The 123,909-nt window shown below is 42.8% G+C and overlaps 3 protein-coding genes across 3 annotated transcripts; 2 read left to right on the top strand and 1 right to left on the bottom strand.

Annotated features, from left to right (window-relative positions):
• The first annotated feature begins 2,614 nt into the window (after window positions 1–2,614).
• On the top strand, window positions 2,615–20,748 carry LOC311138419 (ras-related protein Rab-22A-like). The gene is made up of 5 exons (XM_084173098.1): window positions 2,615–2,691; window positions 9,236–9,307; window positions 10,757–10,863; window positions 16,386–16,495; window positions 16,725–20,748. Exons 1-5 carry the CDS (start codon window positions 2,620–2,622, stop codon window positions 16,817–16,819), a joined length of 456 nt encoding a protein of 151 aa, XP_084029224.1. The 5' UTR covers window positions 2,615–2,619; the 3' UTR covers window positions 16,820–20,748.
• A 3,926-nt stretch (window positions 20,749–24,674) lies between these two features.
• LOC311137969 (vesicle-associated membrane protein-associated protein B-like) lies at window positions 24,675–54,712 on the top strand. Its single transcript, XM_084172614.1, has 6 exons — window positions 24,675–24,916; window positions 30,013–30,165; window positions 45,987–46,090; window positions 47,055–47,135; window positions 52,857–53,039; window positions 53,779–54,712. The coding sequence occupies exons 1-6, from the start codon at window positions 24,859–24,861 to the stop codon at window positions 53,932–53,934; spliced, it is 735 nt and encodes a 244-aa protein (XP_084028740.1). The 5' UTR covers window positions 24,675–24,858; the 3' UTR covers window positions 53,935–54,712.
• Window positions 54,713–72,171: 17,459 nt separating this feature from the next.
• Window positions 72,172–85,088, bottom strand: LOC311137886 (protein APCDD1-like; the record flags this gene model as incomplete). The annotated part of the gene is made up of 4 exons (XM_084172493.1): window positions 72,172–72,939; window positions 73,242–73,761; window positions 74,080–74,257; window positions 85,028–85,088. 4 exons carry the CDS (start codon window positions 85,086–85,088, stop codon window positions 72,172–72,174), a joined length of 1,527 nt encoding a protein of 508 aa, XP_084028619.1.
• Between the last annotated feature and the right edge of the window lie 38,821 nt (window positions 85,089–123,909).

Genomic DNA, 123,909 nt, shown 5'->3' with positions numbered 1-123,909 from the left:
CAAGTATTGGTCTTCACAAAGTTCGCTGCTTCAGTGTTATCTGATATTTTTGTCAGATGTCACTATGGTATACTGAAGTATAATTACAAGCATTCCATAAGTGTCAAAGGCTTTTATTGACAATATATTAATTTTATGCAAAGAGTAATAATTTGCAGTGTTGACCCTTCTTTTTCAAGACCTCTGCAATATGCCCTAGTATGCTGTCAATTAACTTCTGGGCCACATCCTGACTGATGGCAGCCCATTCTTGCATAATCAATGCTTGGAGTTTGTCAGAATTTGTGGGTTTTTGTTTGTCCACCCGCCTCTTGAGCATCGACCACAAGTTCTCAATGGGATTAAGGTCTGGGGAGTTTCCTGGCCATGGACCCAAAATGTCGATGTTTTGTTCCCCAAGCCACTTAGTTATCACTTTTGCCTTATGGCAAGCTGCTCCACCATGCTGGAAAAGGCATTGTTCGTCACCAAACTGTTCTTGGATGGTTGGGAGAAGTTGCTCTCGGAGGATGTGTTGGTACCATTCTTTATTCATGGGTGTGTTCTTAGGCAAAATTGTGAGTGAGCCCACTTCCTTGGCTGAGAAGCAACCCCACTCATGAATGGTCTCAGGATGCTTTACTGTTGGCATGACACAGGACTGATGGTAGCGCGTACCTTGTCTTCTCCGGACAAGGTTTTGTCCGGATGCCCAAACAATCGGAAAGGGGATTCATCTGAGAAAATGACTTTACCCCAGTCCTCAGCAGTCCAATCCCTGTACCTTTTGCAGAATATCAGTCTGTCCCTGATGTTTTTCCTGGAGAGAAGTGGCTTCTTTGCTGCCCTTCTTGACACCAGGCCATCCTCCAAAAGTCTTCGCCTCACTGTGCGTGCAGATGCACTCACACCTGCCTGCTGCCATTCCTGAGCAAGCTCTGCACTGGTGGTGCCCCGATCCCGCAGCTGAATCAACTTTAGGAGACGGTCCTGGCGCTTGCTGGACTTTCTTGGGCGCCCTGAAGCCTCCTTCACAACAATTGAACCTCTCTCCTTGAAGTTCTTGATGATCCAATTAATTGCAATTCATCTGATCACTCTTCATGACATTCTGGAGTATATGCAAATTGCCATCATAAAAACTGAGGCAGCAGACTTTGTGAAAATTAGTATTTGTGTCATTCTCAACTTTTGACCACGACTGTAATCATGATTGGTTGAAGGCGGTGCTTCTTCTTCTTCTTCAGTGGGGTTTTAAGGCGGTGCTTAAACTGGTGTGGTGATTTTCAAGCGCGTGTGTGGATCACATGAGGTTGGTGGCACCTTAATTGGGGAGGAGGTGCTTGTGGTAATGGCTGGAGTGGAATCCTATCAAATTCCTCCAACACATGGTTTCCATATGTTTGATGCCATTCCATTCACGCTATTCCAGCCAATTATTATGAGCTGTCCTCCCCTCAGCAGCCTCCTGTGGGGTGGATCATAAACTAACATAAGCCAAAAGTCAAAATGGGATGTATCATAAAAATTCATGAAAACAAAAATGTGCTTTTTGGCCATGATAAACATGGGTGAAATTAGTGGATGGGAAGGGTTTGGCCGAGAGTTACCGTTTGCGAGGGAGGAGACTTTGCTTCCTTCCTTTGCACAAAGGTAAACATAATAGAGCTCTTCAGCTTGTAGTCCTAAAAACTGGAAACAACTTACCTCTGGTTCATTTAGCCATTATAATGCGGAACATTTATGGGGAAAGAATAGGGTTTGGGGTTAAACACCGAAAATAAGGTCTGAGGTGAACACAGGCTTAGGAGATCTTATACGTTTTGTTCTATAAGATAATATCAGTCAGTTAACATGACCTTTATGAATTATGAAGCCTTTATGTGCTTTATTTATTACACAGTTAGTGAGTGCATACATTTTCATACTGGCCCCCCGTGGGAAACGAACCCACAACCCTGTGAAGTTAGCTGATGAAGATTATCTAATGGAACAAAATGTATAAGATCTCCTAAGCAAAAATGCCATTAATGTCCCATAGGCTTTGTCCAATGAACCATAAGAGTTAGTGCCTACAAAAGGACACCATTACTATTTCCCCCCCCCCCCCCCCCCCCCCCCCCCCCCCCAGTAGTAAAACAAGAATTTACAAACCTTCGCAAGGTAATTTTACTTTTGGGGAACTGAGATTACAGTATGTCAAGTGACAAGTGACAGAAGCCTCCAGCTTGCTTGCTAAAAGTTTTGTGCACTAGCTAAATTGAACTCACTTTACTTTGAAACTGACTGAAGTGTCTCAAATAAAGGCTTAACTTTTATTATGTTCCAGAAGAAGTCATGAAATGGGGGGGGGTCATGCTGCATTCTCAGTGATGTCATCCCAGTCGAATAAATTTATAGCCTGGTCTAAGATCTGTTTGTGCTATCATGCCAACGGATGACAGTGTGTGGCAAGGAGTCGTTATGATAGCACAAACAGATCTGGGATCAGGCTAATCAATTTATCACAGGGTAATCAATGTATCACTTCTGATTTTGTGATGGGGTAAAGTGGTGAGCCTAATTGTATGCCATGTTAACATGCTCTTTAAATGTGACTCACACGGTATGGTTGTATTTCTATTTTCCAGGGCATCCTTCATGACAAAGACGGTGCAGTATCAAAATGAGCTGCACAAATTCCTCATCTGGGACACGGCAGGGCAAGAGAGGGTTAGTTATCATATCTCCCTTCCATATTCTACAATATCTTTGCTCCAAATGAAGTGGTCCTTATTAGACTACGACATAGGCCATGTTTGAATAAAAATGCATCCTTCCTTCCTCCCTTCCTTGAGCTAGTCTAATTACAGATCTCACATGATGGGTGAGATCAACATATTGGAATCATTGCTCTCACTGACTTACTCAGTTATCATGAGCTTTATGAAGTATGAAGCCTTTATGTGCTTTATTAATTACATTAAAAAAAAACATTTAGCTGCCCACACCAAAACATCCCTGGCTCTCTCATTGCTGCAGTCATTTAATGATGCCCTTTCCTGTAGTTGTGTGGCAGGTTATGCTATCGTGGTTTGTGCACTCTCAAGACCACTGCTGTCTGTTTAGTTTACTAGACGACATAAATGCGTCTGTCATGTTCTAGCAACTTCTCATCTATCCTGTCTCTCTCTCCATTCTCTTTATCTCTCTCTCCTTTCTCTCTGTCACACACACACTCACACACCACCACACACACACACACACAAACTTGAATTTATAGCTATGTGTGCTGCATCAAAGGAGCGCAGTTCACATTATGCTAAAGCATACCTTCTATGTGCATTGTTCATTGAACTGTCAAGACGAGTGGCTCTTCAGCAGTCATAACATGGCAGGCGAGACTCTAGGGGCCGCTTGCAACACGATCTGCTGTGATGTTTGTCTACGACGCTATGTGGTGCTAAATCTGGAATGCTTTGTAGCCCACGCAGACAGACGGCATGACTAAAATAGATCATCTTTCAAATGATACAGTATATGAGTAATGTGATACGCATATAGAAACAGCAAGCATTTATGCTAATAAAACACGAATAAAAACACTCCAAATCTGTTGTACATTAGTAGGGCTTGGAATTGCCAGAGACCTCACGATACATTATGATATTTAGGTGCTCATACGATATGTATTGCGATTCTCACGATACTTCAGAAAGTATTCATACCTCTTGACTTATTCCACATGTTGTTGTATTACAGCCTGAAGTCAAAATTCATTAAATATATTTTTTTCTCACCCATCTACACACAATACCCCATAATGACAAAGTTAAAACATGGTTTTAGAAATTTGAGAAAGTGTATTGAAAATGAAATCTCTCATTTACATTAGTATTCAAACCCCTGAGTCAATACATTGTAGAAGCACCTTTAGCAGTGATTACAGCTGTGAGTCTTTCTGGGTAAGTCTCCAAAGAGTTTTCCACACCTGGATTGTGTAACATTTGCCCATTATTATTTTCAAAATTCTTCAAGCTCTGTCAAATTGGTTGTTGATCATTGCTAGACAACCATTTTCAGGTAGATTTAAGTCAAAACTGTAACTCGGCCACTCAGGAACATGCCCTGTCTTCTTGGTAAACAACTTTTGTGTAGATTTGGCCTTGTGTTTTAGGTTATTGTCCTGCTGAAAGGTGAATTAATCTCCCAATGTCTGGTGGAAAGCAGACTGAACCAGGTTTTCCTCTAGGATTTCAGTTTCTTTTTTATCCTGAAAAACTTCCCAGTACTTAACGATTACAAGCATACCATAACATGATGCAGGCACCACTATGCTTGAAAATATGGAGAGTGGTACTGAGTAATATACTGAGTTGTATTGGATTTGCCCCAAACATAACACTTTGTATTCAGGACAAAAAGTTAATTGTTTGCCACATATTTTGCAGTATTACTGTAGTGCCTTGTTGCAAACAGGATGCATGTTTTGGAATATTTGTATTCTGCACAGGCTTCCTTCTTTTCACTCTGTCAATTAGGTTAGTATTGTGGAGTAACTACAATGTTGATCCATCTTAAATTTTCTCCTTTCACAGCCATTAAACTCTGTAACTGTTTTAAAGTCACCATTGGCCTCATGGTGAAATCCCTGAGCGGTTTCCTTCCTCTCCTGCAACTGAGTTAGGAAAGACGCCTGTATCTTTGTAGTGACTGGGTGTATTGATACACCATCCAAAGTGTAATTAATAACTTCACCATGCTCAAAGGGATATTCAATGTCTGCTTTTAGAAAATGTTTGCCCATCTACCAATAGGTGCAGAGTGAGTCCATGCAACTCATTATGTGACTTGTTAAGCAAATATTTACTCCTGAACTTATTTAGGCTTGCAATAACAAAGAGTTTGAATACTTATTGACTCAAGACATTTCAGCTTTTCATTTTTAATTAATTTGTAAAAATGTCTAAAAACGTAATTCCACTTTGACATTATGGGGTATTGTGTGTAGTCCAGTGACCAAAAATCTCAATTTAATCTATTTTAAATTCAGGCTGTAACATGACAAAATGTGGAAAAAGATGTGGGCGAGACAAGACTGAGTCAAGACCGAGACTGGGAGGGGAACGAGGGGTTTGAGAACGAGGACAGAAAAAATTCAAGTCCAATTCAAGACCATGATTGTAATTTTGTCAAATCGCCACCATAATAAGAGTTCATAATGTCCAGTATTTCTGTGTTCATATTTCAGAAGAACATATGGATTCTTTAGACATTCAGAATGGTGAAGAAAATGCATGCTGAAGGCAAATAGAGCCGCTCTACAAATTATTACTAACCGTGGGGAACAATGAGGGCCTTCTATGCCTTCAGAGAAGGGCTAAGGATTTATAAAATAAGTATAATAAATATAGCTGCAAGCAGCAATGGCGGGATTCAAGCTGTGGGCCCACTGTGCCACCATCAGGACAAATTGGACACAGGAGGAGCTACTTCGGTACTCCTTATATCACAACTCAAAATTAAACATGTCATCCAATGTGCATATTTTGGATTATTTTCAATGATGTTGACTTCTTTAAACGACTTCTTCTCCAGAACCTCTAGACCGATCAGCATCCAATTTGGTATATAGTATCTATGGATGCACATCTTCAAGACTCTTGCTCAAACAATATGGCCTCAATAAGCCAATGAGCTTGCATGAATGCTTTGTTCTGTCCAACAGTACCCCCATGCGGACCAAGCTCATCCATACTTTACAGACTCATATCCCTTAGCATGTGTGCCGAATTTCATCACTCTGAGTCAAACAGATCAAGAGATATAAACGTGCCGGTTATAGCGCCACTGTGTGGTCGATCTGAATGTGCTTGCATATGTTGAGTCTTGACAGTGTTTGGAACATGTGTACAAAGTTTGGTTACAATATGAATATCCGTGTCTGATTTATATGCATTAAGGTGCCAGACCACGGCCACATTGAATGTTTATTGGTCAGTAGCGGCCATGTTTTTTGACATACTTGTCTGGAAAATATAGATGCCATATGTCAAGGTTCACCCAGATCATCCCAGTGGTTACGGAGGAGATGTCATTTAAGTGTTTTTCACAAAATTCTAAATGGCGGAAAATCCATCATGGCAGACTTTATGGGTCCTGGAGGCAAATTTGTTGTCAAGACCGCACAAACAGATCTGGGACCAGGCTAATTGTAGGCTTTATACAGTACCCCTCGTAATCCTGTCCTGTTATTATTTTGTGTGTGCCCTTCCCTTTCTTCTACTCGTGCAATCTCCTGCTAGTACAATGGTCTATTCCCCTCTGTTGTCCTCTGGAGAGTGGTGAGATAAAACAGCTTTTGTCTTCTGTTCTCTGAGCTTGCCCGGGGCCATGGCCTTGAGGTAAAATGAATGAAGCTTTGTTTAAGATAAGACAGACAGATGAAACCCGAGCTGTCTCTGCCTGCTCCCCAGTCCCGACTGATCCACTGCCACTGTCCCTGCCAGCTTCTCTTTCTCTCTCGCACTCTTTCTCTCTCCGGATAGGTCTATTCAGGGTAGTGGTAGAGCCTACACCATATTGCTTAGGCTTACAGAGCTACAGTCTTCAAAGGGTAGGGCCAAGAGGAAGGGGTAGGGAACACATTGGGACTCTTTCTCTCACACACACTCACTCCGTCTCTCCCAGGCTACTGAGTGTTCCACAGCTGTGAGCGAGAAGGTAGCAACATTTCTGGCAGCGGGCTGTTGTTTTCCTTCATTGTAAGTTGCAGCCACTGTATTTCTAAGCTGATCGCTTCTTGAGAACCAGTTGGTATAATTAACAGTAGTGGAGTTTGGTTGAGAGATTTAGGAGAAGCAGATGGAGATGGAATGAGAGAGAGCTGTGATTAGGCTACTACACAATCTCTGCATTCCCTGGCACGGATAGACACCTTTCATTGGGTGCCAGGCTCATAATTTCAGTAATTAACCTGCACACGCTTAGCAAAATAAGGGGCGCTTTTTTACAGCTCTGGTGTGGCCAGATGTCTGGTCTAGCCCTCGCTGCGAAATGCTCCCAGGGCACACTTTCGAGAGGGACCACACAAGACTGGCTGTGCTGTCAGGTACTGGCTGTACTGCAGCTAGCAGACAGGCAGCATCCCGTTCCCGCCGTCTGCCAAATATCCCAAGTTGGACTCCCTCCGGTAGTCTCGGGGCCAGTAACAACTGTAATTGCACGGAATGTGTGCTTTTCCTGAAGTAACTGTGTGATTCCAAGCCGGGATAGTTTATTCCTTTTTATCGTAATGGAAAATGGGAATTGGTGGGAAAGGCCGGGTCGTTCCATGTCAACGTTTGACTGGGATCGCTCCTGTTTGTTTTAAAGCTAATCTCTTTATTTCATTAACTATTACGTGGCATGCTTGATTATTTTTCCCATCATGGTTAAATATGCTAATTATGTTCGAAGAGTTGTGCTGAATATTATCCTAAAATGTAGAAGGACCTAGCCTAAATGGTAGTCTAACTAATGACAGGTGCGTTACCTTTCACTTGTCTCTGTTGCAGCTTTCTTTTGTGCCTCATACAGTTGATGGTCTGAATGTCACTCATTGTTACTTGTCAGTATAAATTATTACAATCATACCAAATTAAGCATATACGGCATGCCTTTTCAACAATAGCAAATACTTGAGAATTCACCTATTTTGGAAGATTGCATGTTACCTGAAACATTGCAGCATTTCCACCCAAATTTAAATCTCATGCCCAAAGGCTGCGTTTACACAGACAGGACAATTCTGATATTTTTTCCACTAATTGGTCTTTTGACCAATCAGTTCAGATGTTTTGCCAATAATTGGGCACAAGATCAGAATTGGGCTGCCTGTGTAAACGTAGCCTAGTGTCTGAAAGTTATTGTGAAGGAAGATACTTTGTGCAGGTAATTTAGTCTATAACATGCTAATTTGGGGAAATTGATTTTTTGGGCAAGCATGGTAAGGTAAGCATTTAGTGACAGCAGCCAGGTAAATTAAACCAAAGTATGAATCGCTGTCTCGCCTAGTCCAAAGACTGTTTACAGGAAAATAATAAAAATAAATAAATAAATGTTTTATTGTCACATACACAGGATAGGTGCAGTGACATGTGCTGTTTTACAGGGTCAGCCATAGTAGTACGGCAACCCTGGCGCAAATTAGGGCTAAGTGCGTTGCTCAAGAGCACATTGACAGATTTTTCCACCTTGTCGGCTCAGGTATTCGAACCAGCGACCTTTCGGTTCTTGGCCCAATGCTCTAACCGCTAGGCTACCTGGCGTCCAATAGGCCAATGTAATCTAGGCGAACTATTCCTTTAATCAAAAAAAATCACGAGACCTTTTGTAGGCATTTGATTTAGAGTTTTATGAAAACAGGTATTTGCTAATTGCACTGGCATTTTCAAACCAGAACTCATAAGCTTTTGGAAAATATTATACCAGAAGAAATACAGAGAACAGAAACTTCAAGCAACTTTATTTTTTTCAACGATGGAATGGGAAATAATGTAGCTTCAGCTTGTTTTTATTACGCAGGGTTTTCTGGTCTACTGGGTGAAGACCAAATGGATAGTTCTCCATAAATATTAAATGGCTAACTGCTTTTGACACCTTGTGCTCATCTTTCTCCTGATGGCTACCACATGTGAGTCCTCAGTGGAAAGCCTTGCCATACTTCCAGGTAACAAAAGCCACTTGGCATATAGGCTTGGAACACAAGGCCTTTTTGTTTTTTCAAAAAGGTCCTTAGTTTCTCTTTGCTTAGCTTTACCCCTTTGAGTTGATGTTTTCTCTCAAAGACCCTGTTGGATGAAATGGAAAGTGGTGTAAGTCATATAACGGTGACAAAATGGAACCGTATAAGGCTTCTAGATTGGGTACTCTGTGAATGTAATGTTTTGGAAACAGGCGGTAGTAGTGATTGCGATGCTATTTTGGTAGCCTTGATTTTCTCATAAACAATTGCAAGCTAGATACGCGATCCTCAAAGATGAGTAAAAAAATGTCAGTAACCTTTTCTTTTAAGTTTATCTTACTTTAATCATGATATACAGTACTACATATGCATACATGGCCCTTGACCTCACTATATCAGTGTAACCGGTTTGGCTGTACATAAAGTCCTGTTGGAGGCTTTAGAAAATAAATTATCTTCTCTGTCCAGAGGGACAGCCTCTTTCTTTGAAGAATGATTGCAGCCCATTACTCACTATGCTATATCTCCACTTCTATCTCTGCTTTCCCATAGTTCCGTGCGTTGGCGCCAATGTACTACAGAGGCTCTGCGGCAGCCATCATTGTTTATGACATCACTAAAGAGGTACAGTATCCCCTCTTGTTTCCTTCCGGTAACATGGTGTGACATGACATTTTGTTTTTTTCCTCAAATGTTTAAAGGGACACTGTGCCACCTTTTTTCAATGCCATTCCTATGTCATCAGGAGTAATTTGCTAAATAAATCAGTGATTTTCAAAAACTAAGAGTCAGCTTTCTCCGTCACTGAGAAACTCTGTTTTTAAAATGTGTTTTTTATGACCCCCGATGACATCATAGGGGCAGGTTTTCTTAGGACCTTTTCTTCTTAAATATATGACTGCAGAAAAAAAGCTCCAAATAGATTGACCTTTGCAAAACGTAGGTATCCATGCACGCCATACAGTTTGTATGTCTACTGTAGGCAACTATGGGGGCCAACTGGTCACTCAAATATAGGCATGTCCAGTAAACATATACTGTCCACTCTCGCATTCCATGTGGAGAGGCGTACTCATGTGTCCACATGTCCTGTTCACATCTCCTATGTTTCATGCCTGTTTAAATCACACATGCCCACACAGTCATGCGTTGCATAACATTATCTCAAACTAAAATATCTAACAATGTAAGATGTTTCTATATATATATATATATATATATATATATATATATATATATATATATATATATATATATATATATATATATATATATATATATATATGTATATGTATATGTGTTAATAACATTATAGTATATAGTTGCCATGGCACCTTAGTAGCAGCATAAACAGCTCCTGTACATTTTGTAAATATTGTTGTAATTAAGGCATTTTTTCTGTACAATCTTTTTGTTTTAAGAATTAACAATTAATTTAACTAATTCATATCATCAGAATCAACCACGGCGTTAAGACTGAAGGTGAAGTTGGCTAGTCATTTCTTTGTTTGGCTAGCTAGCTAGCAAGTAAGCTAACATTACCTGGCAATTGTTTTGATTCGAATGCAAGCTAGTGTCCGGAGGTTGAGGATGGAGAGAAGTCCGAAAGCAAGACGGCAGATCGGTGCGGTGAGGCTACTCTTGAATTATTACTGAAATGTTGTGTGCTTTCTGGAGCCACGTGACTGCCATAGCATCATCCAAGTTGCTTCATTTTGGCAGTAGTGAAGGAGCAGCTAGCTACCAACTATGGAGTCCATGGACTGCAGTGCCAGTGGCTAAGCTCAAACTTCACCTGATTCCTACTATGGAAAAGCCAGAGACGGAGAGACACCTTGATGAGAGCGTGCTACCTGCCTGCCCCTGGACTTTCTCTCCCCGCTTGACCACCTCCCTCAGTTGACCACTCCATGAACTTTCTAATGACTGTCCATGTTGTGATGTTGTTTTTTCTAAATTGCATGTAATTTTATGTTGCTTTAAAGCGCTTTGAAATTCTTTATGTAATGAATAGCGCTATAAATGTTGAATACATTATTTATTATTAATAATGGCTTGAACCGTGTTTCTCAGGACTCGTTCCAGACATTGAAGAACTGGGTGAAGGAGCTTCGCCAGCACGGCCCTCCCAACATCGTGGTAGCCATCGCTGGCAACAAGTGTGACCTGTCCGATGCCAGGTAAATAAATCCCTCAAGTCCCCTAGGAAGACATGGGTTGCATCCCAAATGCCACCCTATTCCCTATATAATGCACTACCTTTGACCAGGGCCCTGGTCAAAAGTAGTGCACAATATAGTAAATAGGGTGCCATTTGGGACAAAGCTATTGGCTTATTTGTACAAGTCAGCAGCATGGCCGCCACACAGTAATTTTACCAGACGAATCACAGAATCGTTGACATGAGATTTGCTTGTGCTACATTTTCTAATGAAGATTAAATGACTCGCCAACGCTTTGTTTGGCAAGGGACTTCAACGGCTGAGCCAAGCGTGTATCTTCAAACTTTTGGCTCCAACAATGTGAACATACCGTGGAACGGTAACTGCCGGCCGATGCAGCTCTCTGTTGGCGATACACTGGCGGATATGTATGTAATGTCACTCAAACATGCTCGCTTAGATGAGAGGACTTTAACTACTAGAGTAGGCTAATTGCATTGGAGCAGTGGAGAGAACTAATGCTTCAAAATCCATTACATCTCTCCCATCTACTGTCCATCCATTAGTGTTAGTCATTATTGACTCACTAAGCACTTACAGTGGCTTGCGAAAGTATTCACCCCCCTTGGCATTTTTCCTATTTTGTTGCCTTTTCAACCTGGAATGAAAATGGATTTTTGGGGGGTTTGTATAATTTCATTTACACAACATGCCTACCACTTTGAAGATGCAAAACATTTTTTATTGTGAAACAAACAAGAAATAAGACAAAAAAACAGAACTTGAGCGTGCATAACTATTCACCCCCCCCAAAGTCAATACTATGTAGAGCCACCTTTTGCAGCAACTACAGCTGCAAGTCTCTTGGGGTATGTCTCTATAAGCTTGGCACATCTAGCCACTGGGATTTTTGCCCCTTCTTCAAGGCAAAACTGCTCCAGCTCCTTCAAGTTGGATGGGTTCCGCTGGTGTACAGCAATCTTTAAGTCATACCACAGATTATCAATTGGATTGAGGTCTGGGCTTTGACTAGGTCATTCCAAGACATTTAAATGTTTCCCGTTAAACCACTTGAGTGTTGCTTTATCAGTATGCTTAGGGTCATTGTCCTGCTGGAAGGTGAACCTCCGTCTCAGTCTCAAATCTCTGGAAGACTGAAACAGGTTTCCCTCAAGAATTTCGCTGTATTTAGCACCATCCATCATTCCTTCATTTCTGACCAGTTTCCCAGTCCCTGCCGATGAAAAACATCCCCACAGCATGATGCTGCCACCACCATGCTTCACTGTGGGGATGGTGTTCTCGGGGTGTTGAGAGGTGTTGGGTTTGCGCCAGACATAGCGTTTTCCTTGATGGCCAAAAAGCTCAATTTTAGTCTCATCTGACCAGAGTACCTTCTTCTATATGTTTGGGGAGTCTCCCACATGCCTTTTGGCAAACACCAAACATGTTTACTTATTTTTTTTCTTTAAGCAATGGCTTCTGGCCACTCTTCCGTAAAGCCCAGCTCTGTGGAGTGTACGGCTTAAAGTGGTCCTATGGACAGATACTCCAATCTCTGCTGTGGAGCTTTGCAGCTCCTTCAGGGTTATCTTTGGTCTCTTTGTTGCCTCTCTGATTTAAAAAATGTCTTCTGGCTGTTTAAATTGTCCACATCTTGAAAAAGAGGACAGGGACATGCGTTTTGTTTAGGTTTTACACCTTTTTCTGGAGGAAAAAAAAAGATGGTTAACCATGACCAGAAAATGTTTAACGTTTGATGGCTATGCGCCAGCCAACTCTAGCACTGTGGGTCACCACAACGTGTACCAAGGCGAACAGTGAGATCGCTCACCAAGTTGCTGTAATCGAATAATAAGTTACCTTCATTGTAAACTTACTATGACGCTGGCATTGTGACGCAGAAGAATGGGCTGGGAATAGAACGTTTGTAAGGCGAGTTGGTGCCACGGTGCTTAATAGAACTAATAGGAGCTGGCAGGGTGAAAAATGCCCTAAAATAAGGCCAGTTTTTTGGTGCTTATTTCAAAACTACGGCAAGCAGCTGGGACATATGGTGATATTCTGAAACTGGGCTCCATGGCAGATGCAATTAACTAGTTTTTATCAGACAAAAGCGTTGTTAAAAATCTCATGTGTCCAGCCTAATTTGTTGTTCCTCTACCTCTACACTTGCGTTCAGTGTCTGCATGGTCAATACGGCACATTAAACAATGTTGATGACAACGATGTGATTTTCACTTTGCTTCTTAATATAATTACACTATTCATTTTTTTTCTTACATCTGCAAACTGCTAGTTTGTCTTTTCTTAGTAAGTTGGGCCTAAATCTTGTTAGCTGCTAATGCTAATCGCTAGCTAGCTAATACATGTACTGTGTCAGAGCTAACATTATACAGCCTGATAATACCAGTGACGTTACAGATCTACATCTTAATGTTTTTTGTGCAACAGTATCTTCTAAATCAAAGAGGAATATGTGAAGCAAGAATGTCAGCTACATTAAGTAGCTAAGAGAATTTTCAATGTAGCCAAAGATTATAGGGTCCCCTAGGAAACACTTGTCAACACTTTGGTTCCTTCCCTGTCACAATAACTCCTCCCTGGCATTTTCATTTGTTGTCATGTCAAACTGTATTCAAAGTGCCCACTATTATATTCTAACCATAGAATTTCAATAATCATTCTATTTCCATGATTCCAACAGTTCACCCAAGTAGAAAGAGGAGGAAGGGAAGCGCTACTAAGGCACACAATAGTAGATTTTGGTAGACAGAAGGTGTTCTTTGGTCAAAGGGGTGAATTGGTCATCAAAAAGAAAGGAGGACCAAGGCACTCTTCATATAATTAATTAAAATGCCTTTATTAGTATGGCATGTTCAATGGATTTTTTTGTTGTTGCTCTAAATCACAAGTCAAATTGCAATTACAACATTTGGTAAACATAAGGCCTAGATTGTTTGCCCATATCGTGCAGCCATGTGTGGAAATGATCTGAAATGAGTGCAGGAAATGCAGAAAATAAGTTTAGGTTGAACTGAACAGTATAAAGCAATCAGAATAGAGAAAGACCCATTGAAATCACTTAGAATGTATGCGTTGCCACCTTAGGGTCACGCACTGCTCATAAAGCAAATGTTGAACTTTTATTATTCAAAAACATAAAATACTGTCATACCGTCAAAAAAAATTTAAATACCGTAATATGATATTTTGGCCAAATCGCCCAGCCCTAGTTCCATGTCTATCTAACTTAGGGCAGCAGCCTCTAAGGTGCAGGGTTGAGTAACCGGGTGGTAGCCGGCTAGTGACAGTGACTAAGTTCAGGGCAGGGTACTGAGTGGAGGCCGGCTAGTGATGGCCTTGAGATAGAAGCTGTTTTTCAGTCACTCGGTCCAAGCTTTTTTATTGCACCTGTACTGACTTCGCCTTCTGGATGATAGCAGGATGAACAGGCCGTGGCTCGGGTGGCTGAGGTCCTTTGATGATCTTCTTGGCCTTCCTGTGACACCGGGTGCTGTAGATGTCCTGGAGGGCAGGCAGTGTGCCCCCGGTGATGCGTTGGGCAGACCGCACCAACCTCTGGAGAGCCCTGCAGTTGCCGTACCAGGCGATGATACAGCCCGACAGGATGCTTTCAATGGTGCATCTGTAAGACTTTGTGAGGGTCTTAGGGGCCAAGCTGAATTTCTTCAGCCTCCTGAGGTTGAAGAGGCACTGTTGCACCTTCTTCACCACACTGTCTGTGTGGGTGGACCTTTTCGGAGATGTGTATGTCGAGGAACTTGAAGCTTTTCACCTTCTCCACTGTGGCCCCATCGATGTGGATGGGGGGGCATGCTCCCTCTGCTGTCATCTGAAATCCACGATCAGCTCCTTCATTTTGTTGACGGTGAGGGAGAGGTTATTTTCCTGGCACCATTCCGGCAGGGCCCTCACCACCTCCCTGTAGGCTGTCTCGTCATTGTTGGTAATCAGGCCTAACACTGTTGTGTCGTCTGCAAACCTGATGATTGAATTGAAGGCGTGCGTGGTCATGCAGTCATGGGTGAACAGGGAGTACACACCCTTGTGGGGCCCCTGTGTTGAGGATCAGTGTAGTGGAGGTGTTGTTGCCTACGTTGACCACCTGGGGGCAGCCGGTCAGGAATTCCAGGACCCAGTTGCACAGGGCGGGGTTCAGACCCAGGGCCCCGAGCTTAGTGATGAGTTTGGAGGATACTATGATGTAGAAGGCTGAGCTGTAGTCAATTAACAGCATTCTTACATAGGTATTCCTCTTGTCCAGATGGGATAGGGCAGTGTGCAGTGCAAGGCGATTGCATCATCAGTGGATCTATTGGGGCAGTATGCAAATTTCAGTGGGTGTCGGGTAAGGTGGAGGTGATATGATCCTTAACTAGCCTCTCAAAGCACTTCATGATGACAGAAGTGAGTGCTACGGGGCGATAGTCATTTACTTCAGTAACCTTTTGTTTTCTTGGGTACAGGAACAATGGTGGACATCTTGAAGCAAGTGGGGACAGCAGACTGGGATAGGGAGAGATTGAATATGTCCGTAATCACTCCAGCCAGCTGATCTACGAATGCTCTGAGGACACGGCTAGGGATGCCGTCTTGGCCTTTCGAGTGTTAAATGTCTTACTCATGTCGGCCACGGAGAACGAGAGCTCACAGTCCTCGGGAGCGGCCCGCGAATAAGTTGTTTAGCTTGTCCGGGAGCAAGACGTTGGTGTCCGCCACGTGGTTGGTTTTCCTCTCCTCTGCTCCTGACTGCCATAAGAATATAATGAATAGAACAGGCATCCCCATTCAAATCAATGATGGCATAATACAAGCCCTTGCTCGTTTCAGTAAGGAGCTACGTTTCATCACGTTGTTAAGAGTCCCTGTTACCGCAGAAATGGACTCAACCGCCCAAATGCCCATTGACATTTGTTTGGTAAAAACAGTAGGATAATTACACATTGAGGTCGAGTCCGTTCAAGGAATTTTTTTTCTCCTTTTCTTTTAAGAGCTTTGTCAGAACAGACCACTCAGTCAATGCCCCCTCAGGGGTTATGGAGTCTGCAGTGTTACTTAAAAAGAACATTCTAATAGAAAAGTAGCTATTGTCCCATCTTCAGCCAGCTGTTCGTTCCACGTATTTATTTTATTTTTTACGGTTATGTCGGTTATTTTATTTTCATGACGGTCTACATCCATAAACGTTGGATACACGGTTATACTGTAATTGTGCCAGCCCTAGTGGGGAGCTGCTGGCTTGGGTCCCTTTCTCTCTTCTTTTGCGCTCATCTCCCGTTTGGGTCCGGTCTGTCTCATTGTTTTAAGGGGTGTGTCCTTGTGCCTCCTCATTTTCATCTGCGCTGATGTGAAACAACTGGACAGGCAACAACGATTTCTTGGCTTATGTCCGCCATATTGCTTTGGCCTATCCTGTGTTTTCAGATCAGTGCAGATGCAGGCGAGAAGATAGGGAGACTACACCTCTCTCCATAATTGAGATGCACCCCGTTTTAAGACTTGAACACTCTTTACAGGGAGGTCTTGGAGAAGGATGCCAAGGACTACGCAGACTCCATCAATGCCATCTTTGTGGAGACCAGCGCCAAGAACGCCATTAACATCCATGAGGTCTTTATAGAGATAAGTAAGTGTGTTTTTTCACTATGTTTTGGTGTCCTCCCATCCTTTGGGCCTAATTTATGCTTTGTGGGATACCAGTGTATTACTAGTGGTGTACAATGGTTTAAATTCACCTCTTGTGTGTTTTTAAATTGAGTTGAGTTGAGCTTCTGCTGCACGTTCCTTTTAACCAATGGTCTCTGGGTGTAACATTGTTTTTTCGTCCCCCCTGCACATTTTGTTCTCCCCTACAGTTCAACAGATCCCTGTCCTAGATGCAGGAGGAGGGGCTGCAGGGAAGGGCTTCAAACTGCGCCGCCAGCCCTCGGAGACCCGGACCTGCTGCTGATGCTGCCAGTGAACCCTGATCTTAGTCCCATCCTGACCCTTAACCCCTGATGCCATGACCTTTCTTTGCTTACAGCCTCCATAGTCCCTCCAACCAAATACCACTCCTCCGTCGGGAACCACTGACACCTCCATCTTAATCCTGCACTCTAAAGAGCAAGCACATTGAAATTCACTGGGATATTGCCTGACATTTTGACCATATCTCATTGTCCTTTGCAGCTAGCTTCGGCTTGGTTATTGTGAAGCTGTATGTTTGTGTTTCCTGTCTCCCTACCCAGACCCCAAAAGGTTCAACCACAGTCCACAGCCTTTAGTATTTTGCCTTTAGGTTCCCCAAGAAGGTCAATGGCAGTCTCACCCCCCTCTCTTGCTGTGTAGGGTGCCATATGAGATGCATCCTCAAAGGTTTTCAGCGTAAAATGTCAAAATATAGTGGTCCAAAGCCACAGCAACGATTTCCCAAAGTTATAAGAGCTCCCCTCCCTGCCTGTCTTTTTTTATAGGTCTTGTAATACTTCTGAAAAGAAGAAGAACGTTAACACAGATTGTATTTCTATTTCGATCTCGTAAACCTCTACACGGGTCCTGGCATCATCGGGTTTACAGAATGCTGTGATTCTTTTCTTGCAATGGCTACAGGGTCTATTTTGTAACAAGAGACAATATGGAGGTTATTTTTGAAGAGTTTAACATACCTTTACATTTTCTTAAAAAATTGCTAGGTAGGCCTGTATAGATGTACTTTCTCCACCTCTCAAGGGACTAATACTGATCTCTTACTAAATCAACTACAGTAAATCACACCACACTAAGTAACGACCGTTTCATTAATCTGGAGTGTACCAAAACATTTTTTAACATTTCCGTCGGGTTTGCCCAACGGTTTGCAAAGAGTGCCACTTCAGTCTGAAAATATAAACACCTGTATGGATCTATCTAACCATTGTGATCCAGGTTGATGAGTCAGAAGTGCATGATGGGAAATGTATTTGTGTAGTCTGACCTATAATGGCCCTCACACGGTGCTTTGCAGCATAGGGCCAACTAAGGCAGGTGTTTACCAAACCGTTTGATACTACAGTAATGAAAATCCCCAATGGGAGTAATGGGCTTGTTATTTATTTTGTGTCTTGTTCCTCTGTTACAATTTTGTGTTCATCAATATCGTTGTCACTTTCATTCCATCTGTTTTAGCCTCAACACTTTGGAGGGAAAATGGGTTTTGTGATGGTAACGTGGCCGGTTGATTGTTGCCACTGAAAAGGAGAGGACAGTCCTTTTATGGCTGACCTCTACATTGAGAGCAGTGATATAGTGATTTAAAAAAAAGGTAAACTCTTATCGCGGGTCGCGGTGAAAAATGTAACGCTCCTTATACTTTTAATGCATTTTTCTACAAAAGGTGGGTAAACTGTGTTTACTTGCGTTTACCCTCCACTACACTGATTGAAAGGCGACCCATGGGGCGGCGTGCAATTGGCCCAGCGTCGTCCAGGGTAGGGGAGGGAATGGCCGGCAGGGATGTAGCTCAGTTGATAGAGCATGGCGTTTGCAACGCCAGGGTTGTGGGTTCTATTCCCACAGGGGGTATGAAAAATAATAATGTATGCACTAACTGTAAGTCGCTCTGGATAAGAGCGTCTGCTAAATGACTAAAATGTAAATGTAATGATTAAGGCCCTGTGGTTGTCTCTTAAAGGGCCAGCCTGTTTGAGTGCTAACAAGACTAGCAGTCAGTAAGTGTGCGACATTACATTTACATTTACATTTATGATAACTTTTCAAACTGCTCACATTTACACTTTAATATTCGAGCAAATGAGCCACTCGCTGGAATTCTGTAAATGAATTGCCCTGGAGTGCTTGGAGAATACTGCCAGGCTTTTTACAATATTCATTGTGTTTCAATGTTTCTGAAATGGCATTGTAACTGCTTGTGTGAGTTGGCAACTCCGTCCGTCCTCGATCTCTTGCTGTTTTTCTTTTATGACCGTTTTACAGGAGAGTGATTTTGTGAGGTCCTGCCAATTCTTTAATTGTCCTATAAACATTTTTCAACTTTCTTTTACAGAATAAGCACTGACTCGCACATCCATTGTAGTTTTACTACCTGGCCTAAGATTTAAAAAAGGGCCATATCTGGAAACTTGACTTGTTCTGGGAAGAACTTGACTACACTCTTCGAGCTTAGATATTTCTAAAGAAAAGGTTACGCGAAGAGAACCAGGCACTGCGTTCCGTTGACATGCTGACCCGCTAACGAACCGTGCTCTCTTTTCCACTCTGAATAATGTGCTGTACTCTGGGGACCGGTCTCATTCGTTCCCCTCGCCCCTTCTTTCCAGCGCCAGCTGCCTTTCCTTCCGTCCACTGTGACGCAAGCAATTAAAAAAGTCGCTTGAATATGGAGTGGAACTGGAACACCCTGTCCAGAAATACAGAGAATCATCGAAAGAACACTATGAGCAACATGTTCACTATGATGTCTTAAATTGCTACTCTGTGTAGCACATGAATGTTAAGTCTCACATGTTAGTTCATGAGCCATTGCTATTGCCATTTGAATGGCAATTTGGGGATAATGCCTAGCAGAGTTGTCAATGGAATTGTTCCCCTTTCCTTTTGGTTTCCTCTTAGTGGCTTTCCCTCTTGCCAAAAATACAGAAATGGGCCACATTTTAACACCGGTCGTAAACTGGCCACCATGCCTCCCAATTGTCTGTCCTTTCTCCTAATGTGTGTATTTGTTCACTTCCCTTCATGGATTTAATGACTGGTCTAAGAAATGTGTTGGAAACTCTCTTTGTATACATTGTACACCGATCTAATCCGATTCTTTTAAATGAGTGGGGAGGAGTACACAAGTGCACACCAATAATAATAAGTGGACCGATAATTGGAATGCAAGGTGGGTCTCTTGAGGTTAAGTTGTCTTAGTGGCTTGTGTCCTTTCCATTTTACTCTACATGTTATTTTTTATTGACCATGGTGCATTTTAATAAGTAGTGAGTTGTGTAAATAGCAGGGTAGACAGTACATTATTCAAGAATGTGTTTTTACAACCATGTCAGTGCAATAATTGTCTTTATGGCAAGGGTTACTAAAATGCGACAAACAAGAATTCCTAGGGATCGAGGAGATTTATAATGTGGTTATATGTTACTTTTAGTTGTGATGTGTTGATTTCTGATCATTAATTCTTCAAAAGGCCTTTAAAAGTTCTATGTTAATGATTTTGTAGCATTTTGAAGTGTTCCTCAATGATTTCCACTTGAAATTATATCGTGTTTAGCAAGGACAATGTATTAAAAAAAGGGACATTTATTATAGCTCTGGTACTTCTACAACTGCACTTTCAGATCAAGTATTTGTATTGATTTGTGCACCGAACCCTATCCTGTGTTTCTGAAGCAAACATACCAATACATCTTGCACTGTTTGAGTGAATCAACTTGATTGTTTTTGTAATGCCATTGCGTCACATGCTGCCTTTGCATTGCAGCAATAATTATTTTACAGTATAGCTTTTTATTTTGCACTCTCTTGTAGAAGGTGGTGCAGCTACTCTGTGCCATTTAAAAAGTCATTTTTATAACACATATCACTATTTCATTGCTCACATTTGTTCTAATGCTTAACGGTTGGAAAAGTGGGTATTTGTAAGACAAATAACAATCCAATGAATTAATTTATTTCAATAGGACTGATTTCCTTATATGAACTGTAACTCAGTAAAATCTTTGAAATTGTTGCATTTATATTTTTGTTCAGTATACAATAATTCCACTTGTATTTTGCCATATTTAGCTTTCATACTTATCATAATGATTGAAAAATAAATTTAAAAGCCTGAAAACATTTTGTTAGCAATGTGTTGCTAAATGCCTAAAAGGGTTTACTAATAATAAAAAATATATATTAAAGGAAGGTGTGTGTGGATACCATCTAATGGGCTGGGCTGGGAATACCTTGGTGATAGCTCTGGTCAAGGGTGTAGGAGCACAGTCCTCTTCTAAGACAGAGGAACACACTACCTCCCTGGACCAGAGCTACCACCAAGGTACAATGTAGAAAATAGTAAAAAATAAAGAAAACCCTTGAATGAGTAGATGTGTCCAAACTTTTGACTGGTACTGTATGTGGACACCCCTTCAAATTAGTGGATTCAGCTATTTCAACCACACCTGTTGCTGACAGGTGTATACAATCGATCACACAGCCATGCAATCTCCATAGACAAACATTGCCAGTAGAATGGCCTTACTGAAGAGCTCAGTGACTTTCAATGTGGCACCGTCATAGGATGCCATGTTTCCAACCAGTCAGTCAAATTTCTGCCCTGCTAGAGCTGCCCCGGTCAACTGTAAGTGCTGTTATTTTGAAGTGGAAACGTCTAGGAGCAACAGCGGCTGGCGAAGTGATAGGCCACACAAGAGCATAAAAATCGTCTATCCTCGGTTGCAACACTACTGAGTTTCAAACTGCCTCTGGAAGCAATGTCAGCACAATAACTGTTTGTCTGGAGCTTCATGAAATGGGTTTCCATGGCCAAGCAGCCGCACACAAGATCACCATTCGCAATGCCAAGCGTGGCTGGAGTGGTGTAACGCTCGCCGTCATTGGACTCTGGAGCAGCGGAAACGCGTTCTCTGGTGTGATGAATCACGCTTCGCCATCTGGCAGTCCGACGGACGAATCTGGGTTTGGCGGATGCCAGGAGAACGCTACCTGCCCAAATGCATACTGCCAACTGTAAAGTTTGGTGGAGGAGGAATAATGGTCTGGGGCTGTTTTTCATGGTTCGGGCTAGGCCCCTTAGTTCCAGTAAAGAGAAATCATAACGCTACAGCATACAATGACATTCTAGACGATTCTGTCCTTCCAACTTTGTGGCAACAGTTTGGGGAAGACCCTTTCCTGTTTCAGCATGACAATGCCCCCGTGCACAAAGCGAGGTCCATACATAAATGGTTTGTCGAGATCGGTGTGGAAGAACTTGATTGGCCTGCACAGAGCCCTGACCTCAAATCCATCCAACACCTTTGGGATGAATTGGAACACCGACTGCGAGCCAGGCCTAATCGACCAACATCAGTGCCCAACCTCACTAATGCTCTTGTGGCTGAATGGAAGCAAGTTCCTGCAGCAATGTTCCAACATCTAGTGGAAAGCGTTCCCAGAAGAGTGGAGGCTGTTATAGCACCAAAGGGGGGACCAATTCCATATTAATGCCCATGATTTTGGAATGAGATGTTCGACGAGCAGGTGTCCACATACCTTTGGTCATGTAGTGTACCTTGGAGGGTGCGTGTGCTTATGTGCTTCAGGGAGATAGTGACAGTATTAAGTAATTGGTCTTCTTGCTCCAGTGACAGCCAGCCCTCTGGCTATATATATATATATATATATATATATATATATATATATACACTTCAGGTATGTGAATCACTTGGAGATGGTTCCACGCTGCACTTTGAATAGTGCTGAGAGCTAGTTATGTTAGTTATTTCAAGTACACCTGTGTTACATGCATGTTATGAATTCACTGCATGAAGTGACAATTGTGAAGGGGGATACCTGAATAGGTGCACCACAGGGCTGTGTGTTGGGACTGTGACTTTTCCCACGTTTGCAGATATGGTTTACAGACACACCTACTGACCTACAGACACATCATCAATTATATATCTCTCCTTTCATGAGTAAATCATTTGTCAAAGTGATTTATTTATTGAAGTGTTATCAGTTAGCACTTGCCTGATAAACTGTACAGGATTAACAATAATTAAAATGTTGTAGGTTGTGTTAGAACTAGAAGTGCATGATGTATGGGATTCATTTTATTTATTTTATTTATTTATAGGTAGCCTAGCAGTTAGAATGTTGGGCCAGTAACTGAAAGGTTGCTGGTTTGAATACCCTTGAGCAAGGCACTTTACCTTAATTTGCTCCAGGGGTGCCGTACTACTATGGCTGACCCTGTAAAAACAACACATTGTCATTGCACCTATCCATAAGTGACAAGCAGCAGTGTGTAGAAGGGAGATTCCTATATGTGAGAAGTGCATCGCAGTGCTAACTGTGCCACTAGAGATCCTGGTTCGAATCCAGGCTCTGTCGCAGCCGGCCGCGACCGGGAGACTCATGGGCGGCGCACAATTGGCCCAGCGTCGTCCAGGGTAGGGAGAGGGAATGGCCGGCAGGGATGTAGCTCAGTTGATAGAGCATGGCGTTTGCAACGCCAGGGTTGTGGGTTCGATTCCCACGGGGGGCCAGTATAAAAAATATATATATATATATGTATTCACTAACTGTAAGTCGCTCTGGATAAGAGCGTCTGCTAAATGACTAAAATGTAAATGTAAATGTAAGTGTGCAGGAGGGCATGAGACAAAGGAATGTGTAGTATCGGTGGAAAAAGCTGTGTGTGTTAACTGTAGGGGTACCCATGGTGCTGGAGTGTCTGGTGAGAGAAAGGCAGTCCGAGCTGGTTGCCAGGATCAGAGTAGTACAGAAGGTGTCGTATGCTGAGGCAGTGAAGAGAGTAGTAGCAGAAGATGGGTACAGGGCGAGGGATCTTAAGGGGCTCCCTGTGAGTAGGTCGAGGCCAATGAAGAGTGATAGGAATAACATGTGTCAGTAAGGCTGGGTTCTTAGCGTTCATAGCCATGATTATCAACTGTACCACAGAAATGGAATGTAAATCACAGAAAATAGATGTTGTGGTGGCAGCTGCAGAGAAGTACTTGGGTGTATGAGATTTTACTGCAGAAGAGTTACAAGGTGTGTTGAACGATAGTGTCCCATCCTCCCAGGCTGCCGGCCTGGTGTAGGATCAGATAGGGCCAAGTAGTGGAATAGTGGTGAGGTTTTAATGGGTGTAGGGTTATTTGGTAGGGACATTTTTCTTCCCTTATCCCTGTCTTTTTTCCCTCCCCTTTTTGTATAGATGTATAAGTACAGTAGGTGGCAGTGTATGCACCTCTTAGTTGAATGCGATCCGCCAATACTATTTAAAGAAGAAGAATACTCCCTCTCGCTTGTACCACAGAGTTTCTAAACCTGTACTGTCTGTACTTACCTACTGTACTGTCTTTGCTTGTACTCCTCGCATCACCCCTTCACTCCTCATAGAGAGCAATAGTAATGGTGTATTTTTGTTGGCAGTAACTCCGCCATGGTTCGTTGGACAAAGCCTATGTGGAAATGAATGGAGTTTTTGTAGGGTTTTTGGATAAACAAAGAAAATAAGGTCTGAGATTAACACAGGTTTAGGAAATCTTATATGTTTTGTTCTATGAGATAATCTTCATCAGCTAATGTCACTTTTTGTTAATTTTTAAGCATTTATGTAATCAAAAGAAGCACATAAAGGCTTCATAATTCATAAAGCTCATGTTAACTGACTGATATTATCTCGTAGGACAAAACGTATAAGATCTCCTAAACCTGTGTTAATCTCAGAAATTATTTTCGTCGTTGATCCAGAAAATGTATTCTTTCCCCATTCTATTTTCCCATAGAAATGGCTGAACAAACCAGAGGTAGCCTACCTCATTTCCGTTTTTTAGGACTACAAGCTGGCGAGTTCTATAGAGGTTTGATTATATAAATGCTTCAAAATTCCCAAACAGTGACATTAGTTGATGAAGTTTATCTCATACAACGAAACGTATAAGATCTCCTAAACTTGTGTTTACCAAAGACCTTATTTTCGACGTTTATCCCAAAACCCTCCAAAAACCCCATTCATTTTCCCATTGGCTTTGACAAACGAACCATGGCGGAGCTAGTGCCTACAAAAATTTAGTGGCTATGCAGGGAGTGACGTAGCACGAAGCCTCTCGCTCACTCCCTTCCTGCTGCATCACAACAGCCGCTAGTAGCACCCTGGCTATTTGCAGTGACCGGGGGACTGGATAGTCAAAACTAATTAGCACAATAATAACTCTAAACATAACACTAGCTAACATCACCATAACACAGTAATCTACGGAAACCATTTGCATTGAGATATCCCCTTGGAACCGCTGGGACATGGCCAGGCAAGATCAGGTCCTGCTCTTGGAGCCACAGCACGAACTGAAATTCCGAGGTAAGAGACTGAGGGGAGGGCCCAACTCTGAAGGGAGGGGGGAGTTAGTAACATGCCCATCGAAATGAGGAGGGAGCACATCATACCCTTCATTTGTAAAATAATATTAGTGAGCTAAGGAGGAGAATCATTTCGAATGACTGGTTGGCAGATTTGCTGACAGCACACACAGCCTCTTTCCTGAACATTAACTTGCGTTCGCTAGCTAGCTAACGCTTTAGCCAGCTTACGTTACATTGCCCAGGCAGGCCTGCTGGGAAAAGCTAATTAACGTTCTTCCTGCAGCGCCCTGACAGGTCTTTGGCGCTAATTATGTCTAGTTGACCTCCTATAAATTTAACTAGATAGCTAACGTTAGTGCATTATGTTTCATGTGCATTGTGCAATACCTTTTCAGTAGGCCAGTCAGTCGTTTTATTATCGTGCTTGACCGATAACATTATGTCAGTGTAGGTAGCCCTATGAGCTAGCTAGCTAGCAATGAATGCCAGCTGATTGCCCGTATTTACAAGCATAATGATAGCTCGCTAACAGTAGTTTGCTAGCTAGCGAGAAGCTAACTTGTTAATTAGCTAGCTGTCATTATAATGGCTTGCAAGATGGAAGTAGGCATGAAATACTATTGATATCTGGAGGGTTTTCTCATCGGTGATCAGGTGTTGTTCTTGACCAGGTGTGGTAAGGAGCACAATATGGCTGAGTGCCATATGGACAGTTTGTACTGAGCATCCTAAGTGTCCAGGTAAATATTAATGTATTGACCCACTGAGTAGTAGCTTCAGTATGTTCCCTGAAGCATTATCACAATCTAGTACTAGGTCATTTTTGAGATCCAAAATAATAAATAGCCTTTCATCTGTGCCTGTTGAATGATAGTGTCTTTCTACAGTCATTTTGAGATGCCCCACGGCCTTCGTAGACATGTCAAGCCAATATAATCCATTGCTAAAACTGCTCTGCTTGTTGTGAGGGTAGGCTCTTTATTTGTCTTGGCTCATTGCAAACTGAGCCAACTAATTGCTAATGACAAGAAGTAGGCTAGCCTCACCTCAAGTAAATACCAAGCCACACAGGCCAGTTCAGGGGTTTTCCAAACTGGGGTCCAGGGGCCCCTGGAGGCCTGCAAGGGGGTTTCAGGGTCTTCAGCAAGGTGACAGAATGTTTGTTTTACTCTCATACCAATATTTAATTCACGAAAAAGTCAAGACTTCTGTCAGGCCATTCACAATCATAGGCCTCTCCTATAAGCCTGATGTTGTTATTTAGGGGGCCTCTACATGAAAAGGTTTGGGAACCCAGGGCCTAAGAAATGTTTCCTTTATGTTTCAAGAACATAACAACACATCTGAGCTTTTCATTTACACATTTTTGATTAGGCCTAATAGTAGTGATTTTCAATTTATAGCCTAGTGGGGTGAGTAGTCTGAGGTGGAGGTTGACATGGGAGTGAAAATCCATTCCTGTCTTGTCAAATTTTCCCGTGTTGTCCTGATCCCGCAACAGTTCTATAACCCTGGAACTTTCCTGTCCCGTCCTGATAAAAATCACTCTTGTCCCTTGCTCATTTTTACGTGCAGAAATCAGAAATAACTTCCTCGTGAGCTGCTCGTCTGTCTGTCCCCCGCTCTGCATGTGAGTACCCATAGCAACTGCTCTGTTTGGCTGCTGCTCAGCCTTCACGAGACAGTTGCCTGTCTTGCACGCACAGCTGATAACAACCACATTACACGATTTTGGCAATGAAGGCAGCCCTTCTACATACCAAGAGTCGGATAAGCTCAATTCCTCTCTTGAAGGCTTCACCATTCACTGACATACAGTACATTGGCATCTGAGGTAAAGTAGTGACTGCGCAGTGTCCATGGCTATAACTGGAGCGAGGCGTGAGAGTGCGCAGACGGAAAGGGAAGGGGGAAAATTAGCATTAATTTTTTTATAGATGTTTTCGAAGGTAAACTATATTAGGCCTACACACAGTAAAAATAAATAATAATAAAAAAAAAATATATATATATATATAATACTCCACACATGGCATATTTCTAATCATGTCAGTTTCCATTGCGGAGTAACACTTTTCAATTATTGTGATTCATTAACGTCTGACTGGGCAGAGAATCAAATCACCTAGCATCAAAAATGGCCCATTGAAAGGTAGGTCTTTGGTGACAATACATTTGGCTGTGGTCCTTTCGGGCTCAAGTGTGCACCAATGAGCTAGAGCATCTTTATAAATCTCCTTAATCTGTAAAAATGTAAATTTGGAACTGCACACTAAAGGTACCACACCGTCTTGCTCTCCCTCATAACACACCTTTCAGATGACACAACAGCATCAGATGTATGTCCTTCAGAACTCTATTTTTGTCGCTGTACTTTTTCTCCCATTTGGAAAGTATCCCAAGGCACTTTCAGGAAGTTGTAGATCAACTATACAGTAGTTAGCTGAGTGAGTCGTTTCATTTGAAACCGATGTTCCACCAGTTGTGAGGGTCTGAATTTCACCTCTGTCTTGGCTCAGTGTGCAAAGGGAAGTGTCAATTGCTGTGGACATTTGCGGGGTGAAACCTTATCTTAGTGTATGTGCTAATTCCGACTGAGGCAGCTCACTTCCACATTTCCATTCACAATGCATCTCTTTCCCTCAAACGCAAGGCTTTCCTCCTCTATACGAGCTAGTAGGCTGGTGTGCTTTATTTTGGTAGCCTGATATAGAGTCTCTCAGACTCAGATATTCATTTATTGTCCCTTGAATCTCCTATGTTTTTCCTTTTAGTGCAAAGTGTACTCTGAGATCCTGTGGAATGTTTTAAGGCTAGTTTGTAAATCCAGTTGAGCAGTTAAATCCAGTACAGCTGTATGTTGCTCAATGTCAAGTGGCCAAATGCTTTCCGAAGCCTTTCGCTTCCTATCAAACTGGTTTCACAAAGCCAAAAGTGTAGCTGACCGGAGTCATTCTGTTGAGGATATCATTTTGTGGGCTGGCTTGTGAGTTCACCCACTTAATTCAACCCGCATGATTCCAAGTTGTAAAACAAAAGTGGTTTGAAATTGAGCAATTCCACAACAGACGCATGGAATTTCAATGGAAGGTCACTCTTCAGTGAAACAACTCAGGTGGTTCAATATCATTTTGAAATCAGGCATTCCTTTACAAGTAGGCTAGCCTTCTCTGTGAGGTACTTGGTCAAGTTGGGTGTGAACTTGAAGTCTGTCTGTGCAGAGGGATTTGGCAGAGATGGCTAAGTAAAGAAAGGATCTGGTTGGATGCAGTTGCTTGAGGCTAGTGGTGTTCCTTCCTATGCCCCTGGTGCCTCAAATGTCCTCTTGTTCTTCAACGACAGTCATTAACCTACCTTGACCAAGCCATTTGCAGATTATTAGAAACAATTTGAAGGTAGTTGGAGCCCTCAGTGATTTCAAGGCATTCCACACAGTTTTGACCAAATGAGATAAAGCTGTTAAAATATACCAAATTAATTTGATGTATTTTCACTGCACCTGTTTGGGTTACCGTTACAACCAGCTACGTCCTTCCAAATTCTCATCCATAGCCTACTTTTCTTAAGATAGGGGCCCAGGCTACATGTTTTAGCCTATATGGTCTAAGCAACTTTTTTTTGTTGATAGTCCTAATAAATTAAAAAGGCCACATTTTTTTGTCCCTGTGGCACCAGTGCCTTCTTTGAAGATGCCACTGATGTTATTTCTCTCCCAGATCCTAGGCCTAGCCTTCTCTTCGATGCCACTGTTTTGTGAGGTGAACCTAGTAGGCCTAGGCTATTTGTTTAATCTAGGTTATCGGTTCAAAGTCCACGTTTTGTAGTTCTGTAGCACGAGAGCCATTCGTCACGATACCACTGATAGCTAATCCTTTCTTGAAGTTAAAAAGCTGTTCTTGTATTACTCTTGTTGCTTTTTTACGAGGACTCTGGTATTTGTTGTTCAGTGTTCACTACCGCCGAGGAATTAATGGAACTGGACGAAGGGCCCAAGGATGTGGTCGGCATGAAAAATGCTTTCTAATTAGGCTAGTCATGGCCTAAATAGCATCAGCTGCTCTACTTATTCAAATTCTACTTATTCAAATTGAGGAGAGACGTCTTTGACGTGACACATTCTGTCCATTCTCTTTCAAGGTTTTTGACAGTAGCAAGAAAATGGTTGTTCTTGACTGATATTAAAGTGAGGTTAGTAGAGTGAGGTTACTGTATAATGATTCAGGCGATGACAACAGCCTGGGGTTGCATTTTGATGTTGGCATCTGGCCTAATGTGTCAAGATCCATACACCTCAAACGTGTGAAGAAGCCTAGCCCCAGATAATAATTTGATGATAATTAGGCCTACTGCCATTTCAGTGAAGTCGGGATGTGGGTCATTAACACAGTTCATTGATGTCCCCAGTGAAAAGCATAGGGCCTTATATCACAAAAGTAGGCCTGCTATTCCTTGGTTTTGAAAGCCTAGTATTCAGACTTGTCCTTAAGATGTGTTCCTCTACCATTAAGTAATGTGCATCGCCTTAAGCATGATTTTTGCTACTTTGCTTTCTCTCTTCAAACTCCCCCCTTCCTCAATGATGATCCAGCACATTTTTATGCCTTTTGATGTGCTGATTCAGTAACACGATTCATTTGATTAGCTCATTATATTTTCTCTACAGTTTGCATCTTTCACATGCAGTAGTCTGTCTACTTGTGGCAATTTCATACGCTTCTTTTTCTGTCATCGTTACCACCCATTAATCCAGATGTTATAGAATGTGATAGCCTTGTGTCCCTCATTGCCCCTCACTGTCTCAAAGCAAAGAATAATGAGGCATGCCCCCATTGGTAAAATCCAGTAGTGGCAGTCTTGGCAGATTTCCTTTGTGTCGTTGTTAATTTCTTTAAGCAGGAAATTGCAGCGCTGTATGCAATGATGTCAATACTGAATCTTTCTTTAAGATAGAGGCTCCAATATTTTATCTGTCAGTGAATAGGCCTACCTCTGTAAAGTATTTATTTATGGATTTATATTTGATTAAACAATTTTTTTTGAGACTCCAGCTTTTCTAACCCTTCCCCTTTTTGGAACCTTCTTCTCCCACCACAGGTCCCTTCTCGGACGTGGTCAACACAACCTTAAAGCTCGCCAACCCTACAGACAGGAATGTGTGCTTCAAAGTCAAGACGACGGCCCCGCGCCGGTACTGTGTCCGGCCAAACAGCGGCGTCATCGACGCCGGCACCTCAATCAACGTCTCAGGTACGTACGTATACGTGGATCTCACCAGGAAGTAGGGTAGCAAAATTACGTAAACTTAACCAAAGTTCCCAGGTTTTTCTTGTGCAACCCTACCAGGCCAGGGATATGTAGGCCTGTATGAGTGCTACGGTTTACAACCGTTGTCCATGTATTCCCTATTTAGATGTTACTAACATGTACTGTATGTCAGATCTTTCCTAACCTACCTTGTGTCCAAGTGAGGCGTCTAACACTAGAATTAAAAATTGTAATTACTCTGCCATTCTTAAAGTCATGACCCCCCCCCGTCCTTAACTTTTCCTAAATAAGTCTATTCAACACACTATCGTTGTTACAATCTTGATATCACCGAGTTTTAGGAGGACATGCCATTTTTTTCCCCCCGACAGTTGGCTGCCATCTGACAATGGCCCATTGAAACTACACCTAAACTATATCAAAACTAATTTCACACAGGGGCCTATAATAAAAGATGAAGCCTAAAGATTAAATTGACAATAGTCAAAAGAAGGGAACAGCACTTACCAAAACTTTTTTAAATCATCCTACAGAGGTTCATGCAGGTCAGACGTTTTGATTTCGGAAGAGCAGATTTTAAGGTTTCTAAAACACCTACATTTGCCAAACAACTCTGCGGATGAGTTCTATTAAAAAAATAATATATATATATATATTGTAGAATAACCACAATTCCATGCATTCCACACGTGAGCACACATGGCAGCATATAACCTAGGCTACAATGCACAGACTAGTAACCAGTGTTTGGAGTAACGGGTTACAAAGTAACGTGTTAGAGTACTCAGTTAATTTTGTGTGTTAACGAGTAACTTAACGCTTTAGTTTTTCAATTTAAGTAATCTGTTACTTTGACAATATTATTTCCCTTTTTCTTTGGTGGGGCAAATATATAAATACAATTCCTCTCCCTACGTCCGCCACGGTTCTCGTTATCTATCATCTATCAGTTCTCTGCTGTTAGCAGTTTATTTCTGCCGATTAAAAACAGTTCACGTTTTTTTTTTTTTCAACCAAATCTAAATTCTTGATGTAAATGGCATGTTGTACAAGGGTCCAGGCACCTTTTTCATGATTTCCCTTGTTTTTGATAAACTTACCCCAAACAGTGACTCACTTCCTCCTCATTCTTGTTGTGCAGTATGTGGGTCCTGAAAAAGATGAACAAAGGCTCCAAATACGTCCTTTTAGAAACTGCAAAGCTCTCAGTATAGTGATGCAGGTCTTTAGATCAGTGGAGGCTCCTCAGAGGACAAAGGGTTGGACCATCCTCCTCAGTCAATTTCATAAAAATAGTGAAACATTAAAAAAGCTATCCTTTGTAGACTAAACTATACTAACTATATTCACAGGTCACCAAATAATTGATTGAAACGCACTGTTTTGCAATAAAGGTAGCTTCAACTGTAGGGTAGCACCATGTTGTAGCCGGAGGACAGCTAGTTTCCGTCCTCTGGGTACATTGATTTCAATACAAAACCTAGGTGGCTCATGGTTCTCACCCCCTTCCATAGACCGACACAGTAATTATGACAACTTCCGGAGGACGTCCTCCAACCTATCAGAGAGCTTGCAGCATGAACCCAATCAAAGGATCAGCAAATTAATCTAGTACTGAAAGCATAAGCTACAGCTAGCTAGCACTGCAGTGCATAAAATGTGGTGAGTAGTTGACTCCGAGAGAGAGAGAGACAATAATTGAACAGTTTTAAACAAATGTATTTATTTAAAAATGAAGGAGAGCGAGAGAGAAAATTTGTTTGACATCCCTGCACTACCTGGAATCAGGATTTATTAATTTAAATGTTAATACAAGTGGTCCTCAGTATTAAAAATAAACTGAAATCAGTTGAGAATCAGCTAACTCTATTTCTCCCTGGGCCAACAGCTGTGTTCTCACCCCGGTGCCGCTCTTTGATTGAGACAGGCCCTGGGTAGAGTTTCCTGGCTCCATTAACATAGCTATTTGCTGCCACGACTCCTTTTTTACCGGTTGGACTGCAAGTCAGCAAGGAAATCAGTAGTGGGCGACAAACAACCCCTGTTCAGACAGTCACAGTCCCCCGACAGAGGCTTTTCCCTCTAATTGTAAACAGAGCAGCACAAAAGGCAATGTGTAAATTCACTTTGCCTAGACTGAAAGGAAACACTTTGCCACAGGATACCTAAAATCCCTAATGTGTCATTTACAGGCTTAGTTGGAGATACACCAAGCTTTTGAAGCGTAACCCCCGCGAAACGTTTATATGTTAAACGCATACCACAGAAGTGCTCAACTTGATTGGTATTGTGCTGTGTTGAATGGGAAACTATGTAGCGTCTTTGGGTCGTAGTCAAAGGTCTTAATTGTCTCGAAGGACTTTTAAACCCTCGAGACATTTCAGCATTCTACAGTAAGCTTACTTAAACATTTATGTTGCAATTTCTGGCTGGCCATAAGGAACTTTTTCCTTAATGTTCCATATTATTTTTGTGAGATCCAATAATGACCGCACGCTCTAAATCGTCTCCTCATCAAGGCGTATATCAGTATCAAGGGTGATAAAGTTGCTTAATGAATCATCTCACTCCATTTGTATGATACATCTTGTTACTTGAAAAAAGTCATATCCACAACTCTGTGATGCTCCCCAGTGGTTTATTGAGATGCACAGTTTATTGAGATGCGTGTCTCAATAAACCACTGGGGAGCATTACAGAGTTGCGGATATTACTTCTTTTTTAATTCAGGGCTCCAGACTGCGACCATTTAGTCGCATTTTGTGACCCTTTGACTAGAGTGAGTTGAAATGTATTGTTTGCATCAGTGCGAGCTGCACATTCATTCACCTCGCTCAAAACTTCCTATTTTTTTACTGTTTGATTTGGTCAAACAGTAAAGTACATTATCCTCATGATTCCTGTAATGAAAGTGTTTGCTAGCCCCAAGGTTCAGTAAAGTATACGTCGTCTGGTATTTTGTCATCTGGTCCCAAAGCAAATAGCGTAGCCAGCAATACACTCCTAACCCCCCCGTGACCAGCGAGCACATAAAACATCCTCCATTCAGGCTGCAAAGGCATCGGTTTCCTCCTTAACTAGCTTTAATGGCTTTCCTTAATAAAACATAATTTCCACCATCATGTTAGGGTGGCTACTGTGTTGTGTACAGCGTTCAGCCAATCAGGTTCCACCAGTCTGTTTACCCCTGCTGTACACAACGTCCAGAAGTAGCTAACCACCATAGCATGGTGGTGGAAAATTGTGTTTTATTAAGACGGTATGCTTTTTTTTTTTGCGGCCCCTCTTTAAATTGAGTTAAGGAGGAAACCGAAGCCTTTGCAGCCTGATAGGAGGATGTTTTATGTACAAACCGGTCCCCAGGGGACACGAGTGTATTAACGGCTGGGCTGATTGCGTTGACACCTAGAGGTAATGCACAATGTCAGGAATAACCAAGCCCTTTAGGGGTCTCGGTGCTAAGTGTCTGCGTACCTGACACTGTACCCGTTTTGCTGGGGCCTGCTACTTTGTCGAGCGATCCACTCTCTCTTTTTTTACCCCCCCCAAAAAGTATTCTGGTAGGAAAAAAATGGGTAAAACACAGCTATCCTGTTGTCACAGATGGAGAGAGGATGTTCTCAGCTTTCTGTAGGTGTACTTTAGTGATGGGGGAGAAATCGATAGTTACATATGTCAAAATTATAAAACATTTCTAGGCAGCATTAGCTAGCGCTAGTAGGCTGTACCTGCGCCAAAACTCTATTTTTCATCCTATAGCATGTTCTACATATTTTTTTTAAAATGGTGAGCCAACATGTTTTCCGCACTCATGCGTGCATACATTTGATGTTTTACTCCACACATACATTTTACACCACGCATACATTTTATATGACAGAGATGAAAATATCCTTTAGGAATTTTGAAAGAGGGAATATCTAAAGATAAAACAACTAGCATTGGTTGCTAATATGAATAGTATTGTGTCTGGCTGTTGGACAATGAAAGAAAGTTGATTGAAAATAGAACATGAGACATCAGGAAACTGGGCGCATATCACTACTTCACAGGAGAGGTATTTGAACATAAACATTTCGTTTTTTGGCAGAAATGCCTTCTGGAACATGTGAACTTTCATGTGCCTTACTTGTATTCCATCCATAAATACGAATACAATTGTTAAATTATGAGCCTAGTTGGTTTGGCCACGGAAAAAGACAGGAACCTTCCCGCTAGCCATGATTGGCTGAGATAATGGATGGGCTGGACATGCCGGGAGATGAGTTCAGATTGGTCTGCCATGTAGCATGCTTCTGTCTATAACGTGAGCTGCCCAGTATATGTTGATAGTCCTTTCTACCACGGTGTTTTTGAAAGATATAACGTTAGCCATCGAGAACTACAAACGTTTTGCTACTTTTCTCAACAACAGTGATGCCCTGAATTTAGCAGGCGCTATCGACAGATCAGTTGGAAAAAGTTGTGATGGGCTACTTTCTGCACACGCCACGGTCCGTGTGAACCGGAGTGGCTTGACACAACGCTGGTCAAACAAGATGTAGCTACAAACAAATCTGAGTTAAATGGTTCCATTCTGCCGTGAAGCGTTCATCCATGTATACGGGTAAGAGTCTAACTACATTTTCAGATATGATGAAGTTTCAAAAATTGTCAGAATGTCGTTTTCATTCCAAGTTAAAATGTACTGTTAGCTAGCTAGCGAACGTTAGCTTGCTAGCTAACTTTAAGTGTATGATCTGTGTAGTAATATTATTGGAATCAGAAACCATTTGCATTGCTAGTTATAGCCTAATGTTAGCTAGCTAAAATTGAACCTACAGTGGGGAAAAAAAGTATTTAGTCAGCCACCAATTGTGCAAGTTCTCCCACTTAAAAAGATGAGAGGCCTGTAATTTTCATCATATGTACACGTCAACTATGACAGACAAAATGAGAAAAGAATTTCCAGAAAATCACATTGTAGGATTTTTAATGAATTTATTTGCAAATTATGGTGGAAAATAAATATTTGGTCAATAACAAAAGTTTCTCAATACTTTGTTATATACCCTTTGTTGGCAATGACACATGTCAAACGTTTTCTGTAAGTCTTCACAAGGTTTTCACACACTGTTGCTGGTATTTTGGCCCATTCCTCCATGCAGATCTCCTCTAGAGCAGTGATGTTTTGGGGCTGTCGCTGGGCAACACAGACTTTCAACTCCCTCCAAAGATTTTCTATGGGGTTGAGATCTGGAGACTGGCTAGGCCACTCCAGGACATTGAAATGCTTCTTACGAAGCCACTCCTTCGTTGCCCGGGCGGTGTGTTTGGGATCATTGTCATGCTGAAAGACCCAGCCACGTTACATCTTCAATGCCCTTGCTGATGGAAGGAGGTTTTCACTCAAAATCTCACGATACATGGCCCCATTCATTCTTTCCTTTACACGGATCAGTCGTCCTGGTCCCTTTGCAGAAAAACAGCCCCAAAGCATGATGTTTCCACCCCCATGCTTCACAGTAGGTATGGTGTTCTTTGGATGCAACTCAGCATTCTTTGTCCTCCAAACACGACGAGTTGAGTTTTTACCAAAAAGTTATATTTTGGTTTCATCTGACCATATGACATTCTCCCAATCCTCTTCTGGATCATCCAAATGCACTCTAGCAAACTTCAGACGGGCCTGGACATGTACTGGCTTAAGCAGGGGGACACGTCTGGCACTGCAGGATTTGGGTCCCTGGCGGCGTAGTGTGTTACTGATGGTAGGCTTTGTTACTTTGGTCCCAGCTTTCTGCAGGTCATTCACTAGGTCCCCCCGTGTGGTTCTGGGATTTTTGCTCACCGTTCTTGTGATCATTTTGACCCAACGGGGTGAGATCTTACGTGGAGCCCCAGATCGAGGGAGATTATCAGTGGTCTTGTATGTCTTCCATTTCCTAATAATTGCTCCCACAGTTGATTTCTTCAAACCAAGCTGCTTACCTATTGCAGATTCAGTCTTCCCAGCCTGGTGCAGGTCTACAATTTTGTTTCTGGTGTCCTTTGACAGCTCTTTGGTCTTGGCCATAGTGGAGTTTGGAGTGTGACTGTTTGAGGTTGTGGACAGGTGTCTTTTATACTGATAACAAGTTCAAACAGGTGCCATTAATACAGGTGACGAGTGGAGGACAGAGGAGCCTCTTAAAGAAGAAGTTACAGGTCTGTGAGAGCCAGAAATCTTGCTTGTTTGTAGGTGACCAAATACTTATTTTCCACCATAATTTGCAAATAAATTCATTAAAAATCCTATAATGTGATTTTCTTGATTTTTTTTCCTCAATTTGTCTGTCATAGTTGACGTGTACCTATGATGAAAATTACAGGCCTCTCTCATCTTTTTAAGTGGGAGAACTTGCACAATTGGTGGCTGACTAAATACTTTTTTCCCCCACTGTAGTTGGTTAGCTTTAGCTAAAGAGATGGGTTGGGCTAAGGCTTAAAAGGGTGTGAACGATGCTGAATGGGTGTCGACGAAGAGCTCTCCAGTAGGTATACCAAAACATTTTCTCAAAAGTGTGTTTACAAGTTGATCAACTTCCAAAGCAGAATTACTTTACCATTGTTCCTCAACTGCAGTGTATGATATACCAAATGAATGAAATATGAAACAAGGTAATACATGCCTCATAAAATTACAAAAATAATTCCAGGTTTTAAGCAATTAGGTTTATGGTTAAATATATGCCACCATGGGGCACTCTGTTCACAAATGTAACATCAGCAAACCGCTCGCCACACAACGCCATACACATGGTCTGTGAGACCGGTTGGACATACTGCCAAATTCTCTAAAATGACGTTGGATGCGGCTTATGGTAGAGAAATGAAAATGTAATTTTCTGGCAACAGCTCTGGTGGACATTCCTGCAGTCAGCATGCCAATTGCATGCCCCCTTTAACTTGAGACATCTGTGGCATTGTGCTGTGTGACAAAACTGCACATTTTAGTGGCCTTGTGTTGTCCGCAGCACAAGGTGCACCTGTGTAATGATCATGCTGTTCAATCAGCTTCTTGATATTCCACACATTACATTTTACATTTTAGTCATTTAGCAGACGCTCTTATCCAGAGCGACTTACAGTTAGTGAGTGCATACATTTTCATGCTGGCCCCCTGTGGGAATCGAACCCACAACCCTGTCATTGCAAACGCCATGCTCTACCAACTGAGCTACACAGGGCCAATGTCAGGTGGATGGATTATCTTGGCAAAGACAAAATGCTCACTAACAGGGATGTGCACTGTAAACAAATTTGTGCACACATTTGATGAGAAACAAGCTTTTTGTGCGTATGGAAAAATATTGGGATCTTTTTATTTCAGCTCATGAAACATGGGACCAACAATTTACATGTTGCATTCATATTTTTGACCGCCTCCGCTCAGATTCAAGGTGGGTGATGTGCGGTGCACAACAGGCACTGTCCTTCACTCTCTGGGCTTGTGACCATTTGATCTGTACGAACCGTGCCTCGAGTATGTCGACAGAATTAAGCCTTTAGACGTTAATGTTAATTATCCTTCATTATATTTGTCAAACATACCTCACTCATGTCAGCATTTGGACATGAGGCTGTAGCCAATATGCTTATCACCTACACTTTGACATGTAGGCTTTTTTATTGATCCAATTCTGATCGGAGTAATTGTTTGATATTGTGATTTATTTTACTTGTCCTTTCAGACAACTTAAATCTATATTATTCTATATTCTTGACAATTTTCTTTACTTGTCCTGGACAAGCGTTAAATGTTGAGCCCTGTCAGTAGTCTATTACACTTTTGAATAAAGCACTGTGAATGACTTTATAAAATTATTTTTATTTATTTATTTATTTATTTATTTATTTTTTATAAAAATTATATTGCCTGATGATTATAATTTTTTTGGTGCAACTGGTGCCACCAACTGAAACATTCAGCCACGTTCAGCCATGAGCATTAGTGAGGTCGGGCACTGATGTTGGGCGATTAGGCCTGGCTCGCAGTCTGTGTTCCAATTCATCCCAAAGGTGTAAGATGGGGTTCAGGTCAGGGCTCTGTGCAGGCCAGTCAAGTTCTTCCACACCAATCTCGACAAATCATTTCTGTATGTACCTCGCTTTGTGCACGGGGGCATTGTGATGCTGAAACAGTAAAGGGCCTTCCCCAAACTGTTGCCACAAAGTTGGAAGCACAGAATCGTCTAGAATGCCATTCGGGCAGGTAGCGTTCTCCTGGCATCTGCCAAACCCAAATTTGTGAGTCGGACTGCCAGATGGTGAAGCGTGATTCATCACTCCAGAATACGCGTTTCCAATGCTCCAGAGTCCAATGGCAGCAAGCTTTACACCACTCTAGCCGACGTATGGTGATCTTAGGCTTGTGTGCGGCTGCTTGGCCATGGAAACCCATTTCATGAAGCTCCAGACAAACAGTTCTTCTGCTGACGTTGCTTCCAGAGGCAGTTTGGAACTCGGTAGTGAGTGTTGCAACCAAGGATAGACGATTTTTACGCACTTCAGCACTCGGCAGTCCCGTTCTGTGAGCTTGTGTGGCCGACCACTTCGCGGCTGAGCCGTTGTTGCTCCTTTTATTTATTTATTTTTTATTTATTTTATTTTACCTTTATTTAACTAGGCAAGTCAGTTAAGAACAAATTCTTATTTACAATGACGGCCTACACCGGCCAAACCCGGACGACGCTGGGCCAATTGTGCGCCGCCCTATGGGACTCCCAATGACGGCCGGTTGTGATACAGCCTGGAATCGAACCAGGGGGTCTGTAGTGACGCCTCAAGCACTGAGATGCAGTGCCTTAGACCGCTGCGCCACTCGGGAGCCCAGACGTTTCCACTTCACGGCTGAGCCGTTGTTGCTCCTAGACGTTTCCACTTCACAATAACAGCACTTACAGTTGACCAGGGCAGCTCTAGCAGGGCAGAAATTTGACAAACTGATTTGTTGGAAAGGTGGCATCCTATGACGGTGCCACGTTTCAAGTCACCGAGCTCTAAAGTACGAGCCGTTCTACTGCTAATGTTTGTCTATGGAGATTGCATGGCTGTGTGATCGATATTATACACCTGTCAGCAACACGAATGGCTGAAATAGCTTCTGGCCAGGTAGTGAATAATGCCTGATGAGAATACAATGAGGAATAAACTAAAACTACCAACACTTTGTATTTTCTTATATGAATCAACAACAACGTATTGTATAGGCCTATGTTATAATGTTTTCTTACAAAGAGAAAAATATGCACGTGTGTGACTCTCAAAGGGGGTGTGTCTGTAGCACGGTACTCCTCATTTACCACTCTGGGGTAATGATGGGCTGTCACTGTTAAGTAGCTCTCTCTCCCTGGTGGTAGGGCTGTGCGATATGGCCAAAATATCATATCACAATATTTCTGACGGTGTTTGACTATATTTTATGTCCACTAGCAGACTGCTTGGGAGATTTTGAGGTTGAGATGTATAATTACTACTGTAGTTTACTGGGGGTCTCCAGGGACCCAATTAATTACAGGGAGGGAAGGAAAACACTTCTAACTTCCTCTTCTAATGGCTCCATTTAATCAACAACCAGTCAAAGAGAACTAGTAAATGAGCATGTAATGTTTTACTACATTGACTACAATGAACATCTCTGAATGTTGGCCCCCGTATGAAGATATCCATATAGCACAGGATTAAAAGGAGCTCTGTCAGGACCGGTTTAATTCTGTAGTTCAAAGCGTGAGTTTTTTTCTCTCTTATTTGACAAAGTTGGGACTTATTTTAGGTTATTCAATGCACCTCATAGAACTTGCACGCTTTCCTTCCCTCCGTTCTCGAATAATGTCCCTTTGGACCCAAGGTGGACGGCCGCGCAAATTGGGGCTGACTGCAACAGGACGCTCTGTCTGTTTCAGCCGTCTGTTTTTGGTTTGCGATATTGAACCCGCTTGAGGTTTTTTGTACTCCAGGAGGAATTGGCATGTGCCATATATACCAGACCCGTCCTAATAGCCACATCTGAGAGCGCGAGCACTGACTTTTGAAATTAAGAGGTCATTTGTTTTTAATGAAAGTTATCACGCACGTAGTCTGCATTGATGTTAAACGCACAGCCCTTTGAATCCAAACGCGCTTCTCTTAAAAGAGGTAACGAATAGGAGAAAAAGATGACCCATCAATAGCCATTTTATTCTCTGCAAGAGCAGTTGAGACGCCGACCGAAGAAAGCGATCATTGTAAATCATTGAAACAGCTTGAAAATATATTTAGGTCATTGGAATGACATCAAATAACACTCCATTGGAGGATGTGACGAGACGATGGGTTAAAGAATATTTAGACTCACACCTGTTTTTTGTTAGGCCAATATGTAACGTTACAATGAAAAACAACTAAGCTGTTAGAAAAATAGCCCCCAGGGGGGTTCTGTACATCCATCAATGTTTTGCAGTCATGGTAACACAAACATGACTGTGTCCAAAATGGCACCCTATTCCCTTTATAGTGCACTACTTTTGACCAGGGCCCCTATAGGAAAAAGTGGTGCACTATAAAAGGAATAGGGTGCCATTTCGGACGTACCCATGACCATAAATTACCTAATATATGGGCATTTAATACTTCTAATCCGAGTACTTCAACTGGAACACCGAATTAGGGAAATGTGCTGAAGAGTGATTCCATTAATTGCCAACATTTCATTAACATTCATTGACTTTGAACATGCACATTTTGAACAGTCTTTTTCTTATTTTCACCTACCAATCAAGTTGTGTACATGCCTGCCCTGATTCATGAGTAAATGATTATTTTTCTGAGTCAACAAAAATAGCTGTTATTTTAACTACATGTTAATGAAATCCAGAGACAACCAAGTTATAGACAACCTTGCTATGGTCTGGAAAGGGATGAAGTAATATCAAGTCCTACATGCGTATGGAGCAATTCCATCATTTTTAATTTGTATTATGGTATTGAATTTTATATTTTTGAATTTGTACTGCACAAATTGAATCATTTAATTCAAAAAATTGAACTTGTATTTCATGATTTGAAACTGAATTGAATGAATATTGCATTTCAGTTTTAAATTTCTATTCAATTCAATATTTATATATTAAGTTTCAATATGGTAGATATTGCATTAAATGTCTGTGTATCAAGTTTACAAACTATCATTTAAAGTTGATAAGTTTCATATATTAAACTTCTCAGCATTCAGATTTGGTTATAAAATACAGTTCTCTAAATTCAGATTCAAAACCAGAGACAACATCCTGGTACTTTACCAACCAGGAAAAGTAGAGGAGAACAGATAGAATCAAACACTATTTGTGGTCTGAAGCCAATGTGGCATGTTGAATTTATTTTCTTCCTATGAATTTCGCTCATTTTGCCTATAAGCTAATCCTGAAAGCTAAGACTCTCTGGAACATTGGTGTGCCTTCTGTTCCCCTCTAGGATGATCACAGGCCTCGCAGGACACGTTAGAATGGAGTGTCACAAAAAAACGCCATTTGCCCCCCCATAAGAATATACATTTGAAGTCGGAAGTTTACATACACTTAGGTTGGAGTCATTAAAAATCGTTTTTCAACCGCTCCACAAATTTCTTGTTAACAAACTATAGTTTTGGCAAGTCGGTTAGGACATCTACTTTGTGCATGACACAAGTAATTTTTCCAACAATTGTTTACAGACAGATTATTTCACTTATAATTCACTGTATCACAATTCCAGTGGTTCAGAAGTATACATACACTAAGTTGACTGTGCCTTTTAAACAGCTTGGAAAATTCCAGAAAATGATGTCATGGCTTTAGAAGCTTCTGATAGGCTAATTGACATAATTTCAGTCCATTGGAGGTGTACCTGTGGATATATTTCAAGGCCTACCTTCAAACTCAGTGCCTCTTTGCTTGACATCATGGGAAAATCAAAAGAAATCAGCCAAGACCTCAGAAGAAAAATTGTAGCCCTCCAGAAGTTTGGTTCATCCTTGGGAGCAATTTCCAAACGCCTGAAGATACCACGTTCATCTGTAAAAACAATAGTACGCAAGTATAAACACCATGGAACCACACAGCCGTCATACCACTCAGGAAGGAGACGTGTTCTGTCTCCTAGAGATGAACGTACTTTGGTGCGAAAAGTGCAAATCAATCCCAGAACAACAGCAAAGGACCTTGTGAAGATGCTGGAGGAAACAGGAACAAAAGTATCTACAGTAAAACGAGTCCTATATCGACATAACCTGAAAGGCCACTCAGCAAGGAAGAAGCCACTGCTCCAAAACCGCCATAAAAAAGCCAGACTACGGTTTGCAACTGCACATGGGGACAAAGATCGTACTTTTTGGAGAAATGTCCTCTGGTCTGATGAAACAAAAATAGAACTGTTTGGCCATAATGACCATCGTTATGTTTGGAGGAAAAAGGGGGTCGCTTGCAAGCCGAAGAACACCATCCCAACCGTGAAGCACGAGGGTGGCAGCATCATGCTGTGGGGGTGCTTTGCTGCAAGAGGGACTGGTGCACTTCACAAAATAGATGGCATCATGAGGAAGGAAAATTATGTGGATATATTGAAGCAACATCTCAATAATATAATATGCCATTTAGCAGACGCTTTTATCCAAAGCGACTTACAGTCATGCGTGCATACATTTTTGTGTATGGGTGGTCCCGGGGATCGAACCCACTACCTTGGCGTTACAAGCGCCGTGCTCTACCAGCTGAGCTACAGAGGACCACAAGACATCAGTCAGGACGTTAAAGATTGGTCGCAAAGGGGTCTTCCAAATGGACAATGACCTCAAGCATATTTCCAAAGTTGTGGCAAAATGGCTTAAGGACAACAAAGTCAAGGTATTGGAGTGGCCATCACAAAGCCCTGACCTCAATCCTATAGCCGGAGAAGAGAAACTCACACAAGTCCAAAGTTGTGCTATTTTTTCATTGGCTATGTTATAGCTGATCTTTTTAAAGATAAATATTAATACATTACTAGTCTTCAAAAATAAAAAGTTATACTGAAAAAATATATAATCCCGTTATGTAACAATTTCAAAGATTTTACTGAGTTACATACAGTTCAAATAAGGAAATCAGTCGATTTAAATGAATATATTAGGCCCTAATCTATGGTTTTCACATGACTGTGCAGGGGAGCCAGGCCCAGCCAATCAGAAATAATTTTTCCCCACAAAAGGGCTTTATTACGGACAGAAATACCCCTCAGTTTCATCAGCTGTCCGGGTGGCTGGTCTCAGACGATCCCGCTGGTGAAGAAGTTGAAAGTGGAGGTCCTGGGTTGGCGTGGTTACACGCAGTTGTGAGGCTGGTTGAATGTACTGCCAAATTCTCTAAGCGACGTTGGAGGTGGCTTATGGTAAAGAAATTACCATTCAATTCTCTGGCAACAGCTTTGGTGGACATTCCTGCAGTCAGCATGCCAATTGCACGCTCCCTCAAAACTTGAGACATCTTTGGCATTGTGTTGTGTGACAAAACTGCACATTTTAGAGTGGCCTTTCATTGTCACCAGCACAAGGTGCACCTGTGTAATGATCATGCTGTTTAATCAGCTTCTTGACACCTGTCAGTTGGATGGATTATCTTTGCAAATGAGAAATGCTCACTAACAGGGATGAAAACAAATTTGTGCACAAAATTTGAGTTAAATGAGCTTTTTGTGCTTATGGAAAATTTCTGGGATCTTTTATTTCATCTCATGAGAAATGGGACACTTTACATGTTGTGTTTGTGGGTTTACTAACGCGCTAGTTCTAGTTTGTTGACTATAACGTTAATATGGTGACAACCAGGGTTTGGAACCTGTTCAGGGAACAGAACCAAAAACCGGAACAGAACAAACATCTTCAAGGAACAGAATCAGAACCATTATTTTAAAAGCATGGGAACAGTTTTTTCCAGTCCCACAAAAAACACAAGTGCCTATGCAAAGCCCTCTCTGTCACTCAAACTTATTCCAGTGTCTGCCTGCCTTCCCGAAAATCTTTGCTAGTCTGTGTGCGTGTGTAGGAAACCTGCCTCTCCCCCTCAGAAGCATAGTCTAGTAGCCTACTGACGTTTACAAGCGTGATTCAGAAATTAGGGAAAGGTTTTTAATTGGAGAAGAATGGATTAACCTTTTCAATGCTAGTTAAAGATACTATAGTTATCACGTTTCGCAATGGATTTATTAACTACAAAAAGGTAAGACGTGTAATTCTGGTGCTGCTCTGCGCACACACAAGCTTGTTAGCTAGCTAGCTGGTCCAACGTTAAGCCAACTTTCTGAAGTTTAAAGACATTCAAAGTTCCTTCATAGAAGTCGCTCCTCTGTAGGTATAATTATGTGGGCCTAATTCAGATGATGCATGTCATAACAACAAGATCCCCTGCGCGTCAAGCCAAGCGTCCTCCTCCACCCTCTCTCGCTCTCTCCCCACCCGCAAAATGTCAGTCGCGCCCTACGCTCTTCTATCCAATGCATGTTAAAAGCTTGCCTGATTGGTGAAATAATTTTATGTCGAGCTAAATTTCAAAAATATATATTTAAGAGTTTTTTAAAAAGGAGTAGAAAGGAACGATATAAGCCGTGACTTTTTTGGTGTTCAAACCGGTTCAGAAATGTATTTTGCTGGTCGAAACAGTGGAACGGAACAAAAAAATAATTTTGCTTCCAACCCAATGTATGCTGTGTAGCAGGTATGGTATGAAGGTTTGGCTTGGAGAGGTTTTTGTGCATGGTCACAGACAGCTGTTGTGTTGTGCACTGAAGTCCACAAGTGAAGGGAAAAGGTGAGAGGAGATTGCGTAGATGCGGGAAGGAATTAAACAACGAGCAAAGTGATGATGTTGAATGTGGCTCCTATGAAAGTGAACTGTGTGCAGGTGATCAGAGGTGTATTCATTCCGCCGATTCTGTTGCAAAACTTTTATTAAACGGAAGCAAACCGAGCGAAATGGGGAGGGACCTACCTGAATTTGTCGAATAGAAACTCAAAAAGAACTACTGTATTAGTTTTTGCAACTGTTTGGACTAATGATTACACCCCAGATCAGCTAGATGCAGGCAAGAGTGTGCAAGGCGGTATTGAACGTGTCATTGTCAGTCACCTTGATTTACTCCAATTTGTCTCTCGACCTGTGCACCCAAGTTTATAAACTTTAATTTGTAGGCTAGATTGTAGCAACCTCATGATCGGTTTAGGGCAAATTCGAGTGTCATGTTGTTGCCTAAACCTATGGATGTTACATTGGGCAGGGTGGATGGAAAATGAATGACAGTCATCCTATTTGCCGTATTAGAAATAATCCCATGCTCTTAAATGGCACCGACCGCCACTGCTTAAAATGATAGTTTGTAAACTTGATACACAGACAATGAATATAATATTGAAACTGAATATCAATTAAATTGAAATTGAATTTTAAAACTGAATGCAACATTTATGAATTCAATGATTTCAATTTGTGCATTACAAATTCAAAATATTACATTCAAATTCAATATCCTAATACAAATGAAAAATGCTGGAATTCAAATACAATTTCGCACTACTCAGCTAAAGAGGCGTTCTGCTGTCCGAATTCTCATGGAGTACTACAGTAGGTTGTGTTCATTAGGGCACGCCATAGGAAAACGTTTTGAAATGCTTACCGAAAATATGCATTTAATGGATAGGTCCAGGCAGTCTCTCCCTGTTTGTCTGTTTTCTTCCATTTGGTACCTAATGAACACAATTCTGGATATGTATTTGTTTCTTTCTGCTCTGCCCTGTATTCCAGTGATGCTGCAGCCTTTCGATTACGACCCCAACGAGAAAAGCAAACACAAGTTCATGGTGCAGTCCATGCTGGCTCCCCCCGAAATGACGGACATGGAGGGAGTGGTGAGTGTGTTCCCGTCACCCGTCCTCACACACACTGACACACATACGCATACTAGAGAAGAGATGCACCAATATGAAAATCTGGGCTGATAATGATAACATATATTTACCCGACCACATATGCTCTTATGGCTGATATATCATGCATACCTGATCATTATCTACCGATTATAAGGAATATATCGTGCATACCTGACAATTATCTGCTGATACCAATATGACTGATATATTGTGCATACCTGACACACACAAGCTTTGCATCCCATAGAACCCAGATATCAGCCTAGGCCCTAAGGTCACACCCTGAGGAAGATAAGGACAAAGAAGGGATAGCGAATCCGTGACCCTAGGCCCACAGCCTGAGTGAGGACCTAGCAACGAACCATACAAACAGTGCATGCAATATCCACTGTCACTGCTTTGTGTGTGGTCTTGTTCTCTCACACAATATGTCTGTTTGTCTTTCAGTCTCGTTTGCATGCAGTAGTAGACCTATTCAATCTCTCATGGGCTTTCTCTGCATTGATAGGACTCTTGAGAATTTGGTTTCATATTGCGATTTAAGACACACACACACTCAGGAACACACATAGGAATGGTGAGAAACGAGACACTGTCGAGTCTCAAACCACGCCAACACTTTTGCCAAGCCCTCTTGATTGTGAACAGAACGGTTAGATAAACACTTCACAAAAGTGGAGGAGGACAATGGGAAACAAATCTCACTACCGGTAAAGCACTGTCCATTGTGGTTTCCCTTGCTGTTGCTGACAGGTCTTGGCTGTGGTCTCTCTCTCTCTCTCCATGTTTCTCTTCTTTGTGGCCCGTCGATATGGCAGTTGGTGCAGACGGGGAGATGCTTTTTCAGGCACGACCCCAGGCCCAGCTGTACCTCTCCCTACTCTAACCCCCATTCTGTGTCTCTGTGTCTGTCTCTGTCTCTCTCCACCATGTCTGTTTGCAGTGGAAGGAGGCAAAGCCAGAGGAGCTGATGGACTCCAAGCTGAGGTGTGTCTTTGAGCTGCCGGCGGAGAACGAGAAAACGGTGTGTTCCATAGTCTCTCTCACCTCACCCTCTCCGTCTCCTTCTCTCTTGCAGTGTTTCTATCTCTGCTTGCCTCGCTCTTTGTCTACCCATCTCCCTCCGTCGGTCTTTCTCTTTCTTGCTTCCCCCTCTGTTCTCCTTCCCTCTTTCAGTGCTCCTCTCTGCTCTCTTCTCCTCATCTTTTGTCATCCTCTCTTTCCTCTTCTCTCTCACACACTTATTTTTCTCTCCCTGTCGCTCCACCTCAGCCATTACAAGCCTTCACAACTGGTGATTTAGTCGAGTGGAGAAAAATCCCTGTCGGCCTGTCATCGGACAATGTGCCGTGGAGAAGAGGCAGAGCTCCCCTTGCTAAGCCATAGCCATAGTTCCCTGGGTCACTCTTTCACTTGTCACACACAGTTTATTATTGTTCAGATTACTCTGCATACCACACTCTGCTCTTAGGAGATCATTTCCCCCCAGGATGAGCAGAAAATATAAACAAAGCGAAGAGGAAAATGGGCTTGGGTTGTTGTTTTTGTGAATTATGAACGGCGAGATACAAGACTGGAAGCAGCAAAGTTGTGCCACATAGTTTGGAGTGAAAAAGGAAACCAGCTTTTGCATCTCTTTTTGGAAGCTCCCCGGGTTGATTGGGGGATTGCACAGCGTGGGATTGCACAGCGTGGGATTGCACAGCGTGAGATTGCATAGTTTGGGATTACATTGTGTGTGTGTGTGTGTGTGTGTGTGTGCGCGCGTGTTACCAAATGCAGTTTGTAACATTCACCTTCTCCATATTGATTCCCTATTGTATGACATCACATTTTAAGTATGTTTCAGCATACAATGCATTCGGAAAGTATTCAGACCCTTTGACTTTTTCCACATTTTGTTACGTTACAGCCTTATTCTAAAATTGATTAAATCGTTTTTTTCCCTCATCAATCTATACACAATACCCAATAATGATGAAGCAAAAACAGGTTTCTATACATTTTAGCAAATGTATTAAAAATACAAAACTGAAATATCACATTTACATACACTACCAGTCAAACGTTTGGACACACCTACTCATTCAAGGGTTTTTCTTTATTTTTACTATTTTTTACATTGTAGAATAATAGTGAAGACATCAAAACTATGAAATAACACATATGGACTCATGTAGTAAACAAAAAAGTGTTAAACAAATCAAAGTATATTTGATAATCTTCAAATAGCCACCCTTTGCCTTGATGACAGCTTTGCACACTCTTGGCATTCTCTCAACCAGCTTCACCTGGAATGCTTTTCCAACAGTCTTGAAGGAGTTCCCACATATGCTGAGCACTTGTTGGCTGCTTTTCCTTCACTCTGTGGTCCAACTCATCCCAAACCATCTCAATTGGGTTGAGGTCAGGGGATTGTGGAGGCCATGTCATCTGATGCATCACTCCATCACTCTCCTTCTTGGTAAAATAGCCGTTACACAGCCTGGAGGTGTGTTGGGTCATTGTCCTGTTGAAAAACAAATGATAGTCCCACTAAGCCCAAACCAGATGGGATGGCGTATTGCTGTAGAATGCTGTGGTAGCCATGCTGGTTATCCTCTTAAGGATCAGACCCTTTTTATCAATTTACGCCTAAAATGACATACCCAAATCTAACTGCCTGTAGCTCAGGACCTGAAGCAAGGATATGCATATTCTTGATACCATTTGAAAGGAAACACTTTGAAGTTTGTGGAAATGTGAAATTAATGTAGGAGAATATAACACATTAGATCTGGTAAAAGATAATACAAACAAAAAAACATGCGTTTTCTATTTATTTTTTTGTTCCATCATCTTTGACATGCAAAAGAGAGGCCACAATATAATGTTGCAGTGTGCGCGCAAAGTTTCAGATTGATCCAAATCAAACGTAATTTGTCACATACACGTGTTTAGTAGATGATATTGCGGGTGTAGTGAAATGTGCTTCTAGCTCTGACAGTGCAGTAATATCTAACAATTTCACAACATATACCCAATACACACAAATCTAAGTAAGGAATGGAATTAAGAATATATACATATGGACGAGCAATGACAGAGCAGCATGGACTAAGATACAGTAGAATTTTATAGAATACAGTATATACATATGAGATGAGTAATGCAAGATATGTAAACATTATTAAAGTGACTAGTGTTCCATTTCTTAAAGTGGCCAGTGATTTCAATAGGCAGCAGCAGCCTCTAATGTGCTAGTGATGGCTATTTAACAGTATGATGGCCTTGAGATAGAAGCTGTTTTTCAGTCTCTCGGTCCCAGATTTGATGCACCTGTACTGACATTGCCTTCTGGATGATAGCGGGGTAAACAAGCAGTGGCTCGGGTGGTTGATGTCCTTGATGATCTTTTTGGCCTTCCTGTGACATCGGGTGCTGTAGGTGTCCTGGAGGGCGGGTAGTTTGCCCCCGGTAATGCGTTCGGCAGACCGTACCGCCCTGTGGTTGCGGGCGGTGCAGTTGCCGTACCAGGCGGTGATACAGCCAAATTCTTTCAGCCTCCTGAGGTTGAAGAGGCTCTTTTGCGCCGCCTTCATCACACTGTCTGCATGGGTGGACCATTTCAGTTTGTCAGTGATGTGTACGCCAAGGAACTTGAAGCTTTCCACCTTCTCCACTGCGGTCCCTTCGATATGGATAGGGGGGTGCACCCTCTGCTGTTTCCTGAAGTCCACGATCATCTCCTTCGTTTTGTTGACGTTGAGTGAGAGGTTATTTTCCTGGCACCACACTCCCAGAGCCCTCACCTCCTCCCTGTAGGTGGTCTCGTCATTGTTGGTAATCATTGTAATACTGGACTATTTTGTATCAAGTCTGCCCAAATGTGCTAAATTGGTCAATTTATACATTTTCAAGTACATAACTATAGAGAAGATACAAAAATGATATGGTAATACAAAATGTAAGTTTACACACTCCCAGGAATGTCATACATGATGGATCATTAGCTTATACACTAACTTTCACACATCTAGATGTCCGGGCGGGGTGGGTGTGGAGCCAGAGACAGCAGGGGATCAAAGTGTAGAACCCAGTTCGTACATTTGAGTATAAAAATGGATTTTATCAAACAAAACTATGCTAATTTTATCTCTGGGACCCTTAGGATGACAAATCAGATCAAGATTACTGAATGTAAGTACATTATTTACCTTCAGAGGTGAATGTATCAAACCAGTTGCCGTGATACTTTTTTTGTTGTGCACTCTCCTCAAACAATAGCATGGTATTTTTTCACTGTTTATAGCTACTGTAAATTGGACAGTGCAGTTAGACTAACAATAATTTAAGCTTTCTGCCCATATAAGACATGTCTATGTCCTGGAAAGTTTGCTGTTACTTACAACAATCATGCTAATCACATTAGCGCACGTTAGCTCAACCGTCCCGTATATGGGACACCGATCCCGTAGAGGTTAAGTGTGCCTTGAATTCTAAATAAATCACAGCAAAGCACCCCTACACCATACCAAAGGACACATTTCCACCGGTCTAATGTCCATTGCTCGTTTTTCTTGGCCCAAGCAGGTCTCTTCTTATTATTGGTGACCTTTAGTAGCGGTTTCTTTGCAGCAAATCGACCACGAAGGCCTGATTCACCTAGTCCCCTCTGAACAGTTGATGTTGAGATGTGTCTGTGACTTGAACTCTGTGAAGCATTTATTTGGGCGGCAATTTCTAAGGCTGGTAACTCTAATGAACTTATCCTCTGCAGCATAGTTAACTCTGGGTCTTCCATTCCTGTCGCGGTCCTCTTGAGAGCCAGTTTCATCATAGCGCTTGGTGGTTTTTGCGACTGCACTTGAAGAAACATTCAAAGTTCTTGTAATGTTCCGTAGACTGACCTTCATGTCTTAAAGTAATGATGGACTGTCGTTTCTCTTTGCTTATTTGAGCTGTTCTTGCCATAATATGGACTTGGTATTTTACCTAATAGAGCTATCTTCTGTATACCCCCCCTACCAACACAACTGATTGGCTCAAATGCATTCAGAATTTTCTTTTCTTCCACCAATTAACTTTTAAGGCACACCTGTTAATTGAAATTCATTCCAGGTGACTACCTCATGAAACTGGTTGAGAGAATGCCAAGAGTGTGCAAAGCTTTCAAGGCAAAGGGTGGCTATTTGAAGAATCTCAAATATAAAATATATTTAGATTTGTTTAACACTTTTTGGTTACTACATGATTCCATATGTGTTATTTCATAGTTTTGATGTCTTCACTATTATTCTACATTGTAGAAAATAGTAAAAATAAAGAAAAACCCTTGAATGAGTAGGTGTGTCCAAACTTTTGACTGGTACTGTAAGTATTCAGAACCTTTACTCAGTACTTTGTTGAAGCACCTTTGGCAGCGATTACAGCCTCAAGTTTTCTTGGGTATGACGCTACAAGCTTGGCACATCTGTATTTGGGGAGTTTCTTCCATTCTTTTCTGCAGATCCTCTCAAGCTCTGTCAGGTTGGATGGGGAGTGTTGCTGCACAGCTATTTTCAGGTCTCTCCAGAGATGTTCGATCGGGCTCTGGCTGGGCCACTCAAGGACATGCAGACGCTGTGTGCCATGGGTAGGTGTCCTGTTGGAAGGTGATCCTTTGCCCCAGTCTGAGGTCCTGAACACTTTAAAGCAGGTTTTCATCAAGGATCTCTCTGTACTTTGCTCCATTCATCTTTCCCTCGATTTTGACTAGTCTCCCAGTCCCTGCCGCTGAAAAACATCCCCACAGCATCATTCTGCCACCACCATGCTTCACCATAGGGATGGTGCCAGGTTTCTTCCAGACGTGGCACTTGGCATTCAGGTCAAAGAGTTCAATCTTGTTTCTCATGGTCTGAGAGTCCTTTAGTTGCCTTTTGGCAAACTCCAAGCGGGCTGTCATGTGTCTTTTACTGATGAGTGGCTTCTGTCTGGCCACTCTACCATAAAGGCCTGATTGGTGGAGTGCTGCAGAGATGGTTGTCCTTCTGGAAGGTTCTCCCATCTCCACAGAGGAATTCTGGTGCTCTGTCAGCGTGACTATCGGGTCCTTGGTCACCGCCCTGACCAAGGCCCTTCTCCCCCGATTGCTCAGTTTGGCCGGGCGGGTAGCTCTAGGAAGAGTCTTGGTGGTTCCAAACCTCTTCCATGGAAGAATGATGGAGGCCACTGTGTTCTTGGGGACCTTCAATGCTGCAGAAAATGTTTGGTACCCTTCCCCAGATCTGTGCCTCGACACAATCCTGTCTCAGAGCTCTACGGACAATTCCTTTGACCTCATGGCTTGTTTTTTGCTCTAACATGCACTGTCAACTGTGGGACCTTTATACATGTGTGCCTTTCCAAATCATGTCCAATCAATTGAATTTACCACAGGTGGACTCCAATCAAGTTGTAGAAACATCTCAAAGATGATCAATGGAAACAGGATGCACCTGAGCTCAATTTCAAGTCTCATAGCAAAGGTTCTGAATACTTATGTAAATAAGGTATTTCTGTTTTTTATTTGTAATAATTTAGCTAAAATGTCTAAACCTGTTTTTGCTTTGTCGTTATGGGGTATTGTGTGTAGATTGAGGTAAAATATTTATTTAATACATTTTACAATAAGGCTGTAACGTAACAATGTGGAAAAAGTGAAGGGGTCTGAATACTTTCCGAATGCACTGTATGTACCGAGATGTTTAAATAAACTTAAACCCTCCCACCCCTCCACCCACAGCACCATGACTTGGACGCCAACAAGATGATGTCGTCCAACCTGCTCAAGTCTGAGTCATCCACACTGTCCATGAGGTCCATGAGCTCCACCCTGGACGACGGCGAGGTGAAGAAGATCATGGAGGAGTGTAAGAGGCTGCAGATGGAGGCACAGCGGCTACGGGAAGAGAACAAACAGATCAGGGTAAGTTATACTGCATCCCAAATGGCACCCTATGTAGGCCATTTAGGATACAGCCTAAGAGGAGCATCAAAGGGGCAATCTGTGATTCAAACGACAACAATCGACATAAGTAACCAATATCAAATTCACTGACAGGGATTTGGATGCAATGACTCAATCAATGGCTATGTATCAATAATTTAAGAGTAAAAACATTTATGAATCAATCCCAGATTACCTCTTTAAAGGGGAAAGGCGATGAGTCCGACTACCCGGCGCCCGCCACCTCCCCTTTAAGTAGTGCCAGAGGCGGAATGGCTCTTGGCAGGTCCCGTCCCGGGGCCCAGATTAAACTAACAGAGCCCCCCCCCCCCCCACCCGCTGTTGGGAAATGAGGTGTGTTAAAAGCTGGCGCCTGGCGGAGTCCAAAGGGGCTTCGGTGGCGATTTAGACATCCGCTTGATGAATGAATGACATTTCCAATCCTTGACTGAGGGATGTGGATCTTTGAAGTTGGGATGAGGATAATACTGATGGTCATTCCCCCCCCTCTTTCTCTCTTTCTATATTTTTCTCTCTCTTTCTCCATATCTACCCCTCTCCCCCTCTATCCCTCACCCCCTCTCCATGTCTCCCCCTAACTCTTTCTCCTCCCCCCCCCTATTTCTATTTCTCCATATCTGTCCCTCTCTCCCCTCTACCCCTCTCTCTCTCTTCCCATCTCATCTCTCTCTCGCTCTCGCTCTCTCCCCCCCTCCAGGAAGACGACGGCCTGCGGATGAGGAAGAGCAACGTGATGTCCTCCCAGCACTCCTCCCACTCCATGGTGAAAGAGGAGGGGCTGAGCCTGCGCACAGTGGCCCTCATCGTGCTCTTCTTCGTGGTCGGAGTCATCATCGGCAAGTTGGTCTTGTAAGAGCGAGTGGCAAGCGAGAGACGGCCAACCGCATGCTTTCGGGGGATTGAAACAAACAACGGATTTGCCATTTTTTTGGATTCAGAAATGCCATATCAATGGGGTAGTTTTGAAATCGTTCATTTATGTACTAATAAAAAAAGGAGATACAAAAAAACATCCATATTATGAACAAACCAACGAGCGAGGGGGGGGGGGGGGGGAGCAACTGGTCATGCCTCTTTAATCATTACATAATCATTCTGCCTTCCTCCCAAATACTTGCACCACCGATACAAGATGAGGAGCAGGAGGAAGAAAAATGCAGATCATTAACCAGGCTTCCATCCAACCGTTTTATGTGAGGAAAGTACGTTGGATAATAAATGTCACGACAGGCCTGATGGAAACAGCAAATTTGATGGTAAAGTTTCCAAATGTCGACAAACCAAAATACACTAGACAAAGTGGGATCTTTTTGTGTCAGTAAAATGTATTATGCAAACAATGGCGGTGGAAACGCCTTTATGCACAAATATTGATATAATAACCATCATATCGAAGTAAACTTGGAGTCACGCGATGATCTAGTATGCGGTCCTCCTACTATGACTGGGGAAAGCATTCAGTTTATTAGGCTACAGATGAAATAAGTTATGATGAACTTCACAGGGTGGTGAAAGTGCAAGGTGATGAGCTTGATGCTCCTTTCCAATAAATATCGAGGGTCTTATTCTGGTGACGTGAAATGATCAATGCTTGGCTGCCATATGACAAATAAAAATAATCTTGCTCTTTTGTCCATAATAATCTCATCATGTAGTAGGCTATACCCACACTGTATCTGCAAGCTTTTGGCTAGAGCGCACGTGCCAAGACCAGAGTGGGCACATTCGCTAGGCTAGATAACGCAACAATTGTTGTGACAAAACCATCAGTAGAGTTGAAAATGCGATGGAAACCTATTAAAGAAATATATATGTATATTCGGTACATGGGGAATTTAACCGCAAAAAAAATTGATGGAAACATCTCTGGTGGGAAAATGTGCATCATGTTTTTATGCGGATTTTAGACTATTCGCATGAATATCTGGCGCCAATTGGATGGAAACCTAGCTATTGATAGTAATTCAAAGCAAAGGATTTTCTAAACACCGGTGGGTGCAGTTGAGTCAGTTTGCGTTGTGTGAATGTCATTTTCACATATTGTAGTTTCTTTTTCCAAGAGGCCAGAGGCCGTGGGCATACTCTGTGTAAAGAATCGATAGTAACCCTCTAGTAAAGTGATGCACGGTGCGCAGCACTCTTTTTGGCTCACCTCCTTTAGAAAATGATTGACAGAGGCTTCAGAAAGTTGGCGGGGTTACCCCAAGAAGAATAGCTGCTGCTTTGGCAAAAGCTAATGGGGATCCGAATAAACCAATACACACAGGGCTTTTGTCAACCAAACTGACTCTTCCAATCAGAGGCTTTGTATAGACCGGCGCCTCTGTGATTGGGGAATACCCTTAATCGATACAGCAAACCCCACGCCTCCTCCTCCCCCTTCTATGTTTGTCCAAGTGAGAACATTACCCCTCCCCTTTGATCGCAAATACCCAAGTTGGCAGTAGATTCCATAAAAGAGCATTAGATTTTTGGGACATTTTTTAATTTAGTTTAATTTTTTTTATCATTGTGATGTTTATTTTCAGCTGTAGGTTTGCACAACTCAATCTTCTGATTTTCTTTTTTTTGTTGTAGCGTTTTTATGATTTGAACGTTTTTTTTATTTTATTTGTAGGGATTGAGACATTATTTAAAAAATGACGCAGCTAAATGAAATCCGGATCGGTTGGGACTGGGTCACTGAATAAACAGTTACTGGATGTAAGCCTTTTGCCTTGTGACCGCTATTGGTAAGTTATTCTATGGCAGGAAGTTAGTGAGGAAACGGGAGGAAAGGTACATGTTGAAGTGAATGAGTTTTGGTGAAGTCTAACCCAAAAGTAATGTGCAATACTTCTGTCAGATTTAGGCCTGCGAGTCATTTGTCAGGGATATTGGTCTGTTCCTGCTTTTTTGTTTTGTCAGGTTTTGTCCTTCTCCAAGCCATACATTTGTTGATCATGTCAGGCAAATGTATGTTGAGTCATCATTTGAATGGTTTATGCGGTCCGTTCACCGTGCTGTGGCAGTCCACGTAACTCTTAAAGAACACTTCTCCAACTATATGGTCATCGTCTTCATCAGCCCCACTACAGTCATCACCGATAGGTTTTGATGTTTGTCTATTTGTTTCGCATTGAACGATTCACAATACCTATCACTGCACTGAAGTCCTGTTAATTTTAATGCACTATATTCTCAATCATGTTTTTTCCCAGTATCTATCAATGTAACTGTTTTGTTAGTTGCCGTCTCGCTGCATTTAACTCACGAAAAAAAATAAAAGCACACAAAAGCTATATCCTGAAGGGACTATTCTCTACTATTTAGATTTTTTGTCCTGAACAGGATTCATGTCATACACTCAATTTCTTTCATCTCACTGTTGCCTATTATGGATTAAAGAATGGATAACTTGCAGATGGAGGTATGGAGTTGAGGAAAGCAAGACAGTGTAACCTACTGTATATATCTACATGTGAGAGGAGTGGAGGATGACTTGCTGCTTAGGGAGAGGGCAGAACAGGCCTGAGCTGACACCACCTCTCAAAGTCTTCCTGACAGTGAGTCACAGCTCGCTGTGTAGTCACGTGAGTCACAGCGTCAGCCAGGCTAGAGCTGAACTACCATCCCAGGGGTTGTGGAAACACTACAATTGACCTGTCCTGGAGTATTTGACCATCACCGTGATCGATGTAAACAGTCGGGCAACTGTTTTGTATGTATATAAATAAGTATCTTAAGAAAAATTCATATTCCTAGTCAAGTGGTCTATGGTGTATAAAAACCAACCTTGTTGGACTATGTAGCATCTTAATAAATTCGATGAATAAACCCTCTACCAAATTACGTGTGAAGTTATTTCCACTTTGTTCAACAAGCCATCTGGCCCACACTCCATCCTCTGACTGAGGAAGCTGAGTACAATACAGCCCTGTTGTCAGGTTTCATCTAGCTAACACATTAGGTTGTCATGTCAAAGTTCTAATTTGTCTTGTCTTTTGTGTCAAGCTCATCACTGTGTCAGAGGGAGGACAGTTTGAAGACACCACTTTCCCAGTCAAATAATTTCTTAATTACATATTTGAGAGGGGGAAATGTCAGCATCTGAAATTAGCATTCCCTCATAGCCAATACATCACCACTAATATCTATGGCTACGTTAGCGAGCTTGTTAATTTTGGCTTTATTTTGCTGCGTTTCTATTTATTTCTTTGAAAATGAGGTTTCCTTCTGGTAATTAATGACCACTTGGCCTTTAAAGTGTTGAATAAGAAGAAGAAGAAGTTGTTTTATTCATATTATATTATTGTGTCTTTAACACCCTGCAAACTTTGTCAGCACTTGAGGTTTCGGTTGTTAAGCATGAGGAAAGTGAAGTGTGCTCTCAGGACGACCTCTGAGGTGCACCTGGATTCCGTAGCAACTAGAGTTTAAGTTGGTGGGGCCTAGATACATCTGGAGACACTGTTGTAGAAATTACCCCATATTAATTTAAATGTTTCGATTCAGCTTGGGAATTGTGTCATTTCCAAGAAAAATCACAAAGGAATGTGATAATGATAATCGACCGCATTCGATGCACCTGAAGGCGGGTCAAATCAGAAATACCCTTAGCATTGACACCGTGTGTTGACGTGCCAATTTTCCATCAAGAATGTTTATATACACTTAAAGGAGGAATTTACACCAGAATACATGTCAGAGATTTAGGAGGAAATGGATGGTTTCCAATAATTATCTTCACAGACTCTGACCTTGCGCTAGTCTGGTGGATGAAACACTACAGATGTTTTTTACCAACAGTGGCCACAGGAAAACCACAGATGTTACTTGTTTGAGTTTTGGCCCTTGATTGGGTTAGATGCACTGTACACAGCATGGCTATTTAAATGCTGGCAGACTGACAGAGTGGGTCCCAGAAAGTGCCCGTCTATGGCTAAATTGCATTTTAGGCCTGAATTATCTCAATCCTAAATTAGGTTGTGCTAATGTCGAAACAAATAAGCAAAACTCTAGGTAGCTAGCTGACTCAATTTATATTTATTTATATTCAAACAAGAAAGATTAAGGTTATGTGACTGTCCTCCAAGAAAATGAATCCGCTGTAGAATGAGAGAATGAGAAGTTGTCGCAGACAGGACTGTATTCACTTGTGCTCCTGTTTAAGGGTTGTCGTCCCCCACCGAATCGAGGATTGTGACTTTTCTACAATAACACTGAGTACGGTTACATGCACACAATATGATTTGTGATAAGTTTGTTTAAGACGTTTACATGCTTTGCAAGAAGAACGGTTTCCCTAATAATCCTGTTTATATGGACACATCTGAAATCAAGCTACCTGATGAAATAAATGCAGAAAATCGGCAATCAAAATAAACTTTCTACTCGTGTTTTTTGGTGTGAAGTCTATATGATTCTGACTTCGGACATATAAAGTTTGTATGCGAAAACTATTTCTAAAATGCATGCTTTCAATTTTTCCAAACTCACTTCACTCGCACATAAGAGGGCGGCTTACGTTACCGGTGCTGGCACATGCACAGATCAAACACACCGCTGGAACCCCAATTAAGCCGTTTACATGTCTTAATTATTCAAAAGATTGCTCAGAAAACCAGGTGTTATTCTTACTTTGATTTTGACCATACGCCAATTAAGAAAATCCGAGTAAAGTGTTTTCATGACTATTGCCATAATCGGTTTAATATCGAATTAATGCGCATATAAACGTACTCACTGTCTCCCACCCCTGTATTTCAATTAATCTCATACTCATTGAGGTTTGTGCTATAAAATGGATGTATGGCTGTGTTTCTAAGTTGGAAAACAGAAAACATTACTGTCCAAGTACACTACATTCAACTCTGCATCAAGTAAACTTATTCGCCATCAAATAAGTTTCTTGGTGTTAACTGTATGCCATAATTAGTATTGGCAAAGTATGGACTATTGTTTGTAACTTTTGTTCAAACTCATCGGGGAAATAATCCACCTTCTAACAGCTTGAGCAACAATTAAACTACCAAATGTTCAGCTTTTATTTGTTTTTCCTTGCAGACCTGTAAGCTTAACCCTGAACATTTTGAACAGCCCTCAAGGCAGAAATATTTTGTCTGACATAGAAGCAGATTGCATACATGCAACCCATTTCAACCTGTAAATATGGTCAAGCAAAGACCATGTTAAGGTCTTTTTTTTTAAGAAGACCTGCTGCAGCTTTCTCCAGTAACAGTAACAGAGCCCTCACAATAGATGGCTATTTTGGGGGTCCTTCAATCCACAAAGGTTGATCTTGTTTCTCAATGGGAGAAAACAGTACTGGCTGTTGACTAGTGCGACCTAAAAGATTTACTGAGGATTTCTCCTCCATTTTCCCAGATGAACATTAGGTCATGATGATATACAGGACCCTGCCCCTGGCAACCAATGAGACGAGTTCAGTACGCCTAGTGCAGCAGCTCTGTGGACGAACACGGCACTTTCTACATTTGTTTCAACGAGGAAAGGAGTTTACATTTTATAATAGCAATGCATTCTCCGAGCCAGAGAAGCTAACATACAGCTGATGTTATTTTTATGGGACAGCTGTAGCTCATACAGTGGTTTGCGAAAGTATTCACCCCCTTGGCATTTTTCCTATTTTGTTGCCTTACAACCTGGAATTAAAATGGATTTTTTGGGGGGTTTGTATCATTTGATTTACACAACATGCCTACCACTTTGAAGATGCAAAATATTTTTTATCGTGAAACAAACAAGAAATAAGAAAAAAAAACAGAACTGGAGCGTGCATAACTAACAATACTTTGTAGAGCCACCTTTTGCAGCAATTACAGCTGCAAGTCTCTTGGGGTATGTCTCTATAAGCTTGGCACATCTAGCCACTGGGATTTTTGCCAATTCTTCAAGGCAAAACTGCTCCAGCTACTTCAAGTTGGATGGGTTCCACTGGTGTACAGCAATCTTTAAGTCATACCACATATTCTCAATTCGATTGAGGTCTGGGCTTTGACTAGGCCATTCCAAGACATTTAAATGTTTCCCCTTAAACCACTTGAGTGTTGCTTTATCAGTATGCTTAGGGTCATTGTCCTGCTGGAAGGTGAACCTGCATCCGAGTCTCAAATCTCTGGAAGACTGAAACAAGTTTCCCTCAAGAATTTCCCTGTATTTAGCGCCATCCATTATTCCTTCAATTCTGACCAGTTTCCCAGTCCCTGCCAATGGTGTTCTCGGGGTGATGAGAGGTGTTGGGTTTGCGCCAGACATAGTGTTTTCCTTGATGGCCAAAAAGCTCAATTTTAGTCTCATCTGACCAGAGTACCTTCTTCCATATGTTTGGGGAGTCTCCCACATGGCTTTTGGTGAACACCAAACGTGTTTGCTTATTTTTTTCTTTAAGCAATGGCTTTTTTCTGGCCACTCTTCCGTAAAGCCCAGCTCTGTGGAGTGTACGGCTTAAAGTGGTCCTATGGACAGATACTCCAATCTCCGCTGTGGAGCTTTGCAGCTCCTTCAGGGTTATCTTTGGTCTCTTTGTTGCCTCTCTGATTAATGCCCTCCTTGCCTGGTCTGTGAGTTTTGGTGGGCGGCCCTCTCTTGGCAGGTTTGTTGTGGTGCCATATTCTTTCCATTTTTTAATAATGGATTTAATGGTGCTCTGTGGGATGTTCAAAGTTTCTGATATTTTTTATATCCCAACCCTGATCTGTACTTCTCCACAACTTTGTCCCTGACCTGTTTGGAGAGCTCCTTGGTCTTCATGGTGCCGCTTGCTTGGTGGTGCCCCTTGCTTAGTGGTGTTGCAGACTCTGGGGCCTTTCAGAACAGGTGTATATATACTGAGATCATGTGACAGATCATGTGACACTTAGATTGCACACAGGTGGACTTTATTTAACTAATTATGTGACTTCTGAAGGTAATTGGTTGCACCAGATCTTATTTAGGGTCTTCATAGCAAAGGTGGTGAATACATATCGTACCACTTTTTTGAAACAAGTTATTTTTTTCATTTCACTTCACCAATTTTGACTATTTTGTGTATGTCCATTACATGAAATCCAAATAAAAATCCATTTAAATTACAGGTTGTAATGCAACAAAATAGGAAAAACGGCAAGGGGGATGAATAATTTTGCAAGGCACTGTATACGCACAAAAATAATGGGATTTTCTTAACAGAGCTTGACTTGTGAGAGAGGAAGCCTATGGAAGTCATGGGTGCAAACAGTGACGTAAAGCTTTTCACTACTTTGGCTTTGTTGTAAGGGTTAATCTATGGGCTCTTCTGCGTATAGAGGGTTAATGGCTGCCAACCATAATGAATATAAGGTGAGATTCTCCAAAAACAATTTCAGTATGTTGGCCCTTGTTGCCTATTTTCTCAGTAGTCTACATTCAAAAGACGGAATGAAGTATTCTCTTACCAGGGCATTAGTAAGACAAACCCACTGAAATGTTTGAGGTTTGGAAACCCTGTTTCGCTGAAAGGAAACCTTTCTCAGCATTGTTTTGCTTGTCTTTTTCCCACTTATTTTAAGGAGCATTCTTTTCCTGCAGTAATGAAGAAAGTATGAAACTTTTCTTAGACCCCACTTCAGAATCCAGACTTTCCCACAGTTGGTGAAGCTCTCCAGATAATTTTTAGATGGCATTGCGCATCAGTTTGACAGTTACAATGGCATCACAATGGAGTTCTGGTTTTGCTAACAGAACTCACTTGCTAAGTGTTCATCCTAAGTCAACCTCTCAACGAACAGGCCGCTCAACAAACTCTGCACACAATATCACATGTACCTGGAAGCATTCGGGGCGCCGCTGTTTCGCTGAATGGGGATCTGTAAATAAAAAAATAAAAAAAGAATCTGTTTAATGATGCCTTTAACTAGCCACTGGCTTGATTGCAAACAGGTTGGCCCGTAATTTTCCCTTGCCTGACGCTCAGCTTTTATGGCGTGCAACAGAAACCGCAAACAGACTTATGAAAAAGCGTTCGTTCCCCCCTCCTGCCCTTCCTCAGTCATCTCCGCCCAGCCATCCCTGTACACAACCAGGGTGGATCCATTTATTGTTATTGGCCCTGTGGTGGAACATGGATTTAGGAGGCTTTAGAGTCCATTTAATGACAGATCCTGCACATTCGTTTTCTGATAAATGCCAGTCATCTTTTCTCTCTCCCTCCCTCTCTCGGTTTGTTGTTAGATTCTCAATCCAAGACTTGACTACACTTGCTCAAACCCGAAAGATTACCTCATCACTATTCTGACGGGAGTTAATCAGAACAATATGTTGCCTTTGGAAGTACCTCTTTTCTCCTCTTCGGCTTTTTCTGCACAAGCGGAGCCAGCTACCATCTTTCGTCCATTCTTTCACAAAATAACTACAGTCTTTTCCTATTTTATTACTCCAATGCTGACTTCAAAATAATATAAATGGACAGGTCAACCACCAACCAAAATGATCATCGTCACAGTATCTATAAATCCTGTGGAAAGAGGCGAATAGTGACACTACATTGTACAGTACAACTTGTTGTCTTGAAGTGGACTTTCATTGGCAGGTCATCTAAGTTTGGAGAGAGGAATGTTTTGCAACCAAATATTTTGAGTTCGTCTGACCCATAGTTAAATGAATAGGAACATAGTGCGTTCTCTATAATGCATAGACTTTCTCATTCATGCAGTCTAATAGGCGGTGGGCTGTAGCAAGCTATCTGCTTTAGTGTTCAAGATGATCGATCTCTGTCGAGGGAGGAGCTGGTTTTTGAATATTGTGTACAGTACCAGTCAAACGTTTGGACACACCTACTCAGTCAAGGGTTTTTCTTTATTTTTAGTATTTTCTACATTATAGAATAATAGTGAAGACATCAAAACTATGAAATAACACATATGGAATCATGTAGTAACCAAAAATATATTTTATATTTGAGATTCATTCTTCAAATAGCCACCCTTTGCCTTGATGACAGCTTTGCAGACTCTTGGCATTCTCAACCAGCTTCACCTGGAATGCTTGAAGGAGTTCCCACATATGCTGAGCACTTGTTGGCTTATTTTCCTTCACTCTGCCGTCCGACTCATCCCAAACCATCTCAATTGGGTTGAGGTCAGGGGATTGTGGAGGCCATGTCATCTGATGCAGCACTCCATCACTCTCCTTCTTAGTAAAATAGCCGTTACACAGCCTGGAGGTGTGTTGGGTCATTGTCCTGTTGAAAAACAAATGATAGTCCCACTAAGCCCAAACCAGATGGGATGGTGTATCGCTGCAGAATGCTGTGGTAGCCATGCTGGTTAAGTGTGCCTTGAATTCTAAATAAATCACAGACAGTGTCACCAGCAAAGCACCCCCACACCATAACACCTTCTCCTCCATTCTTTACTGTGGGAACTACACATGTGGAGATCATCCATTCACCCACACCGCGTCTCACAAAGACACGGCAGTTGTAACCAAAAATCTCACATTTGGACTCCAGACCAAAGGACACATTTCCACTGGTCTAATGTCCATTGCTCGTGTTTCTTGGCCCAAGCAGGTCTCTTCTTCTTATTGGTGTCCTTTAGTAGTGGTTTCTTTGCAGCAATTCGACCATGAAGGCCTGATTCACCCAGTCCCCTTTGAACAGTTGATGTTGAGATGTGTGTGTTACTTGAACTCTGTGAAGCATTTATTTGGGCTGCAATTTCTGAGGCTGGTAACTCTAATTAACTTATCCTTTGCAGCAGAGGTAACTCTGGGTCTTCCATTCCTGTCACGGTCCTCATGAGAGCCAGTTTCATCATAGTGCTTGATGGTTTTTGCGACTGCACTTGAAGAAACTTTCAAAGTTCTTGACATTTTCCATATTGACTGACCTTCATGTCTTAAAGTAATGATGGACTGTCGTTTCTCTTTGCTTATTTGAACTGTTCTTGCCATAATATGGACGTGGTCTTTTACCAAATAGGGCTATCTTCTGTATACCCCCCCTACCTTGTCACAACACAACTGATTGGCTCAAACGCATTAAGAAGGAAAGAAATTCCACAAATTAACTTTTAAGAAGGCACACCTGTTAATTGAAATGCATTCCAGGTGACTACCTCATGAAGCTGGTTGAGAGAATGCCAAGAGTGTGTAAAGCTGTCATCAAGGAAAAGGGTGGCTATTTGAAGAATCTCAAATATAAAATATATTTAGATTTGTTTAACAGTTTTTTGGTTACTACATGATTCCATATGTGTTATTTCATAGTTTTGATGTCTTGACTATTATTCTACATTGTAGAAAATAGTAAAAATAAAGAAAAACCCTGGAATGAGTAGGTGTGTCCAAACTTTTGACTGGAACTGTAAGTATTCAGACCCTTTACTCAGTACGTTGTTGAAGCACCTTTGGCAGCGATTACAGCCTCATGTTTTCTTGGGTATGACGCTACAAGCTTGGCACATCTGTATTTGGGGAGTTTCTCCCATTCTTTTCTGCAAATCCTCTCAAGCTCTGTCAGGTTGGATGGGGTGTTGCTGCACAGCTATTTTCAGGTCTCTCAGTGGTTATTTCATAGTTTTGATGTCTGGTAAAAATAAAGAAAAACCCTTGAATGAGTAGGTATGTCCAAACTTTTGACTGGTACTGTATATGAAGTTCTTCTGAACACATTTCCGTTTGTTGGCAATGTCAATTCTTGAAATGTAAAAAACAACAACTTTTATGTTCGCTAGATGGACATGCAAACGTTGCAGAGTAGTAAACTGTGAACCAATCAAAACCTGTGTACTATCCATCTCTGCTGATCACGTTTGCTAATCACGTTATCCATAACTTTGGTAGTAGACAGTTGGTGACAGATCTCTGTACGACAAACTGCTATCAAGTAAAGTTTTTTATCTTATCTATTTAGTTATAGAAAGATGATACCAACAATGCAAGCTGTAAATTAACTCCCAAGTTAGAACACAGAAACCTTAGTAATGAAGCTAGATTGCTATATAGTTAGCTAGTTACAACAAGTAGATCTGCTGCTAGCTAGCAGGTGCAGATAGCTTTATCACTAGCTAGCATGTCATTCCCGGACAAGGAGTGCTTTAACTATCAGTTTATTCCAAGTTATAATTTAAGACTAAAGATAATATAGTCATCAAGGCAGGACCCACTAATTTCATTCATTCATACTGACAAATAAGAAATGCCACATTATCCCTGTCAATAGTTGGAGTAGGATGATTGCAGAGCACCCGGCCTTTGACTCAATGTTCATTTTCAGAAAAGATGAGTGTCACCGGGTTGATGCCTAAGTGACTACATTGCATTCAATGGGGGAAGATGAGTGTCACAGTGTTGTTGCTTATGTCAATAGGAAAAGATGTCACAGGGTTGATGCATATGTCAATACATTACAGTCAATGGGAAAAGATGAGTGTCACATCGCAGCTCAACCCTAGCCATAACCCTAATCCTCCACATCTCTTCTTAGCTCTTGGAGTTAGGACAAGACGTTAGTGTTAGGGTTAAGCCAAGATGTTGAGATGAAGTGAGGGTTAGGGTTGAGATTGAAGTTGATATGAAACTAGGGTTGGGGTTAGGGCCTCAACCCTAGTCATAACCCTAACCTTAATCCAATTAACAATTAATTAATTTGCCCCTCCCCCACTTTACTTGAAGCCTGACCTAGAGTTAATGTGCTTTTGAGTGACATCGGCAGAAGGGTTGAGCCAAGATGTGGAAATTAAGCAAGGGTTAGAGTTATGGTTGAGCTGGGAGTTTATATGAAGCTAGGTTTAGGGTTAGGGTTGAGGCTAGGTTTCAGGTTGAGCTGGGATGTGGACATGAAGCTAGAGTTAAGGTTAGGGTTACGGTTAGGGTTGAGTTGAGTTGGGAGTGGACATGAAGTTAGGGTAGGGGCCTCAACCCTAACATTAATCCAATTAACAATTAATGTACCCCTCCCCCCACTACATGGCAGAAAGGTCGGCCTCACTTGAAGCCTGACCTAGAGTTAATGTGCTTTTGAGTGACATCGGCAGAAGGGTTGAACTAAGATGTGGAGAAGAAGTGAGGGTTAATGTTAGGGTCATGGTTAGAGTTAGGATTGGGAGTTGATATGAAGCTAGGGTTAGAGTTGAGGCTAGGTTTAGCATTGAGCCGGAATGTGGACATGAAGCTAGGGTTAGGGCCTCAACCCTAGACGCAACCCTAACCGTAACAAATTAACAATTAATTAATTTGCCCCTCCCCCCACTACATGGAAGAAAGGTAGACCTCACTTGAAGCCTGTTATGTGCTTTTGAGTGACAACGGCAGAACAGTTGAGGCTAGAAACAAAATGAATGCATGGGATCGTTCAACATACCCTCCCGATGAACGCAAGCCTACTTCTCACCATGTGAAATTGACTCTTCACAGTGAAAACCTGGTCCCACAGAGAACAAGGCCTTTCTTTCATAGACAAGCATTACCAACAGCCCTCACATAACCCGTTGACTGCGATTGAGCTAGCTAACCGTCCTTGCAAACAACCAATCGTGACCTTATAGGGATGCCCTGTATTGAGGTTCAGCTTCCTGTGGCAACAGGAAGTGTCTTAATTCATCCTCAATATGGTCCTTCATTCTCTCCCTGCAGTTACACAATTTCCTACTTCTGCTGAGGAGGGTACATTATGTTATAGGCTGGCTTAACTGTGAGCATTCTAATCAAATGCATCCAACAAGATATTACTCTGAGTTATGCTCCAAAAGTTGGAGATGCATAGCAATGCCTAATGTGTGAGCCCAATGACAGTTAGTTCTCAAATAGCAGCACAGTAACTGGTCATGTCAAACTTGGATCATTGTTTGGAAAGCTTCTTTAAATGGGAGAATCCCGCCTTTACTGTAGTACTGAGGTGAGTATTTTGTCTTAAGGATGTATAATTAAACAATATGATGAATAATGATTATGTTTCATTACACAATCATTATTTATGACTAATTATTCATTTCACAGCCAGCTCTTTTTTCTTTTGAAAGTTTGGCTTTAATGTATCATGATATAAATGATTTGTCATGCAGCTCAATAGTTAATCAATATAATACATTTAGTGAAAATATTTAAAAAGAGGAGAAAGAAGCGCCAAGGACAGACTGTACATAACATATAAAAATACACAAACGCATATGCAATAATTACAGCAATATCTTCCTTTTGAATATCAAAATTAGCAAATCAATGACAATAAATATGGCTTGTATGTCTTCTCTCTACAATGAGTTCACCAATGTTATATTGGAGGATATTGGGCAGTATAATAGCATTCTGAACTAGAGTCCAATTAGTGCACTGGTCATGTCTGGATTTCCTCCAATCAAAAAAGGACACATTAGATCCGGACCAATGAGAATCAATGTGTTTTTTGTCAACACCTGTTGACAAGACACAAGTTTGCGTTTCCTTCCTTCCAGTTCCTGATTTGCACAACCTGAAGTCCATTGGAATGTCAGTTGCTTGTGCTTCGAAGGTATTGGTCAATATTGGTCTTGTTTTTTTGTGCTTTGTTTGTTAGAAAATATACCGCCTTATTGGTGGAATTCCGACCAGAGTTAAGTACGCGTAAATGGAACATACAGTACTTCCCTTTTTATGCACTTTTATGCGTATTCTGACCTTAAACTTAAGCATGAGAATAGCTTGCTATTCACCAGCTATTCGTTTGGGGTGGAGATCGAATAAATGAAGGTGTTGCGGATGTGTGTCTACAGATACGCTGTATTCTGACCTTGACTTGATTCCCTAATAATTCAACCATCTTTATGCGTTAGGAAACCATGAATAAGGTCTAGCGAACCTACTGGTTCGAAGTGGAAAAAGCATCTACTAGATTTTTTCTGATAGAAATAACACCATTCTCCATGCACTGTAATTTACAACTTGGTAAGGGCTTGTAAATGAGTAATCCGTTTGAATAAGGTACATTTAAATGCCACTTTTTTTATGTCTATTTTACCTTAAAGTCGCTGGAGAAAAATGTGAAACCAGTCATATGGCAGCAAATGAAGCATATAAACTTTCCACAGTAAAGTTTATGAAATGCTGTGCCATTATGCAGAATTCAAATGTTATGGTCTTTTAACTTGCAGGGATCCTGGTCTCATAGACTAGACGTAACATAGTAAATGTAAATCCGGGACACTCCAATTACTATGATATATTACGTTTGGTAGGTTACATGAGACAAAAGGTTACTTAAGGCAAACATTTTAGTGGGGTGGATGGGTGGGTGTATAACGTAAATGTCTAGCAACCTAAAGGTTGCGTGTTCAAATCTCATGGACAATTTTAGCATTTTAACTCATTAGCAACTTTGCACCTAAACTCAACAAAAAAGAAATGTCCTCTCACTGTCAACTGCGTTTATTTTCAGCAAACTTAACATGTGTAAATATTTGTATGAACATAACAAGATTCAACAGCTGAGACATAAACTGAACAAGTTCCACAGACATGTGACTAACAGAAATGGAATAATGTCTCCCTGAACAAAGGGGTGTCAAAATCAAAAGTAACAGTCAGTATCTGGTGTGGCCACCAGCTGCATTAAGTACTGCAGTGCATCTCTTCCTCATGGACTGCATCAGATTTGCCAGTTCTTGCTGTGAGATGTTACCACACTCTTCCACCAAGGCACCTGCAAGTTCCTGGACATTTCTGGGGGGAATGGCCCTAGCCCTCACCCTCCGATCCAAAGGTCCCAGACGTGCTCAATGGGAATGAGATCCGGGCTCTTCGCTGGCCATGGCAGAACACTGACATTCCTGTCTTGCAGGAAATCACGCACAGAACAAGCAGTATGGCTGGTGGCATTGTCATGCTGGAGGGTCATGTCAGGATGAGCCTGCAGGAAGGGTACCACATGAGGGAGGAGGATGTCTTCCCTGTAACGCACAGCGTTGAGATTGCCTGCAATGACAACAAGCTCAGTCCAATGATGCTGTGACACACCGCCCCAGACCATGACGGACCCTACACCTCCAAATCGATCCCGGTCCAGAGTACAGGCCTCGGTGTAACGCTCATTCCTTCGACGATAAACGCAAATCCAACCATCACCCCTGGTGAGACAAAACTGCGACTCGTCAGTGAAGAGCACTTTTTGCCAGTCCTCTCTGGTCCAGCGACGGTGGGTTTGTGTCCATAGGCGACGTTGTTGCCGGTGATGTCTGGTGAGGACCTGCCTTATAACAGGCCTACAAGCCCTCAGTCCAGCCTCTCTCAGCCTATTGCGGACAGTCTGAGCACTGATGGAGAGATTGTGCGTTCCTGGTGTAACTGGGGCAGTTGTTGTTGCCTGTCCCGCAGGTGTGATGTTCGGATGTACCGATCCTGTGCAGGTGTTGTTACACGTGGTCTGCCACTGCGAGGACGATCAGCTGTCCGTCCTGTCTCCCTGTAACGCTGTCTTAGGCGTCTCACTGTACGGACATTGCAATTTATTGCCCTGGCCACATCTGCAGTCCTCATGCCTCCTTGCAGCATGCCTAAGGCATGTTCACACAGATGAGTAGGGACCCTGGGCATCTTTCTTTTGGTGTTTTTCATAGTCAGTAGAAAGGCCTCTTTAGTGTCCTAAGTTTTCATAACTGTGACCTTAATTGCCTACCATCTATAAGCTGTTAGTGTCTTAACAACCGTTCCACAGGTGCATGTTCATTAATTGTTTATGGTTCATTGATCAAGCATGGGAAACAGTGTTTAAACCCTTTACAATGAAGATCTGTGAAGTTATTTGGATTTTTACGAATTATCTTTGAAAGACAAGGTCCTGAAAAAGCTCCATCATGTCTAACTAGCATCCACTTTTCATATTTCGTAAACCTATTTTTTACTACCATGTTTTTATGTTAGGATTTGTATTTAGTAATGGATGCTTTTTTTTTACATAGAGGAAAACCTGTTTCAGTCTCCTTTCCACCAGACACTGGGAGATTAATTCACCTTCAGCAGGACAATAACCTAAAACACAAAGCCAAATCTACACTGGAGTTGCTTACTAAGAAGACTGTGAATGTTCCTGAGTGGCCAAGTTACAGTGTTTACTTAAATCTGCTTGAAAATCTATGGCAAGACTTGAAAAGGGTTGTCTAGCAATGATCAACAACCAATTCTTACAGAACTTGAAGAATTTTGCTAAGAATAATGGGCAAACATTGTACAATCCAGGTGTGCAAAGCTCTTAGAGACTTACCCAGAAAGACTCACAGCTGTAATCGCTACCAAAGTTGATTCTAACATGTATTAACTCAAGGCTGTGAATACTTGTTTAAATTAGATATTTCTGTGTTTAATTTTCAATACATTTGCAAACATTTCTAAAAACATGTTTTCACTTTGTCATTATGGGGTATTGTGTGTAGGTGGGTGAGAAATCAAATGTATTTAATCAATTTTGAATTCAGGCTGTAACACAACAAAATGTAGAATAAGTCAAGGGGTATGAATACTTTCTGAAACGTAACATGCAGTATCATACTTATTGGAGTGTCCCGGATTTACATTTACTATGTTACGTCTACCCCTGAGTCCAGGTTGGGGATGGGCACTCTCGAATGTCTTAATTTTAGGCTACCCCGACTTCCTCTGTTTCCTATTTCTATCATGTTAATATTAGCCACTATCAGTATCGACCGTCAGTAAGCCTAATAACCGTAACACATATTCAACTGCCAATTTACTGTTAGTTCCCTTCAGTTAGTACAACCTACATTATCATCCCATGTTAATTACATTGTTTCGTTTACCTTTATTTGCTTCCTCTGTAAACGGCGTCACGGATCATTAGTAACAGTTGATCATATTTAAAAGGTAGGCTATGGAGCGGAGCACAGACAAAGCTGTAACAGTTTGAACCCGATGCATGGCGTGTAATTACACAGTTCCATGGTTAATACAGGCAGTAGATGAGGGTATGGCCTACTATTGTACACTATTCTCCCTATTATAATTATATGTACACTAATCTTCCAACATTACCATGGGTTGAAGAACTGAATGTGGCAACTTTCAGGAAGAATCAAGCCACTCAATTTTTTTAATTATCGTGATATCCAATTGCGATCCAATTGCGATCTTGTGTCATTACTGCAACTCCCCAATGAGCTCTGGAGAGGCGATGGTCAAAACATGACCTGTCAAACCGTGCTCCTTAACACCCCCCCCCCCTCATTGATCACTAATATTCGGAGCCCGTTCTTACGATATGTTCTAGTTAATCTGTTGACAAAATTCAAACTAAAAGGTACACCGTATTTAAAGGGATGGCTTAAGATAAATATACTGAAAACCCATAGAGAGAGATAGAGGACTCATCTTTTATCTGTGCCATTATAGCGTCTGTGACAGCATGGGCGGCGCCATTGAGGCTATCTCCATTTTGAAGTAGTCCATTTTCTTCTTCACGATTGGCTGATCCCTCCTGATGACCTGGTTTGACATAACTTTAACAGGGTCACCAGGAGGGATCAGCCAATGAAGTTGGAAGTCCCACCCAGTTGACCACGTTAAAATGGTGGAAGCCCTCAATGGCGCTGCCCATGCTTACAGGGCCTTTTGGCAACTAGAGGCCTCTATCATTCTCTATGTGAAAACCCTATTGAATGAAAACTCCACGAGAAAATCTGTTGGCCAGCAAGTGGGAGGGTTTTCATTGGATGAATTACATTTATTGGGAGCGCGCAAGTTAGCCACACCTGCAGAGCGCATTACGCGACTGAATAAGGTAAGTCTGAATACCAAATACTGAGAAGTACGTAGGAAAGGAGTACATTTCCTAAGTCTGAATCTGCCACTGTGTAATTTGAAGGAAAAATAACTCTTTAGAGAAAGGAGCTCTTACGTGACTTAAGCAATGGCCAAAAGGCATCTCTGGTTTAAAAGAAAACAAAATGATACACATATATAATATGATAGATATGCAACATGAATACACTAACAGTCTATGTACAGTTTTCTTGAAGATGGCTTTGGCCATCTATTATGTGGTCTGGCATTATCTTGATATTGAGGAGGAGCACATGGAGCTTCCTTGACCATGAGCAGCTCCACCATCGTTTGTGTGTGTTCTTCTCCAATGTTCAGTTTGTCTCTAGAACACACAGTACCAACCCCACAGTAAAGAGACCAGTACTAGGACAAAGCCAGGGAGCCGTGGTAGGTTATTGGTTCCACTAGCTGCTAGCTTGAGCTGGTTGGTGTGGCGTTGCGATGTGGGGGTGTCCTCCTCGCTACAATGCACCATGGGGGCCTGGTAGGACGTGGGCCTCTTCTGGGGCCGGTCAGGGCTGGAGCCATCCGTCGGCCTCTCCCCGATGAACAGCAGAGAGCGCCGTCGATGGTCCAGCTCTGTCTTGAACAGCTCGTACTCTTTGTGCGGCAGCTTGATCCCCAGGACGGTACACCCATCCGTGAGGGTCACGTCCTGCTCCACCCCCACCTCCCACCCCCCTGCCTTCCCGCAGCTGCCCCGCCTGGTCTCGTTGAGCACCCTGGCCGTGGCCCCTTCCAGGACGGTGACTCTGACCCGGGTTACCTTGAAGACAAACTCAGTGCCTCCTGCCACTTTGGCCGAGGGGCCTCCCTGGGCGTAGTGGCCCGAGGCCCGCAGGGTGAAGGTGGGCTGGCTGCAAGAGGGGTCCGAGTAGTGGTGGTAGAGGCCTTCCCATGAGTGCTCATCTGGGCGGAAGGTGAAGTCTCGGGTGAGGAAGAGGACGGCGGGCCGGGCTTCGCAGCGTTGGCTCACCCAGCGGCCGTCCAAAGATGGAGGGGTTGCTGCAGGGACACGGGGTAACACCGGGGGGCGCTGTTCTGAGGCCCGGAACAGCAGGGCGCACGCCGGGCAGGGGTGGATGTGGTGCTGGTAGAAAATAGATGTAGAAAGGTAAGGTTTAGGGTTATACAGTAGAATGTCATCCACTGTCATCCAAAATGGCAGGCTACTTAATATGAAGCCATGTATTGACCATACAGTAGTATGGTCGTTTGGAGATTGGGACACTGTTTATGTTTCAGTTAGTGTATCACTGTGAAAGGTATTCAGCATCAGTTGAAGAATGGATAGAACGAGAATTACCAAATTCACTTACAATGTCCTGAAATACATTTTAATAAAATCCTTAATCTACATGTATCTTATTAATGGGGAGTCCGTAATCTCACCATAGCGTTCTGCAGTGGCTGCTGGTAGCCCGTTGGTCGATAGTATGTCCTCTGGGTCCAGTCTGTGTGCACGTCCCCAAGGAAGAGCTCCTGAACCAGACCTCCATTTGGCTGATGCTGGGTCTCCACTCTCACCAAGCCCAGCTCCATCATCGAGTACCACGAGGCACCCAGACAATCCCTCCCTGCCCGGGCGTTGTACAGCTCGTACAGGCGCCCGGGCACCATGCCGCCCAGGGTGAGGCCCACACACACAGGGGGTAGACGGGCGGCCAGCTGGTGCATTGCGCCTGGGCTGTGGATGACAATGCCCACTTTGTGGAGGTGGTGCTCGGTCTCAGTGGCACCCTGGGTGATCCAGGACGCCTGGCGAAGACGGAGCTTGCCCCGGACCACCAGAGAGTAGGTGGGCTCTTCGCACCCACTGTCAGTGTAGTAGTGTTGCAGGGCTTTGAACAGGCGGCTTGGGTAGAAGGTGTAGGAACGGGTCAGGAACTCAGGGCCAGGCCGAACTTCACATCTACAGGGAGAAAGAGGTTGAAGGGAGATTGTCAGTTCCATTTTAGCAGCTAGATGGATGGATGATTGATTGATTGATGGATTGATTGACTTGAATGAAATGTGATGAAATAATTAATTATCTGGGTGTCTTATGCAAACAACAACCTTCTGAATCACCTCGAGGCTCCTAGACCGAGCACACCTCCACAAAGACAAAAAAAGTGACAATTGTGGAAGAGTTTCCCATATTCATCATTAGATCACAAAGGATGTGTTAGATGGTGCATATTCAGGAAATAGCCTGTACCGTTCTAAACTTTATTTGGACAACACTTGCCTTGTTGACACCCAGCTGCCCTCCAGTTTTGGGGGAATGTCGGCTGTGATTCTGACGCCGTCCTGCAGGTGGCGATACTGACACTGTGGCTCCCATTCCAGGCTGGTCGTATGGTTGGAGAAAGATCCAAAGGGGGCTATGGGTACCTCCCAGAGCGTACTACCCGACACAAGATCAGCTAGAACCAAGAAAATAAGAACACTCCTGGTTATTGCTGTTTCAATCGGATAAACACAGTTTGGTTCTACCGAGTACTGTTTATACGAAACAGAAACACAAAATAATACGCTTGGAAGATGATTATCAACCTCATCCATCATAAATCAGGGGTTACACACAGAACAACTTTTCAGGTCCAAACAAGATTCGGGTTGACTGGAAGCAGTTTAAGGGTTCACATTTCTGTAATATTCCATGTAATGAGATGTGATGGGCTCCATTACAGGCCGTATATAGATTTGAATCAGACCCTGGCCACATGCACCAAGAGGAGATTACCTAGGTTTGGCTTGTCACATCTGTCAGCCAGCAGCTGGGCTCCAACTCCAACTCACATTTTCTAGTTTTGTCGGAGTGTGTGTGCGTGCGTGTGTGTGTGTGTGTGTGTGTGTGTGTGATATCTACATTGTGAAATTGAAGTTTCAGACATGATTTGACATGTTAGGCTGCGAAGGAGATTAAATTATATGAATTAGACCCTTCTTTGACACTTTTAACGTACTTTCACTGTGTTGGAATTATCATAGCTCAATCAAGAGTAGCAAACACAAACATGACAGCATGGTACATTTACTCCTATCAAAAGCAGTTTATTTTACTCCTATCAAAAGCAGTATATTTTACTCCTATCAAAAGCAGTTTATTTTACTCCTATCAAAAGCAGTATATTTTACTCCTATCAAAAGCAGTTTATTTTACTCCTATCAAAAGCAGTTTATTTTACTCCTATCAAAAGCAGTTTATTTTACTCCTATCAAAAGCAGTATATTTTACTCCTATCAAAAGCAGTTTATTTTACTCCTATCAAAAGCAGTTTATTTTACTCCTATCAAAAGCAGTATATTTTACTCCTATCAAAAGCAGTATATTTTACTCCTATCAAAAGCAGTATATTTTACTCCTATCAAAAGTAGTATATTTTTCTCCATTTTATCAACATAAGGGATCTGACGCATGCACATCTGCAATCTTTATCTTTCTGTCAACTACTATAGCCACATATTGTGATGTATCTATGTACTCGACTGGCCTGCCTTTGATGGAGCAAGGCCCACAATTTCAACAGAGACCAAGACAACCGTGGCCGAGTTGATTTCTTTGATTGAACCCAAATGCTGCGAGCGTGAGGAGAGGGACTGGGATCCAGCACAAGGAGAACTCATTGGTAATAGGACGCTATGGCTCCGGTTTCAGTCTCCCCAGCCAAACGTCAAACAGCAAGGGGATGAGTCCCCACAGACATCCACTAGTTTTCCCTCACCCACCCTGCTCTTTCGATCTCTCTTTTTCTATATCTGTTCCCCTCTTGTTCTGTGTCTTGTCTTCCTTTCCCTTAGTCCCTCTTTGCCTGTCTCTCGCTTTCTTTGTCCCTGTGCTGTCTCTCTCTCTGTCCTTATGTTGTCCCCCCCTCTCTTTCGCTCGCTCTGTCTCGCTCTCTCTCTCTCTCTCTTTCTTTGTCCCTCTCTCTGTCTCTCCCTGTCTTTGTCCCTGTGTTGTCTCCCTGTCTTTGTCTCTGCGTTGTGTCCCTTTCTTTCTGTTCTCCCTCTCTAACCGCAGGGCCGGGTGTTGGTGGGTTTCGTCATGGCCCTGTGGACAGCTTTATGGATGTTCTCTGGGTCGGCTCCCGGAAGCTCGTCTCCATGTCCCATGTTAGTCTCAGATAAAGCTCACTTCGCTGACCGAGTCACCACCAAGGCATCCTACTAGAACTAGATGGTAGTTTTCAGCTACTTCTTTGATTGGAGAGAAACCAATGTTTACTCAAAGTCAGCCAATCTATTTCCTTTTAAATCTTTCGGAGAGTAATTGGACAGCTTTTATTGTCTGTGTCAATGTCAGCCTGGGGATGTTTGTTCCTTAGATGTTGGAATGGTTTCTCCGTGCCATTGCGGCTGCCTTATAAGCACTGTGTGAGACTCACTCAGATACTCTCTCTGCTCAGCATGTGTTTGGTTTGGGAGATTTGTGCAGGCGCTAACCAGATTTGTCTCAAGGCACTTTTAGGGGAAATTGTGATCAAAGTCAATTTGTTAATATACAAAATAATTGTCCAAAGCAGAATAAATATGGTTGCAATTTTCCCTCCCTGAAGATGTATTTGTTTATTCGCTGTCTCCGTTATTGGCGAGCACCACCGTCAAACTGACTCATTTTGTTCCCTAGAGAGGGCTTTGCTGAAATACTAATCAGGATTCATTAATTGATTCCTCTTTGGTCATCTGACAGGTCTGTTTCAAGTTAGTAGAGAAAATGTGAATCCCCACACTCCATTGAATGGACAGGACATGAGATATGGCTGAAGAATCTTTTAGGGTGTAATATTCGGGCCTCTGTTTTGCCAAAGTTTTCTATAGAGAGTTTTTCAGGCGAGCTGTCATTCCGTTTCTCTCCTTCCTTGTATCTCATTCCAATGGGACATATGGTTGCATTTACCAAAAGAGTAGAAAAAAAAACCATGCTTTATAAAAACACAATTGTAAAACCTGGGGTTTAAAGTATTGTACTTAGTCTAAAAGGGGTATTATAGCATAACTTGTTACAAGGTAATCTAGTAGTTTTATTTTCCACAGGTTTACCACATAATCCATTTTCTCTTAATTTAGATTAATAAGGTAGTTGTTTCTTAATTCAATGAATACCACTGATTCTTCACCTGTGGTCAGAGGAATATTCTAATTTGTTATTCAGCTAACCGGCAGCCCTACCATTTGGTTTGCTATGAAGCTGAGGAATGGGGAGACATTTAACCAACCACTTTCAATTTGGACCTATGGATGCAAGGACTGACAGTCCATGAAATGAAAATTATAGTATTGAACATGTTTTAAAGCTATACATTGTTTGTATACTTTAGGTTATGATCTGGTAAGACTATTGGAATACTAATCTCATGAGGTATTTAAAACAATATATTCTTCAAGAAGTGATACAGTGGGGGAAAAAAGTATTTAGTCAGCCACCAATTGTGCAAGTTCTCCCACTTAAAAAGATGAGAGAGGCCTGTAATTTTCATCATAGGTACACGTCAACTATGACAGACAAATTGAAAATCACATTGTAGGATTTTTAATGAATTTATTTGCAAATTATGGTGGAAAATAAGTATTTGGTCACCTACAAACAAGCAAGATTTCTGGCTCTCACAGACCTGTAACTTCTTCTTTAAGAGGCTCCTCTGTCCTCCACTCGTTACCTGTATTAATGGCACCTGTTTGAACTTCTTATCAGTATAAAAGACACCTGTCCACAACCTCAAACAGTCACACTCCAAACTCCACTATGGCCAAGACCAAAGAGCTGTCAAAGGACACCAGAAACAAAATTGTAGACCTGCACCAGGCTGGGAAGACTGAATCTGCAATAGGTAAGCAGCTTGGTTTGAAGAAATCAACTGTGGGAGCAATTATTAGGAAATGGAAGACATACAAGACCACTGATAATCTCCCTCGATCTGGGGCTCCATGCAAGATCTCACCCCGTGGGGTCAAAATGATCACAAGAGCGGTGAGCAAAAATCCCAGAACCACACGGGGGGACCTAGTGAATGACCTGCAGAGAGCTGGGACCAAAGTAACAAAGCCTACCATCAGTAACACACTACGCCGCCAGGGACTCAAATCCTGCAGTGCCAGACGTGTCCCCCTGCTTAAGCCAGTACATGTCCAGACCCGTCTGAAGTTTGCTAGAGTACATTTGGATGATCCAGAAGAGGATTGGGAGAATGTCATATGGTCAGATGAAACCAAAATATAACTTTTTGGTAAAAACTCAACTCGTCGTGTTTGGAGGACAAAGAATGCTGAGTTGCATCCAAAGAACACCATACCTACTGTGAAGCATGGGGGTGGAGACATCATGCTTTGGGGCTGTTTTTCTGCAAAGGGACCAGGACGACTGATCCGTGTAAAGGAAAGAATGAATGGGGCCATGTATCGTGAGATTTTGAGTGAAAACCTCCTTCCATCAGCAAGGGCATTGAAGATGAAACGTGGCTGGGTCTTTCAGCATGACAATGATCCCAAACACACCGCCCAGGCAACGAAGGAGTGGCTTCGTAAGAAGCATTTCAAGGTCCTGGAGTGGCCTAGCCAGTCTCCAGATCTCAACCCCATAGAAAATCTTTGGAGGGAGTTGAAAGTCCGTGTTGCCCAGCGACAGCCCCAAAACACCACTGCTCTAGAGGAGATCTGCATGGAGGAATGGGCCAAAATACCAGCAACAGTGTGTGAAAACCTTGTGAAGACTTACAGAAAACGTTTGACCTGTGTCATTGCCAACAAAGGGTATATAACAAAGTATTGAGAAACTTTTGTTATTGACCAAATACTTATTTTCCACCATAATTAGCAAATAAATTCATTAAAAATCCTACAATGTGATTTTCTGGAGAGAAAAAAATCTCATTTTGTCTGTCATAGTTGACGTGTACCTATGATGAAAATTACAGGCCTCTCTCATCTTTTTAAGTGGGAGAACTTGCACAATTGGTGGCTGACTAAATACTTTTTTTCCCCCACTGTATATAGCCATAAAAAATGCATGTATCAATCCCAAATTGCCTCTTTAGTTAAAATGACCAACAGCTGTACATATTGCAGATTGTACCTTAAATGAATGTCATTTCTGGCTGATTAACAGAAAAATACTTGTCCACAGTCCTGTCTGTAACCTATGGAGGGTGCCAGTGCACTGCCACTGAGCCTCTGCTCGTCATTGTAGTATCTGTAGTATCTGGCAGCTCGGCCTTCTCCATGTAATGTCTCATCCGCCGAACACCGGAGGCCAAGTGCAAATACTTTTTATGTACCTCTCTATTTGGAGCTGTCCAGTGCAAACACACATGAGGTGGGATCCAGGCGGTTTTTAAAAAATCCGCCACCCACGTCTTGTGGGGGAGTTGAATGCTCAACGCCAGCCAGTCAGTCTCTCAGCCAGCCTGCTAGTCAGTTAGCTAACCAGCCAGCCAGCCCCTGTCAGACTCAAGTGTTTCCCAGTGCCTGTGGCTACTGTTCTGTGTGTTTGCCTCTCTCTCTTTTTCTCTCACTGCTTGTCTTACTGCTCCAATGATGGAGGACAAAACCCACTTTAACTCTCTCTGAATAGCTCCTTCACACACTGCTACATGGCTTTTGTGTGGAGCTAAGACCTGCCACGCCCACCACCTCTTGATTAGCGCAACCCTGATGAAAAATCCATGTTTACGACTCATTTCTTTTGCATGGATTTCAGATTCTTTCTTTTCTCTTTTTTCTTTCTCTTTCTGTCTTTGTTTCTTTTTTTTGTGTCCGGGGTGATGAGGTGCGGTTGGTCGGAAGGAAAAGCGGAAAGCTTCTTCATCTGGTGTAATGAGCCTCCCAGTCCACTGATTACTGTGGGGGAGTAGGGTGAAAGGAAAGGGGGATGCCTAGTCAGCTGCACAACTGAATGCATTCAGCCGAAATGTGTCTTCCACATTTAACCCAACCCCTCTGAATCAGAGAGGTGCGGGGGGCTGCCTTAATCGACATCCACGTGTACGTGCATGCATGCATCTGTAAATGCATACGTCCATCTGCCTGTATGTGTGTGTGCGCGTAGGTGTGATGGTGTGCGTGCGTCAGTGTGTGTGGGCGTCCGTCAGTGTGTGAGAAGCTTGAGTTGAGTGGTAACAGTGCAGATACAGCTGCTTTTTCAGACACTCTGCTGCCTCCACTGCAAGGATCAGTGATATAATAGCAGCAACACATTAATAGAGGGAAGTATTTCACCGCCCATGTACAGATGGATAAAAAATATCCTCAGCTCTCCTCATTGGGACAAGGCTTCTAACTCATGAACATTTCCACTATATTGATACACTCAACCTACTGGGCACAGACATCAATTTAACATCTATTCCACGTTGGTTCAACGTGATTTCATTGAAATGACAAAGAAGCAACGTTAATTCAACCAGTGTGTACTCAGTGGGAATGTTGTGCATTCAGCAGTACACAACACTGATAAAAATATAACATGTAAAACAAACATGCCACTCTGACATGTAGAATCAGGAATCATGTCAGCTTTATTCATGATATTTCTTTCTGCAATGTTCCACAATGTTTGCCTGCAGCTTACTCAGCATTGCCCAGGTGCTTATTTATCCATATAGCAGCTTAAATCAAATGTGACTTTGTTATGTTTATCGTATCAAATGTTACTTATGTTTATCGTATCAAATTGGTATGCACAATAGTTTTTTTTCTTACTTCCTTCTTTATTTATGTATTGCCTTTATTAAATCAGGTAAGTTATTGAAAATACATTATCTTTTAGAATGACGACCTTACATATGGGCACCTCCTATCATATGGGCACTATGGGACGGTCTGTGTGGTCAGTAAATACAAAGGCTATATCCCAAATGGCACCATATACCCTACATAGTGCACTAAGTTTAACCTGAACCCTAAAGGCTCCGGTCAAAAGTAGTGCACTAAAAAGGAATAGGGTGCCATTTGGGACGCAAAAGTGTCAATGTACCAACAGCCATTCATCTCCTCAAGCTGCTAAATCCTCCTCGCGCTACAGCAGCCTCAGCCATTCACATTCCCTCTCTCTCAAAGACATCCTCACCGGAAACAACAAAGTCAGTCAAGTCGAGATGTCTTTCTGCACGGGTTTAAGGGCGTTTCATGGGGGTCACCGGGTCGGTTTTGTTTTTTCCCATCTCGAGTCTCCCCTCGAGTCGTATCGCCACCCATTGTTGTCTTTTCATCAAAGTTAAACCTGACTTAATCCGGCGGCCATGTTTATTTAGTCAAGGGATGAATGGGGGGGGGGGGTTCTTCCAATAAGGCCTGCCAGTTCCCTTTGATTCACTCTGGCTCCCATTAACCCAACACTACTCTGCACATTCCTCTCACCAAACACTACCAATATCCACCCACAGATACTGTGATGAAGGCAGGAGCTTACCATCAAAGAGTCTGTGATGTTATGGAACCAGACGGTGGCTACTGTTATATAAATATACACAAAGGTGATATACGTTTGAATGAGTGAGGTCAGATGGGTTAGGGAGATCAGTAGATGAAAGTCCACTCGAGCTCTGATTGGTGCTTTCACTCTGTCATTTGCATATAAATTCAACAGCGGGAGGGTCTTTAGACCATAGAAACATAATTAATTTAATTTACAAAAAATGAATGTCCATTCTAGTAATTCAATTTCTATGGTTTATGCTACAAGACCTGTACTTTGCACCAGGAGGGTGGTTCTACTGAATCTACTCTGATAGGGATGTTTCACTCAGTGTCAGGGATATAAAACAGAGATCCAACTTTTCAAAGTTTGAAACAATCCCTAAGAGCAACAGTCAGCACCTCACATGCAATGCATGCTGGGCTACTTACAGAGCACAGTGGAGAAGATAACAGAGCAAGAGAGGGGGAAGTTGATGGTCTATTGACGTTTTGGGGCCAGAGCTAATTGGTGGGTTGGTTTAATCTTAAATGGATAGTTTACGTGTCAAAAATGTGAACTCTCTCTTTAATACTTGCTGTTTGGGTTTGGTGAAATTCTAACAGTTGCTGGGTAGTGTCAAGGCTTTTCTCATATGATATGATGTTTATCACATGCAAGGTTCTATTTGAGTCTATTTAGTCTCATTTAAACCCAGGGTTGCTCAGTCATATCTCGCTAATACGATTCAGGAGGAGGGGAGGGGGGTACAACTAAGAGAGGGGTGAGGTCATTTGGAATTTCGTAAATAAGCCAAGTATTGACATTGTTGGACATTGTTGCTGTGTTGTTGCAACGTTAAGGTCAAACTTAATTGCCCAATAGTCTGAATCAATTTGGAAGATTCTTAGTCTTAAAGGCCCAGTGCAGTCAACATTCTGTTTTTCCTGTGTTTTTTATAATATTGTACAATAGCTGATAAAACTAACACTGCAAAAGTCTGAGCAAATTTGATCAGTGTTATTTCCTGATATTTGCTGATTGAAAGTACACTCTACACGGGACCTTCTAATCAGCAGGTTTGCATGCGGTAATTGGTTAATAGACCAATAACAAAGAGAGTTCCAAACCTGTCTGCCAATAACAGCTAGTTTTCAGTTTCCCCCTCTCCACTAAGACCACTCCCAGCCAGTCCTAGCTAAATTCTTGCTTGAGAAATAGTTTTTTGCTAAAAATCTAATGTAGTAAAAGGTATCATCCCCCCCAAACTGCTAACCTCCTGTTATTGTAATCATGAGAGGTTAGCATGTCTTGGGGGTTTGATATTTGTGCGTCTGTAACTTTCTCACTCATCATTATTCACGATTCATTCAGGATTATCCATAATCATGGTAGAATCCACATTAATGTAGAAGTGTTTAGAAACATATTATATTCTTATTTACAATAAAAGTGACTCCAAAATGACACAATACATTATTTACCATTCATTTCTGTTGGGCACAAAATAATCTGAAAAACAACCAAAACAGCAAATGCATCCAACAAATGTGTAGAGTCACAAGCTTGATGTAATCATTGCGTGCTATGAATGTGGGACCAAATACTTAACTTTTTGCTACTTTATTATGCATATAAGTGAATTTGTCCCAGTACTTTTGGTGCCCTAAAATGGGGAGGGGACTATGTACAAAAAGTGCTGTAATTTCTCAACGGTTCACCCGATATTTACATTTTGCAGACGCTCTTATCCAGAGCGACTTACAGGAGCAGTTAGGGTTAAGCCTTACTCAAGGGCACATTAACAGATTTTTCACCTAGTCGTATCGGGGATTTGAACCAGCAACCCTTTGGTTACTGGCCCAACACTCTTAACTGCTAGGCTACCCTCAAATTAAAGCTGACAGTCTGCACTTTAACCTCATAGTGATTGTATCATTTAAAATCCAAAGTGCTGGAGTACAGAGCCAAAACAACAAAAAATGGGTCACTCTCCCAATACTTTTGGATCTTACTGTATATGGTTATCTAAATAACATAATTTCTTACTTAATTGTGTGCTTTAGATTCTTATCCTATATTAATTGTGTGATTTTCACACCAATCCTTTTTGTGTCCCTTCATAAACCTTTTGGAATGATGGTCACTGTCCCAATACTTTTAGAGCTCACTGTATGTCCAACCACTAATGAAAGTGAATGGAAGTTCCTTGGAAACCAACTCTAATCCACAAACAATGAGAAAAAGTCCCTTGGGTTGTGGTGTAAACTAGCCTAAATGCTCATGGCATGTGTCTAGGCCCAGGGACTCAAAAGCTCCTGTCTACCCTACTTGAGTTGAGCTGAAGCAAAAGAAAAACAGCTCTTCAAATACCATTCTATTGGCCCTGAGCAGCGGGGTGTATTACTGTGATTATGAGTGGGCAGATGCCTCCCGCCGTCTCCTCGCGCATCATCTTAACGGGTCCTGACGGACAAAATGCTTGTCTCCCCCAAGGCTGCTGGTAGGAAAATCAACTCTAAACGCTATCCTGAGGTAGGGTCAGTTAATGTCCTGTTATTCCAGCTATTACCATAATGGCAATATTAGTTCCAGGGCCACGCTTCCCTGCTCCTGGGGAACCATGCAAGGCTTTTCAAGAAGGACTCCTGGGATTACTATGCCATTTGTCTCTCTGGAGAGAAAATGAGAGCCTTTGATAACAGACTTATTATTCACTAATCTAATTTCAGTAAGCAGTTTTTGTTATAGGGCTATAATATAACTTTAAATATGTGACTTTTTCCAATGATTTTAATCTTTCATCGACAAGTTGTATATTTTAGGAAGCCAACAGCTTATTTGTCATAATTGAATGTCCACTCCATGCTCTTTCTGATAGACACACTGATAGAGGCGCTGTCAATTGTTCTCTGAGTTTAACTTCATGTCAGACAAGTTTAACAAACATTTTTGAAAGCAGATCAGCAGGTGTGAACCATTGGATGCTTGTAACTACTGCCCCTTAAATGGTGGATACCTGCTCAAAGTTTGAACAACTTCTGATACAGGGATTTCAATATTTCAGCAATTCAACTGTTAGACGACAGCCCTAGAGGTAAAAATAAACAAGAGCTATTCGCTAGTTCATTTTATCACTGATAATGTATGCAATCATTCAGTTGTATTGCTTTGTTACAACTTTGGATGAGTCAACTAACAACAAGTTGTTAAAGACTGGTCAAACATACATGATATATAATTTCATAATTTTGTAAGTGTTAAGCTATCCTTAACACCTTGGCAAACAGCGCAGAAAAAGCAGTTCACTTTAGATTAAGTTTTTGAGGAATCCGATTCTCAGCGATAGTTTCAAAGCAATGTGCTTTGGGTGTACGTGCTCATTAATTTAACGTTAAATATATTTTTAAGGATCAGGAAAACTGTATGGTAAAATATTGTATTGCAAATTGTATCAAATTCATGGTGCTGCAATGTAATCTGATTCCTCAAGTGAAATAAATAAACCATCAAAGTAGGCTTTCCTCTGAAATCATGACCCAGTTCAGTTACACTTATATTCACTGAATTAAATAACATGTAAATGAATACATGTAGCCTATAAAATCTACTTCTGTAATTGACATCATATAAATCAACTATCATCATTGAATCATATGCACACAATCAGGCTTCAGTTTCATCTGAAGCTCGGCTGTTAAAGCTGTTACTCTCCAGATGCACAGTCAGTGGACAAAAACTGGGTCTCGAAGGGCAACCAGAGGACACAGACAGACAGAGAGAGTGAGAGCAAGCGTGAACTCACCTTGCCACAGCCACAGTACCCAAAGTCCCCTCAACAGGCGAGTGAAATGTCCTTTTGACATGATCCTGCTCTCACACACACACACACACACACACACTCACACTCAGAAAAAGCCCCTCAAAGTCCACTGTGGTCCAGAACAAGCAGCCACTTCAATACGTGCTGGTAATTTAGGACATCACCAGCCAAAGACAGAGAGGAAAGTCCAATAATCCAGTTTGAAATGTAGTCCTTTACAAGTGGCGTTTGTTAGTTTCTTCTTCTATTTCAGCTTGTATGCTTCCCATGGTATGAAATGCAGTCCACTCAGTCAGAATCATTTGCTTGATACAACCTTCTCACACTACAGAGTTCTCCTAAACTCAGTGGTAGAGAAGAGGATCTCTCTCTCTCTCTCTCTCTCTCTCTCTCTCTCTCTCTCTCTCTCTCTCTCTCTCTCTCAGTTGTCTATCTTGGTCCTGGGTTGCACTCTGTTTGCGTGCTGTGCATGTGTGGCTGTGTATGTGCTCCCGTCTGACTGTTGGTTTGAGTGGAGAGTTGTGAGTGTGCGAGAGAGAAAATAAAAGAGAGAGAGTGAAAGAGAGTTTAAAACTTCTCCAACTGAAGCCTCTGGGGAGTTTTCAGAGCAAGATGCAAAAGGGCAGAGCAAAGCAAGAACTGCAGGCTACAACACAAGTGAGAAATACTCAAATCCCCAACACATCTATAAAGCGAAAAAGTCTTAATACTTGAGAGAATTACCATGTACAAAGAGGTTTTTTATGTTTTTTTTTGCGATTTCCCTCCTTTTCCGCTGCCCTCACTGTACGTTATAAATTATTTTGCCCCTTATTAGTGGTAGCTACATAGCAACACAGTACACAGCCCCCAGATCACACCTCACTGCTGAGGCACACACACACACACACACACACTCAAAGGGCGGAGTTGAAATTGCTGACCACTGCAGAGGTAAAGTGAGGGTTTGCTGGGATTTCAAAGGGGGCTGCCAGGGTGGTGTTGGCAGGGGTTCTGTGATCAGTTGGCAGACCGGGGCTCTGGCTCAGCCCCACAGACGGGTAATAGAGGTGGGTGGCTGTTGGGCTGATCCCAGGCCAGCCAGTTGGTTCCCCGAGGAGGTTCTACCCCGGGTGTGAGGAGCTTTGATCCACTCCGCGCTCATGGCTGGAATTTCCATACACACCAGTAGCATTGCCGGAAATTCATTGGTGGGTGGGCAGAGATTTGGGTGGGGGGGATGGCTAACTTCCTGTGAAGAGAAAATTGTTCTGTTTTCTAGCTAATCTCATACTATTCTACACATTTTGCCATGAGGCTGAGAGAAAATGTTTCATTTTTAAAGCTAATTAAAGCTAAAATATAGGTGTGTGACTGTGATAAAGCCACTGGATTATGAGCTGTCTTGTATGCTAAATCAACAAATGATGCAGGCAGTGGCATGGTGCATATAGCCATAGAAGCACAGTGGCATTTGCCTTAATGCAGTCATATTCATGGTGTCACGTCTACTCCCGTTCCCCTGCTCCGGCACTCGATGTCACCGGTCTTCTAACCACCGGTCCTTGCAACCCATCTTTATGCACACCTGGCAACCATCATTACGCACACCTGCGTCTCATCATCAGTCACACCTGGACTTCATTACTCCCTTGATTACCTACCCTTTACATAGCACTCTTTTGTTATCAGTCATCAGGTAGTATTGTTTATGTTTCTATGTCAGATGCTTCTCTTGTTTTGTATCGCGCCATGTTCGTTATTATTAAACTCACTAACTGCACCTGCTTCCGGACTCCCTGCGTCTACGTTACAGAATACTACCTCAACAAATGGAAGTAGCAGCTAACCAAGACATCTCCCAGGTCGGCGAACAGGGACACCTACTTCATCAACACCATGACCAGCTGGCTCATTTAAGGACGGCTATGGATGAGGTCCTCCTCATTATTCAACGAGTTGACATTACACAAGGTGCGTCATCTCCAAACAGCGGAGGATTCTCTACCACAAGTCGACCCAGCGAGCCAGTTCCCCAGCCCATCCAGCAGTCCGTCCTGGTCAGCGATGCCCGATTGTCCCACCCGGACAAATATGACGGGACTCCATTGAAATGCTGTGGCTTCCTACTCCAGTGCTCCCTCTATTTCGCTCATCAGATGGGAGCCCCCACCACCGAGAGGTCCAAGGTTGCCACAGTTATTTCTCTGCTGACTGGATGGGTGTTGGAGTGGGCCACGGCTGTTTGGGAGAGAGGAGAGGAAGAGCTGGATTCCTATGAGGGGTTCATGGCTCTGTTCAGGGGGTCTTCGACCATCCACCAGATGGCAGAGAGGGGTGTGAGCACCTACTCCAACTACAACAGGATGGCCAGACCACGGCGGAGTACGCACTCACCTTTCGGACAGTGGCAGCATCCAGCGGATGGAATGAGCGAAGAGGTCTAGACTGAGTTGGCGTGCTGATACGACAACCTTTCCTTGGATGCCCTCATCGCGATGGCCATCCGTCTGGATAACCTTCTTCGGGAGCGCTGGTACCCCCATCGCCTCTCTCCCTCCTCCATTGATCATTCTGAGTCAGAGCCTGAACCCATTGAGGTGGGGGCCTCACGTCTCTCCGCGGCTGAGAGACGCTGTCGTAGACAGCTGGGGCTCTGTACTTATTGCGGACGAGGGGCACCAGCTTCAGCGGTGTCCGGTACGTTCTAACCAGGGGTCCACGGGAGCAGAGGGATCATCCGTCTCTTGGGTTAGGCGTGAGTATTCCATTATCATCACTTTCCGCCAAATCTTTCCTAGTGATGATTTCACTGGCTGGCTGTCCTTCATGTTTTGTTTCTACAGCTCTAGTGGACTCCGGTGCCATGGATCATTTTCTTTACCAGGCCCTCGCCTCCTCCCTTAACATCATCTCATACCCGCTCTCCTCTCCTTGTCTGGTTCAAGCATGGGATAGTTAACCACTGGGATCCAGGACAATCACACACATCACAGCACCACTCACCGTGGAGTCCATACATCAAGAAAGCCTTCCCTTCCTCATAATCAGTGCACCCGTACACAAGATCATCCTCTGCCTCCCATGGCTTCAACGTCATAACCCCACCATCTCATCGTCGAGGATGACAATCACGGACTGGGCACCCGAATGCCGGAAGACCTGCTTTCCCTTCCCCTGTGGTTCCACGTCGGTTGAGAGTCCTGTGGTTGCCCTTCAGCCCAACATCCCGGAGGTATACTAAGATCTTCGGGAGGTTTTTTCAAAGACCCCGCCACCTGTCTCCCTCATCGCCCCTGGGACTGTGCCATCGACCTGCTTGCAGGCTCTGCACGGCCGCATCTACCCTCTGTCAGTGGCCGAAACCAAGGCTATGGAGGAGTACATCCAGGAGGCTCTCCAGCAGGGTTTCATTCGCATGCCCACCTCCCCTGCGTCGGCAGGGTTCTTCTTCGTGGCTAAGAAGGATGGAGGATTGCGCCCGTGCATCGATTACAGAAATCTGAATTCCATCACCACGAAGTACCGCCTACTGAAGGGTCGTTTCAGCTCTGCCCCGTTGCTTCAACATCCAGATCCTTCGTGGTGGAGGTGGACACTTCAGAAGTAGGTGTGGGGGCTGTCCTGCCCCAACGTCAAGGTAATCCACAGAAATTGTATCCATGTGTATATTACTCAAAAAAGCCATCTCCTGCAGAGAGGAACTATGATATTGGCTATTGGGAGCTCCTGGCGGTGAAGTTGTCATTAGAGGAGTGGAGACACTGGCTGGAGGGCGCCCAGGACCCATTTCTCATCCTCACCGACCATCGGAACCTGGAGTACATACGGACAGCGAGGCGACTGAACCTGCGCCAAGCCAGGTGGGCCCTTTTCTTCACCAGATTCGATTTCACGCTGGCATAACGCCCAGGTAAAAAAAAAACATCAAAGCCGATGCCCTGTCCCGTCTCTATGATTCAGGAGCGGTTCCTGTCTTGAGTGCACCCATAATCCCGCCCTCTCGAGTCGTAGCCCCCGTGCTCTGGGACCTGGAGAAGGAATCCGCACCTGCCACCTGTCCTCCTGAGTGCACCTACGTTCCCACGGGGATAAGGGATCATCTATTGACCTGGGCACACACAGCTGTCGTCGCTGGACATCCAGATATCACCCGCACTATTCAGTCCATCTCTGGAAAGTACTGGTGGCCCACCTTGGTGCAGGACGTCACTCGTTATGTCAACTCCTGTTCCATAATTGCCCGATCCAAATCCCCCCCAGAACGTTCCAACAGGGAAACTCCTTCCTCTTCCCGTGCCTCAGCGTCCCTGGTCTCATCTGTCCATTGACTTTGTCACTGATCTCCCCTCTTCTGATGGTTTTACCACCATTCTGGTGATAGTGGACAGATTGTCTAAATCATGCCGTTACATCCCTCTCTCTGGTCTCACTATTCCAACAGGACTTCTGACACGATAGCCTTCCAGAGGATATAGTCTCCGATCGACTCCCAATTCACATCACGTGTATGGAAGGCTTTCATGGAGAAGCTGGGTTCACAGTCAGCCTCACTTCCGGGTACCGGCCTCAGTCTTAAGGGCAGGTGGAGAGGATGAACCAGGAACTGGGGAGGTTGCTGAGGAGCCACTGCCAGGACCGGCAGGGGGAGTGGGCCCCATTCCTTCCTTGGGCTGAATACACCCAGAATTAATTGCGACACTCTTCGACCAGGCTGACACCCTTCCAGTGTGTTCTGGGTTATCAGCCAGCCCTGGCTCCGTGGACTTCGAGCCAGACCGAAGCTCCTGCGGTGGATGAATGGTTCAGGTGCGCAGAAGAGGTCTGGAACAATGCCCACGTGAGACTCCAGCGTGCCGCCCGCAGTCAGAAAGAGCAGGCGGATCGCCACTGCAGTGAGGCTCCCGTGTTCCATCCTGTTGATTGCGTCTGGCTCTCCACCAGGAACCTCCCGCTCCGCCTGCTCTGTAAGAAACTGAGTCCCCAGGTTGTGGGGCCATTCAAGGTCCTCCAGAGGGTCAACAAGGTAATTTACAGATTACAACTCCCCACTAACTACCGGATCTCACCATCTTTTCAAGTTTTCCTCCTCAGGCCGGTGGTTCCTGGTCCCCTGGCTGATGCAGTCCCCCACGACACCCCTCCTCCTCCCTTGAACATAGAGGGGAGCCCCGTCTATGCCGTCAGATAACTCCTGGACTCCCAACGTCGTGGGGGTCGGCTCCAGTACCTGGTGGACAGGGAGGGGTACAGTCCAGAGGAGTGGTGTTGGGTTCCGGTGGACGACATTCTAGATCCCAACATAATCCGAGATTTCCACCTTCGTCGTCTGGACCAGCACGCTCCTCGCTCTCGGGGCCATCCTCCTGGCCGGTGTCGTCCTGCGGCTGGAGCCACGCATTGGGGAGGGTACTGTCACGTCCACTCGCGCTCCGGCACTCGATGTCACCGGTCTACTAACCAATGGTCCTGGCATCCCATCTTTACGCACACCTGGCAACATCATTACGCACACCTGCGTCTCATGTCACACCTGGACTTCATTACTCCCTTGATTACTTACCCTTTATATAGCACTCTTTTGTTATCAAAATGTTATGTTTCTATGTCAGATGCTTCTCTTGTTTTGTTCGTTATTATTAAACTCACTAACTGCACCTGCTTCCTGACTCCCTGCGTCTATGTTACACATGGCTTATTGGGGGTGTGGATTTTAGTTAGTTATTTTTGAGCCACCCATCCCGAGAGTGAATTTCATTCCAGTTTTTACTTGGCTCATTGCGCTCTAGCGACTCTTTGTTGGCGGGCCGGGAGCCTGTAGGCTGACTTCGGTCGTCAGTTGAACGCTCTTTGGCGGGTCATGTTTCAGAGGGCACATGACTCGACCTTCGCCTCTCCCGAGCCCGTTGGGGAGTTGCAGCGATGAGACAAGATCGTAATCACGAAATTGGGGAGAAAAAAGGGGGTAAAAATGACAACAACTAAAAAGAGGATAGTCTAAGTTTGGAACAAAAGTTGTCTATCAACTGTACAAATGTAGCGCAACAGAACCAGTTACAACTGAAATCATCAATGATTTCGAGAAAAAGCCATTCATTGTTTTACACAGCAGCCACATATCATCAGGTACGCACTTAACTTTTTTTGATTTGGAAACATTTTATAATTTATTATATTTCATTCCATGATATTGTTGTTACAAAATAGATGTGTTGACTGTGATTAGGGCATGGGAATATAAGAGCATCCGCTAGGCTAAATTAACAAACCAGGCACGCATAGCTCACCACATGATCATCAAACCAAAGACTGGCCAAACTCTTGTTTCTAAAAGTGAATTCAAAGGCACTGTAGAATGACTGTATAGCCTCAATTTCATTTTACACAGCCTAAATGCTAAACTTATAGGCATGTTGTTGAAGTGCTGTTTTTGATGTGTTGTTGAAATGCTGAGCACTCCTGCCAGCCTATAGCTTGTCACAAATGCTTCACAACTGATTTCTTAAATGGCAGGCTATAGTTTTGAAATATAATAATTCATTTTCGTTCCTTCTTAGGCTACCTGTCTTGCTCCTGACTGATTTAGAGTTAATATGTTGTTTATTAATAGCCTTTTAAAATGTCGAACATCAGTTGATAGTGACAGAATCATTACTTCCCAAGCAAAGTACATTTTTGTCTCCTCGTCCTCAGCTATAGAAGGTTGTAGCGCAGCCTCTGAATATCATAGAGACAAACCAAATATATCCCATATGTATCGGAGACATGTCTTTACACGTTGCATTTATATTTATGTTCAGTATATATAGGTCAGCCTTTCTGAAACTTTTTTTGTGCCAGGGACACCCCAGAGGTGTTTTCAACAGCCAGTCTGTTGCGATATTTTCGAATTTGTTGCAGCAAGAGAGGAGAAGCTGGTCTCACATAAGTAGGTAGAAGGAAAGGGGATTAAGGCCTTCACTGCCATCTTGCAGAGTTGCGGGTATTCTCCGCTGCTGAACAGCTAGAATGTGGACATGCGCTTCTCACTAAAACGAGCGTGCAGGCCTTGGTCACAGGACAGCTCCAATAGTTTATCATCAAGAACCGGTGACAAGCTGTGAGTCTCTTCAGTGGTGGTGAACGGATTCCGCATCCACTGCTCTCCCGGGCATGGATCAGATTGTGAGGGGAAGTAATCCTCCAATTTGAGCAGAGTTTTGCTCAGATGTAACCCCATCAATTTACGCATGTGATCCATGTCTGCATCCCCAACGTCAGCCAAAGTTGAGAATAGGGGTAACATATCGAAAATGCATCTATCCACTCGGTCTCTCCAGACTCCTATCTTTTTCTTGAAATCGACCATTTTATTTACTTGGAAAATGTCACTTGCTTGTCCCTGCATGCACTGGTGGAAGAAGTACCCAATTGTCATACTTGAGTAAAAGTAAAGATACCTTAATACAAAATTACTCAAGTAAAAGTTAGTCACCCAGTAAAATACTACTTGAGTAAAAGTCTAAAAGTATTTGGTTTTAAATATACTTAAGTATCAAAAGTACATGTAATTGCTCAAATATACCTAAGTATCAAAATTAAAAGTATAAATAATTTCAAATTCCTTATATAAAGCAAACAAGATGGCATTATTTTCTTGTTTTTTAAATTTACGGATAGCCAGGGGCATTCTCCAACACTCAGACATCATTTACAAACGAAGCATGTGTTTAGTGAGTCCGCCAGATCAGAGGCAGTAGGGATGACCAGGGATGTTCTCTTGATAAGTGTGTGAATTAGGCAATTTTTTTGTCATGCTAAGTATTCAAAATGTAACGACTACTTTTGGGTGTCAGGGAAAATGTATGGAGTAAAAAGTACATCATTTTCTCTAGGAATGTAGTGAAGTAAAAGTAAAAGTTGTCAAAAATATAAATAGTAAAGTACAGACACCCCAAAAAACTACTTAAGTAGTACTTTCAAGTATTTTTACTCAAGTACTTTACACCACTGCATGCATGCACGCACGCACGCACACACACACACACACACACACACACACACACACACACACACACACACACACACACACACACACACACACACACACACACACACACACACACACACACACGCACAAATACTCTACATGCTCTCTCTCCCTCTATCTCTTTCACACACACACACACACACGTTTTGTTCTTCTATTCACGTGGGGACCTAAAATTGATTTCCATTCAAAATCCTATTAACCCTAACCCTAACCTTAACCTGTAACCCAAACCCTAAACCTAACTGCTTACCCTAACCCTAATTCTACCCCTATCCCTAATTGTAACTCTAACACCGGAGCTTAAAATAGCCTTTGTCCTCATGGGGATGTGGGAAATGTCCCCACGACCGCAGATTTTCCTTGTTTTACTCTCCTTGTGGGGACTTTTGGGGATTTTAGGTCCCCACAAGGATAGAATAACCAACCGACACACTGCCCATTCATGCACCCACAATGTCCACTATATTAACATTTCAAATCAGATCCTTCAAAAAGCCTGGAGGTATCTCCAAGCCCCAACATGTGGTTACGGCGCCCCCAAAGGGCTCAGTCTGTCTCTCCACCCATCAGCATGCTAGGAGGGTCCTCTCTTTCCCCTCTCCTACCTCTCCTCCTGGTTGCCTCGCTCAGCCCACTCTGCTTCCATTCCGATTGCCCCAAGCCTCTTGGCCCGCACTCAAATCACACACACACACACACACACACACACACACACACACACACACACACACACACACACACACACACACACACACACACACACACACACACACACACACACACACACACACACACAAAAGTAAGTTATACAAACTTTAATACTGCACCTCACCCCCCTGAACCACCCATACACCCACTCCAATCCATGCCAGCCCTGGCAACCTGCATTCCTCCATTCGCCTAAACACCCCTTCTTCCCCACACACACGCACGCCCAAGCACACATGCACGCACACACACACACACACACACACACACCAAACTCACGGCCTTGAGGTGTTAAAGAGATACTGCAAGATTCGGGCAATTAAGCCATTTTTCTACTTACCCAGAGTCCGATGAACTAGTGGATACCATTTTTATGTTAGAGGAAGTTAGAGAGAGTTTCGCGAGCCAATGCTAACTAGCGTTAGCGCAATGACTAGAAGTCTATAAGTACTGTACCTGTAGACTTCCAGTCATTACTCTTACGCTAGTTAGCATTGGCTCGCGAAACTCTCTCTAACTTCCTTCATACTGCACTCAGAGACAAAAATGGTATCCATGAGTTCATCTGACTCTGGGTAAGTACAACAACATTTACAGAATCTTGCAGTATCCCCAAGCTGGGACGGATTAATGCAAGGGCTTATCGGGGCTGAAGCCCCGCAAATATATATATATATATTTTTATGTACAGTATTAAGGAAATATATACTGTATCTATTATATATACAGTATCTATTATATACAGTATGTAGTATATATTTTATATATTTTTACTGCAACCGCCAACCACAGGAAGAATCAGGAGCCCGCTCTCTGCTGCCTGCTGCAGAGAGTGTGTTTGAATTCAAGACCAGATTGATCTCAGTTTGTCAGTGTCAGAGTAGCCACTCATTTGTGTGGTATAAAACAAAAAAAAGACATAGATTTGGATGAAATGTGTTTTTAAAAGGCAGATTTTTTCAGACCCCGGGGCCTATGATTTCTTAATCCAGCCTTGTCCCCAAGACTTCAAGACTTCTCATAACATTAGCACCCACTTTGCTGCTGTTTCTATGTAGTCACTAACTAATAACACTTGAAACAACTGACCAATAATAGCTCATTACAGTGGTTAAGCATTATCACACGGCTCACAAACTATGTAGCACAACAATTGACAATCTTTTGAGGTGTGTGCTGCTGCACATTGGTAGTGGGATGGGAGAGGTGGGTCCCCCTTTAAAATGCACTTGTGAAACATAAATCCAGTCCATTATTGTATATATTTGTAGTAATTTGTAGATGCAATGCAAATTCCTATACAATCAGTCAATAAAGTATCTACTCGTCATAGAATAATGTAAAACATTTTCAAAGTGTCTTGTTGTCTTCTCATACAAACTAGTAGTTGTGAGTACAGTGAGTGTTACCGGTCACAGGTTGTTTCTTTTGCTTTTTCAATCCAACAGGTATTTTTTTGGGAAAGTGGGAGTTGGCTGCAGTGGTTCCAAGCCAGTGGAGGTTGAAGCATGGCAGCCTTCCAAGCTCCGGGAGATCGAGCCTCAGCCGGTCTTCTGTAGGGCGAGGGGAGGGTGGTTGGGGGGCAGACCCAGAACAAAGAGAACATGTGCCACCCCTACTCACACACACACACACACACACACACACACAAATGAATGCACACGTACGCGCGCACACACAGGCACTGATAAGGGCAGGCCTCTAATCATCACACATTCACATCCCTCTCGCTATCGGGCAGATGTGTAACCCCAAACACACAGACGTAGACAAACGCAGGGCAAACGTTCCCAGAACATTTCCTGCTTATGTGTCGTTAGCTCCTTTTCATCCCCATAAGCAATACTGTTTTTACATTTTAGTCATTTTAGCAGACGCTCTTATCCAGAGCGACTTACAGCTAGTGAGTGCATAAATTTTTCATACTGAAAAAGCGTTTTTACGACTGTTACGGCTGTTCAAATCACCCTCCTCTCTGATGAGAATATCAGCTTGTTGACTATTTGGGTTTGTGTGATGTGATGAGATTCTACCTGGCTGTCTAATGTAGTTTTTTGCAATTTCTCAATGTACCGATGAGTAGATAAGCAGTATTTTGGTCTGTTTCTGTGATCCAACCCCCCATAGCAGATATCCAAACATGTGTTAGCACGGCTTAAAAGCATGCCTGCCACATTTTCGATGACAGACCAGGATACACGTGCACATGTGCTCGGCTTGAGTCACTTAAACCTCATTCTCATTCCAGTATTAATATTGACGCCAAGATATTGATTTGGACATCTTTAGTGTTCAGCTGTCTCTTTTCTTGTGTCCTTTCCATCTGAACTGTCGGTGCGTCTGTCTCTATACAGTAGACATCTCAATCAGTGGAGGCTGGTGAGGGGAGGACGGCTCATAGTAATGGTTGGAATGTTGTGGATGGAATGGAATGAAACACGTTTCCCTGTGTTTCATTCCATCCACTCCATTCCAGCCGTTACAATGAGCCGTCCTCCCCTCACCAGCCTCCACTGATCTCAATCTTACTATCACCCCCTTTTATTATTCAAATAAAGCAATAGGGAAAAAAGCCACACTCCTGTGCCTCCGTGGGGCAATTTCCGCCCACAGGTGCATGGCCTTCTGATTTCGTACTCTCCCTACATGATGTCTGTATGTGCAAATATGTATAATTGTTCTGGTACTGTGTATAAGCGTGGAAATAAAATCACATGAAGCAGTACGGGACTACAAACAAACTTGAATCATCACCACCATATGACATCTGTATGACGAATGCTTTGTGATACAAAAGATCTTGAACATTAACAACATGGGGTCCCTTTCTTGTCCGTACAACTTTAAACACATGAAAATGTTCACAAAGACACAGTGTGTCTAAAACAAAGGTAACCAGCAGTACGTTGTCAACTTTTACAAGAATAGATTGGATTTCGTGAAATATTGGCATGTCACAATGAACTTTAACACAAACAACCAAATCTGAACGGTATACATTCCCTTGATATTTGTCCCATTTTACACTCAAAACCTTAGTGGAAGGAGTGCGTTTGCTATTTTATGAGCGCCTTTCATTACATTCAAGGACACAATTTTCCCTGGACCAATATCCAATCTATCTAGGTCAAATGTTTGCCAGTTGTATGCCATGTCACTTTGGTGTTTCTTGGCCAATGTTTTAGTTATGTTTTTAAAGCTTTTCACTTGTTTAACCCCAAAACATGTTTTGCTTGGTAGCGCATACACCAGCTATGGAGAATTGGCCCGATTTTCGGAATACATCTCGGATAATACACCATAAAATGATGCTTGGGTAACAACCTCTTTCCAGGAAACAAATGCTTAAACATTCCGTGATGTTCTGCAATTGAGTGCTTCAAATATACTGTAATACCATCTGATAACACTGGTGAAAATACAATGTTGACTTTTGGAAGCAACAAAAGCAACAAATCCCAGTGATCATTTGGACACACCAAGTCACCAAAGATAAGTGGTAGAGTAATAGCGTAGTGGACGCCAAGACTGAATGGTATTTATGCCCAAATCATTGGAAAACCTCGAGTAACTATTGCTCTTGTTCTAAAAATAAAATGAAATTACTAGATTGGCAATAATACATGAATGCAAAACATTCATCTTAATGCATTTAAAACTTGATGATTTATCTATGATCCTCTGTCATATTTGCAACCTATATCTTGATCATATCACGTCTGGTGCGGTCAGTCAAGCTTTTTGTCCGAGCATACTTGTTCATGAGGCTTTGCTCAAGAGAATGTCCCCAATCATCTAACAAAAAGCAGAACAGGCACAGACCCTAGTACACCAGGGTTCTTTCAGAATATTGTTTATCAATTCCTCGCTTTCCTTTCCTCACCTCCTTCCTTCCTACAGGGATAATATAACCAAATTGCATATCTGTGTCTTTAAATTGGATTATTAGTCATACACTAAACCCCATTTAGCATGCATTAAATGTCAGGCACAAATAATCTGTTAAGAAATCATTAACCTACAATTCTATATGGGATGTTGAGATAAGACATACAATTAATGGGGCCTGATGTGATCTGTGACATGCCACAGAATGTGTGACATGTGACTCCATCCCTCCAAACCTTAGACCCCTGGCAAACTCTGCCCTCCCAAAAGCATGTTTGGCATTTAAATGTCTCAGCGGTGCCATCCCTGCAAACACCAGATCTCCGTCTGGATCCGGGTGCCAGAACTGGGCCAGCAGGATTAGATCCCGCCTGCCGGACGGATGTGGGCCATATCATTTGTTAGCTGGGATTGTATGAATGAATACATTGATTACATCTCTGTACTGTAGAGAAATAACTCACCATCAGAACTCGTTTCATTGGGTAAACACATTTTTAGCACACCGAGGTCTAATTTCTGAAGAAGATACTCGAACACTTCAACTACACTACCAGTCAAATGTTTGGACACACCTACTCATTCAAGGGTTTTTCTTTATTTTTTACTATTTTCTACATTGTAGAATAATAGTGAAGACATCAAAATTATGAAATAACACATATGGAATCATGTAGTAACCAAAAAAGTGTTAAACAATTCTTCAAATAGCCACCCTTTGCCTTGATGACAGCTTTGTACACTCTTGGCATTAAAGCTGCTCTTTCCGAGTAAAATAATAATAAGTCTGCTGCAGTGGCGATCAGTGCCAATTTTTTTTAATGAGCATGGCCTTATTTCTATTACAGCATATTGGATGACTGTCATTCATATTCCATTCACCCAGCGACGATACTCTTATTTTCCATATACCCATCATGGCCTATGAATGAACACAGGTCGAGAGACAAATTTGATGTGACAGGCAGTGACACATGGACAGACAGTGACATTCAATACCGCCTGCATCTAGCTGATATTGGTCATTAGTAATCATTAGTCCAATAGTCGCAAACGCAAGTTTCAATTGGACAAATTGAGGTATGTTTATCGCCGTTTTGTTCCGTTTGCTTCAGGTTTAAGAAACGTTTTTCAACAGAATGTGCCCATGCACATTGACTCGGTACCGGTACCCCCTGTATATAGCCTCGCTATTGTTATTTTACTGCTGCTCTTTAATTCTTTGTTACTTTTATTTCTTATAATTGTTTTATTTAAATGTTTTTTGGTATTTTTTGTGGGGGTATTGTGAGAGTGTGATTTGAAGGAGTCAGGCACAGGAGGGTAAATCACAGAATACAGAGTTTATTCCGTAGTACACAGTTACGCTGGATAGCGTCAACAGTCCAGTGCGCAAAACAGGCGCACTGGAACAAATACAGGCACATGGGGAAAATATACCCTGGCAATACAAAGTACAGGTAGCTCCACCGAGCTACACTCATCTCACATGAAACAATCACCCACAAGGACAAGGGGGCAGAGGGAACACGTATACATGTACTAATGAGGGGAATATGAACCAGGTGTGTGTAATTGACAAGACAAGACAAACGGAATGATGAGATATGGAGCGGCAGTGGCTAGAAGGCCGGTGACGACGAACGCCGAAGCCTACCCGAACAAGGAGGGGAGGCAGCTTCGGAGGAAGTCGTGACAGGTATTCTTTCTTAAAATTGCATTGTTGGTTAAGGGCTTGTAGGTAAGAATTTCACTGTAAGGTCTACACCTGTTGTATTCGGCGCATGTGACAACTACAGTTGGGAAAAAAAGTATTTAATCAGCCACCAATTGTGCAAGTTCTCCCACTTAAAAAGATGAGAGAGGCCTGTAATTTTCATCATAGGTACACGTCAACTATGACAGACAAAATGAGAAAAAAAATCTAGAAAATCACATTGTAGGATTTTTAATGAATTTATTTGCAAATTATGGTGGAAAAGTATTTGGTCAATAACAAAAGTTTCTCAATACTTTGTTATATATGCTTTGTTGGCAATGACACAGGTCAAACGTTCTCTGTAAGTCTTCACAAGGTTTTCACACACTGTTGCTGGTATTTTGGCCCATTCCTCCATGCAGATCTCCTCTAGAGCGGTGATGTTTTGGGGCTGTCGCTGGGCAACACGGACTTTCAACTCCCTCCAAAGATTTTCTGTGGGGTTGAGATCTGGAGACTGGCAGGCCACTCCAGGACCTTGAAATGCTTCTTACGAAGTCACACCTTCGTTGCCCGGGCGGTGTGTTTGGGATCATTGACATGCTGAAAGACCCAGCCACGTTTCATCTTCAATGCCCTTGCTGATGGAAGGAGGTTTTCACTCAAAATCTCACGATACATGGCCCCATTCATTCTTTCCTTTACACGGATCAGTCGTCCTGGTCCCTTTGCAGAAAAACAGCCCCAAAGCATGATGTTTCCACCCCCATGCTTCACAGTAGGTATGGTGTTCTTTGGATGAAACTCAGCATTCTTTGTCCTCCAAACACGACGAGTTGAGTTTTTACCAAAAAGTTCTATTTTGGTTTCATCTGACCATATGACATTCTCCCAATCCTCTTCTGGATCATCCAAATGCACTCTAGCAAACTTCAGACGGGCCTGGACATGTACTGGCTTAAGCAGGGGGACACGTCTGGCACTGCAGGATTTGAGTCCCTGGCGGCGTAGTGTGTTACTGATGGTAGGCTTTGTTACTTTGGTCCCAGCTCTCTGCAGGTCATTCACTAGGTCCCCCCGTGTGGTTCTGGGATATTTGCTCACCGCTCTTGTGATCATTTTGACCCCATGGGGTGAGATCTTGCGTGGAGCTCCAGATCGAGGAGATTATCAGTGGTCTTGGATGTCTTCCATTTCCTAATAATTGCTCCCACAGTTGATTTCTTCAAACCAAGCTGCTTACCTATTGCAGATTCAATCTTCCCAGCCTGGTGCAGGTCTACAATTTTGTTTCTGGTGTCCTTTGACAGCTCTTTGGTCTTGGCCATAGTGGAGTTTGGAGTGTGACTGTTTGAGGTTGTGGACAGGTGTCTTTTATACTGATAACAAGTTCAAACAGGTGCCATTAATACAGGTAACGAGTGGAGGACAGAGGAGCCTCTTAAAGAAGAAGTTACAGGTCTGTGAGAGCCAGAAATCTTGCTTGTTTGTATGTGACCAAATACTTATTTTCCACCATAATTTGCAAATAAATTCATTAAAAATCCTACAATGTGATTTTCTGGATTTTTTTTCTCAATTTCTCTGTCATAGTTGACGTGTACCTATGATGACAATTACAGGCCTCTCTCATCTTTTTAAGTGGGAGAACTTGCACAATTGGTGGCTGACTAAATACTTTTTTTCCCCACTGTACATAGCCTTGTCCTACCAACATATTTTTCTGCATAACATCCGTTTCTCTTCCCAACAGCAGAAATATGACAAACATAAGAATAATTGTATGAAAAATTGCCATGAAATTCCTAATTCAGCCTACATAGATAATGCACATTACATACAAAACAAACACACAATCTGAGAGAGAGAGAGAGAGCGAGAGCGAGCGAGAGAGACCTCCATCACGTCATTGCCATTGTTATCAACATTCCACAGACGCAGCAGTCATATTGATGTCCAAAAGTAGAACGGGGACTAATGACTTTGAACGGGGTCTAATGACTGTTTCACCCAGGGACGTAGTCGAGTCACTAAACCTCGAGTCCGAATCGAGTCCCATGTCCCCTGTGCTCGAGTCTGAGTCACCAATGGTCAAGTCACGAGTTGAGTCACAAGTCCCTATGGCTGAAGTCCGAGTCCCAGTGCTCGAGTCCTGGTCCAAATGCTCAAGTCTGAGTCACTGGTTCCACATTAACTCAAAATAAGGTTATATACCGAGTCAGCTATAAACTGCCTTCAGAAAGTATTCATATCCCTTGACTTATTCCAGATTTTGTTGTGTTACAGCCTGAATTCAAAATGGATTCAATATTTTGTTTCTGACCCGTCTACACACAAATGACAAAGTGAAAACGTGTTGAGGAATTTTTAGCAAATGTATTGAAAATGAAGTACAGAAATATCTCATAAGTATACCCCTGAGTGAATACTTTGTAGAAGCACCTTTGGCAGCGATTGCAGCTGTGAGTCTTTCTGGATAAGTCTCTAAAGAGCTTTCCACACCTGGATTGTGCAACATTTGCCCATTATTCTTTTCAAAATTCTTCAAGCTCTTCCAAATTGGTTGTTGGTCATTGCTAGACAACCATTTTCAGGTCTTGCAATAGATTTTCAAGTAGATTTAAGTAAAAACTGTAACTAGGTCACTCAGGAACATTCCCTGTCTTCTTGGTAATCAACTGAATCAGCTTTTCCTCTAGGATTTTGCCTGTGCTTAGCTCCATTCCGTTTATTTTTTATCCTGAAAAACTCACCCGTCCTTAACGGTCACAAGCATACCCACAATATGATGCAGCCACCACTATGCTTGAAAATATGGAGAGTGGTACTCAGTAATGTATTGGACTTGCCCGATGTTACATTCCCCAGCAAGAACCATGTTTTTTTTCTCTCGCTCAAACAGAAAGGAGAACTAACAAAGAGTCACTGACAACAACCAAAATGAAACAGGTGGGGTTTTAGGAGAGGTTCGGAAAAACAGTCATGGGGTTGTCCACTGAAAGTTGACTAGCAAAACAACTGGGACTCACTAAATCTGCCCAAGAAGAAGCAAAAAAAAGAAAAACCCACACCAAACTTAATGACAGGAAGCAAACCAAAAAGTGGAGCAAAACAAAAAACGGGGAAGATCAGGTAAAGGATTGTTTGTCTGGAAATCAAAATAGGGATAGAGCCAACAAAATGTGTTAACCCTCTCAAGACAACTGGAGCACTGCGCCAGCCACTCCTACATTTACATTTTAGTCATTTAGCAGACGCTCTTATCCAGAGCGACTTACAGTTAGTGAGTGCATACATTTTTCATACTGGCCCCCCATGGGAAACGAACCCACAACCCTGGCGTTGCAAGCGCCATGCTCTACCAACTGAGCAACACAGGTGAAACACCTTCCCACTAACGAGATGGCAACCAGCACAGGTGTAACCCATACTGACTAATGAGGTGACACCAATTGGTGCACCCTATGTGCTATTCTGCTAAAGTCCAACCTCAAAACATAAATGGAAAAACCAAAATATGTAACACCTTCACCCTTAAGACAACAAATATATCATATATTTTTGTTGGACAAGTTTGCTCACCACCAACAGAAAACAACTTTCATTTCACCACATAATCAACTTAAATGCGTCGCTACTAAAATGTCTCTCCTTCTCCAATGTAAACATGGCGTCTACTGGCTGTGAACAATTAAATGAAAGACAAAACACTTTTTTATTTTTGTAATGTATTTTTACAATGTAAATTCAGAAGTTTTGAGAAACGGGGTAAAATAATGTACGTTTCTAATACTCTCATCCCCTTGGAACGAGCGCAAAGAAAACAAAACTAATCTCCAAAACGTGCAGTCAAATTCAAACTCAAATACATTGTGAGCTAGGGCTACACACTGGCTAAACACCAAACACAAAACTTAATGACTGCCCACCCTTGAAAGACAATCAGCAACCAAGTTGTCCTTACCACGGAGCTTATCTTTTGCAGGAAAACGAGAGGGTTATGATCGGTATAGACCACCAGAGGTGTGGAGACCGATACATAAACCTCGAAGTGCTGAAGAGCCAGTACCAAAGCGAGTGTCTCCTTCTCTATGGTCGAGTAGTGTTTTTGATTTGACGTTGTTATCGTCTTTCTGTAGGAGCACAGCCCCTGCGCCTACGTCGCTGGCATCGGTGTACAGAGCAAACGGACAACGGAAATCTGGAGCAGCTAGCACCGGTGCAGAGACCAAAAGGGTCTTTGTCTTCTCAAAAGCCTCCTGACAGTCGGGGCTCCAACGGAAAACGACTTTCGGACTAGTAAAACCTGTAAGTGGCGCAACAACCTGGGCAAAGTTCTTGCAAAAAGCCCAGTAGTAGCCAGCCATTACAAAGAATCGGTGCAGTTCCTGGCGAGAAGCTCGCACTGGAAAGTTATTGATGGCCTCCACTTTTGCCACGACTGGTTGGACTTTCCCTTGCCCCACCACCTTCCCGAGATATTTGACTGTTGCTCAGGAAATCTCGCTCTTTGACAGGTTAACTGTAATGTGGGCAGCTGCGAAATGCCCGAACAGACTCCTAATATCCTGAAGGTGTTGGAGCCAGGTCGTGCTAAATACGACCACATCATCTAAATATGCCTCAGCAACACGGTCCACACAATCATCGACCCTGGGCAAATGGTACGAGTCCGACTTAGTAACGGCATTGAGTTTCCGAAAATCGGAACAAAGCCACAGAGACCCATTCGCCTTACGTATTAATATACAGGGCGAACTCCACGGACTGTTGCCATGCTGTGCAATGCCGTGCTCAAGCATGAACTCCACCTCACTGCGGAGCTTCTCTCTCTTTTCAGGATTCACTCGATAGACATGTTGTTTGATTGGGGCAGAGTCCACAACATCAGTGTCATGCTCTAGTACATTTGTCTGAGTTGGCACATCTGAGAATAAACCCAGATATTCTAAAAGCAGTGCAACCATGTCAAATTCTTCCTCCGGAGACAAGTATGCCAAAAAGACATCAAGGTTTTCTAGAATCTCTGAGTTACTCAACCGTCCAACAGGCACAGGGTGTACTGTGCTTTCCTTGTGCTTTTGAGGAAGACTATAGTCAATGGTGACACCAATTTTTTCACTATAGGGTAAGGGCCTGAAAAGCGTGCTTGCAACGGTGACCCCAGAACGGGCAACAAAACCAGGACTGGGTCACCCACATCGAAAGTGCGGTTTTGGGCCTTTCGATCGTACCAAACTTTAATTTACGTTTGCACCTTCTCCAGATTCTCACTGGCAAACTCACATGCGCAGTGCAATCTGTATCGAAAAGCGCTAACGTGCTCCAACAGATTTGTTTTTGTGTTTAAGGTGTTGCCCTGCAACAACCTCTCTCTCAGCAAGCTCAAATGACCTCTGACATGATGTCCAAACACTAGCTCATTCGGACTAAAACTGAGAGATTCCTGAACAACCTACAAACAGCACAAGAGGGACCCCTTCATCCCAGTCTCTCAAACTAAAAGCAGTAAGCTCTCAACATAGACTTCAAAGTCTTATGAAGTCTCTCCAGAGCACCTTGTGACTCTGGGTAGTAGGCACTAGAGGGGCAATGGGTTACACCCAACTGTTGTAGCACTTGCTGGAAGACCTTTGACATTAAATTCTAACCTTGATCCGATTGCAGTACCTGCGGTAGTCCAAACGTTGAAAATAATTTCACCAGGGCCTTAACAATACTGGGAGCCGTGATCTTCCTGAGTAGAAACGAGTGGCAGCACACATGATGGTTAAGAGAAACTGGTTACCACTATTTGCTTTGGGCAAAGGACCAAAGCAATCCACCAGAAACCTGCTGAAAGGTTTGTCAAAATCAGGAATAGGCTGCAAAGGTGCAACCAGCACAGATTGGTTCGGTTTACCCGTCCACTGGCAAACGAGACAGGATTTACAATAAGACACAACATCCTGTTTCAGACCAGGCCAGAAGAAGTTACGCAAGATACGGTCATATTTATTTTTGACCCGAAGATGGCCTGCCATACTAACCATCGTGAGTCAACCTTGTCAAAGCGTAACTGGAACGACAATTTGAGATACACTGGGCCATTCGTCTTGCCCAGAAGTGGTGCGAGAACGTCATTTCCTCATTAGAACTCCATCTCTGTCAAATTAACCCACACGAACTTCATCAAACTCCTCCTCTGGACATCTCTCAGCAAAAAGATAGGCGAGGGAAACATCTTTACTCTGTTCCGCAATCAGCTGCTTCCTAGACATCGAAGTGTCAACTGTAGGGACCCTTTCTTCCTTCAGCGGTCCTACAAACTCACTCACCTTTGGGGTTTTCAAAGGAGAGGTCAACTCAGGAGGGTTAGCTAAATCAGGATCACCCATCAACAGCTCAGACAGATTGACCATGGTGAGATCGCTGACATCCTCCTCAACACTAGACTTGCTCCCGGAGACTTTCTTAGATATAGCACCTTGTAACGGCACACACTGGGAACACACTAGGGTTCTGATTACCCATCAGGTTCCTCTACTCTGGGTTCCTTACAAACGACAGGATTTGGCACGACCTTCCCTCCAGCCAAATCATTTCCCAAAATGAATGAGACCCCCTTCACCGTTAGGCCTCACTCCAATGACGGAACCAGAAATAAGATCAGACTCGAATTCTACATTATACAAAGGAACTTCCATGCAACCCATCTCCACGCCTTGTACTAACACACTGTAACCAGTTGCTGAAGTGTCAGACAAAGGCAAAACACCCTCCAGAATGAAGGATTGGGCCGCTCCAGTGTCTCGCAGTATCTTCTCCTGCTGCTTAACAGCATCGTCACTCTGCAGAGACACAAACCCGTCTGAAACAAAGGGTTCATACACATCTGATCCAAAATCTTGTTTAGGGGACTTAATGGGCTGTAGTGCTCCCACAAGAATAAATGGCTCTTTCTCGCTCTCATTTTTCTGTTTCAATTTAGGTCACTGAGAGACAATGTGTCCTTTCTCACGGCAGTAATGACAAACTGGCGGATACAAGAAAACAGTTTTCTGCCGATCTTTAGGCACTGTAGAAATGGACTGAAACCTCTCAGTAGGTGACTTCTCTAGATTGCTTTATACGTAGGGATTCTGGATGCTTTGTTTATGAAGGTAGTTTTAGGTGTCAACACAAACTCATCTGCAAGAACTGCAGCTTTCTGAAGAGTGAGATCCTTCTGCTCATAAATGTAGGTAGCAACCTTTTCGTGAAGGCAATTCTTGAACTGCTTGAGAAGTATGAGTGTCTTTAAATTCTCAAGGTCCTTGACCTCTTGAGAACATTTACATTTACATTTACGTCATTTAGCAGACGCTCTTATCCAGAGCGACTTACAAATTGGTGCATTCACCTTATAGCCAGTGGGATAACCACTTTACAGATTTTTTTTTTTGGGGGGGGTGGGGTGGGGTAAGGGGGGGTAGAAGGATTACTTATCCTATCCCAGGTGTTCCTTAAAGAGGTGGGGTTTCAAATGTCTCCGGAAGGTGGTGAGTGACTCCGCTGTCCTGGCGTCGTGAGGGAGCTTGTTCCACCATTGGGGTGCCAGAGCAGCGAACAGTTTTGACTGGGCTGAGCGGGAACTATGCTTCAGCAGAGGTAGGGGAGCCAGCAGGCCAGAGGTGGATGAACGCAATGCCCTCGTTTGGGTGTAGGGACTGATCAGAGCCTGAAGGTACGGAGGTGCCGTTCCCCTCACAGCTCCGTAGGCAAGCACCATGGTCTTGTAGCAGATGCGAGCTTCAACTGGAAGCCAGTGTAGTGTGCGGAGGAGTGGGGTGACGTGAGAGAACTTGGGAAGGTTGAACACCAGACGGGCTGCGGCATTCTGGATGAGTTGTAGGGGTTTAATGGCACAGGCAGGGAGCCCAGCCAACAGCGAGTTGCAGTAATCCAGACGGGAGATGACAAGTGCCTGGATTAGGACCTGTGCCGCTTCCTGTGTAAGGCAGGGTCGTACTCTCCGAATGTTGTAGAGCATGAACCTACAGGATCGGGTCACCGCCTTGATGTTAGCGGAGAATGACAGGGTGTTGTCCAGGGTCACGCCAAGGCTCTTCGCACTCTGGGAGGAGGACACAACGGAGTTGTCAACCGTGATGGCGAGATCATGGAACGGGCAGTCCTTCCCCGGGAGGAAGAGCAGCTCCGTCTTGCCAAGGTTCAGCTTGAGGTGGTGATCCGGCATCCATACTGATATGTCTGCCAGACATGCAGAGATGCGATTCGCCACCTGGTTATCAGAAGGGGGAAAGGAGAAGATTAGTTGTGTGTCGTCTGCGTAGCAATGATAGGAGAGGCCATGTGAGGATATGACAGAGCCAAGTGACTTGGTGTATAGCGAGAATAGGAGAGGGCCTAGAACTGAGCCCTGGGGGAAACCAGTGGTGAGAGCACGTGGTGCGGAGACAGCTTCTCGCCACGCCACTTGGTAGGAGCGACCGGTCAGGTAGGACGCAATCCAAGAGTGAGCCGCGCCGGAGATGCCCCGGAGAACCACACCACCAATCAAAAAGACATGCGTGCTAAAGTCCAACCTCAAAACATAAATGGAAAAATCTAAAACCTGTAACAGCCAAACATAACACTTTGTATTCAGGACAAAAAGTAAATCGCTTTCCACATTTTTAGTGCCTTGTTGCAAACAGCATGTTTTGGAATACTTTTATTCTGCACAGGCTTCCTTCTTTTCACTCTGTCAATTTAGGTTAATGTTGTGGAGTAACTACAATGTTGTTGATCCATCCTCAGTTTTATACTATCACAGCCATTTAACTCTGTAATTGTTTTAATGTCACCTTTGGCCTCATGGTGAAATCCCTGAGAGGTTTCCTTCCTCTCCAGCAACTGAGTTAGGAAGGACGCCTGTATCTTTGTAGTGACTAGACCATCCAAAGTGTAATGAATAACTTCACCATGCTCTAAGGGATATTCAATGTCTGCTTTTTTATTTTATTTTTTACCTGTCTACCAATAGGTGCCCTTCTTTGGGAGGCATTGGAAAACCTCCCTGGTCTTTGTGGTTGAATCTGTGTTTGAAATTCACTGTTCGAATATGGGACCTTACAGATAATTGTATGTGTGGGTAACACATTACTTGACCCCTAGCATCATAACACATTATGACACGGTCATAACCATGTCATAATATGTCATAACAGCTGACATAACTTGTCATAACCTGTCATAATATGGTCATAACACTGTTATGACACATATATTCAGACCTGTTGTGACATATATTGCATTATTTTATGGCTGGTTATGACACCTACATAAGAGTGTCATTAAAAAATGCCCTAAAAGAACGCAATATATGTCATAACAGGTGTAAATATATGGGTCATTATAGTGTTATGACCATATTATGACAGGTTATGACAAGTTAGGTCAGCTATTATTACATATTATGACCCCGACTGAGTTCTTAAAAAAAAAACGAGCAGCCGGGGTCCCTAAGTGACCGCTTATTTCGATTATGCCTGGAGCCGGCCCTGAAACTACCAGTAGTCTACATTTCTCCATACTAAATATTGATATATCTGTCATAGAAAATGGGCCCACAATCAAATGCCTGGCAACCTTCCATGATCATGTACTGAACTGGAAGAGATGGGTCTCTCATAGGAAAGGGCACAAGCTGAGACCAGAGACAGACTTTGGTAGTAGAAGATTGTTGCGGTCTGATGTCCCACCCACACTGAGGAGGACAAGGGGGACTAAGTAAGCATGATGTTTGATATAAAGCTGAATTCTATTTAGTCGTAATGATATAGTCCTAAAACACGTTTCTTAACAGGGATGATTAAGTTCCTATGTCCTGCTTTCCCCCGACTCCGTTTCCAGGCACTAGATAAACAATGTGTTGTTTGTGGCCACGTCCCATGTGTACTTAACAGTATGCACCAATGCCAAATGAGCCCCCTGCACACCAATTGGCATTCCAGAGGTTGGCATGTGCGGCAGCTGCAGATTCACACCATGCTTGAGGGTGGAAAATGAGCGGGTCTATTTCACACATTCCTTTTGTCACCGACTGTCACACTATGACACATGCACACACCAACACACGCACAGATTCATGCGCACACACACTGTCTCTGGAGGTGATACTTAGATACACTGCTAACTGCATTCTACAGGACCTCCATCTGTCTTCGATCTACCCACACACGCGGGCACACACACACACACACGCACACACACACACACAAACACACACTGACTGCCAACACTTATGTTGGCTTAAGGAAAACTGGCAAGCGAAGCTGTGATAGTACTGTGATGAAGATTAAGCTAGAGCAAATTGTCAAATAGGAACTTCAAGCATGTTCGAGAGAGAGTGTCAGACTGAAAATGTCTGTAGATAGTCAAGAGTTGGGATGAGCAACATGTGATGTTTTTCTACCCTGGTATTTATTAAAGTTAAAGTGGTATTGTCATATCACAGAAGGTGAGACGGCATTCATCGGACAGATTGAAAGTTGGCTACAATATGCTGTCATAACATTTGAAAATGTTACCAAGGTGACATTTGTCTAATGAACCCACTTTCATCCTCAAAATAGTCTGAATTAATCATACCAAAACTAAAATTCTGTAGCTAATTCTGACGCTTCCTTCCTAAGGTGTTTAGTGTTTGTAGGCATAGACGGTGTGTGAGTTTCAAGTTAAATTCACACAAAAATAATCACCTTTATGATACAGTGCCTTCAGAAAGTATTCACACCTGTGAGAGTGTGATTTGAAGGAGTCAGGCGCAGGAGGGTAAATCACAGAATACAGAGTTTATTCCGTAGTACACAGTTACGCTGGATAGTCAACAGTCCATTGCGCAAAACAGGCACACTGGAACAAATACAGGCACATGGGGAAAATATACCCCGGCAATACAAAGTACAGGTAGCTCCACCGAGCTACACTCATCTCACATGAAACAATCACCCACAAGGACAAGGGGGCAGAGGGAACACGTATACATGTACTAATGAGGGGAATATGAACCAGGTGTGTGTAATTGACAAGACAAGACAAATTGAATGATGAGATATGGAGCGGCAGTGGCTAGAAGGCCGGTGACGACGAATGCCGAAGCCTGCTCGAACAAGGAGGGGAGGCAGCTTCGGAGGAAGTCGTGACAACACCCCTTGACTTTTTCCACATTTTGTTTTGTTACAGCCTGAATTTAAAAATTATTAAATTGAGATTTTTTGTCAGTGGCCTACACACAATACCCCATAATGTCAAATTGGAATTATGTTTTTCAAAATGTTTACAAATTAATAAAAAATGTAAAGTCATGCTATGGCAAGCCTAAATAAGTTCAGGAGTAAAAATGTGCTTAACAAGTCACGTAATGGACTCACTCTGTGTGCAATAATTGTGTTTAACATGATTTTCAAATGACTACCTCATCTCTGTACACCACACAAACAATTATCTTTAATGTCCCTCAGTCGAGCAGTGAATTTCAAACACAGATTCAACCACAAAGACCTGGGAGGTTTTCCAAAGCCTTACAAAGCCTTGTGGTCCTCTGTAGCTCAATTGGTAGAGCATGGCGCTTGTAACGCCAGGGTAGTGGGTTTGATCCCTGGGACCACCCATACGTAAAAATGTATGCACACGTGACTGTAAATCGCTTTGGATAAAAGCATATTATATTATAAAGAAGGGCACCTATTGGTATAGGGGTAAAAAAAACTATTGGTAGATGAGTAAATATAAACAAGCAGACATTGAATATCCCTTTGAACATGGTGAAGTTAATAATTACACTTTGGATGGTGTATCAATACACCCAGTCACTACTGGTGACTTTAAAAAATTAAAGTTACAGTGGGTGTTTTCTCAAAATGCATACTACTGTGCTCCGAGCACGCAAATTGGAGGACGGAGGGCACTTCTCGAATGCGTACTCTGTTTGTACATTGAAGCATGCATCGATGCGAGCTTCAACAGAAAGTCTGCAAAGAAATATGATACAACCATGTAAAAAATTATGCTAAACATTTTTAAATGTTTCGCTGAAGCGAGAGAAAATACACTCTGACTTCGGACTGAAATGTTGCCAATTCACATCTCATATGTTACCTGACTACAATATTTTATCTTGATATGTTAATAAATACATGCTGTGTTAATTTTGGCATGGTTATCTGCCTACAGTACCCACTGTAGTGTGCGTAGGTCATAAGCCCATAATAAGTCAATAGAGCTAACTGGCTAGCTGCTATCTTGGATAACATTAGGTGTTTCTCAATATGCATACTACCGTGCGCCACACTCCGAGTGCATTCTCCGACCACGTTCTCTTGAGTATGTTCTTGTGATGACAAGAGTGTGGATAATGCATAAAACAATACATTTGAGAAGCACTCGCACTCCCCATCCTGTATTACCTTACGCTTCACCTCCCCATTCACTGAACCTTCTTCCAGCCAGGACAATGGTAACAATAGATAAAACAAGATGTACACAAAGCAAACGTTTTACTTCATAATTATCAGCTAGGTATGTGAATTACAATAATCTAGCTAGCCAGCTAGTTAAATAGGCAAAAATGACCTAAAACTAATGTTATGCAAGGTAGATGTACATTTTTCATGGGTAGCTACCAATTTCTCATGTCTAGCTAGCTAGCCAGTTAGCCCTATTGACTTACTATGGACTTACCATTCACTGAACCGTCTTCCAGCCAGGACAACAATGGCAATAGACGAAACAGAATATACACAAAGCAACCATTTTACTTCATAACTATCAGCTAGCTATTTGTGAATCGTAATAATGTAGCTAACCAGATAGTTTAACAGTTAAAAATGACGTAAAACTAACATGCAAGATAGATGTCAATTCTTCATGGGTGGCTAGCTAACAATTCTTCGTGGCTATCTGGCTAGCTAACAGTACTACTAGCTAGCCAGCTAGCCCTATTGACTTATTATGGACTTGCGATCTACGGTACGTAGGCAGGTAAGCATGCCACAATTAACACAGCATGTATTTATTAACATATCAAGATAAAATATTGTAGTCAGGCAACATATGAGATGTGAATAGGCAACATTTCATTCCAAAGTCAGAGTGTATTTTCTCTCGCTTTAGCTCAAATAATGGCTGCCATTGATTTCAAGAAATGTTGCATCATTTTTTACGTGGTTGCGTCATATTTCTTTGCATACTTTCCGTTGAAGCTTACATCAATCCATGCTTCAATGTACAAATGGAGAACGCATTCGAGAAGTGCTCTCCATGCTCCGTTTCACAGACTTTGATTTGGACTCATGCTCTGACCCTCCCGTGCTCCAATTTGCGTGCTCAGAGCACGGTAGTATGCATTTTGAGAAACACTCATTGGTTTTAGGTCATTTTTGCCTGTTATACTATCTGGTTAGCTACATTATTACGATTCACATATAGCTAGCTAATAGATATGAAGAAAAACGTTTGCTTTGTGTATATCTGGTTTTGTCTCTATTGTTGCCATTGTCCTGGCTGGAAGAAGGTTCGGTGAATGGGGAGATGCAGAGTGAGGTAATACAGTAGGGGGAGTGCGAGTGCTTCTCAAATGAAATGTTATGGGTATGCTTGTAATCGTTAAGACTGGGGAGTTTATCAGAATAAAAATGAAACGGAATGGAGCTAAGCACAGGCAAAAAACTAGAGGAAAACCTGGTTCAGTCTACTTTCCACCAGACACTAGGAGATGAATTCACCTTTCAGCAGGACAATAACCTAAAACAGAAGGCCAAATCTACACTGGAGTTGCTTACCAAGAAGACGGTGAGTGTTCCTGAGTGGCCGAGTTACAGTTTTGACTTAAATCTGACTGAAAATCTATGGCAAGACCTGAAAATGGTTGTCTAGCAATGATCAACAACCAATTTGACAGCTTGAATAATTTTCTAAAGAATAATGGGCAAATGTTGCACAACCCAGGTGTGGAATGCTCTTAGAGATTTACACAGAAAGACTCACAGCTGTAATCGCTGCCAAAGGGGATTCTAACATGTATTGAATCAGGGGGTTGAGTACTTATCTAATTAAGATATATCAGTGTTGTTTTATTTGTCATATACAGTGAGGAAAAAAAGTATTTAATACCCTGATTTTGTACGTTTGCCCACTGACAAAGAAATGAACAGTCTATCATTTTAATGGTAGGTTTATTTGAACAGTGAGAGACAGAATAACAACAATAAAATCCAGAAAAACGCATGTCAAAAATGTTATAAATTGATTTGCATTTTAATGAGGGATATAAGTATTTGACCCCCTCTCAATCAGAAAGATTTCTGGCTCCCAGGTGTCTTTTATACAGGTAACGAGCTGAGATTAGGAGCACACTCTTAAAGGGATTCCAAACTCTCCACCATGGCCAAGACCAAAGAGCTCTCCAAGGATGTCAGGGACAAGATTGTAGACCTACACAAGGCTGGAATGGGCTACAAGACCATCACCAAGCTGCTTGGTGAGAAGGTGACAACAGTTGGTGCGATTATTCGCAAATGGAAGAAACACAAAATAACTGTCAATCTCCCTCTGCCTGGGGCTCCATGCAAGATCTCACCTCGTGGAGTTGCAATGATCATGAGAACGGTGAGGAATCAGCCCAGAACTACATGGGAGGATCTTGTCAATGATCTCATGGAAGCTGGAACCATAGTCACCAAGAAAACAATTGATAACACACTACGCCGTGAAGGACTGAAATCCTGCAGCGCCCGCAAGGTCCCCCTGCTCAAGAAAGCACATATACATGCCCGTCTGAAGTTTGCCAATGAACATCTGAATGATTCAGAGGAGAACTGGGGGAAAGTGTTGTGGTCAGATGAGACCAAAATGGAGCTCTTTGGCATCAACTCAACTCGCCGTGTTTGGAGGAGGAGGAATGCTGCCTATGAGCCCAAGAACACCATCCCCACCGTCAAACATGGAGGTGGAAACATTTGGGGGTGTTTTTCTGCTAAGGGGACAGGACAACTTCACCGCATCAAAGGGACGATGGACGGGGCCATGTACCGTCAAATCTTGGGTGAGAACCTCCTTCCCTCAGCCAGGGCATTGAACATGGGTCGTGGATGGGTATTCCAGCATGACAATGACCCAAAACACACGGCCAAGACAACAAAGGAGTGGCTCAAGAAGAAGCACATTAAGGTCCTGGAGTGGCCTAGCCAGTCTCCAGACCTTAATCCCATAGAAAATCTGTGGAGGGAACTGAAGGTTCGAGTTGCCAAACGTCAGGCTCGAAACCTTAATGACTTGGAGAAGATCTGCAAAGAGGAGTGGGACAAAATCCCTCCTGAGATTTACATTTACGTCATTTAGCAGACGCTCTTATACAGAGCGACTTACAGTTAGTGAGTGCATACATATTTATTTTTATATATTTTTATTTTTTTATACTGGCCCCCCGTGGGAATCGAACCCACAACCCTGGCGTTGCAAATGCCATGCTCTACCAACTGAGCTACATCCCTGATGAGTGCAAACCTGGTGGCCAACTACAAGAAACGTCTGACCTCTGTGATTGCCAACAAGGGTTTTGCCACCAAGTACTAAGTCATGTTTTGCAGAGGGGTCAAATACATATTTCCCTCATTAAAATGAAAATCAATTTATAACATTATTGACATGCGTTTTTCTGGATTTTTTGGTTGTTATTCTGTCTCTCACTTTTCAAATAAACCTACCATTAAAATTATAGACTGATCATTTCTTTGTCAGTGGGCAAACGTACAAAATCAGCAGGGGATCAAATACTTTTTTCCCTCACTGTATATATATTTTTTCAAATGTTCGAATTTTTCTTACACTTTGACATTGCATAGTATTTTGTGTAGATCATTGACAAACAAATGACAATTTGCAAACTATATAGTAAGTAACTATATATTACAATTCCTAATGTGATGAGTAGATTGAATAATCGTAAATTAGGCTAATAATATAATATAATAATAACTGACTCACTGTTTGCAAAAAAGAACGTTATGCCTTTCTTCTCCTTTCTTTGCACACATCTCAGCTAGGGGGCCATTTTTAAGGAGGAACCGAGAAATTTCAGAGAAAATGTTGGCATTTTCTAAACACATTTCATGCAATTCTACAACACTTTACTCTCCATGACTGCAGACAATAGCTGTCAAGTGTCAATGTGCAGCGGTAGGACGGAGTCAGGCGCAGGACACAGAACTGAGTAAACAACGTACTTTACTCGAAAAATAAACAACACTAATTTCCACGCAGGGAAAACACACCAGCTCAAATAAGTCTTAGACACAAAACAAAGAACAAACACGCACAAAACCATGTGGGAACCAGAGGGTTAAATAGGGAAATAATATAATGTAATGGGAACCAGGTGTGTACAATCAAGACAAAACAAATGGAAAAAGAAACGTAGATCGGTGGCAGCTAGAAAGCCGGTGACGACGACCGCCGAACGCCGCCCGAACAAGGAGAGGCACCAACTTCGGCGTAAGCCGTGACAGTACCACCCCCACTTGACGCGCGGCTCCAGCAGCGCGCCAACACCGGCCTCGGAGACGACCCGGAGGACAAGGCGCAGGATGATCCGGGTAGAGACGGTGAAATTCCTGCAGTAAAGAAGGGTCCAGGATGTCCTCCACCGGCACCCAGCATCTCTCCTCCGGACCGTACCCCTCCACTCCACGAGGTACTGAAGGACCCTCGCCCGACGCCTTGAGTCCATGATGGCTAGTACAGTATACGCCGGGACCCCCTCGATGTCCAGAGTGGGCGGAGGAACCTCCCGCACCTCAGACTGCTGGAGCGGACCTGCCACCACCGGCCTGAGGAGAGACACATGGAACGAGGGGTTAATACGGTAATCAGGGGGGAGCTGTAGCATATAACCTATAGGAACTCTGGAGCTCTGTCAGAGTGACCATCGGGTTCTTGGTTACCTCCCTGACCAAGGCCCTTCTCCCCCGATTGCTCAGTTTGGCAGGGCGGCCAGCTCTAGGAAGAGTCTTGGTGGTTCCAAACTTCTTCCATTTAAGAATGATGGAGGCCACTGTGTTCTTGGGGACCTTCAATGCTGCAGAAATGTTTTGGTACCCTTCCCCAGATCTGTGCCTCGACACGATCCTGTCTCTGAGCTCTGCGGACAATTCCTTTGACCTCATGGCTTGGTTTTTGCTCTGACATGCACTGTCAACTGTGGGACCTTATATAGGCAGGTGTGTGCCTTTCCAAAACATGTCCAATCAATTGAATTTACCACAGGTGCACACCAATCAAGTTGTAGAAACATCTCAAGGATGATCAATGGAAACAGGATGCACCTGAGCTCAATTTTGAGTCTCATAGCAAAGGGTCTGAATACTTATGTAAATAAGGTATTTCTGTTTTTAATTTTTAATAAATGTGCAAATATTTATACAAACCTGTTTTCGGTTTTTCATTATGGGGCATTCTGTGTAGATTGCTGAGGATGTTTTATTAGAATAAGGCTGTAACGTAACAAAATGTGGAAAAAGTAAATGGGTCTGAATACTTTCCGAAGTCAGTGTATAGGTTACTGTTTGCTCAATAGCCTGTTGGGAATTGAGAGTTTTGATGTCTCCTCTCTTTTGTGTTTTTCCAGCGATTGTATTTTGAAATATTCCGATAGGCCTAGGGCCTATTTTAGATGCTTTTCACTGACAGCTGCAAATCACCTATTTCTGAAATGCTGCCTTGTGATTTAAAACAATCCACAGCTATTTGTTTTAAGAAGCTAAGAACTCAGGAGTGATTATGTAATGTTGGCAAGTTCAGTTCAATTAACTTTAGGGGAAGCCTAGCCTATTGGACGTGCCGCCTATGGTTGTAGGACCAGTATTTATGAAATTTGAAATCTGCACGACAATTTGTTCACTATAACTGCTAGCTTTGCTTGCAAGCTGAGCCAGTCTCCAATCCAAAAGGGATGCTAACAGCACCAGTTCACACCTAATGCTGAATAAATACTACCTCTTCAAGCTAGCTGTCTAGTGTAGTGAAATTCTAGCTAATTAATTCGTTTTCAAGACAGTTGTTGCTCTGCCATGATTAGTTCAACAAGTTCTGCAGCTGACAGCTCTAGCTGCCTACGATGTTATCGCTTTGGCAAAATGTTACAAAGTAGCGAGCCACACCAGTGCCAGCTATCAAAGTCATAGACATGTTGATTACTGAGAAACAGTCTTATAACTTTGGTGCTCCTGAGACTCTGAGTGAATACGGGCCCTTAACATTTAACCGAATACAGCAAGATCTTATTCAAACGTTTGTCCCAAACCACAGGGTCTGTTTGTGCTGACTTTCTCCTGAATGCTGTGTCTGTCTGGGGTTGGGTGATAAAATATGTTCTTAGGAGACGCAGGATAAGAGCTATTGATGTTCCCGAGACCCTACCAGACCACACATGCACACTTACACACACACAAGCATGCATGCACGCACACATACACACACACACACAATTATGCGTAGGAAGGCACACACACACATACACACCCGCATACACGCACGCACACACACACGCAAGTCCCAACTGAGTAATCAAGCAGTCTCTGGTCTGTATCTTCTCAGTCTGCGGGGAATGGAGATAGATAACCACATACCACAGTCTCTTTGGTTGCGTTTAGACAGGCAGCACGATTCTGATCTTTTTTTCAGTAATTGGTCTTTTGAATAATCAGATCAGTTCTGAAAAAGATCTGATGTGAAAAGATCTGATGTGATTGGTCAAAAGTCCAATTAGTGCAAAAAAGATCAGAATTGGGCTGCCTGTCTAAACGCAGCCTTAGTCTGATTTCACTGTTGTCGCCCCTCAAATTATTTTCAATTACGTACTAACTATTGAGAGTCACCACAAGGTCAGTTTTCTAGAATGACAACAAACATCATCAATCATCAATCAATAGTGTTGTTAACTCTGGTTGTAAATTAACACCAGCAACCCATTAGAAAGTACCCCTCAATCTCTGTCAAATAATGATTAGACAGGACCTCTGTACATTTCCATATTCAACACTGATTGAAAATGTATGTATCTAGTCTAAAAAGGCCTAGAACTTTGGGTAGGAATACATTACATTTGCAGAATTAATTTATTTCCCACTTTATTGTATAGAAAGACACAATGGAGATAAATGTATGGACCTTGGACATTGATTGTTTGTTTTTCTTTCTTCTAGAAACTAGATAACCTTAAAGCCAGACTCTGTGGGGCCATACTTGAGAACATTAGAAAATGTGTAACTTTAAACTGTTTCCCCGTCTCAAAATGCGCATCAGCCAATTCAACTCATTGATTTACTTGAACGCGATAGAACACTCCATCGTAGCTGGTCCCATCAGATAACCTGGCACACACACGTTAGTCCTATGCTAACCTCACCAGCTAACAGCGATTACTTACTGTAACACATTCCGCATCAGCCTATCAAATATCTTAGACTCTATCTCCACCAATCAATGGCATTTCTTAAAATAAGTAAATTGACCACCAGAGACGGGTTAGCTGAGAACATCACAAAAACGATGCTCATGCTTCAATGGGGCAGAAGTCCATGTGTTGTGATTCTGGATGGCCAGATAGCTAGCAACAATGACAAGAAACTGCCATGTTGGGAATCGTAAATGGCTCGTTTCAGCTAGTTTTATCTTGTTCTTGATACCATGCCTTGTTTTGAGGTATTTTGACTGATGTCATGTCTATGCTAATATGGCAAAAAAAAATCGATAGCTAGCTAACCAATAACTGTAATAATGTATTTGATAGACAACAAGTGGTCATTGTGCAACTTTATTTATGTATTCAATAAACGAGCCCCTGTGAAGAAAAACCCTATATGTAAAAAAAAAAAAAATAGAAATCAAACGTCATTATTTAATATCGTATCTATTAAATGAAGTGGTTTCGCGAGACTTTCATGCGCTAATGAGATGGTATTTTAGATATTAAAATAGGCTCACGCGGAAAAAACTTTTATGTACACAATTAAGAATGGACAGACACACGCTTTCGTTTTCTGCTGCTGAGGAAAACCGTTGAAATGTCTATGAAAAAAAACTAAAGGAATGGAAGGACAGGCAACGGAAGACATTGAGGGCAGCGGGCAAACCCTATATTAATCGTAAGGGGCAAGAACAAACAAGGAAAGCTTGTCCAAAAGAGGTACATGGAAGAACCATATATCAAGCCAAGCTACAGTAGCTTGCTAGCTAATAACTTTATGTTGTTCTGTGTTGGCTCGCTTATGTAACTAGAGCGAAACATATCAGCTAATAGGCTATACATTAAGAAAGTGGTTGCTAGATTAGTCAGGAGAAACATATAATTTGCATATATCTATCCACCTGATGATTCATGGCTATCAGTAACGTTACACTGTTTCCTGCATTAGGGAAGAATGTGTACCGATAAGTGCTGAAGGGATTGTGGAAAGTTGACGGAGGAGTGTAAATTGCAGCTTCTCAGCGGATTCTACACAGTCCCATACGAGAAGCAGCAAGTTTGGATTCTCTCATACTTGGAGCAGGTGAGATCCAAATAAGATCCAAAACGACTGAATAGCCATATTATTGTACAATCGTTGAACGTTGAAGAAGATGATACACCAGTAGAAGTTGCAGCCCTGCTGCGCTGGTCTAGAGAGGGAGTGTCTAACCATTACTCATGTAGTGTAAGCTAGACAAGGATATTCAAGCAGATTGTCTATCATCATTGTTACTGTTAGTTATGGGTTAATGGACCTGTATAGATGTTATTATTATAATAATATTATTTATGCTAGGCTAGTTAGGGACATGTAGAGCTACTTCATATATTCAGTAAGATGGGCGTAGAGAATTATACAGGCATCAGTTTAGTTTTGAAGCTTAATGAGATATTAGTGCCTGACAAGTACATGAACCCTGGTCTCTGTGACTGTCAAAAATGGGATGGCGCCATGATGAGAACATCATCAAACTGTCAAGGCTCTTGGTGTAGTGTGTTGATTGACAGACACAGGGACTGAGGTCCTGGTCAGGCAGTAATGATACAATGTTGCAAACCTGCAGTGTGTGTGTGTGTGTGTGTGTGTGTGTGTGTGTGTGTGTGTGTGTGTGTGTCTGTCAATCAACACAGGATTATATAAATAAAAGGGGGAGACAGTGGGGAGAGTCAGAGGGATCAGATGTCTCACTGACTGACTGATATGATACAATGTTGCAAACCTGGAGAACTGTTGCAAACCTGTGTGTGTGTGTGTGTGTGTATGTTTACAAAGTGAAGTGAAAAAGGCAGCATTAGGACCAGCCTAAAAGAAAACAAAGTTTTCAATACACCTTACAACAGGGAGGCCAGAGGCTGACTGTCTGCAAGAAGACATTCATACCAGTATATCAACTAACAAACAGCCGTCTACAGGTATGATTAGGCTATGTATTATGTCTACATTTCTTACTTAAATCAGAATATGCTGATCAGAACACACACTGATCCCAATACCTGCATCCACACATGATACTTACATGTGAGTTGGATGTGGCTCTTCTGTCTACATTGGGTCCTCTGTATTTTCTTGCTATTCAGATTAACTTAAGTTAATTTATGTGCTTTCAGTGGCCTGAGTGCATCCACACTGGGCAGAAATATGTTCACAATGGGGCCCTGGCCACCTCGTCAATGGATTTGTGTCCAAATAACCTTTTATAATGACTGTGTTCAAATATTGTTTTTTGCACAGGTTATTCAGGAAAAGTTAGGCATACTTGGACGTCACACAGAGTCAGGACAAGGTAAAGGGAACAGAGGCAGAACAGGGAGGTTAGACCTACTGAGGTTAGACCTACTGAGACCTGCTGAGGTTAGACCTACTGAGGTTAGACCTACTGAGGTTAGACATACTGAGACGTGCTGAGGCTAGACCTACTGAGACTAGACCTACTGAGGTTAGACCTACTTAGGTTAGACATACTGAGACCTACTTAGGTTAGACATACTGAGACCTACTGAGGTTAGACCTACTGAGGTTAGACCTACTGAGGTTAGACCTACTGAGACCTGCTGAGGTTAGACCTACTGAGTGAGACCTGCTGAGGTTAGACCTACTGAGTGAGACCTGCTGAGGTTAGACCTACTGAGGTTAGACATACTGAGACCTACTGAGGTTAGACCTACTGAGGTTAGACCTACTGAGGTTAGACATACTGAGACGTGCTGAGGCTAGACCTACTGAGACTAGACCTACTGAGATCTACTGAGGTTAGACCTACTGAGGTTAGACCTACTGAGGTTAGACATATTGAGACGTGCTGAGGCTAGATCTACTGAGGTTAGACCTACTGAGGCTAGATCTACTGAGGTTAGACCTACTGAGGTTAGACCTACTGAGGTTAGACCTGCTGAGGTTAGACCTACTGAGGTTAGACATATTGAGACGTGCTGAGGCTAGACCTACTGAGGCTAGACCTACTGAGGTTAGACCTACTTAGGTTAGACATACTGAGACCTACTGAGGTTAGACCTACTGAGACCTGCTGAGGTTAAACCTACTGAGGTTAGACCTACTGAGGTTAGACCTACTGAGACCTGCTGAGGTTAGACCTACTGAGTGAGACCTGCTGAGGTTAGACCTACTGAGTGAGACCTGCTGAGGTTGGACATACTGAGGTTAGACCTACTGAGACCTACTGAGATTAGACCTGAGGTTAGACCTACTGAGACCTGCTGAGGTTAGACCTGCTGAGGTTAGACCTGCTGAGGTTAGACCTGCTGAGGTTAGACCTACTGAGACCTACTGACGTTAGACCTAGTGAGGTTAGACCTACTGAGGTTAGACTTGCTGAGACCTACTGAGGTTAGACCTACTGAGGTTAGACATACTGAGACCTACTGAGGTTAGACCTACTGAGACGTGCTGAGGTTAGACCTACTGAGGCTAAACCTACTGAGGCGAGACCTACTGAGTGAGACCTGCTGAGGTTAGACCTACTGAGGATAGAGCTATTGAGACCTACTGAGGTTAGACCTATTGAGGTTAGACCTACTGAGACCTACTGAGGTTAGACCTACTGAGGTTAGACCTATTGAGGTTAGACCTACTGAGGTTAACACTACTGAGTTTAGACCTACTGAGACATTCTGAGGTTAGACCTACTGAGGTTAGACATACTGAGACCTACTGAGGTTAGACCTACTGAGACCTACTGAGGCTAGACCTACTGAGGCTAGTCCTAATGAGGTTAGACCTACTGAGTTTAGACCTACTGAGGTTACAACTACTGAGGTTAGAACTACTGAGACCTGCTGAGGTTAGACCTGCTGAGGTTAGACCTGCTGAGACCTGCTGGGGTTAGACCTACTGAGGTTAGACCTACTGAGACCTGCTGAGATTAGACCTGCTGAGGTTAGACCTGCTGAGAGCTACTGAGTTTGGACCTAATGAGGTTAGACCTACTGTGACCTGCTGAGGTTAGACCTGCTGAGGTTAGACCTACTGAGGTTAGACCTACTGAGAGCTGCTGAGGTTAGACCTGCTGAGGTTAGACCTGCTAAGGTTAGACCTGCTGAGACCTACTGAGGTTGGACCTAATGAGGTTAGACCTACTGTGACCTGCTGAGGTTAGACCTGCTGAGACCTACTGAGGTTGGACCTAATGAGGTTAGACCTACTGAGACCTGCTGAGGTTAGACCTGCTGAGACCTAATGAGGTTGGACCTAATGAGGTTGGACCTAATGAGGTTAGACCTAATGAGGTTAGACCTACTGAGACCTACTGACGTTAGACCTACTGAGTCCTACTGAGGTTTGACCTACTGAGGTTAGACCTACTGAGACCTGCTGAGGTTAGACCTGCTGAGGTTAGACCTGCTGAGACCTACTGAGGTTGGACCTAATGAGGTTAGACCTACTGAGACCTGCTGAGGTTAGACCTGCTGAGGTTAGACCTGCTGAGACCTAATGAGGTTGGACCTAATGAGGTTGGACCTAATGAGGTTAGACCTACTGAGACCTACTGACGTTAGACCTACTGAGTCCTACTGAAGTTAGACCTACTGAGGTTAGACCTACTGAGACCTGCTGGGGTTAGACCTACTGAGGTTAGACCTACTGAGACCTGCTGAGGTTAGACCTACTGAGGTTAGACCTGCTGAGGTTAGACCTACTGAGGTTAGACCTGCTGAGACCTGCTGAGGTTAGACCTGCTGAGGTTAGACCTAGTGAGGTTAGACCTAGTGAGGTTAGACCTACTGAGGTTAGACCTGCTGAGACCTACTGAGGTTAGACCTACTGAGGTTAGACATACTGAGACCTACTGAGGTTAGACCTACTGAGACGTGATGAGGTTAGACCTACTGAGGCTAAACCTACTGAGGCGAGACCTACTGAGGATAGACCTACTGAGACCTACTGAGGTTAGACCTACTGAGTCCTACTGAGGTTAGACCTACTGAGGTTAGACCTACTGAGACCTGCTGAGGTTAGACCTACTGATGTTAGACCTACTGAGACCTACTGAGGTTAGACCTACTGAGGTTAG

The sequence above is a fragment of the Coregonus lavaretus genome (assembly GCF_964263955.1).
Source record: "Coregonus lavaretus genome assembly, chromosome: 12".
In the NCBI taxonomy this organism is placed as follows: domain Eukaryota; kingdom Metazoa; phylum Chordata; class Actinopteri; order Salmoniformes; family Salmonidae; genus Coregonus; species Coregonus lavaretus.
The sequence above is the reverse complement of the archived record's forward strand: the minus strand, read 5'-3'. Positions and strand labels throughout refer to the sequence as shown.

Bases quoted from the DNA above. Each gene is read 5' to 3' on its own strand.
- LOC311138419 (XM_084173098.1), top strand. From the start codon at position 2,620: ATGACAAAGACGGTGCAGTATCAAAATGAGCTGCACAAATTCCTCATC. The intron at 9,308-10,756 runs GTACAGTATCCC...CGTGTTTCTCAG, and splicing joins TTTATGACATCACTAAAGAG to GACTCGTTCCAGACATTGAA. The intron at 10,864-16,385 runs GTAAATAAATCC...CACTCTTTACAG, and splicing joins TGTGACCTGTCCGATGCCAG to GGAGGTCTTGGAGAAGGATG.
- LOC311137969 (XM_084172614.1), top strand. From the start codon at position 24,859: ATGGCCAGGCAAGATCAGGTCCTGCTCTTGGAGCCACAGCACGAACTG. The intron at 46,091-47,054 runs GTGAGTGTGTTC...GTCTGTTTGCAG, and splicing joins TGACGGACATGGAGGGAGTG to TGGAAGGAGGCAAAGCCAGA. The intron at 53,040-53,778 runs GTAAGTTATACT...CCCCCCCTCCAG, and splicing joins AAGAGAACAAACAGATCAGG to GAAGACGACGGCCTGCGGAT.